Source organism: Rhinatrema bivittatum, chromosome 1 (assembly GCF_901001135.1).
Source record: "Rhinatrema bivittatum chromosome 1, aRhiBiv1.1, whole genome shotgun sequence".
Lineage (NCBI taxonomy): Eukaryota > Metazoa > Chordata > Amphibia > Gymnophiona > Rhinatrematidae > Rhinatrema > Rhinatrema bivittatum.
The window spans coordinates 460422437-460544332 of NC_042615.1; the positions used below are offsets into that span (position 1 = coordinate 460422437).

At 44.6% G+C, this 121896-nt stretch overlaps 1 protein-coding gene across 5 annotated transcripts; it reads right to left on the reverse strand.

Annotated features, from left to right (window-relative positions):
- Positions 1 to 20803: 20803 nt before the first annotated feature.
- Positions 20804 to 120848, reverse strand: LOC115093656 (probable palmitoyltransferase ZDHHC21). Of its 5 annotated transcripts, none has more exons than XR_003857373.1 (8): positions 120751 to 120848; positions 119555 to 119739; positions 97391 to 97489; positions 88672 to 88783; positions 76124 to 76262; positions 61515 to 61631; positions 31132 to 31861; positions 30194 to 31044 (listed from the first exon to the last, which is right to left on the reverse strand). XR_003857373.1 is itself a non-coding variant. In XM_029605770.1 (8 exons), exons 2-8 carry the CDS (start codon positions 119706 to 119708, stop codon positions 31650 to 31652), a joined length of 744 nt encoding a protein of 247 aa, XP_029461630.1. In that variant the 5' UTR covers positions 119709 to 119739; positions 120751 to 120848; the 3' UTR covers positions 30194 to 31649. The 5 variants fall into 5 exon arrangements, 4 of the variants coding, with proteins under 4 accessions (XP_029461638.1, XP_029461630.1, XP_029461606.1 ...); XM_029605770.1 differs by having other exon boundaries at positions 30194 to 31705; positions 31795 to 31861; XM_029605778.1 differs by lacking the exons at positions 30194 to 31044; positions 31132 to 31861 and adding an exon at positions 20804 to 20865.
- Between the last annotated feature and the right edge of the window lie 1048 nt (positions 120849 to 121896).

The window sequence follows — 121896 nt, forward strand, 5'->3', positions numbered from 1 at the left end:
CTAGTTTTGGGCTACCAGAACACAGGAGGGCGTGTGCCACATCCTCATCTGAAGGTCATGGAGTTTGTGAACCAGAAGAACCCAGAATATGCTAATGTTTGAAGTAACTGGAGGAGCCCTAATACATCTGTTCTCGGGTCCTTTTCCTTCCTAATACTGTAGGACTGGAGTTTTTACCAGTTTATCCAAAAACATGGAATAGCAGAAATACTGGAGGAGAGGTATGCTGATGCAACTCCAACAGGGGATTGGACGTAATCCCCATAGAATCCTCATCTCTTGGCCACAGAGGAACGCAAAACCAGGACACCAATGATAAAGTGGGTGACTAAAGTGACCTCAGCTGGTTTGACGGGAGAGATATCCAGTAGAAACTAAGAGTAAATAGAGCCCACTTCCTCCTCTTCCAAATAATAAAGGGACTCCCTGGAGGAGAATCAACCACCTCCAGATGAGGACTTATTCTCCTGTGGAAAAGTATGTACCGGTGTGGGCCTTGGAGCCATCTACTCTGTGGAAACATTTCTTACATGTTGGACAGGAGAAGTTCTAAGCTGGGATCTACTGGTTTAAGATTCCTCTTCAGAAACCCAGATCAGCTCATCTTCACTCAGAGCTGCAAGAATAGCTGAAGTGGAACCTGGCACAACACAGCAGCCCCTGCTGCAGAAGCGGCCAGTTGCACCAACTCCTGTCGACTAGCACGCCACTCCAAGGATAGCACTAGTAGCTCCTTCTGCGCCATGTCCAAAACCAGGGGACTCTTAGACCTACATGCCGAAGCACTCTACTCCTGACACAGGCTGCCATACAGAGTGTATGCAGGCTGCCATACAGAGTATGCTGACAGTACCTTAGAATGCAGGTGCTGTTCTGAGGACATGTACACCACCCTGAAATTTCCTGAATCCAGATAAAATGAGTGGCTCAGTGCCTTGGGAGACTTCTGTGTTTTGAACCATGATGGCACCTGTGCTAATTTCGCTAAGAACCACCTCAGCATTGAGAGTCCCGTTCCAGCAGAACTCTGCACCAACAGTGCTGGTCTCTTCAGCTCTGAGGAGGATTGCTCCAAAGAGGTCTCCTAAGCTGCTTCAGAATTTTTCTCAGTGTCTCCTCCAGAACCATAAGCTTCTGTGCCACACTCAACCCCTGACTTGAGGCAAATCCAGTCATCTGTGCCATGGGATGGAGGGGGAGAGGAGTCTTCCTGTGCTTGCGAGATCAAAGAGTGGGGAAGCTTCCTGTCAACTTCATGAATCGAAAGCCCAAAGACACCTTGCTCCTTGATGAGGCATGGCTCCACTGTTCACTTTCACTTGCGGATTGGGAGCTTTTACTTGCCGAGCCTTTCTTAGGACATCCATCTTCCACGTGTGGTACTGCAACGCCCTGGGGGACATTGACCATAGCTGTAGCAGTTAGAGGAAATATGATTCAGGCTCAAACAGTGACAAAAGATGGAGTGTGTATCTGTGAGGGACATCTGGTGCCCTCAGATGCAGGACTTAAATCCACTTATTGCAGCCTTTTTGGCCTTGAGCTTCTCTCTGCTTGTCAATATTTTGTAGGTTCACTTTTTTTTTTTTTTTTTTTAAAGACTTTAAAAGTTCTGTTTGAAGGGCGTCCAAGGCAGCAGCAAAAAATGTTTGAAAGCATCAATGCAGACAGGAACACTAGGCCCTAGAACATTCCTAAAAGAGACTGGGACACGTGTGGTATCTTGGATGAAGAGAGGCTCTGAGAGCTGGGTCCATGTCGGCACTGTCAGATGATGTTACCCATGCGTTATGGCTCATTCATGGCTATTTGTCAATGGAGAACAGTAACTGTCATTAGTGAAATATATAGTGACCACATAAAACAGAGTGGATGAATATTCTAAAAATATATATATTTTTTTACCTACCACCAATCAAGAATTTACATGCATAGAGCTTTATAAATATCCCTCTCTTACTTTAACCTTATAAAGAAATACCTTTCCAACATCAGCAATAAGTGAGATCTGGTTACAATAGTGATATAAAATAATCTGGACATTACTATGGAAAATATTGTGGCACATCTCATAATTCACTGCATTGCATCACTACATCATCACCATAGAGTAAACTAGTGTTACTGCAGTGACATCTTGTGCTAAAACATAATATCATGCAGTAACTTTTGAGTGAGCTGTTTATCACAGCTCCACAGTTTTTAAATTATGTAAAGCATTAGTCAAAATAAAGTCTTATGAAGAAAAAAACTGTGTGTTTTATTTACCTCCCAAGAGTAACACATGGAAAGATGAGAGGATGATGTAAACAAACCCCTAGGATCAATACTAAAAAAATGAAGTTATGCATTTTGGGTGCAGAAATCAAAGGGAATTACAGATGTGCACAGAAAAGGAAAGAGTTAGGGTGAATATATCCAATGATTTTAATGTAGCAAAATAGTGCTACAAGACTGTGGCCAGAGCCAGAAGACGCTAGGGTACATAGGGAGAGACCCCTGTACAAGTTATTGGTGAGATCTCACCTGGACTACTACACCCAGTTCTGGGGGCTACACCTCCAAAAATATAGACAAAGTGGAGGCAGGCCAGAGAAAGGCTATCAAAATTGTGCAGTCTGTGTCTGCAACAGAAGTCCTAGGAGATTAGGCTTAGTGATCTAAGAAGAAATATAACAGAGGCATTCAAGTATCTGAAATGAATCAATAATGCACAAGAAGCAAACCTCTTTCATTAGAAAGGAATTTCTAGAATAAGGCAGCAATGTGAAGCTCTGAGAAGGAAACCTCAAGAGCAACATCAGGAAATATTTTTTTATGCAATGGGCGATAGATGTGTGAAGTACCCTGCTATAGTGGGAGGTGGAAACTAAAATGGTAATGGTCTATACAAACTCCATGGAGTAAGCACAGAGGATTGTAGTTATAAAAATGGAGATAGCTGAAGAATGAATTAGCACCCAGGTCTTTCTGGTAGGATGCAAGTACAGTAATAACCAGAAATTCGAGTGGAAACAGGCACACGAAGCTGGGACTGACAGGCTATACGCTCCTCATGTTGAGCAGATTGGTGTGGCAAGTTGGTGGCGGAAGGGAGCCATCTGGAAAGGCCGTGGGCATCTATGAGGCTGGATTTTCTTTCAATAGCATGCTGGTGTTGGTGGCTGTTTAGATTATTTTGTGACATTTTCGTTGGAAATGGGAGGTAAGGTGTGGTGTAAAAAAGGGGACCTTCCATGCCAAGCTACCAAGGAGGGTGGTTACAGTGGTGGAAGAAGATAAAGTTGTCCTGGATAACAAGTGATATCCTACAGATGGTCAAGTTCTGTTGCCAACAGCTGGGATATAACCTTAGAAGTATGGAAGAAATAACTGGGCAGACTAGATGGACCAATTGCTCTTTTTTTGCCGTCATTTACTATGTTAGCTCAGTTGTTGTACTCTCTGTTCTCAGATTAGACAATCAATAATTTTAAAACCCCCTGATTCTCCCATTTAATGAAAAAATATGGAGGTCTATATTCCAAGGCATGTAGCCAAATAACTCACTATCCGGCTAAATGAATATTTGGGCACTTATCCTGCTAAATTGTAGCCAGATTTCTTATAATCTGATTAAAATTTAGCTGGACAATTTAGGGGCATTCCAGAGGTGTTTTGGGGAAGAGTTACATTAGCTGGATAAGTTATCCAGCTAATGTAACTCATTCATCCTTTATATGTATACCAGTATAATTTATGAATTTGTGTTTCTATAAGAAGGAAGCTGAACTTGTTTTCACAGATGGCAAAGTGCATCTAAGCCAGTTTGATCTTTGATTTTACTATCATAAATCAGCAATAGCAGAGGAAACAAAGGCTACTTCACAAGTGCTACTTAAGTTTCTATCACTGTCCCTACTGCGTGTCCTCACATCACATCTACGCTAAATATAAGGCTTCAATTTATACTGTACTCAGCTTAAAGAAGATATGAAATTAATTTGCCTGGTTCACTTTATTTCACATATACTTTAAAATGTTTATGGTCCTGTGACTTATAAATACATGATTACTTTATCTATACTCAATACACTACATTTTTATTATGAAACCCTGCTCTCAGACTGGTTATAATTTGGGCAACAGACAACTAACTCTGGGTTACAGCTTCAGCACTCAGGTTGTCGCTAGGGGTATATGATCTCAACTAGGTGACAGCTGAGTTACAGCTACAGCTAGATATTCATGATTCTCAGCTTAAAAAAATACATTTTATTCGGTGGCATATGATTTGCAAAAAGAAAAGAAAGATTCTTCTGTAGTTTCAATCTTTTTTGCATTCCTAATTTGCAAAAACTATTTGGGTTTTGCTTTGTTTTTATATTTTAAACTACCATTCCGCACTCATTAAGAGGGATAATTTTCAAAAGGATTTACAGGCTTAAAATTGGGTTTTACATGTGTAAATGCACTTTACCTGTGTAAGTGTGCTTTTGAAAATTGCCTCAATCGTAGATTACATTTATGCATGTAATTCCTTTGAAAATTCACCTGTAAGCTTTTTTTTTTTTTTTTTGGAGATGGGGGGGAAGAAGCCAGCAGTTTCCTCCTGCTCCGTTGGGCTTCCAGCTCAGATGGTACTGGGGCTGGATTCTGGCACCATAATCTAATTTGCAACTATTTGCAATTTTTTTTCCCTTATTTTATATTCACTCCCAACTTACCTAGACAGCCATTTGCGGGGTGTGACATGCAGCAGGGCTCCTTCTAATCCCTGCAATCATGGCCAAACATCCGGCCAGTAGGTGCTGTCATTGTACAATAAGAATGACTCCTCCACAACATTGCTAACCCTGGTTGACATGGGAAGCAAAAGATCCGAGACAGGAATCAAATTCAGGTGCCTTTACATGGTAGTGCACAGCACTTTCACTAAGCAACTGGACCATCCCCTCAAAAATGTACCTGGGTATTATCTGGTTTCTCTCAGAGACTCCAGGAATTTGTATAAATTACTGAGTCTTTGGAGAAGCAGGGAAATCTACAGATGCTGGCTGAATCATCCCCCCTGGTCCAAAAGGAGGGGGCAGTAGTGGAGGCTGAATAGGTAGGTAGGTTACAAGCTAGTGTGCTGGGCCTGGAAGCAGGAAGGGATAGAGTGCTGGAGTCAGGTCTGAGAAGAAAGTGAGTGTGTATATGAGTGAGGAAAAGTGTGTGGGAGTAATTTTGTGAGTGTGGGACTGTATACATGGGGGGAGAGTGAGTTTATGTAATAGCATGCTCTGCATCTCTGCAAATCTATTCCAATCTCAGGGCAACCAGAATTCAGGAGTTCCCAGGTATGTTTAATAACTCTTTCAGGAAACTGCTTTCAAGACACAGGGCTGTAAGAAAGGAGCCACAGCAAAACCACAAAGACCAACTGGCTTTCTATTGCACATATCTGCCCCAGGAGGCAGTTACAAATTAAGGGCACCCGTGAGCAGACGGGGATACGGTGTCTCTAGACAAAGGCCTTGCTCAAGAAGCTTTGATGGGGAAATAGCCTTTGAGATAGAAGGCAAGTGAAGTATGTCTCCCTCCGCACCTCCCATCCTCCCTGAATTGGTTGAAGGGACTGGCAATTTGAGGAATAGCTGCTTTGGCAGCACCAAAGTTCAGTGTGTTAACGGTGCTGATCCATGCTCTGAGGCTCAATTCATGAAGCATCGGCACTGTTGAGGTTCGATGGGACTCAATGAACCAGCAAATAGTGTGTCATCGGTGCCAGTATTTCGTGCATTGACCTTGACACCAATGCCTAGGCCTCAGTATAGCTTCTTTGACACACACATGGTACTGTTGATTCTGAAGAGTAGTGCTTCTTCTTACTCAGCCCCGAGCACTGCAGTGCCCATGAGGGGCTTGCGGATTCCTGAGAACATTGCTTTTGCTGCTTGCTCGACTCCAATTGGGGGGGGGGGGGGCAGGCCTGCTCCAATAAGGGGGTGGAGAATACTTGAGGAGTTCCTGCTCATCTTGGCACCCAGGGAGTCAGAAGAGGTTCTGCTCTGGAAGAGGAATGGTTGTGGCTCTTCCGAGACATACGCAGCTCTTCCATCTTCCAGGCTCTGAAATCAAAGAGACATCCAGCTGCAGTGATAGCAGTTAGATTGGTCATGGCCAAGTCTAGGCACCAGTAACAAATGTCATGGCCATCAGTTATGGACATTTTCTTACCATAAATGCAATCCTTGAAGCCACTGATGGTTGGTTTGTTAGAGCCAGAATTTTTCTGTGAAGAACTTATCTTCTTTTTTATTTTTTGAAATAGCACTGAAAAGTGCTGTTTGGTGGGCTGCCAAGACAGTAAGGCAATGCAGTAGTAGAAAAAAACCCCAACTATAAATCTGAAGATATCAAGAGATACATCTGAAGAAAAACAGACATAGGGTACACATCCGTGCTGAAGTTCGGATGAAAAAAAAGGGGCTCACGAGGCAATGCCTATGAAGGAACTCTATGAGCTAAGATAGAAAGCTCTGTCTGGCACTGTTGGATATCGTTGTATGGCTAATTCAGCCCTGCTTGTTGATGGAGAATAAAAGTAAAGGGAGAATGTTTTGGCACTTGGGATGATGAGAAAGGGACGCTGATATTGAGAATGTACTGACAGCACCTAATGAGAGTTTGAATGTGGGAATAAAAAAGGAAAAACGATATTCAAGGTGATCCCAGGACAAAAGTTTTGTATATAGGCACTTGTATAGACAGATGAGGAATTGCAGGAGTGAAAGGGATAAAATAAGGCAGTTATAAACATAATGAGTTTAGAAGGGTGGCCCAATACCCAGGGACATTCTCAGAAGCAGCAGTCAGTGACCTGGGTTTTGATAGAAGGGAGGATGTCAACAAAGGAAGTGTGCAGAGAGGAAAAACAAGGGGGTGGTTATTCCCAAACCTGTCCACACAGACTCTAACTGGTCAGGTATTCAAAATCTTCACAGGAGTATACAGGAGATACATTTGCACATGGTGGAGGCAGTACATTCAAATACAATTATATCATATTGTGGCTATCCTGAAAACTCAACTGTCTGAGGGATCCTAAGGATAGATTGGGAAACACTGCTATACATAAATACCATTGAAAAGCTAGATTCTCCATAGACAGTCAGTAGACAACTTCATTACTTTATATATGGCCTCTGATGTCTAACAGAAATCTGTAGCTTTTCAGCTTTGGGCACTGCAATGTACTGAATATAGTATAAAGAATATCACAATTACCACTACTGTACTCCTTCACTGAAGGACAAAAAAGTTGCCAATGGTTACAAACCCCACTGAGATGTCGAAAAGGCCATAATGCTTTCTCCCTTCTCTTGTCAAATCCTGAAAGTGACAAAGACAACCCATATATCCCTGAACAAGAGCCAAATCATTTTATACAAAAACACAATACACAAACAATCAGCCAATTAGAGACTTGCATGCCAATTTAGTTTAGCTGCCTGCAGCTAGGTATCGCTATTATATTGGTTGGATGAAAAGCATCTTTAATGACATATGAATAGAATACTTAGGCAAGGTGGTCCCTGTTTCCAGAAATATTTCCTAAGAAATACACATCCTATAAAAGTTTAGATATTTACACAATACATCTTCATATAGATTTATACATCTCAGTGCAACATATGCCACATGCTTATTCTGGTATTTAGTCTACCATATTGCATAATGGAAGAGAATGAGCAATTTGCAAGCAAACCTTCTTGGGGTGAAAGTAGCAGTATCACCCCTAGTCGGCAACAAATGCATTTTTGTCTTGGATTTTGGGGTTTGATGGATCTTATGAGCACATTTTTTTAATAGCATAACAGTTTGCTATATGAATAACATCAATATAAAATTGACATGTAAGACAAAAACAAAAAAAAGATACACATTGAAAAGAAATGAAAACCATCTTTGGAACGCTGTGCTACACAGCTAACAGGTGTACAACACTTCAAAGCAGGTCTCCTGCAATTCTACCCTCTTTACCCTTAGAAGAAAAAGATTAGGTCTGTTTTACTAAGGGTTCTCCCTTTCCTAGGTCTGCAGGAAAACTCTTCGATAAAGTAGGCCCAGAGGAATTTAGGAGGCGGCTTAAGGTCATTCATTTTTCTGCCAAAGAAATCTTTTTCTTCTTAAAAAAAAAAAAAAAAGTCCCTGGGCTTTCTTTCCTTTCAGAGATTCTGCCTTGGGCATCATGCTTTCCGTTGGGCAAATGAAAACTATTCTGCAAGTCAGACATTGCATTACGACTCTGAAAAAGAAAAAAAAAAAGCCTGTGGAAGAGTTCCTTGGGGGCCTCCCTTATGGGAAAAAGAAATGCTTAATTAATGTCAGCACACAAAACAAACAGAATTTATCTTACAGTGACATTCTGAAAAGAATCAGAAAAATATCCATCACTGATAGTAAAGAAAACAATGTTAAAAGTGATTCGGCTATAGAAAGTAATGCAATAAGAATCCTGATGTACTTGTCCGTGGTGCTCTATTCAGTAGTAAGTCAAGAACAACCCAAAATTCCCTGTTTCAAAAATAACTCACCCATTCATTTCATTTAAACCCGTATATTTACAAAGGTGCCTAGGGGAAAGGCTCATTTGAAAGGAACATTCCTTCCTCTTCCCCTTTAAAAACAAAAATAAAGATCTTTTTACTAATCCTTAAACAGGATCAAGATCACTATTATAATAAAGCCTGGGGTAAAATTATGTCATCTAGGATTGGTGGGTGGATTATAATTGACTGGAAGACTGTCACAGTTCTATTATCATAAAACCTGAAAGGCGCTTCCAGCATAGAGGACCCATCTGTGCCCACCATCCATCTGTTTAGACATGATTGGCAAAGTGGTAGGAGACTCGCAGTGGTTGCCTTTGCCTGAAAGGAAATGAACCACAGGATCTTCCAGGGCCGTGCCAAAAACTTCTGAGAAGGGTCTTGCTGCCATGCTTTCGGGTCGCTCTGGACCTGCGGAAGACAGCGTTATTAGTGAGAGGCAGCACTCCCAGTGTGCACTTCACTCAACTGAAAACAATACAGACTGCTTGGGGATCCATTAGTTAATTCTGATGAATTGCGTCCTCACCATCACAAATACAGCTTTCCTTTCATAATGGTGAGCAAGCTGAGGCTGAACACTGGGAAGCAGAAACTGTATTCTGCCTAGCCAGAGCTCAGCTTGTAAAATGAAGACTACTCAAATCAATAGAAAGCATGTCAACACACTAACAATTTGTTTTCCATTTCTATTTTCTTTGGGGAGAAAAAAAGGACTCAGTCCACATGCATGTACTGTAGGAAAAATGGAAAAAAAATATCATCAGTAAATACTTGCAGAAAAGTTAATAATGAAAATACAATATAGATTTTTAAAAGACATTTTAAAAAGCTATTGCTTTCCAACAGGGCGAGAGCACAAACAGGGGATCTCACTCAGTTGGATGGAAGTGTGGCAGCTTACCAAACATTGCAGAAGATCAGCTTTATATATAAATGCAGTACATTCTCTATTAAGGACCCCATGCTTCCACACGAATAGTGTCCCGACATACAGAGAAGTACAGCTGCATTACTTTGATTGCACAGTGATACATTATTTCAAAATTTAAGAAAACAGACAATATGAGCTAAAGAAATATGATTATGGGCTTCAAAAGAATTTTCTATATAGCCTGAAACCCAAGGGTGATGGCAATACTGTCCCTGCAGGAGGATCAATTTTGGGCTCTATATGAGACAAAGAGAGGTTATATATTTTCCTATACACCATAGTTGGAATTCTTGAAACTGCAATATTATATTTGACATGCCTAGAATATCAGCTATAACTGTATTCTTAGAAACTAAGAGCAAATTAGAAAAAAATAAACTATATTTAGTTTCACATAAACCTAGTAATAACAGTTTAAATAAGGCATGGCACAGTGTATATAGGAGAAAAACTGTGGAGATGGGAAGAGGATGAGCATACTCCATTTCTATTTGGTGCTATACGACATGTTCCTTGTAAATTACATCACAATACATACAGCAAGTGCCAGTTCAGTGAACTATTTCTAGCTCACTATTGGGTCAATTTTCAAACCCCAGCACGCGCAATACCGGGAGATACGCGCGTGGCTGCGCCAAGCCCATTTTAAAGCAGCCCAGTTACGCGTGTATCTCCTGGTATGCGTGGAAGTGCGGGGTCTCTAAGAAGGGGCGGGGTCTGGGCGGGGAAGTGGCCAGTACCATTAAGGACCTCGAAACTGCATCGGAACCGGCTCACCTGTGAGTCCCACAGGGAATGACAGCAGGTATTTATTGAGTACTGTGCACATGTCCTGCAATCTCCGATTGCAGCCACTGGGGCCCAGAGCGGTGCTGGTGCCCTTAGGGCCCATGGCGCTTTTGCACTCACCAACGCAAAGCCACCATCGGGCACCCAATGACTCTGCCACCCAGGGCCTTGACGGTGCTAAACCGAACTATAATCAGTTCGATGGTAAATAGCTCCATCCCTGGTGCCACAGGTGCTCACGGATGTCGATCACCCAGGGTCCAGATGGGGCCTCAGCCTGAAGGTATCGACCAAAGAAGCCATGGGTGTGTCTGCAGGGAGAGACCCTGCAGCCTACCCACAGCTCACAGATGCCAAAAAGAGCAGATGACCGCCAGTGCCAACGGCAATTTCCCATGGCTCACTTACTCATCCAAGGCTGTCGATGCTGTGAGCACGATGGCCTCACAAGCATTATGGCTGACGAGAGCCTCGCTAGCGCCCATTAACAATGATGGTGTGCGCATCCTGGCAGGGCCTCCAATGCTGGGCTCGTCAGCTGAAAGGATGGCTCTGAGCTTCTCAGTGCTCCGTAGTGGACACCACCCAGGAGTCTTGAGGGCACCGGACCACCACGTACGGCTGCACCAGCGCACCAGGGTGCCTCGAGTAGATGGCTAGCACTGCATAAGAGGCCAAAACAAACCTTGTCACCTGAGGGCTTCAGAGAGCCCCAGCGGTCGATGAATTCAGGGGTGACAAGGGCGCTCAATGGCGAACCCGATGCCTGGCTGTGGAACTTGACATAGTTGAGGCGGTAATGAGAGGCATTGGTGGTCTGAAAGCCTCTATGGTGGCCCTCCCACCTCAATGGCCTTGAGGGCATTAATGGTATTGGGGCAGCATTGCATTGTGATGGCACTGAGATCCTGCTAGCACCAAGGCCGTGCACCTTGACGACCAAGTGGGGGGCCGTGGCATCAAGGGTATGCGTCTCAATGGCATCAAGGGCTGCCGCAGCATCGATGCTAAGCACCTTGACAACATCGAGGGCTTGCCACCTCTTCGACCTCGACAGCCCCGAGAGTGGCCATGCATGCACCTTGATGGATTAAGGGTATTGATGGCATCGAGGGCTTCACAGGCATCGAGATCACCATGGCATCAATGGTACCATGGTCACCACAGCATTGAATGCAGCAAGAGCGCCGAGGCATTGAGTACAGCGAGTGCACCATGGCGAGTGCACCGAAGGCACCGTGACAACGAATGCATCAAAGGTACCGTGGCATCAAGTACATTGCGTGTGCGGCATCGAGGGCACCACAGCACTGATAGCAGCGCAGTATCGATGGCAGCGTAACCTCGAGACATCAGCAGCATCGAGGGAGTCAACTTGCACTGTACTCTGTCCCCTCAATGCTCAAGCTGGTGCAGTGAGACTTCAGTTCCACCGATGCCAACGACACAGAAGGCCACTACAGCATTGTGGGCGGTCACACACCTCGATGGCCACAAGGGAGACCTGAACCTTGACGGTGTCAAGGGTGACCATGTTACCCAAAGATGGGCCTGGTCCCCGACACAGGCCCGACATCGATGCGTCAGATGAACAGTGCGCGCTGGTCAGAGCTGTGCATGGGCAACTGGTTCATGGGCCAGGCACCGAAGTACAACAGCTAGTTACTAGCTCAGGCTCTGCACACCCTCTCTCTCCCAGGGAGACTGCATGGCCAAGGCTGGCAAGCAGGAGGGGAGGCAACATCATCCAGGCTCCTGCCCATGGAAGCTAGTTCCTTGAGATGTGGGGAGGATGAGCTCTCCCCTCACAGAAATGGCATGGTCCTCGATCCTTCCACCATCTGAATCCATCGATGCCAATCGATCGGTGAACCGCCATGGAACTCCAGCCTGGGTAGAACTCAGGCGAGTCCCCAGACTCAGCAGCCAACATGGATCAGATGGACTGCATAAGTCAGTCCTGTCAGCACCGTGGAAAAAATAGACAGAGCAAGGAGAGGACACAGATATAAAAACTGCAGAAGCATTTTAAATTTTTTTTTTTTAGTAACAGACTCTGCCAGACTGCTCAGGGAAAAGCCCACCATGCGGCCTGTATGAATATGGTCAGTACAAGAGACGTCAGAGCTGAGAAAATGAAACTTAAGAAAACTGATTTCCTGGAAACTAACAGCAAGTGTAAATGGCAGAAAAAACACCCTAGTAACAAGGCACATATACATGCACAAATTTACTAATTGGACAAGGGATAAGGGGTGGGTAAACGCAGACACCTGTTGATTGGCTGAAGGTAAACCTTTATAACGCTATGCACTAGCAGTAGAGCACTGAGTAGGTTTGAGCTTGCACCATTTGCTTTGTAAAGCTTGCTACTTCTGAAGAAACCACGCCTTTCTTCATAATAAACTTCACTGTTTGACTTTTAAAGATGGTCTTTATCAGTCTTACTTTATCCGAGGTTTATTCAGGCCAGAAGACAGCTAGAAAGAAGGAAAAATAGAAGAATAAACTACTTTAAGAGAAAAGGGAAGAAAACAGCTGCAGCTCTAAAAAAAATCACTTATAAAAACTGCGAGAAGAGAGCAAAGCTGAATACCATGAGCACACGGCTTCCGCAACCGCAAGGCTCTGTGGAAAACGAGAGACTGAGGGACTCTGCCTAGGGGGCAGGGTGATGACTACAGCTGCACATGCTCAATAGGGCATGCTGAAAGCTCTAGATTCTTTGAGATCACAGTTCTGTGTCAGGCTTCATCCAATGATGTCACCCATGTGTGAAGACTACCATCCTGCTTATCCTAGGAGAACTCCACGTCACAGCCTTGCAGATCTCCTCCACGGGAACTGCTCGTAAGTGGGCCAGCGAAGTTGCCATGGCTCTGACAGAATAGCCTTGACATGACCCTCAAGATGCAGTTCCCCTTATGCATAACAGAAGGAGAAGCAATCTGCTAGCCAACTGGATAGTGTCTGTTTGGCAACAGCAACTCCCAATCTATTCCTGTCCAAAGAAATGAAAAGTTGGGTGGACTGTTTATGGGCTTCTGCCTGCTCCAGATAGAAGCTAAGACTCTCTTGTAATCCAAACCGGGCTGAACTCTTTCGCCCTGGTGCAAATGGGGCCTGGGAAACAAATGTTGGCAGGATGATTAACTGCTTAAGATGGAAATCCATTACCAGCGTAGGCAGGATCCTAGGATGCATACACAAGACCACCATGTCATGAAAGAACTTAATATAAGGTGGATAAGTCACTAAGGCCTGGAGCTCACTGATCCTGCACGCTGAAGTGACTGCCACCAAAAATATTACTTTCCAGGTCAGGTATTTCAAGTCACAGGAGCGTAGCGAGCTCAAAGAAAGCTTTCATCAGCTGAGCCAATACCATGTTTAGGTCCCAAGACACAGCGGGAGGCCTTAGGGGAGGCATCAATTGAAGCAGGCCCCGCATGAAACATACAACTATAGGCTGTACAGAGATGGCATGCGCCAATTGCACTAAGATGAATCCTTACATAGTTGGTTTTTAAGCCAGCCTCCGAAAAGTGTAGAAGGTAGTCAAGCAGGTTTTGTGTGGGGCAGGAGAACGGATCTAGGGCCTTCTGCTCTCACCACCTCCACTTCAGTCTGTAAGACTTTCTAGTGAAAGGATTTCTGGAAGCCACAAGGACCAGAGATACATCCTCAGAAAGATCAAAAGGCTGCAGGATTAACTTTTCACATCCAGGCTGTGAGAGACAGGACATAGAGGTTGGGATGCCGCAGCCTGCCCTGATCTTGCTTGATGAAATCAGAGGAGGTCCCTAGATTGATCGGGTTTCCGGATGGACAATTCCCACAGAAGTGGAACCCAGACCTGTCTCAGCCAATGAGAAGCTATGAGGATCATAGTCTCTCTGTCTTCGTGAAGTTTCAAGAGAGTCTTCACCACTAACAGAATCGGAGGATAAGCATACAGAAGATCCTTGGTCCAATGACGGGCGAAGGCATTGAGGCTGATTTGCTGTCTGACCTGGACAGAAGCAGAACAGAGGTACTTTCCTGTTGCAGAAGGATGCAAACAGATCTACGTCTGGGCTCCCCCAGAGGGGAAAAAACTAATTCGCTACCACCTGATCCAGGGACCACTCATGGGGTCTGAAGGCTCAGCTCAGCCTGTCCGCCATTACGTTCTCCATTCTGGCTGGGTATCTGGCCCTGAGCACCATCCTTTGGGCTAGGGCCCAGGACCAGATATGGACCGCTTCCAGACATAGGAGGTATGATCCCTTGCCTCCCTGCTTGTTGATATACCACATAGCTACTTGATTGTTGGTCTCGATCAGGACAATTTTGTTGGACAGCTGATCTCTGAAAGCCTACAGCATGTACCTGATCACCTGAAGCTCCAGGAAGTTGATGTGACATCATATTTCCCGGGCAGACCATAGGCCCTGGGTGTGGAGCCCCTCTACATGAGCTCTCCACCCCAGGTTCCATGATTAGGACAATTCGAGAAAACCCACCACGGAGTATTTTGGGTATGAGCCTGGAAGCTCTGGGTGGCCTCACGTCACTGCAAGGCTCTGTGCATGTGTAAGTGTGCCAAAAGAGTGACATGGACAGTTTCAACATGTGCCAGGCTGATACCTGCTGGCTGTGTTGCACCTCTGTCGCAATGGTCACCAGAGCGACAGCCCTCTGGAGTGGCAGAAAGGCCCTGGTTTCAGCTGGGTCTAGCAGGGTTCTGACAAAGTTCAATTGAGGTGACAGACTGAGAAGGGACTTTGTGTAGTTGAGAACGAACCCTAGTGATTCCAACACCCGAATGGTCAAGCGCATGGACCAGATGGACCCTGCCTGAGACGTATTCTTGACCAGCCAATCATCCAGATACGGGAAAACACACTGCCACCACGGCCAGGCAGTGTGTGAAGACTTGTGGGCAGACAAATCCAAATAGCAACACATGGTACTGGAAGTGCTATTTCCCTTCCACAAATCGGAGATACTTCCTGTGACTTGGGAAGATCTCAATGCAAGTGTATGCATCCTTTAAATCGAGGAAGCATAGCCAATTCCCTTTTTGCAGGAGGGGAATCAGGGTATCCAAGGAAACAGTCTTGAACTTTTATTTTTAAGAAACCTATTCAAGACCCTTAGGTCTAGGGTGGGATGGAGTCCTCCTGTCCTATTTGGAATCAGGAAGTATTGAGAGTAGAATCCCTGCACTCTTTGCCTTGGTGAGACAGGTTCAAACACTCTGGACATTAAGAGGGTAGAGAACTCCCATAACAGTGCCTCAGGGATCTGTATTGGGACCTTTACTTTTCAATATATTTATAAATGATCTGGAAAGAAATACGACGAGTGAGATAATCAAATTTGCAGATATAAAATTGTTCAGAGTAGTTAAATCACAAGCAGATTGTGATAAATTGCAGGAAGACCTTGTGAGACTGGAAAATTGGGCATCCAAATGGCAGATGAAATTTAATGTGGATATGTGCAAGGTGATGCATATAGGGAAAAATAACCCATGCTATAGTTACACAATGTTAGGTTCCATATTAGGTGCTACAACCCAAGAAAGAGATCTAGGCGTCATAGTGGATAACACATTGAAATCGTTGGTTTCAGTGTGCTGCGGCAGTCAAAAAGTAAACAGAATGTTGGGAATTATTAGAAAGGGAATGGTGAATAAAACGGAAAATGTCATAATGCCTCTGTATCGCTCCATGGTGAGACCGCACCTTGAATACTGTGTACAATTCTGGTCGCCACATCTCAAAAAAGATATAATTGCGATGGAGAAGGTACAGAGAAGGGCTACCAAAATGATAAGGGGAATGGAACAGCTCCCCTATGAGGAAAGACTAAAGAGGTTAGGACTTTTCAGCTTGGAGAAGAGACAGCTGAGGGGGGATATGATAGAGGTGTTTAAAATCATGAGAGGTCTAGAACGGGTAGATGTGAATCGGTTATTTACTCTTTCGGATAATAGAAAGACTAGGGGGCACTCCATGAAGTTAGCATGTGGCACATTTAAAACTAATCGGAGAAAGTTCTTTTTCACTCAACGCACAATTAAACTCTGGAATTTGTTGCCAGAGGATGTGGTTAGTGCAGTTAGTATAACTGTGTTTAAAAAAGGATTGGATAAGTTCTTGGAGGAGCAGTCCATTACCTGCTATTAATTAAGTTGACTTAGAAAATAGCCACTGCTATTACTAGCAACGGTAACATGGAATGGACTTAATTTTGGGGTACTTGCCAGGTTCTTATGGCCTGGATTGGCCACTGTTGGAAACAGGATGCTGGGCTTGATGGACCCTTGGGCTGACCCAGTATGGCATGTTCTTATGTTCTTAACAGTATTTCCTGATGCACTATTGGCCCCCAAAATGGGCACGGAGGAGAGCTCCCCACTCCAGAGTGGTTGCATCTGTGATTAGGACAATTTGGGAAGGGGGATTTTGGAAAGATATTCCCTGTTCTAAATTCGAGAGAACCTGCCACCAGGACAAAGAATCCCAGAAAGACAGAGTGATTCGGATGCGAGCCTGGAAGCTTTGGGTGGCCTGATGCCACTAAGACCTCAAGATCCATTGGGTTCTGCACATGTGTAAGCGTGCCAAGGAAGTAACATGGTCGGTTGCGGCCATGTGGCCCAACAGCCTCAACATATGCTGAGCTGACATCTGCTGGATCTATTGAATCACCACCGCTGTGGATGCCAAGCTGACCACCCTGGATCGCGACAGGAAGGCTCCTGTCTGAGCCATGTCTAGCAGGCTCCTAAGAAGTCCAATCGAGGTGATGGGTTGAGATGGGACTTCGGATAGTTGATGACAAACGTTAGTGACTCCAAAACCTGGATGGTCAGATGCATGGACCGATTGACCCCTGCCTGAGAGGTACTCTTGACCGGCCAATTGTCCAAGTAAGGGAAAACATGCACTTCCAACCTGCGGAGGTGCGCCCCCACCATCGCGAAGCATTTTGTAAAGACACGTGGGGTTGACGCTAGCCCAAACGGCAACACTCTATACTGAAAGTGCTGTTTTCCCACCACGAATCTGAAATACCTCGTGACTTGGAAGATCTTGATGTGAGTGTATGCGTCCTTTAGGTCAAGGGAGCATAGCCAGTCCTCTTTTTACAAATAGGGGATCAAGGTGCCCAGGGAAATCATCTTAAACTTTTCTTTTCTTACAAACTTGTTCAAGGCACTCAGATCTAGGATGAGACGGAGACGTCCTGTTCTCTTTGGAATCAAGAAATACATGGAGTAGAATCCATGCCCTTTTTGCCCCGGTGGTACAGGTGGCCATTAAGAGGGAGGCGAAGTCCATTTGTAGCACTTCCTGATGAGTTACTGGCCCAAAGATGGGCTGGAGGGCAATTTGGTGGGATACCCAATACATCTGGTGGACGATGGGTAAAACCCACTGATCCGAGGTTACACTAGCTAATCGGTTTGCAAGGAACCGCAGCCTGCCCCCGACCAGAGGATCCATCATCCTGGGTACAGGCAACTGGTTTATGCTCCCTATGGCTTAGTCAGAAAACCCTGTGCCCTTAGTTAACTGAGGAGCCAGTTGGGGCTTGGGAGCTCTCTCCTGTCTGGAACGGCCGAGGGAGCTCTGTTGGTGTGTACAGGATTGAGAAGGCGGAGGATAGTGCTTCCTTTGGTAAAAGAAAGACTTCCTGTCTCGATGGCCTCCTGGATGAGGACGACATGTCCGGAGTGCTGGTGGAGCGCTGCTGAAGGGTTTCATGATGGACTCGGAGTTGGGTCACAGCATCCTTCACTCTATCTCAGAAGAGATTCTCTCCAGTGCACAGCACATCAGCGAATCGTTCCTGCACCTCTGGTCTGAGATCCAAGGCCTGCAGCCATGCCAGACTGCAGGCGCTGATTCCCACTGCAGAGACCCTAGATGCTGTTTTGAAAACATCATAGGTGGCATGGACCTCATGTTTTCCACACTCCAATCCCTTGTGCACCAGTGACTTGAGGGTGTCTTGCTGCTTTTGAGGTAGCTGCTCAGCTACCTCCTGCACCTGCTTCCAGATGTTCCACAAGCATTGGCTTATGTAGAGCTGGTAGGCAGCGATGCAGGCAATAAGAATGGCACCTTGGAACACCTTCCTCCCAACAGCGTCCAACACTCTGTGTTCCTTCCTTGGGGGCACCGAGGAGTGGGTCCGAGAGTGCTTGGCCTCCTGAGGGCGGATTCGACCACCACCAATTAGTGGGGCAGCTGACGCTTATAGAATCTGGCAGCCTTCTGGATGAGGTAAATCCCGTCCACCTTCTTATTCATGGGAGGCACAGTGAGATGTTGTTCCCACATCCTCAGCAGTAACTCCGTAAGGATCTCGTGTACTGGGACCGCCATGATCTCCTTAGTCGGCTCCATGAACTGAAGAACCTCAAGCATTTTGTGCCTGGCACCTACTTCAGTCAAAAGCTGGAACAGGATGGCCTCCAACATCACCCTGATGAACTTTGTAAAGATCAGGTCCTCAGGCGGGGACCTCCTTCGCTGCTCTGGAGAAGGGTCTGATGGGAGACCCTCCAATTCCTCTGAGGATTCCATCTGATCATCCTCCCAGGGGTCATAGGGACCCTCATCCTCACTGTATATCCACAGAGGGTGGAGTCCTAGGTGCTTGGCTAAAGTCCAGAGGTGAAGGCACCAATGGAACTGGTCAGTGCCTGGGATACCCAGTGTCTTCAGGGTCTGGGAAACAAGGGCTGGTAATTCATCCTTGTGGAAGAAGCGAAGCATGGTTCGGTATGGTTCCATCCCTAGAGGGATTTCTCCTTCCAGGGAGTCGCTCTCGCCCTCAGATGAGTCTGGAACTGAGATAGGGTGGCTCTTGGTTAGGCGAGCCATATCTCGAGATGTCCGGGTAGTGCCGGGAGGATCCTGAGCATCCAGGCGGTGTTGAGCCTGGTGCACAGCAGGGGCTGGTTGTGCTTGAACGAAGGTTTGCAGCCCTCTAAAGAATTCCACCCAGGAGAAGGTTCCTGGGTCCATGTTGATCCCCGGGGTGGTTAGAGTAAGTGCCCCCGAAGTGGCCTCCTATGGCGGAGCCGAGCCGGAGATACATAGGTCCGGGGTACAATCATCAGTAGTTCCGGACCCCTCTCCCGACTATAGGGGGCCAGGTTTAGGTTCCCTTTGAGCTTCATGGCACTGCTGGCACATGAGGGCCTCCAATTCTGATTGTGCCACTCTTATGCGGCAGGCTGAGCAGAGGGAGGGGCCTTTGGCCTTCTTGGTCGGTTGTGCCATGTTTGTGCGCGTGGGAAACCTCACGGTGGCTGCGCGTGTAGTTATGCGCATGGGGGCGGTTAGTTATGCGCGCCGGGTGCGCCTCGTTGCGTATGGCAACATTGGGCGTGCGCAAATTAGGTGCGTTGGTCGACTGACCTGCCCCGCGCCGAATGAGAGGGGAATATGGCACCGACGATCACGCTTACAAAATGGTGCGCGCCCCCCCGGAGGGTCTCCACTTGTGTGGGCCCTTGCACCGGATCGGGGCGCAGCCGACCCGGGGCTGCTCAACCCTATCGGTGCCCTTTAAACCTCGCTGGGAAAAATGCTCGATACAGCTGTTCGAGCTCTGGAGACCAGAGACTTAGATTAAAAGGTTTCTACCTTACCTGGTCTCGACACTTACCGATTGCATGCCGGGCGGTCTCCAGCTGCGGTGAGTGAGGGAAATACCTTCACTTCAGCGCTCGAATCTGCACCTGCTGCCTTTAAGCCACCCGGAGGGGCTAAGTCCATGCCGGGATTCGGCTGCCGGACCAAGATTTACCTCTGAGGGATCTCAGAACTCACCTCAGGAATTCTCGACTGGGGGAGGGACCCTTAGGTATCACCGCAGGAGAAGCGGGGCTCAATCTTCCTTAGGTACATTTTCTTCTTCTTTGTTTTAAATTGTTACACTATTCTAGTTTGTGGAATAGTGTCCGCATCTGCTGGGAGACGGAAAATACTGAAGAGCTAAGCTTCCTGCACGGGTATATGTAGAGTGACGTCAGATTGAAATCTGACTCCATCTCCCATCTGCTAGCAGAAGAGTACAATACCCATTGGTCCTGAGTCCATCTGGCTACACGCTAGGAAAGTTACTATAGAGGTAGTTCTTATAGCCCCTACAAAGCAGACGGGAGAGAAGGAGAAGGGAAGGGATATGCAAAACTCTCTATCCAGTAACGTCTATTGACTAACTCCTTACAGCTTGAGCCAAGGTTCCTGGAATTAGTCTCTAGCTCTGCTGCTCAGGGAGGTTGCCTGCATTAAAAGTTACCTGTAAGCTCATGGGTCATGGCCTTAAAGTCAGAGGGCCAGGGATTAAGGGGAGGGAAAAGCTCCAAGTTGCAGCCCTATGGTACCTTTGTTTCACCCCTCCCATCCCTCTCAACCAGGCCACAGGCATACCGTGAGTCAGCAGAAAAACTGTTGCTCTATTTAAGGTTTCACTTACATATTTGCCCATTCTTTCTCCTCTAGATACTTACATCTCTTCACAACAGTTAGACATTTTTTCTATTGTTGTAGTATCCTGTTAAAGAAAATAAAAACAAGAAACAATGCATCAGAAACATTTCTCTCAAATTTAGGCTAATTTCATTTGGTGTTGGGGGAGGGCAAAGAAAAAGAACCTTTTATGAAGTATTGCAATAACTGGACTATAGCCATGTTCTTTATAAAAGGAGTAGAATTAATGAAGACAACCATTTTACAATATAGTCACAAACCCTTTATATAGTGCAAGCAATCATTCTGCAGATTCATTAAGTTGAGCATTTGCATTCTTCTGTTGTAGTTAATACTAAACAAGTTATAGAGGCTTGATTATAACTATAAAATTATGTGTGCTTTGTGTGTTCAGATAAGTATTCTACTAAGCACTAAATGCTTGCAACGATGCAATACTTCCAAAGACTCTTTTCACTCAAAATGGACTCATCAGAATCATTTTACAAAGTATTAATTGTACTTTTACAGAATAGGTTTATTTAAAAAAAAAATTTAAAAAAAAAGACAAAAACCCCCACTGTGATTTAATAAGTAATTTTTGCCAGCAGTAAAAATACTTTTAAAAGTAAATTTTCTTTAAATGAGATGACAAGAAAAGCTTTAGATTTTATGGTCTGTTCCAAAAATATTAAAATGCTAACAGCGCCATCTATAGGATATTGACAGTGGTTTCTAAGGCCCACAGAATATTGCAAACACTGTAAACCTAAGCAGTGTTTCAGGGAAAGCAGAAGAGACTGCAAAAATGTCAATGCTGTCTCTTTGAAGGAGTTTGGGCCCAAAACTTCAACTCCCCCCAACATCTCAAATGCCCCCATTTTTTGCTCTTACCAAGTCTTCCTCTGAAGAGATGCTAAATATTGGCATGAACATTCATAATGTCCACTAGGGTGGATACTATCCTTGCAATACTACAGGTACCAAACAAAAATGGTAACAACTGAGCATTATTTTGTCAGTGGCTAGTATTTCCTAGAGACATTTTGCCACAAAGTACATATGAACTTAATCATGCTCTCATAACAAAAATATAAACCACACAATCCCAGGCTAGGCTGTGAGCAAACTGTTTCTCTTCAAAAGAGAAACTCTGCGTTACAACAATGGTTCAGGTTACATTATTATGTAGCAGACTGTGACCATGTCACATCTATTACTTATTTGATTTATATTCCACCTTTAAAGCAGATTACATTCAGGTACTGTAGGTGTTTCCATGTCCCTACAGGTTTCACTATCTAACAGGACGATGCAATAAAGTGTGCCCTGCCTAGCACACAGGTTTATTTACGGTTGGACACGCATTTTGGGTGCACAATCACAGCTTCCGATGCGGTTTAAGGAGCTTAGCGTGTCCATAACTCGTGCACTAACAAACACTTACTGGATAGCATCTATCGCATTTAAATTCCATATAAATGAAAGATTAGCTATTACCCTCCATTGCAAGAAAGTGCGCCCAAAAGCTGGCTGCTCAATGCACATTTTTGTAATGTACGAAATTTAGCTCCAGCTTAGTCTTTGGAGTAAAGTTTACTCATGATCTAGCAGTCAAGGCTGGTGAAGGCTTTCTAGACATTTACAAGACGGTTTTTCTGTACTTCCTTATTCTGCTGAGTTATCTCTTGCAAGCGAGAATATGGACAGTCAGGGAAGAAAGAGAAAGGTCTATCGGGGAAGAGAACAATCAAGATAGGAGAGAGGACCATGCGGCACAGACTACAGTCATAGGGGCCGATGCAATATAACCCGCAGTTGGACACGGGTTGTAGAGGCGCTAACTAATCCCCTCATGCAATCAGCCCCTATACTGTCACATGTCAGTGAAAGGACCAATCCCCTTTCAGGATAGCCTTCTGAAAGGAGATTGGTCCTTTCACTGACATGTGACAGTAAAGAGACCAATCCGCAATAAGTGAAGGAGTGAATAAGTTAATATTAAGTGCCCGACACTCCTGGTGCCGGTAGTCAGGTTGGGAGAATGGACGGACAGCCACCGACAGCAGACCTCTCTCCGGCTTGCGCTGTCAAGGAAGCGCTAGGGGCGCCCAATTGCCCCAGTGCCTCCTCGACAGCGTGAGCCCTAATTTAAATATTGCATCGCGCCCCCAGGAGAGGTGCCTGGGGGCGCGTTAGGAAAGCGGGCGCTGAATACACAGCACCCGCTTTCAGCGCAAGTTTTTTGCATCGGCCCTATAATCTGGAAACTCTGCAGGTAGTGTATATTTCAACTGCAGACAACACTCCTCGGATTGCCAGAGACTGATGTGGCACGAAGGTATCGTTTAAACTCAAGGGAAATTTTGTACCTTTATGAGGGCCTGAGTAATGAGAGACCCCCTCATGTCTCGCTATACCTGGGTTGGTGAAACTGCTCAGTGCTTTATGTTTTTTTGCCACTGGAAGTTTCCAAAATATAGTTGGCCAGATGGCCCAGTCCTTATTCTCGAGGCACTTTGGTCAAGTACTACAGGCAATGATGAAACACAAGGACTACGTCAAATACTCAGAGCAGCATGGGTTTTATGACATTGCTGGAATGCCAAATAAGATTGGCGCTATAGATTGCACCCATATCACTCTCACTGATCTGTCGGAGCAGGAAATGGCATTCCGCAACAGGAAACATTTCTATTCAATGAACGTCCAGGTCATGTGCAACGCGCATCTTAAGATTCTGAGCGTCGTCTCAAGGTTTCCTGAAAGCTGCCACAATTTGTACATCTTCTCCCACTCCGCGCCCGGCTGTGATTGTGCTGAGGGAAAATATGATGATGGCAGGTTGCTTGAAAGTTTGAAACTCTACTTGGAGGGTCAGTAATGTGGATGGGGAATGGGGGAGTGACAGCTACTTATAGCAATGCTTTGGCAAGCTGATGTGTGTAGGATGTAAAATGGAAAAATAATGAATGTCAATTGCGCATGGTTTGTGCCCTGAGGGTAAATGTGCCGACAATGTATGTTGAGAATCCTGGAGGATATGGTGGAAGTAGTGTATATGATGAATTTGTACCTTTTTTGTTATGCCATTTCGTTTTCCCCTTTTATAGGTGATGTAAGCTATGGATGTAAGGCATGGTTGCTTACCCCGCTCCTGGGTCCGCATACTGCTGCGGCTAGACGATACAATGAGGCACATACAAGCACTAGGTCTGTCATCGAGAAGACATTTGGCTTGCTGAAAAACCATTTTAGGTGCTTGGACCAGTCTGGCAGTGCACTGCAGTACAGTCCGGAGAAAGTGGTATGCATAGTCATGGTCTGCTGTACACTACACAATATTGCTTTGTGGTTTGGCATGGAAAATGAACTCACAAATGCCCTGGAGCAAGATCCACCCATGCATCCGGCAACAGAGATGGACACTACCGTGAAGGGCCATGAGGTTCATCGAAAACTCATCACTGACTACTTCTCATGTAAGTTTTAAAGTCTGCTAGCAATTACCCCTCTGCCCAGTTATTTTACTTGACAGGAATAAGGAAAAAGGAAGATGTTTTGCCTGCAGTTGAGCAACCATTTCCTTGTGCTTTATTTTAGGATTCTATAATATGAGGTCGCTGGATGGAATGGACTCATTTGCCTGTTTTCATTTGTGCTTTTATGTGTTCTTTAATTAATCGATAAAAAATTAAATAGTTTTAAATAACAGAATCCATCAGTTGGTCATGTGGCACAAAGTTGTATGTGATCTCTATGTTCATCTCGCTCATCCATTCCACCCTCACAACCCTTCACCTCCTCACAAGCCCACTGTTAAAGGTGTGCATCCTCTCAGCCCCTCATCAAAGGTGTGTAGCCCCTCACCCCCTCGCAATCCCCCGTCAAAGGTGTGCCTCAGTGCGATTGCTGCTCTCAGGCCCCCTCCATCACTCCACTCATCGCCCCACCATTTCATCAATGCCTGGGGTCCTGGAGCTCCAGACTCTCACTACAGCACCACCTTACATAGAAGTCCAATGTCTATGGGCCCTGCATACATGTGCCTGCAAATGCACACATGGACGCACATACATGGCCTTTTGACTGTACATAAGGGATGCACAGTACTTGAGCCCTGCAACCGCACATAACAGACACACAAGACATGGACACACAGTTTCTATGTCAGTGGATGCCCAGGTAATGGAGGGCACACACCTCTCTTGCACGGCCATATCCCGACATCCATTTTGTGCGGGGCCATTGCTACTGCAGCCATGCCAAGGGGACGGATGCCCAGTTTTTCAGAGGGTGATGTACGCCTCCTGTCGGAGCTCATTATTGCAAATGAGCGGCAACTGTACTTCTAGCCTGGGAGGAGGTGTAACGAAGACCGGGCAGATGTTGCTTGGAAGGTCCACAGGCAGAAGTTTAATGTGCAGGACTCCTTCCCCCAGGATGTAAGTGCTGGTGATCAATACAAGAGGGTATAGTAGAGTGAGTGGACGAACAAATACGCTGTTTGGGAGTGGGGGACTAGGAGAGCAGGCTCGTTCTCATATTTAAAGCGTTTTTTTCACCCTTTGTATCTTCCAGGTTGAAGCACTAAACAAGCAGGAACTGAAACTGTGCCACAAACAGTGGGAGTGGCATCAGGATGTGCGTGCTGAACTCGGGGAGCAGAAAGGTAAGTTATAGTCACACAAACTTTCCCTTAGAAAATTGGTGTACCATAATTACTATATCACTGACGCGGTCCAAAAGCAAGGTTTAGAGGATGGGAATGAAGAGAAGACCCATGGGAATGGCTTGCTGAAATGGTGGCTACTACCTGGAGATTACTACCCTTAATTCAATAAGTCTTCACACGGTTAATGCAACTCCAACATTGCTCTCTGCTTCAATGGCAAGGGGAAATGTGTAGAAGAGGATTTGCAATTAGATAACAACCAATAAGGACTTAACTACACAGTGCAGGTAAACAAATAAGCATAGGGGTAGCTTGCTTATTGTGGCGGTTACTACCCTAAACCAATTAAGCCTGATACTTCACTTTGAATGCATAAACAGTGTTGCTCTCTGCTTCAACGGCAGGGGGAAATGTGGAAAAGAGGATTTACATTCAATCAATATCCAACAAGGCATTGATCTGTGCAGTCTGGGTAAACAAGCATCGGAGTAACTTGCTTGATGCGGCAGTTACCACCCTTAACCATTAAGCCTTATGCTTCATCTTGGATGCAACTCCAACATTACTCCTTGCATCAACGGCAGGGAGTGGCAGGAAACTTGAATCAAACGGTTACCAACAAGGGCCCTGAACTTGGTGGTCAGTGAAACAGATAAATATGGGAAAATAAGTGTGGGAGCTTGCTGGGCAGACTGGATGGGCCATTTGGTCTTTTTCTGCTGTCATTTCTATGTTTACCATGGTCTCGCCCAGCACTTTCGGTATTGCTATGTCAAGATAAGGTACTAGGGAGAGAGGGAAGGAAGAGTTTGAGTTGGGGGTTGAAGGAGGAGGGGGAAGAAGAGTGAGAAAGGCAGAGGAGTGGTCATTGTTGGAACATTTTGTCGGTCCATGAGGACATGGGCTGGGGGCAGAGGAAGTGGAGCTGAGGCTGGGCCAGCACCTCGCACTTGAGGTTTGAGCAGCTCATAACAAAATATGTTCTGATTCTGTTGTGGCAATTTTGATGTATTTTTATTCCTCCACACCCCACCCCATCAGGGGAATTTGCTGACTGGAGGATAGCTAATGTAACCCCCATATTTAAAAAGGGCTCCAGGGGAGATCCGGGAAATTACAGACCGGTTAGCCTGACTTCAGTGCCAGGAAAAACAGTGGAAAGTGTTCTAAGCATCAAAATCACAGAACATATAGAAAGACATGGTTTAATGGAACAAAGTCAGCATGGCTTTACCCAAGGCAAGTCTTGCTCACAAATCTGCTTCACTTTTTTGAAGGAGTTAATAAACATGTGGATAAAGGTGAACCGGTAGATGTAGAGTACTTGGATTTTCAGAAGGCTTTTGACAAAGTTCCTCATGAGAGGCTTCTAGGAAAAGTAAAAAGTCATGGGGTAGGTGGCGATGTCCTTTCGTGGATTACAAACTGGCTAAAAGACAGGAAACAGAGAGTAGGATTAAATGGACAATTTTCTCAGTGGAAGGGAGTGGGCAGTGGAGTGCCTCAGGGATTTGTACTGGGACCCTTACTTTTCAATATATTTATAAATGATCTGGAAAGAAATATGACGAGTGATGTAATCAAATTTGCAGATGATACAAAATTGTTCAGAGTAGTTAAATCACAAGCAGATTGTGATAAATTGCAGGAAGACCTTGTGAGGCTGGAAAATTGGGCATCTAAATGGCAGATGAAATTTAATGTGGACAAGTGCAAGGTGATGCATATAGGGAAAAATAACCCATGCTATAGTTACACAATGTTAGGTTCCATATTAGGTGCTACTACTCAAGAAAGAGATCTAGGCGTCATAGTGGATAACAAATTGAAATCATCGGTTCAGTGTGCTGCGGCAGTCAAAAAAGCAAACAGAATGTTGGGAATTATTAGGAAGGGAATGGTGAATAAAACGGAAAATGTCATAATGCCTCTGTATCGCTCCATGGTGAGACCGCACCTTGAATATTGTGTACAATTCTGGTCGCCGCATCTCAAAAAATATATAATTGTGATGGAGAAGGTACAGAGAAGGGCTACCAAAATGATAAAGGGAATGGAACAGCTCCCCTATGAGGAAAGACTAAAGAGGTTAGGACTTTTCAGCTTGGAGAAGAGATGGCTGAGGGGGGATATGATAGAGGTGTTTAAAATCATGAGAGGTCTAGAACGGGTAGATGTGAATCGTTTTTTTTACTCTTTTGGATAATAGAAAGACTAGGGGGCACTCCATGAAGTTAGCATGTGGCACATTTAAAACTAATCGGAGAAAGTTCTTTTTCACTCAACGCATAATTAAACTCTGGAATTTGTTGCCAGAGGATGTGGTTAGTGCAGTTAGTATAGCTGTGTTTAAAAAAGGATTGGATAAGTTCTTGGACGAGAAGTCCATTACCTGCTATTAATTAAGTTGACTTAGATAATAACCACCACTATTACTAGCAACGGTAACCTGGAATAGACTTAGTTTTTGGGTACTTGCCAGGTTCTTATGGCCTGGATTGGCCACTGTTGGAAACAGGAACCTGGGCTTGATGGACCCTTGGTTTGACCCAGTATGGCATGTTCTTATGTTCTCTGTGTTTTCAGAGAGCACCACCAAATCTTCCTCGGAGGAAGAGATAGAGGGGGCCCACCTCAGCAACATCAGATGATGCCACTTCCAGCCACCCAGTGGCCTTCACAACCACCAGTGGCACAGGCGCCACCACCACAGGCAACAGCACTACCAGTGGCCCAGGCACTACCACCACTGGCAGTGCACCGCCACTACCCCCCACTGGGACTGGCCCCATGCCAGCAGCACAGGCTCCACTGGCACATAATGGATGGCCCCCCATCAGCTGGGTGTCCCTCTTCCCCAGCCATCCCTCTCCCAGCTGGAAGCCAGAAACCCAGCTTGCTCCCCCCATTATTCCCTCCCCCCTCCAGAGTCCCTGGACATTGAGAATGAAGAAGTGGACATCTATTTAGATTATGTATCCTTTGATGATGCCCCAGATGTGGCCCTGTTGCTTCTGCAGCAGCAACAGAAGGGTGCCAGGAGGGAGGAATGCCTGCTCCCACTGGGGAACACTGACACTGTGATGGCTAGTCTAGAGCGGCAGAGTAACACTCTGGCCGCCATGGAAGGACGTCTAAGAGGGCTGAGGGCCAGCATGGAGCAGCTGGTCAATGGCCAGGAATGAGCGACAGAGCTGCTGGCAGCAATGTCCGCAGCTCCATCAGTCTTGGTGATGGCCCAGCCATGACCACGTTGGCTACCAGCCCGCTAGCTGTCCACACCCCTTCTCAATTCCTTTGGGCCCACTTCCCATCCCCTTTTATTTTTATTAAATAATTTTTATTTTTTTTATTATTGTGCAAACCACTGTTTATTTGAAAAACAAGTTTAATTTCTTATTTATTTTTGTAAATAAAAATTCTTTTTGATCCTTTAAATGGTTTCGAATTTGCTGTCTTCACATCAAGGTGGCTGGCCATAGTAACCCGTGAATAGGGCCTGCTCAGTGAGGCTTTCATTGCAGCATGTCAGGGAAGAAGGGATAGTTGTTCCTTCCCCCCCATATACCAATTGCCCCTCCCTCTGTGCCATCAAATGAAGGTAACCCACCCAACCAGCCATTAGCTCCCCTCGCATGATGGCCATGGAGTTTTCTCTGAGAATGGGGTTGTTACTAGCTGTGTGCCTCAGGGATCGGGCCTTGGACCAGTTCTTTTCAACATTTTTGTGAGTGACATAATACAAATGTTGTCGGGAAAGGTTTGTCTTTTTGTAAATGATATCAAAATCTGTAATAGGGTAGACAGCCAGGAAGCAGTGGAAAACATGAGGATGGATCCAGCGAAGCTCGAGTAATGGTCTAAGATCTGGCAGCTAAGATTTAATGCTAAAAAATGCAGAGTAATGCATTTAGAATGCAAAAATCCAAGGGAAAGGTAAAATATTGGGGGTGAAATTTTTCTAAGCACAAAGGAAGCGAAATCTGGGATAATTGTAGCTGATGATCTTAAGGTGGCCAAACAGGTGGATAAAGCGATAGTAAAAGTCAGACAGATGCTTGGCAGCATTGAGAGAGGAATGGTCATCAAAAAAAGGGAGGTGATAGTGCTCCTGTATAGGTCCCTGGTGAGACCTCACTTGGAATACTGTATACAGTTCTGGAGACCGCACCTTCAAAATGATATAAACAGGATGGAGCTGGTCCAGAGGGTGGTTACTAAAATGGTTAGTGGTCTTTGTTATAAAGCATACAGGAATAGACTTAAAGATCTAAACATTTACACCCTAAAGGATAGGTGAAATAGGGGAGATATGAGCGAGATATTCAAATATCTTAAAAGTTTCCATGCACAGGAAGTGAGCTTTTTCAATGAAAAGGAAGCTCTATGAGAGGCATGAGATAAGGTTCAATGGAGGTAGACTCAGGAATAATCTTAGGAACCTCTAGGGAAGATCTCTAAAGAAGTGATGAGAATTATAATGCTACATTAATTGGACAGATGGGCAGACTGGATGGGACCATCGTGTGCCTGTCTCCTATTGGTGGCACCCCACCATCTGACGGCCAACCACCAACACTCCCTTCTGGTGGCCTGTTCCATGGGCAAGGATCATGTCATGCTCCCCCCCACCCCCCTCCCTAGGAAACCAGGCCCCTGGGCACAGAGAATAAGGGCATGGGCATCATGTCACATTTTATGTAAGCATGAACAACAATTTTTTACTTTTCAGCTTTTATTTTAAAATGATATAATTCATACATTGGTCAATGAAACTAAAAACCTTTATTCATAAACTAGGTAAAAGGAACTTATTAACAGCAACATCAGAAAACAGCAGCAGCTGACCGGCATCTATCACACACATGGGAAAGTGGTGGAAAAAAGATGAGAAAATTAGAAAAAGCAGAAACGAAGGATTAGAAAGATGATCAATAAGAGAAGGGGGGTGGAGGTAAATTAGAGGAAAAGGATGAGAACGAGACGGTATCCAGAATCCACCAACCCTCAAACTGCGCTACGGGAGCAGAAGTAGAGAATGGGGTAATCTTGGTTGATTTGAAGACCATGCTGTGGCTGCCTTCTTGAATAGACTGGCCAGATCCTTGAACGCCCTGGTGAGGTCAACCAGAATGCCGGCTATATTGTCCATGACAGCATCAGTCTCCCGACGCATTTCACAAAATTCAATTTCTATTGCGTGCCACTCCTCAGCCACAGCTTGGTCATGTTGCTCCTGCCGGAATATCAATTCAATTGCCAACTGTTCTCTCACGCCATCCAGGCTGATGAGGGATGGCATGACTTGCACACTCTTTACCAGCTCCATGATGGTACCATGTTCAGAAGCAACTGGTGTCTCAACATACGGAATGGGAGGTTCTTGGATGATTGCTTCCAACATAATGGTGGAAGCGTCAATGGGTTGATTCTCCTCGAGAACTGTGGCATCCACAAGGGGAGGGGGTGGGGGTGGGGGTGCAATTCACTATCCATGGGAACTGTGAACTCTGGTGTGGAAGGGTTTTGTTCTCGTTTCATGCCATCATGCACAGCTTGTGACTGTCTCCACTTCGTTATTACTGCCACCTGTTTAAAGGATAGAAGAACACAGGTTGAAGCTCTTCACCACCACAACCCCCGAGAGAATCATCAATAGGTTTTTCTCGAACGTACCTTGCCTTGCATAAGTATCCAACCATTGGTTCCATCCACCCATCAACCTCCTCGGGTTGAATAGTCGAGAGTATTAGTACATCCAAAGGGGTCAATACCAGAGCGCATGTTGGAACCCCCCCTCCCTTGTTGTGCTGTGAAACTTGTATTTTCCCTGCCTTTTCTTTCACCTTCATTTGCGTATCGTGCCAGAAGTGCTGTACCTGCTGCACTGTCCGGGTCTTCACCACAAGGGTGTGGGGATATCAACGGCAATTGAGGCCCAAATCCTCCTCTTTGTTGCCACCGAAGCCTTAGAATGAAACAACGCAGCATGGTTTTCACACATGTTCTGGCACAACTGCTCCTTCTCAGCCTCAGAGAAACATACATCGCGCATTTGCTTCTGGGGCGCAACACTGGGCCGAGCCTGCTTCCCCTACTTCTCTCTCCACCTCCACCATTTTCCTTTTTCCTTCTGTTCTTGGATCTTGCTCCTGACTCACTCTCTCACCACCTCTTTTCCCTTGGGTATTCTTTTACCCACCACTTTGGCCACATGCTTCATTTTTCCATCGGAGTAAACTCATGTATTCTTGAAAAAAGAAAAGAAACATTGTATTACCTCAGTCACAATTTTGAGTGGAAACAAAGAAAATGAGATACCTGCAATAAAAAACTTACCACTAACAATTCCAAACACAGAGCTACAGGACAGCTGTATCGAGAACCAGCTTGTCTGTTTGAGAACCTAAGAAAAAATGTAATAGACAGTTCAACACAACAACCAGAAAATAAAATGCTGTTCAAGCAAATGACACGGTTGAAAGAACAAAAAGGATTTATTAAAATATGGCGACAATGAAAGCACACAGGAAAATGAATGATGAGAAATAAACTAAACTGCAGAAAGGCCAAGGAAAAACGAGAACAGGAAAACCCATGTGCTTGAACCAAGCACATAGAAAACTGAACACTGAGAAATAAAAGCTTTTGTTGGACAAGGAAGAAACAGAAAAGATAAGAGAAAAAAAAAATCATGTGCTTGAACAAAGCCAACACACATGTAATAAATCCAACAACCATAAAAGGGTGATAGAAAAATAAGCAATTGCAAGCATTATTAATTAAAAAAAATAAATGGTTACAAACCCAACAAACGAAAAAAGTTATCAAGCAAAGCACACAGCTGAAAGAACAAATATTATAATTAATCATAAGTACCTGAAGGAGTGATTCTACCTCCAGCTACAATTGGACAGACTGAGAGGGGTCAGAGCTAAAGAATAAAATCCATTGCATTAGAGTTAGAGAACCCGCACCCAGTTTTCAGGATCTACCGGTCCCTGGTGACATGGAACCATTCCAAAAATAAGGACTGGACTCCTTCTCCCGCCAGAGGGGGAGGCCTCAAGGACATAAAAACTGGTTCAGATTTAGGCTTCTACTGCTGCTAGACCTTTGGCCAATGCCTTTCTCTCTGCCAATCTTTAGCAGGCAGTTGCTGCTACTGAATAGAGAGAGGAGCTCAATGGCTACTGATTGGTCCTTTCACTTTCATCTGCCAGAGAAAGGACCAATCAGTGGCCAGAGGTGAAGTGGATATTAATTGAACTAAGACTTACAACCGGCTGCTGAGTGGGAAGAGGTAAGCTCTTCTCCTCCTCTGAAGAAGATTGGGGTTCTGGAGAAAATTTAGGTACCTTGGCATTGCCTCTATTATATGCAATTATATCTCATAAATATTCAGTATGGATATCCTGAAAACTAGACCCATTTGTGGCACTTAAGGACTGGAGTTGCCTATCCTGGCATATATTCTTTTTATTTTTTAATGGCATTGCTAGCTTTGAAGCATCCTGGCACTATAGAAAGTGTGAATCTATGAAACACAAATTTAAGATAGGCTCAGCATATCTTTGATGACCTGGAGACACAAGTGTCACCCCTGAAACTCACCCATATTTCCCCCATTTTTCCATGTAGATTATAAATTGTTGTGGTTAAGAGGAGGTGGGTAATTCTGGTCCTCAAGGGCCACCAACCTGAAAACAAACCTGTCTGAAGCACTTGAGGACCAGAGCTGCTGACCCCTGTATTATACTTACTTAATTTTCAGGGCCACTTCAAATTTTGACTTCAAATCACAATTCGGCTGAATTTTGACTGGCAGAATTTTTAAAAATGATTTGCTATTCAAAGCTAACTGGTAAATTATTAGCAGCAAAAAGCTTTTGTGTAAATTAACTTATGACATGCTGATAAGATTACTACTTGACAGACATGAACATTAATAACTTTGCACTGGTATTATGTGATATATCATGTTGGCACTGTCAGAAGATTCTACAGCAATTTAAAAAATTACCACACACTACAAAGTATTCAAAATGCAGAAAGTGAAAAGATTAAACACAGTAGTCTTTATTTCATTTTTTTCACAAGATGACTTGAAACCAGTAAAAGTTTAAAGTGTGTCAGAGGATGGGTAAAGGCCATTCACTTTGCAGTTTGAAACTGCTTTGGAGCATGCTAGTAAGGAGGAATCAGGTAAGAGAGGCATAATTTTTCAAATCACCTAGAAACACATTTTAAGAGTATCTGAAATCTGCAGACAGTTAAATTAAGACCATACTCTAGATCAAAACATTATCAATGTTTATTAATCCAGGCAAGCTAACAGTTGGCTGATCCCCATGCAGATATACTAATATGAGAGGAAAATTTTAAATGTCTAACTTGCTGTTCATATTTTCCAATCATTTTCCTGTGCATTTTCTGGAGGAAAATTTGCTAAGATCAGAAACAGTTCTCTGGTCTTTCTATTGCATTAAGTAGGAAAAATGGGAACAGTGAGAAGGGTCTTGAAGGTCTTTATCTAGTTGCAGAATGCATAATCGAAAAATGGCTTGACGGAAGAATATTTTTCAAAACATGGATGTCTATCATACAAAGTAGTATGAAAATATAAGTGGTACAATATACTGGGCTTAAAAAAAGAAATCTAGGAATTAAACCAAATGAGGAAAAAACAGGGCTAATAAACTGTCAATCTGGTATTTTGAGGACTTTAGCTATAATGGCTGCTTTGATTGACGCCCTGCCAACCCTACTGTTTAGATGTAGTTCCTCATGATCAAAAGAGCAAATTTTCAAGCATCACCTAAATTTCTGTACTGAATGATATTCTGATCATCTAGGTCAGTTTTGAAAGATCAGACAAACATACAAAAATTTGGCAGAGGATAACCCACTGTCCCTGGACAAGGTATGGATAAGAATACCAACACAAAAGAAAACAAGGAACCAGAAATCCATCCCATTCTATATATTTGTCAGAATACACAAGGGCATAAGGGAAAACACATTTCTGCCCTGTTTGATTGATTTTACACTAAAGATAATCCTTTAAATTAGGCTTCAGATCAGTCTGTGCAAAGGATGCAGTCCAACTGAAACATCTGGACATGTTATGTTAAGACGGACTTTTTTTTTTAAATTCTGGAAATTAGATTATGAGATCAGTTATATGCAAGCATCCAAGTTATAGATAATCTCCTTTGGCAAGCCATACGCAAAGACATCAATCAGGGGATCAGTATTTCAGCCATTATCCTGTTACACAGCAGCTTGGGAAGAAAAGATTTTCTTTTATTTGAGGGAAGAGGAGAAAAGTCATCAATAGTTTCATAGTCGTGAATGATTAGAGTAAACTGACAGAATGCATGATATTCTTCCACACTGCCAAAAAAATCCTTGAACAGGTAGTTTTTATACATACTATGTATTAATTTTTAGTGTATTATATTTTACTGTAGCCGCAATGAGATCATAATGAAATTGCAGGCTCTCAAATATAAATGCATTAGATAAAAGCAAGTTTGCTTAACGTAAACTTTTTTTTTCCATACATAGCAGGATGAATTAGCCATGCTCAATGGGTGATGTCATCAGGCGGGACTAGGTTGAGCTGTCTCTCAAAGTTAGTAGAGCTCTGCTCTATTGGGCATAGATAGGAGTTCCCGCGCTTACTGCATGTTCTAGAATCTCCTCAGTCTATATCAAAGCTTAGCTCAGTTCTCCGAATTGCTGAACAGGGAGAAGAGCAGGTTTTGCATGGCTAATTCATTGTATCTATGGAAAACACTGTTTACGGTAAACAAACTTGCTTTTTTTCTGTCAATAAGCAGGATGAATTAGCCATGCTCAGCGGAAAGTCCCAAGCTGAAGGTTGCAGTGCATTTATTATTTTTCAACCAGGATTCCTGTGTGGACAGTTCATCTGGTTACTGCATGGCTCAATATCGCTCGGCCTAACAAGCTGTCCAAGGCCATTTCATCGAGGCAGTGGTGAGATGTGAAGGTATGGCTAGGTGGCAGCCTTACATCTATCCTCTATGGGCATATTTCTGAATTGTGCTATCAAGGAAGCCATTACATGTACTTGATGAGCCCTTACTGGGTTTGTGAGGTGCAGAGAATTTGTGGTATTGCAGTAACAAATGCAGAGGGTGATCCAATTTGATAGAATGTGTTCTGAAACTGGCGCCCCTAGTCAATTGGGATCATACGAGATGAAGAGTTGCAAAGTCTTTCTATAAATTTGAGTCCTCCTTTTACAGTAAGTCAACACCCTCTTACAGTCCAGAGTGTGTAGCTGTTTTTCCCTTTCTTGCTTGTGAGGTTTTGGGGAAAAAAAGTAGGGAGCAAGATGGTCTGGTTTAAATGAAAAATGGATACTATCTTCGGTAAGAATTTAGAATGTGTGTGAAAATCCATTTTGTCAAGAAAAAATTGCATATAAGGTAACAAATGAACCAAGGTCTGCAGCTCGCTTACTCGTCTCGTGGATGTAAATGCCACTAAGAAGAACAGATTCCAAATGAGAAACTTCAGTGATGTCCTAGTGGACCGCTGGTTTTCTCATGGGCGGATGAAGATGGAGCAGGCTCTTCATAAAACATGATAGTAATGGGTGTGTAGAGATAGGGGATCTATCCTCCTGTCGATGGTACGCCATTATGGAGCTCAGGTGTACCCGTACTGAGGCAGCCACCAGTCCCGACTGCTTGACAACAGCAGAACTTCCTGAATAGTCTCTGGTAGGTTCCAGTGGGCTAGCACTGCATGTTTAACAACCATGTGCTGAGGTTCAGGGATGGTTGTTCAGGTGGAGGAGAGACCACACCCCTCCTGAGAGAGAATATCTAGATTGCATTCCAGGGCAAGTGGAGAATATACTGAGGATTGTATGAGATATGCATACCATGGTTGTCTCAGCCATGCAGGAGCTATCGAGATCATCCTGGCTTAGTACTGTATGCATATTTGGACCTTCTTAAACATTAGTGGCATTGGGGGAAAAGCATAGAGCAAGCCCCTTGTCCATGCAGGAGGAAGGCATCCAGTGCCTCCCAGTACAGGCTGGGATGTATGGAACAGAAAGTGCACTTTCTGGTTCTGTCGGGTGGCAAAGAGGTCTATCCACAGCCGGTCTTCAGTGGTGTAAAAGGTTGTTGGCTAATTTTTGCGACAGGGACCATTCGTGAGGGCAAAACATTCTGCTGAGTCTGTCTGCTTGTGTTTGCAATACCTAGCAGGTAAACAGCTTACAGCGTCGCCCTGGATCAATCTGCCTTCTTTGCAATGGCTTCATGAGCCGGTGTCTTCTTGCTTGTTCACACAGAACATGGTGACTTGGTTGTCTGTATGAATCATAATGGCTTTCTCCTACTGCATGTGTCTGAATGCTATAAGGGCATGACACATTGCTCTCAGTTCTAGCATGTTTACCTGCAATGTTCTTTCCTGCAGGGACCAAAAGGCCCTGAATTTTGTACTGCTGTAGATGTGAGCTCCATCCTGCAGTGGAGGCATCTGTTGCAAGGATTACTTGGTGGGGGACCGGTCGAAGTGGAGCACCCATGTCCATTTCTTCCAGCCACAGCACTAGATGTCAGCCATCTGTTCTGTGATGCGAATGACTATTAATAAGGGTTGAAGAAACTGACACCACTGCCTCGCCTCCATATGTGTCGATTGCAGTGATGCCTCAGGAGTCAAAGGGACAACTTGAAACGCTGCTGCCATCTGACCTAACACTATTAGCATGTAATATGCTGTCTTTAACTTCAACTGAAATAGCTGTAAGGCAAGCACTCAAAGTGTGTTTTCTCTGTTGTAGGGAAAGAAGGCTTTTAGTTTGATAGAATCTATCTAAGCTCCTATGAACTGAAGGCGTTGTGCTAGTAGGAAGATTGATTTTTCATAGTTTACGAGAAATCCCAGCAATTCTAGACAACAAATCATTGTTTCGGTATTGGAAAGGAACGCCTTTCTTTCTGGCTCTACGATCAACCAATCATTGAGGTACGTTGCTCTCGTGTGCCATGCATCAAGGGAGGTAAGCCGCGAGTCGACTGCAGCACAGCTTGCACTGGGTGAGGTGTGCACCATGCGAAGGCACATTGTGAGCCTCAGGCATCAACGCAGTATGCGCAATGCTCTTCTTTTTCTCCACCTCGGCGCTAAGTAGAGTCAAGTGTACCAATGGCGCTTTTGATGGCACTCAACGCTTCTATTGTCTCCGCAGAGGCTGAGCAACGTCTTTGGCTGTGGGTACACGCTGGCCTTCCCAGCAAGAAAATTTTCTGGCTTCTTGGCCAGATTCTGGAGGGGACTTACTATGGGAACTTCCAGAAGTGGATGACAATCCCAACTTCACATGTGAACCCTTGGCTCTGAGGCAGGCTATCTTTTCAGCCTGTTACTGCTAAGCTTAGGGCGACATCCTACAGCAGTCCCAACAACTGGCCTGGTGGTGCTCCAGTCCCAGGCACAGATAACAATAATTGTGGCCGATAGTGATGGACATTAAGTGCCTCCAGGAACAGTATTTTAATCTTGAGGTCTTGTGCGACGACATGTTAGCACCGAATAGTGCTTTTGTGGGGAGAGCAAATGCAAAAAAAGCGAGATGGAAGCAGGAAGAGAGACACAGGTATCAGCATTCGTGCAAAGCATGGTTAAAAAGAGACTGAGGAGATTCTGGAACAAATGATCATGCAGGAATTCCTGCACATGCCCAGTAGAGCAAAGCTCTACTAACTTTGAGAGACAGCGCCACCTAGTGGCACCTGATGACTTTACCCACTAAACATGGCTAATTCAGCTTGCTTATCGATGTAAAAATAAAAGTATAGTCACAAAAATACTTACTTCAAATGGGGAAAAAAACTTTCTAGTCATAAAAAGAGAAGAGCTAAGACAAGTGGGTTACACAGAAAGAAACAATGCTGTGCTCCAAGTAGCAGCAGTATTAGCAATAAGGGGAAGAAGTTGTTTTGCTTGACAGTTAAAAGAAATTCACTAATATTCCCCTTTTACATTCTTTTAAATAACTCCTGAGGATAAAACAAAATCTAAAGTGTTGAAAAGTTAGCCTAATCACTATCATCATCAGGACACTGGTGCGCTGATCCTCACTACGGTAGAATCTCCTGCAGACATTTAGGTATGTCAAATATAAATATGAGAATTGAATTCAAAAGACATTTTGAAAAGTAGAGTGTGTTCCCAATATAAGGGAATACAAGTATATATATATTTGATAAGGGAATACAAGGGATATATAAGGGAACATAAGTACATATATATATTTGATAAGGGAATACAAGGGATATATAAGGGAACACAAGTATATTTATATATATTTGATAAGGGAACACAAGTATATATATATTTGAGTTCACAAAGTGTAAAAATATTTTTTTAAATTATACTAAGACAAAACCCACATCTCTATGAATACGACCAAAGGAAGCATATAGGACCAAAAACAGGCATATTGATATTCCCCAGGATCTAGCAAGTACTGTGGCAGATTTTGAAGCAAAAACAGCATTAAGTCTCACCGAATAAAGAATATGAAGCTCAGTACAAAACAGAAAAATCTTTTACTAGAAAAGTATGTAGATTATTAAACCTAAGAACAGGAGAAAGGGACGGATGTATTTTGGTACAGAAACATAAAATAATTAAAAAAAAAAAAAGACAATAAGGGGGCAGATTTATAAGCAAACAAGGAAAGCTGTTTGGTCAAAAGGACAAGGAGAGGTTTCCTTTCCTATAATACCTCGCCCCCCACAAAAAATATATTTTGCACTACTCATTATATAAATGAATTATAACTAGACAGACTAAATAATAATTTGTTAGAGATATATTTCTAAGGCTTAAGAATGTTTAAGGATGCTAGCTCTTGGAACTACTAGGATTCCTTCCTCAGCATAATTTATACACTGTAATTAGTGCTTCTGTTTATTGGTTACAACTGATATAACCCACCCCTCCTGATTTCAAAATTGGGTTTATTGGTTTTAACAAGCAGCACTGTAATGTGACTTTCTCCAAAGGTGCATGAGCCTCTTTCCAACTGGTTCTACTGCTGCTGATTATGAAGAGTAGTGGGTGTATGAGCCCTTAGTGCTGTGGCATAGCTGATGCAGCCCTGAGGGCAAACCACGGAGGCCTAAGCCAGCAGCTGGTGAACGCGCCTGTAGTAGAACAGTCTGGTGCTTTACCTTTACCAGCCACCTCCTCCGCAGGTTGAGCCCTTAGGTTCCGGCAGCTGGCAGGACTTAGGCAGGTCCTTAGGATGGTGGTGATAGAGTTCACAGACACATCAGGGTCAGGGCCGACAACAGGTTAATGGAGTCAGAGAAGGGCAAAGGTTGAGACAGGCAGCTAGTGAGAATAGTCAGGTTCAGGCAAGGGGTCAGATCTCCAAGAGGCAGGCAATCTTAGTTATTGAGAATTAAAGCAAATCTATCATATAGCCCTCTGTTTGCTCATGTCTTTGACAATGTGCCAGATAAAGTGCATGAAAAATTTGCCAGTAGCTTATCATAGCAAACTGGTTTAATTTTGCTCATAATAATTTTTTAAAAAGCATAAAATCCCAGAAAGAACTGGCAAAGGGCCTAACAGTCTGCCCTATTTCATAGTTCACTGTGACTGACTACTGTACCAAACCAAATTTTGTGTCCTCGTTCTCCTTCAAGTGGAACTGAGGAACACAAGTCCTTGAATCCAAAAGTCGAGAATGCACTGGTAGCTAGATTGCCCACTGAGGGTCTCCTGGAGTATGGAAGACTAATATTCAAAGATATCATATATATTTGCAGAGTGCGCAAAAACTGAAACAGTTCCCATGCTATATGTTCATCCAATGATCATTCATGTGGCTGTAACTGGTGACTTTGTCTGCTATCTGAAAACTGTATGATACATCTTTTGGGAAATTGCCCAGGCTTCCTGACAGACTAAAAGAGCCTGTTCCTCCTTATTTGTTGATATAGAAAACAGCTACTTTGCTGTCTATTTCAAACACCGCTACTTTGTTTTTTAATCATGAAAGGAATGCTTTTAAGAACAGTGAAGATTGCTTTGCGCTCTAAGGGGTAGATTTTAAAACAATGCGTGTTCGCGTACTTTTGTTGGCGCACCAGTCGCAAACAAAAGTACGCTGGATTTTAGTAGATACGCGCGTAGCTGCGCGTATCTGCTAAAATCCAGGATCGGCGCGCGCAAGGCTGCCGATTTTGGGCAGCCGGCGCGCACCGAGCCGCGCAGCCTGCCTCTGTTCCTTCCGAGGCCGCTCCGAAATCGGAGCGGCCTCGGAGGGAACTCACTTTCGCCCTCCCCTCACCTTCCCCTCCCTTCCTCTACCTAACCCACCCCCCCGGCCCTATCTAAAACCCCCCCTACCTTTCTCCATGGATTTACGCCTCCCGAGACGCGACCCGGGGGGCGGTTCCGGAGGGCGCAGCCACGTCCCCGGACCGCCCCTGGCCGAAACCACGCCCCCGAGCCCGCCCCCGAAACACCGCGTCGATCGGCCCCGCCCCCGACACGCCCCCGTCAAAAACCCCCGGGACTTATGCGAGTCCCGGGGCTCTGCGCGCGCCGGCAGGCCTATGGAAAATAGACGCGCCGGCGCGCAAGGCCCTGCTCGCGTAAATCCGGGCGGATTTACGCGAGCAGGGCTTTTAGAATCCGCCCCTAAATGACTAATGTAAAGTAACCTTTCTTGTGGAGACCAAGCTCCTTGAGAAAAAAGGTTGTTCAGTTGAACTCCCCAATCCTGGTTGGAGGCATCTGTGGTTCTTCTAATTTGAAATTGAAGCTGGTGAAGAAACTGACCTCACAACACATCTGAAGGATCCAGCTAACATGACAGATGTTTGTTCCACTGAAACTGTCCAATGCTGAGACACGCCAAAGTTGTACCATGGACTGTTGCCTCCAGGTGGCCCAACATTTTTCATGAAGAAAATTGGCACAAATTAATTTTTGATCTGAAAGAGTTGGATTAGTTTAGGTCTCTTTATGTATTCTCTATTGAAGGAAGAATGCTTTCCTTTGTGTGGTATCAAGGTAGGCTCCTATGACATTTTTTTATATGAGTTAGCTCCCTATTGAGTTTTGGGAAATTGATGGTGAATACTAGGGACCAAATGGTGTTCATAATATGGAGAGTGGAGGAATGAGCTTCTTGAAGGTTATGGTGTGATATGTGTCAGTCATCTAAACAAGGAAAAACAAAAGTATTGCTAGTTTTTAGGTGAGCAGGAATAACTGCCAGAGATTTTGTAAACATCTTGAGAGTTGTGGAGAAGCCAAAAGAAAGAACATGGTACTGGTAATGATTGCTGGCTATGGTGAATCACAGAAATTTCCTGTGAACCTTGTGAACTGGGTATATGTATAGGCATCATTGAGGTTTAGGATGATTAGCCAAATATAAGAACATAACATTGCCATACTGGGTCAGATCAAAGGTCCATCAAGCCCAGTATTCTGTTTCCAAAAGTGGCCAATCAAGGTCACAAGAACCTGGAAGGATCCCAAAGGGGTAGATTGATTCCATGATGCTTATCCCAGGGATAAGCAGTGGATTTCTGCAACTCCATATTCATAATGGTTTATGGACTTTGACTCCAGGAACTTGTCCAAATCTTTTTTAAACAGAGCTACACTAACAGCTTTCACCATATCATCTGGCAACGAATTTGAGAGTTTAATGTCTTGAGTAAAAATTGTTCTCTTAGTTTTAAATGTACAACTTAGTAGCTTCATTGCTTGTCTCCTAGTCTTTGTACTTTTTAACAGCGTAAACAATCAATTCACATTTACTTGTTCTACTCTACTCATTTTATAGACCTCTATCATATCTCCCCTCAACCATGTCTTTTCTCCAAGCTGAAGAGTCCTTATCTCTTTTCACATAGAGGAATTGTTCAATCCCCTTTATCATTTTGGTTGCCCTTCTCTGTAACTTTTCTAATTCTGCTATATCTTTTTTGAGATGTGGTGATCAGAACACGGTGTGACCTCAAGATGAGGACACACCGTGAAGTGATACAGAGGCATTATGATATTCTCTGTTTTAATTCTCCATAACTTTCCTAATAATACCTAGCATTCTATTTACTTTTCTGGCTGCTGCTGCACACTGAGCTAAAGATTTCAACATGTTGTCAACAACACCACCTAGATCCTTTTCCTGAATGGTACTGTTAACATATAACATTGCATTATGTAGCTATAATTTGGGTTACTCTTCCCTAAGTGCATCAGTTTGCAAAACTGGGAAACTGGGCATGCAAATGAAATTTAATGTGGCCAAGTGCAAGGTCCTCTTGCAATTTCTCACAATCCTCTTGGATTTAATAACTTTGAACAATTTTGTATCAACATCAAATTTTTCACCTCACTCACTGTTCCCATTTCCAAGTCATTTATAATTAAGTTAAAAAGGAGTAGCTCCACAACAGATCACTAGGGCACTCCACTATTCACTTTTCTCCATTGAGAAAATTTACTATTTAGACCTACTCTCTGTTTTCTATCTTTTAATCAGTTCCCAATCCACAATAGGATACTGCCCCCTATCACGTGACTTTAATTTCCAAAGAAGTCTCTCATGAGGGACTATGTCAAATGCTTTCTGGAAATCCAAATACACTATATCAACTGGCTCATCTTTATCCACATGTTTATTTACACCCTCAAAACTAACAGATTGGTGAGGCAAGACTTCCCTTGGCTAAATCCATGTTGATTTTGTACCATTAAGTATGTCTATCTATATTTTCAGTAATTGTGTCTTTTATGACAGTTTCTACCATTTTGCCTGGTACAGATGTCAGACTCACTACTCTGTAGTTTCCTGGATCACCCCTGGATTATTTATTTACTTTGAATGTACTTGAAAACGTTTTTATGAATTAGTGCTTCCATGGCAAGCTTCCTTTCAAAGTCTCTTTTGCATTCCTTATAAATGCTTTGCATCTAACTTGCCAATGTTTATGTTGTTTCCCGTTTTCTTCATCCAGATCCCTTTTCCATTTCTTGAAAGATGTTCTTTTAGATATTATAGCCTCTATCACCTCACCTTGAATCATCTAGCCTTCCTTCCACTTTTTCTAATGTGTGGAATATATCTGGTCTGGGCTTCCAAGATGATATTTTTAAACAAGGTCCATGTCTGATGTAAATTCTTAACCTTTGCAGTTGCTCCTTTCATTTTTTTCCTAATCATTTTCCTCATTTTATCAGTCACTCTTTTGAAAGTTATATGCTGTTGCAGTAGATTTCTTTAGTGTCCTCTTTCCAATTATTCATTCAAATTTGATCATGTTATGATCACTATTGCCAAGTAGTTCCAACACTTGTTACCGCTCACACAAAATCATGTGTTCCACTAAGGACTAGGTTTAAAATAGTTTCCTTTCTTGTTGGCCAAGCACCACTGTGACCTCAGGGTCCATGGGGCTTTGCCCATGTACAGTCATGCCAAGGGAGTAACGTGAATGTTTGCGGCTATATGGCCCAACCTCAACATGTGCCAGGCTGAGACTCTCTGGCTCTGCTGAATCTCTACCACAATTTTCATCAGGGTGTTGACCTTTGACAAGGCAGGAAGGCCTTAGCCTAAGCCGTGTCTAGCAGGGTTCCTATGAAGTCCAATTGAAGCGTCGGGATGAGATGGGACTTCAGGTAGTTGATGACAAACCCAAGTGACTCTAGCACCCGGATGATTAAGCTCATGGACTTGACAGCCCCTTCCTGAGAGGTGCTCTTGTCCAGATAATGGAAAACATGTATCCCCAGCCTGCGAAGGTGTCACCACCACGGCCAGACATTTTGTAAAAATCCATGGGGCTGACATGAGCCCAAACAGCAACACCTGATACTGGAAGTGCTGCTTTTTCACCATGAATCGGAGATACTTCCCATGACTTGGGAAGATCTTGATATGTGTTTACGTGTCCTTCAGATCGAGGGAGCATAGCCAGTCCCCTTTTTTTGTACAAGGGGGATCATCAAGGTACCCAGGGAAACCATCTTGAACTTTTCCTTTCTGATAAATCTGTTCAAAGCCTTTAGGTCTAGGATGGGAAGGAGGAGTCCTGTTTTCTTTAGAATCAAGAAGTACCTGGAGTAAAATCCCTATCATCTTTGCCCTGGTGGAACAGGCTCGACTGCTCTGGCCATTAAGAGAGGAGAGCTCCCTTAGTAGTAATTCTTGATGCACTACCAGCCCCCAAAGCAGACTTGGAAGGCAATTTGGCGGGGCACCCAATAGGTTCAATTGGTACCCTTGATGGACGATAGAAAGAACCCACTGGTTTGAGGTTATACTGGGCCACTGGTTCACAAAAAAACCACAGCCTACCCTGACCGGCAGATCCATCGGCCCGGGTACAGGTAACTGGACTATGCTCCCTAAGACATAGTCAAAACCCAATCCCTGGAGTTGACTGAGGTGCTAACTGGGCCATGGGAGCTCTCTGCTGCCTAGGATGGCTGTGGGAGCTCTGATGCTGCTGACAGGAGTGAAGGGGCAGAGGACAATGCTTCCTCTCGTGAAAGAAAAACTTCTTCTGCCCAGATCTTGCTGACCTCCTAGTAGAGGACGGGTCCGAAGTGCTGGTAGCGAGTTGGAGGGTTTCATGGTGGTCCTGGAGCTGGGCCATCGCATCCCTCACCCTATCTCCAAAGAGATTCTCCCCAGTACATGGCACGTCAATGAGTATTTCCTGTACCTTTGGTCAGAGATCTGAAGCCTGCAGCCATGACATTCTGCAGGTGCTGATTCCCGCTGCAGAGACCCTCAATGCAGTTTCAAAAACATCATAGGTTGCTCAGACCTCGTGTTTTGCGCACTCCAGGCGCTCATGCACCAGTGACATGAGGGTATCTGGCTGCTGCAGAAGCAACTGCTCGGCCACCTCTTGCACCTGCTTCGAGATATCCAGTGAGTGCTGGCTCATGTAGAGCTGGTAGGAAGTTATGCAAGTAATGGCATGGCTCCCTGAAATACCTCTCTCCTAAGGGCATCCATCGCTCTGTAATCCTTCCCCAGGGGCACCAAGGAATGGGTTTGAGATCATTTGGCTCTCAAAAGCATATTCAATTACCACCAATTGGTGAGGAAGCTGTTGCTTATTGAACCTGGGAACCTTCTGGATGAGATAAACCCCTTTAGCCTTCTTATTCATGGAAGGCACCATGAGAGGATGTTCCCACATTCTCAGCAGTAACTCCTTAAGGATGTCATGCACTAGGACCGCCATGACCTCTTTAGCAGGCTCCACGAACTGGAGGATTTTATGCATTTTGCTCCTGAAATCCTCCTCTGTCAGCAACTGAAAAGGGATGGCCTCCTGCATCGCCCGAACAAAATCTGCAAAAGTGAGGTCCTCAGATGGAGACCTTCTTCACTCCTCTGGAGGAGAAGGATCTGAGAGGAAATCTTCAGAGTCATTGGTGGGGCTCTCCTCCTCACTGACTACAGGGGATAGGGCCCTGGGTGCTCGGCCTTTGTCCAGAGGTGCAGGCACCTGGAGAGCTGCAGGCCTTGGCGTCTTGGCTGTCCTAGGCAGAGCTTCCTCCTCCAAGGAACTGGGCACAACCACTGTAATTGGCAGGGGGAGGCTGCAGTGCTCTGACAGGCACCAACTCCAACCCAGGTACAGACTCCAGCTGGATCGGTAATGTGCCAATGAGCACATGGAGTTTCTCCAACAGCGGCTCCAAGATGGATGGTGCTAGCTCTGGTGCTGGACCAATATCCTGCATTGCCAGCTGTAGTCGCCTCTCGAGCTCCTCCTCAAACGATGCTGAAGCCAACAGCGACTGGGAGGAAGCAGAGGTGACTAGATCCTCTTTGGAATAGAGAGGATGATTAGTGACTGGCACCTGGACTGATGGAGACCATCCAGACCCCCAGCACCAATGGAGGACTGGCACTTCTCGCCATGGGGTTGCTTCAGGGCATCACAGCATGAGCTGGGGCATTCCAGTGCCTGGCAACGTGCATTGACTGAGTCCGATGCCGATGATTCTTTGGCTTCCCTCAGTGCTTGACATGGTCTTTCCCTGGTGCTGAAGCCAATGACGAGAAACCCGACATCCTCAGCCAGGAAAAGTCCGATGATGGTACCTACAGTCCTGCCAATGTCGATGGCTCAGTGTCCATCGGTGCAGCTCCGTGATGCCGATGCCGACTCGGACTTCTTTGACCCGAAGAGGTGCTTCATCGTGTCAAGTTGAAGACAACGTCCTTTTGGGGTCATCTGGGCACATTTGTGGCAACTCCAGTCGTCATGCAATGCCCCAGGTAAAGGACACATTCATCATGAGGATCAGTGATGGACATGTCCTCAGGCACCAAAGGCATCGCTTAAACCCGGACGAGGCCATGACGGGATGAAATAAACGGGAGGCAAGATCAAAATCGATGGCGATGACCGTCAATGGCTGGTGGGCATCAAAGCACCACCGCTATGGGGAATAGACCGTGAAAGGAAACTTATGAATAAACTTTGAAAATCCTTAACTTAGAACGTTACGGGGAGGACTGAGAGGGACCTGGCATTGAATACTGTGGCTACTGTAAAAAAAATAAATAAATAATCGCGTTAAGCAAAAAGGGGAAAAATTTCCCAGAAAAAGCCAAAAAACCCAAAAATGCCAACAAAAAAAAAAAGAGCTCACAAACCACGATTCTGCAGCTCTGTGGAAAAAGACAGACTGAAGATGCGTGGTATAGGCCATGCTGGGCATGCTCAGTGTGGCAAGTCAAAGATCTAGACATTTTGACATAAGTTTTCCTTGTCGGGCCTCCATCTGATGATGTCACCCATGTGTGAGGACTGCCATCTTGCTTGTCCTCAGAAAAATCAGACTTACTAGGTTTGTAGTTCTCGTCCTCAGAAAAATCAGACTTACTAGTTTGTAGTTCTCATCCTCCTCATTTCTACTTTTGTGAAGAGGAACCATATCCAGAACTACTCCTGACTCTAAAGAAGCACTGAAAGTTGAGCCAGCAGAGCTGCCAGAACTTCTCTAAGTTTCCTTAAACCCTCTAATGTATTCCGTTTGGCCCTATCACTTTATCTTTTAGTTCAGATAGTTCATCATAAACAGTCTTCTGAAAATTGTTTGAGGTTTATCTTGCTTCCACATATATTTTTTTCTCTGTTTTCTGTGGTTCTGCTCCTAACCTTTCCTCAGGGAACATCAAAGTGAACTATTTAAGCAATTCCACTTTCTTCTCGGCAGCTTCTATATATTTTTCCTCTTCACATCTGAATCTCAATACCACTTTTGCACTTCCTGCTACCACAAACTTATTAAAAAAAAAAAAGTCTTGACCTCTTGTTGTCTTCCTCTTTCAGCAATCTCTTGTCGTTTATGAACACTAAGCTTTTTTCTTACCTTTACAGCTACTACTTTAGAAAACCATAGCAACATCTTTTTCCTCTTACCTTTCATTAATTTTCTAACAGATAGGTTAGTTAGCCTTACATCTTTTATTTTTGACTACTTCTCTTCTACTTCCTCTAGATTTTCCCATCCAACTAATAACTTTAACCTACTCCCCCAATTTAAAAAGATAGTTTTCCTAAAGTCTACAACACTCACCTCTGAATGAATCTTCGCTGCCTGCATTCTAATACTGAACCACACTATTTGATAATCACTGGAGCTCAGTTGATCATCCGCTATATCAGAAATATTCTTCCCAAATCACTGCCTGTTCATGTTTCACCCCAATAAAAATTATTTTGAAAAAAAAGAAATATTCTCCCCATTGATTAGTATACCAGGTTCACTATCACCCCCTCCCATGTGGATTTTGTTACCAGTTGACAGAACAGTTCTCCCTGCTTCTAGACAACACCAGAGCACCATACTTTCTGATAGCCAGAGTTAATTTATCAACAGCCCTTCCCATTTTACTGGGATCAAAAGGACACTAAAAAATTAGGACTGGGAGGGAGGGGTATCACATGATGTGCCTGTAGAGGAAGCAGCAGAACTGAGGGGCTCCCAGTTTTTTCGTGATAACCTATTTCTTTGTCAAAGGCTGGCCAAATATTGAAGTTAACACACCTAAGTAACTTCTTAAACATTTAATACCCAGATTAATTAGTAAATTAATTAATAAATACACCTGTAGATTTAAAGTACTCTAATTCCAACTCCCTTATTATCCTCAACTTAACTAGGAACTCCACAAAATTAAGATGAAGGCAGCAATCCAGCAGCAAGAGGGGGGGGGGGGCTTTCCAGTATTTTGCATTGAGTGTCACATGCATGATTTTTTTACCCGCCGGTGAGAGACTGTGTGTGTGCACTCGATGCAAAGAGCTCCTGGCTCTCAGGGAATGAGTCCGATCTCTGGAGGCTAGAGTGGCAGACTTGGAGGAGAGGTACATTGATGAAACCTTCAGGGACATAGTAGCCAAGTACCAAATCTAATCTGGCAGCCCCAGTGTTGCCTTGGATCAGAAAGGTCTCCCAGTTGGAGAACATCATCCTGGTGTAATAGGAGGTGATCCTTTAGCAAGGACCTGCTCTCCAAGTGATGTACTGTCCTCTCACAATGAGGACAAGTCTCCCAGGGCTACTGCCCAGGAGGGAAGGGTTAGGCCGGCCATTATAGTTGGTGATTTAATTATTAGAAATGTAGATAGCAGGGTGGCTGGTGGACATAAGGTAACTTGCCTGCCTGGTGCAAAGGTGGTATCACCTAGATAGGATTATAGACAGTGCATAAGATGGCACTCCCCGAGGGTCTCCACTTCTGTGGACCCTTGCACCGGATCGGGACCTAGCCCAACCAAGGCTGCTCAACCCGATCAGTGCTCCCTTTTAACCTCGCTGGACGAATTTGGTACGGAAATCCGATGGAGACCGGAGACCTGAATTTAAAGATTTTTTCTTACCTGGTCTCGGCGCTTAACGATCATGTGCCGGACAGTCTCCAGCTGCGGGGGGAGAGGGAATTACCTTCACCGCCGCGCTCGGTTCTGCACCCGTTGCCTTTCAGCCACACTGGGGGCTAAGTCCATGCCGGGAACCGGCTACCTCTGAGGGATATCGGAGATCACCTCAGGAATTCTCAACTGGGGGAGGGACCCTTAGGTATCACCGCAGGAGAGCAGGGCTCGATGATCTTTAAGGTACTTTTTTTTTCTTCTTTGCTGTAATTCTTAACACTATTCTAGTGTGTGGGATAGTGTCCACATCTGCTAGGAGACGGAGAGATACTGAAGAGCTGAGGTTACTGCAGGGGTATATCTAGAGTGATGTCAGCTTTGAAATCTGACTCCGTCTCCCATCTGCTAGCAGAAGAGCACATAACCCCACTGGCTACATGCTAGGAAAAGGTAAATAAAAAAAAAAGAATCCCTTGAACATTGCAAGGTAAGACAAAGGTATTCAGCCAATGGATTTCAATTCATTTAAAAGCAATTTCTTCATCTCAGAGAGAATAAAGCTGTTTAATGCTCTTCTCAGGTTGGATCACTATTGCTGTTTGTGCTCCCTGTGACTGCAATAGAACAGCTGTGGCAGGTGGTTTAGACTGCACTGCATGAAATCGTAGCGATTAAAACATGGAGAATGTTTCAAAAGTAGTAACAAAGGCCTTGAACAAAACTAAAGTTATAAAAAGAAAATTAATATGTTTGCCCAGAGATGTTTGTAACATTTTCGTCTCATCTTTAAAATGTCATCTATTTTGAAAATGGCTTGAGCAAAGCTCTGTACAGCCGTAGATAAATACTCATGATTCCCTGTTTTTGAATCTTGAACATTATGTCAAAAAGGGGATCAGTCATCAGACAGCATCTTTTCCACAAGACAGTTTTCAGATTTCTTATTAAGATTTGTGTTTTGCAATCAGTGTGAATAATTAGATGCATTAGCATCTATAAAACAGATTTTTCAGGAGCATTAAGCATTGTATTTATGTCTCCTAAGAGTTTTAAAGTCTCAAGGGAAGCTTATATAAAAAGCTGCCCCTAAAGCAATAAATCTTTCTACTGCAGGCATGGAAGCAGAATATGGGGCTAAGAGTTTGGATTCTTTACTAGAAAAGGGGAGTTTTCTTTCGAGATGAAAGCTTTCTTTAATCCTCCCATTTCTTAAAGCAGTGATTACAGCATTATTTTCATGTTATTCCTTCTCTAAAGCTGACAGTATATAAATATGAAAAGAACTCCATTTGTGATCCAATTAATAAAAGGATACATAAAGCATCAATAGCCATTCCACTATATTGAGCATTAGTGAATCATGTACTCTTCAAAAATTTGTTTCAAAGAGATTTCTATCTAAGCTCAATTCCTTCAGAGTTTCAAGGTTATTTCAAATGCCGCGGTTTGCTACAATGGTCTCTGAACAAGCCAGTAAACGAACTACCCCTCTGGAAGGAGATGTTTCTCTCAAGAATTGAATAAAAAAGAGCTAATATTCAAGCATGGGTTCTCACTGAATGTTTTATCGGTGCAAGCGGTAATCTGTTTAAGCAATGTTGTTAAAGCACTTCTGCTTTAAGTCATGGCTATCTATCAGACAGTCTAAATGACCTTATAAGGGTTTCTTCAAGTTTGATACCTGTTTCAGGAAGGGTTAGAAGTCTTATGGCTCGGGGGTGGAGTCAAGATAGCGCCCGAATGAGGAGTGGGAGAAGGTTGCTCCTCAGATTTTTTCTTAAAAACCAGATTTCCTTTGCCTAAGACTTTCAAATATGCCACATACCAAATGTAATGCCCTGCTACGTGAGAGCCAGGCTGCTTCAGCAAGTCCAGAGGTACGGCAAATGTCTATCCAAACCTTCTTCACATCGACGCCGAAAGAGCCAGGAGGACGGAGGACGGAGGCGGAGAGCGAATGCCTCCGCCATTGGCAGATGAAATCTCGCCATGTCCTGGCTCGCCAAAGACACCGTCCCCTCCCCAGCGGGAAAGAGAGATGCAGGATAATATCAGCATGAGCCTTCCGGAGAACCCCATAGAGCCAAGAGGCCAGAAGGGAGGTGAACCGGGAGGAGTATCCCTCAAAGAAAGAGAAACCTCTGCAGGACGGCAGATGGTTGTTCCACAAATTGGATTATATTTACCTCAAATGTCGGAGGATACGGAACCAGATCCTCAGATGCTGGAAATGATTTGGGACACTGTGTCTGAAGCCACGCAAATGGGTGAGTCTCCTCAAGTTTTGACTTCTTTCCTTGTAAAACCCATGGTAATCACAATTGAGTCGATATGGGAAGCTTTGGCAGCCATTGAAGGAGCGATTATTAAACTCTCCAAAATACGCACAGATTCAAATAAACGAAGCATGGAGAACGAAAAAAAAGATTGAAGACCAGGAAAAGAAGTTACACGAAATAGATAAGAAAATTAAAGTAATGGAAAGTTACCAACAATATGCAATTCAACATGAAGCTGTGCAGAATAAGAAGATTGAAAATATTGAGAACTCACTCCATAGTTTAAATATAAGGGTACTGAATTTTCCGATTATAACCCAATTTTCAGTTTTGGATATGTTCAAGAATTACTTAAATGTTATATTAAAGATTCCCACAGAGGCGCTATCCTTAATATCAAAAGCGTACTATTTACCACAGAAGAAAATAGAAGGGGATCGAGAGAATTTAGAACCACAATAACAGTTGAAAGTCACTGAACTATTGGAGCTGTCTCATGAAGATAAAGTAGATACAAGAGGTGTTCTATTTGTTTATTTTGCTTTTTTAAGCGAGAAAAACAATATACTGAGATTGATCTACTACGAAAAAACAGAGTTGTATTATGGCTACAAAGTGTGGTTATTTTCTGATATTACTCGCGCAACACAGGAAAGAAGAAAGAAATTCATAGAAATGAGAGCAGAAGCATTGTTTACGTTATCCCTATAAATGTGTAGTTATGCATGCAAATTTGACCTATGTATTTTTTGAACCGTCCCAACTACTTTTCTTTCTAGATTCTCACCCCAATGTGACTTAGTCAGCACAGATGGCATGAGTAGGCATACTCATTTATGAGCACATATTTTCTTTTTTCTGTTTGAATATTCTAGATTGACACTCTTAAGTTAATACATCCACCCCGTCTTATTTCTTGTTATTATAGGGTGGATTAAGATATAATGATAATTACAAGTATAACATTTTGATTTGAAAAGTTTTCACTGTAAACCCACCTAATTTTTCCATTCACAATGTTTAATTGTGTAAACTTTAAAAATGCAATAAAAATAAAATAATAAAAAAAAGTCTTATGGCTATGATTTTAAACAAGAGCCGTTTTAAACTGCCATTATAAGGAAGGCTATTGTTGAAGAGGAGCTTAAAGAAAAATAAAAAAATAAAAAAAGGAAACAGATTATGAGAGGTTAGTGATAGGTCCATTTGTTGCCTTTGCAGAGTACATAGTCAAAACCATGATTCACGATGATACTGTCATTTACATCTCAACCCTGTGACCTGGCAACTTCCCAACCAAAAACTGGGTTTCCATTTGTTTCTGGGCAAGTACTCTGCCAACAAGCTACTCCCTGAGGGTTTCTCGGGACACTGTGACCTCACAACAACCCTTAGGTTACAGAGCACTAAGAAAGGTATTTTCACACCATTTGCTAAAAATACTGGGATCCTAAAGCAACTCACTTACCTGGGTTGCTAATCAGTCACAAAACACTGTACTAATAAACATAAATTTATTATTAAAAAGAGATTACAGTGAACACAAAAAAGGACTGAAAAGCTGCAAAACCAAATGGATGATAAAAGGAATTTTCATGTTAGAGTAACTGCTAAACTCTAATCAGCTGGTCCACTCAGGTCTCTCACTTTTTTTCTCTCTCCTAGTTCCAATATCACTTTCATTTTCACAGGCAGTTTTAACTGTCACTTTCTTGGAGCCTGGGCAGAATGATGTCATCTGGAATTAACCCTATCAGCTTAAGCTGCTGGTACTTAAGAAACACTGCCACCTGCTGTCCAGTTTTAGATAGTCAGAAAATACAAAACAAAGGTTCTCAAGTGAAATTTTTATGTGACAAACAAATAATAGTATTAACATTCAAAACTCCTGTTTCACCAGTCATTGTACCTTCTAAACTGTGCAACTGCGCACACAGGTCGTGAACCCCACACTAATGGGAAAACATAATGGGGTAGATTTTAAAAGAAGCGCGCGCGGCCTACATGTGTGCTCACTACCCGGCGCATGCACATGTACATCCGATTTTATAACATGTGCGCGCATGTTATACAATCGCGCTGAGCCGCACTGCCTTCCCCCGTTCCCTCCCCCTAACCTGATCTTCCCACCCCTTCCCCTAACCTTTCCTCCTCCTAGCCCTACTCTAACCTCCCCAAAATTTTTAATTTACCTTTTGCGCTGGCCAACTGCCAGCGCGCAATCCCAAGCACAGCAGCAAATGGCCGTGGTGCCTGGAGCCTCTGGACCCCACCCTAGCCCCGGTCCGCCCCCTTCCCACCCCGTGACTTACACGCGTCCCGGGGCTTTACACGCGTTGCTGGACCTATAACCTTTTGAAAATCCGGCCCAATGTGTATAAGAAATCGCAATATTATTTGCATTATATTGACTCAAAGCACAAATTTGAACTTGGCTTATAAGAAGTTGCGCAAACATTTTTTTTGCTCACATAGTCTTTCAAACATTAGAAGGAACATTAGCTATAGTATCCCTTTTTGATGGGGAGGGAGGGGGAGGGTAAGAACTTAGACATGCTGCTGAGGGGCTGCCAAGGCTGTAAGGCAAAAGGACTGCCATAAGACAGTGAATAATAGAACCAATCTCAAAGAGGGGACACATCCATGCAGTAGCTCAAAGACTGAGGGGTTCACAAAGCAGCACATGTGCACACTCAGAAACTCTCTCACAAACTAAATAAATATTTATCTGAACTATGAGAGATGGATACGTTTGGCGCCACTGATGCTGTCGCCCATGAGTTATGGCTAATTCAGGCTTGCTTGTCAAAGGACAACAATTGTTGTCCTAGAAGCCAAAAAAGGGCCTGCTGCTCCAACAAGAGATGCAGCTGCAGCTCAAAGAGTGAAGCCCTGGGAACCCATAAGTAAATGACCTAAGATTTGGGAGCTAAAGAGTCCTGTTGTACCAGTACTTCACAAGTCTGCCACCTACTGGAGATGGAAAATCCCGGGAAAATGTTTCATCGCACCACTCCTTCATATCAATGATGTCACTGAAGAATTTTCATTTTCCACCTCCATCTGCCAGACCAGTCCAGACGTGTGGTATAAACTGGACTGGCCTCGCAGGATAAGGAAATGTGTTTAAGATTCCCCACAATAGTTTTAAAAGGTGTTCACATGGCATTCCAGATGATACCAATTCACAGAAAGATGTATTGCCTGAAATCTCTTTACAGTTCTTGAGGTCATTTTTCAAAGTGTGACTGGCACTTTGATTTAAGATATTTAGAAATATTCTGGCAACCAACTGTGTGAAGTTATTTCTCATACCCAGTTATATCATCACTAATGATACTTTTTCTAACATTGTCTTCAAGAATGTTAAATGTTATGCACAGGGCAAAGAAACAATTAATGTGTATTAAAGAATGTCTTCTGTGTACTGGTTATTTCAAAAGTTTTCTTACTTCTTAATTTTCTTTCCATGAATCTTGCTATACCAGTCTGGTTAGGTAGATTATGTCCCCAGTAGATGAAGGCAGAGTACACAACTTTCTCAGTGACCTTTTAGCAACAATATAGAAAAGTGGTGCAGAGAAACCCAGTATACCTATGACAAAGCACTAATCAAACTCTTTAACTTGATAATAAAATTCAAGCTGTCAACACTTCAAAATTGGAAGGGAAGATCCCCTTGAATGCAGTATCTGTCCCAAATACTAACAGGAACAGATACATTAGAAAAGGGAAAGAACTGTGCAGATAAGGAAATATACACTGCAGCAAAAATATACCCGGTAAGAACTTGAATCATCTCCTTTCTCTCCTTTTTACAACCCAACTTTCCAGCAAGCTGATTCAATAAACTCCGCAGGAGAGCCGGCACTCCGAGGCGAGCGCCTGCTCTCCCGACGCGTGCCCAGGCACCTCTCCTGGGCGTGCAATTCTTTATTTAAATGAGGGCCCGCGCTAAGGAGGTGCTAGGGATACTAGCGCGTCCCTAGTGCCTCCTTATTAGCGGATGTGGCGGCTGTCAGTGGGTCCGACAATCGACGCTTAATTTTACTGGCATCGGTTGTCAAACCCGCGGACAGCCACGGGTTTGGAAAATGGATGCCGGCAAAATTGAGCGTTCATTCTCCAACCCATGGGCAGATTTTTTTTTTTTTAAAGAAGTTTTTTTTTTTTTAAATTTTTGGGGCCTCCAACTTATTATTAAGTCGGAGGGTGTACACCAAAAGCGTTTTTTTCTGCTTTTCTGTACACTTGCCCAGTGCCATCAGAAATTAACACCTGCCTTTGGCAGGCTGTTAATTTCTGAGAGTAAAATGTGTGGCTTGGCCACAAATTTTACTTTCTGTATTTTGGGTGACTAACTAATAGGCTCATCAACAAGCATTTGCATTTGAGATTCCATAGAGGTACCGGCCTCTTTAGTGGTGGTCGGATTTGCTTGACCCCTCTCAGGAAGCGGGAGACGTCTGGATGGGAAGATGGACTGATGTTGTCCACTTTGGCTCTGAAGCAGGCCACCGTGGCAAGTTGAACCTTGATGGAGTTGAGAGACAACCCCTTCTTCAGACCATCCTGCAGGAATTCCAGGATCATAGGAATTTTGACTGTCCACAGAAGGATGTTGTGGTCTTCACACCAGGCTTCAAATATTCTCCATATTCGTATATAAGTTAAGGATGTGGAAAACTTGCGTGCTCAGAGCAAGGTGTCAGTTACTGCCCTCGAGTATCTGCTCTTCTTCAGGCGAGTCCTCTCAATGGCCAGACCGTAAGAGAGAATTGAGTTGGGTCTTTGTGGAGGATCGGTCCTTGCTGGAGCAGGTCCCTGTGTGGAGGTAGACACAGGGGGTTCCCCACCAGAAGTCTTCACACGTCTGCGTATCACGGCCTTCTTGGCCAGTCCGGGGCCACTAGAAATACTAACCCCCAGTGGTGTTCTATCTTGCGGATAATCCCGCCCAGTAGTGGCCATGGAGGAAAGGAGTACAGCAAGTTTTGGATGAGGCCGTCAATCCCCTGGGATTGCGAGTCTCGTCTGCGATTGAAGAACTTGGGAACTTGGGCGTTGGACTGAGTTGCCAGGAGATCCATGGCTGGGGTTACCCACCGGTCTATTATCAACTGGAAGGCTGTGGATGATAGCCTCCATTCCCCTAGGTCTAGACTTTCCTCTGCTGAAGTAATCCGCAGGTGAATTTGTCTTTTCCTGCAACGTGGGCGGCCGAGATCCCTTGCAGGTTTGCTTCCGCCCACATCATTAGGGGGTCTATCTCCATGGACACCTGTTGGCTTCTGGTTCCTCTTGCAAAGATATATTATATTTCGTCCAATAGCGTGAGTGAAGAACAAACACCTCCGCTAAATGTGACTGAGTTGCTTGAGATGTCTAATGATGAGATTGTGGAAAAGAGAGGAACTGTATTAGTAAAATTTGTATTTCCCTCAGATAGGGACACTGTTCTTAGATTATTCTTGTGTAACAGAGCTGTTAAATTCTATAATCATCAGATCTGGATTTTCCCGATATAGCCAAAGTGACTCAGCATAGAAGGAAGGAATTCCTGGCTATAAAACAACTAGCTGTACAGTTTGGGGCCCCAAATAGTAGTTCGCTATCCCTGTAAATGTTTGTTATTAAGACTGAACAACGCGAGGTACATATACTATGAACCAAAAGATTTAGAAGTGTTTCTAGAAGCTAAGAAATTAGTTGGGAGTAATGTTGGCTAAAATATTTGCCGCATAGTAGTGAAAGAGGGGCTATACTTATTTTCCTAGATGTATTACCGTTAAGAAATGCTCAATTTATCTTAAATTGTTTACTACTAATTTCATGGTAAATAGGATAAACTATTGAAAATGTATAATATAGTTGACAATATTGGACTGTTGAGTTTATACTGAAAATTTTTGTTTTTCTGTAGTTTTGTATTATCCAATCTTATTTGTATGTTTGTATTTTAAGATAATAGATATCCGCATTGTGTTTTGATGTTATGTCATGACATTTGTAAAATTAGTAAAATATAAATTAAAAAATAATAATAGTGCATTGCAATAGTCAATGGTTGCGAATATTAATGCCTGTAATATAGTTCTGAAATCCGCTTGGCTTAATAATGGTTTTAATCTTTTTACTGTCATTAATTTTCCATAATCTTCTTTAACCTTTTGAGCTATATGTTGTTTTTAAGCAAATTTCATTGTCAATTATTACTCCCAGATCACGTACCTTTCAGTTTGATTGTTAGATTATCATTAATAGTTATTGGTGTTTTGAGTGATTCTTGAAGCTTTTCTTTCTAAATGTATAATTCAGTTTTTCTCGATATTTATGATAAGCTTCATTTGTGTCAATAGCTGTTTGATTATGTTTAGATACATCGCCGCTAGTCTCAATGTTTTATCTAGGTCATCAGTTACCTGTAAAATCAACTGAATATCATCCACATAAAAATAATGGTTAATCCCCAATCTCACTAAAAGCTTATTATTTGAACTTGAAAAAAACGGTTTTATAGGAATGATTCAAACCATGAAATGGTAGCGCCATTGAGTCCTATCTCTTTGAGTCTATCTAGTAATATTATGTGGTTCACTGTATCAAATGCAGATGATAAATCAAGTAAAATTAAAAGGTAATGTTATCCATTATCAAATCCTCTCAAAATTGTATGTCAATGATAATAATAGTGTTTCAGTACTAAAATGCTTTCTGAATCCATGTTGGAAAGGATATATTATGTTATTGTTTTCTAAGTGTTCAGTTAGTTGAATTTGTATTGATTTTTCGATTACCGTATTTTTCACTCCATAAGACACACTTTTTTCCCCCAAAAGTGGGGGGAAATGTCTGTGCGTCTTATGGAGCAAATATAAAAAAAAATTAAAAATCTAACAAAACCCCCGCCCCCTCCTGACCCCCCCAGACCTTCCAAATTAATTTACTACAACCCCCCACCCTCCTGAACCCCCCCAAGACCTGCCATAAGTCCCCTGGTGGTCCAGCGGGGGTCCAGGAGTAGTCTCCTGGACTTGGGCAGTCGGCTGCCAGCAATCAAAATGGCGCCGACGGCCCTTTGCCCTTACTATGTCACAGGGCTACCGCTGCCATTGGTCGACCCCAGTGATCTTGGGGAGGGGTCAGGATGGTGGGGGTTGTATTTAATTAATTTGGCAGGTCTTGGGGGGTCAGGAGGGTGGGGTTGTTAATTAATTTAAAGTGTTGGGATGGGTTTTTTTTTTTTTTGGGGGGGGGGGGTTTCCCACAGAATTAGAAAGACAAAACAGTTTTCTGATCTGGGGAATGGACCGAAATGGCCCTCCCCAGACCCGAAAACAAATGGGAAGAAAAAAAAATGTTATGCACTCCCCTAATTTGCTCCATAAGACGCACGGACACCCGGGGACAGAGCCGGTTTAGCACAAATTTTTTTTTTTTATTTTCCCCCTCTGAATCCTAGGTGCATCTTATGGTCAGGTGCGTCTTATGGAGCGAAAAATACGGTAGTTTAGTAGCCATGAAAGGTAAGTTTTGAAAACCGGTCTGTAGTTGTTTAAGATAGATGGATCCAATGTTTTTTTCTTTTTGATGGGTTTAATAATGGCTCCTTTTAGTGTATACAGGGAAGATTCCTTCCTTTAATGAGAGATTAATAATATTAGCAATAGTTGAGGCTATCAATTGTTTTAAGGGTTTTAATGCTAAGGTGGAAATTGCATCAATTATATGGTTAGCTGGGTTTAAATTTTTACTCATATTCTCTATCTCTAATATTGAGACCTCGTTGAATTCATTCCATCTAGTTACATCTCTAGGTACCATTTTTACTTCCTGCGATGAGTTGGTTTTTTATGCTCTCAAGTAGATTATCGATTTTATTTTTGAAAAAACTGAGCTATTTCATCACATCTATGTTCGGGAAGTTCCTGATTTTGCTGATTATTGTCATTCGTCAGTTTACTTACTATGCTAAAGTTATATGTTATAAGTTATATGTTACTATAGAAGTTCCTTCACCTTGGGGAAAGCAATCCAAAGTAAAGATACAACCCCGGGTCAATAAGGACTGATATTTCCTCTGAAAATGGATAATAGAATCATCTTCTCTACCGGATACATCCTCGCTCTCTTCCACAGAAAACAGCTGGCCGAATCTAGCTGATCCTTGGGGAACTCCTGTGTCTCTTCAGGATCACTGAACTGAAACTCCAAAACCAACCTGACATGTTTATTGGACTCCTGATCCACAGGCTGTACCTTCAAGGGGGCACCCAAAGGAGGAGATAGTTGTCCCGTACCCCCAGGCTTCTGAATAGAAGGCTTGAAGTAGGAATCTAAATAAAAAATTCAGGAGAAGATTCCGGGGAAAAATACAAGTCCCTGCCTTAGGAACTGAAAAGGATGATCTAATTACAGGAGACAGCACTGGGAGATCCTGGGGAAGTACAGAAAACACGCTGAAAAGAATCAGAAATGGCTGCAGGAGAAAGACCTGCAGACTTTCCCACCAAACCCACCAACTCAGAGGCCTCCCCTGATCTCTGTTCTGAGCACAGTGCTGAGAGAGACTCTGTCCCCATACTACAGGGTGGCCCATGAAAAAGTAGGCTGCCTCTAATGCATTGGTATTTGGAGCTGAGTTACTTTTCCATGAGCCACCCTGTACCAGTGCCCAAAGGTTGTCACGAGGCTGTAGAACATTCTGGCATCTTCCCTGCTTGATATATAGGCAGTTCAAATAGACACCGCGGGCAACTGCTGGCCCCATAGCATCAGCTGTTGTCTGCTCATTTTTGATCCTGTACAAAACTGCTATTGTAACAGCAAGAGCCCAGGCGCAGATATGCGGAAAGGACACCTGGCACCCCCAGGCACTTACCTGAGCCAGAACAGGCCAAACAAACCATCTTTCTACCCTTACCAGTGCTCAAGATCAAGTTGTTTTTTTTTAGATCCTCACAGTCCAGCAGTAGGAGTAGAGAGAAAGAGAAAAAAATATCCTTTGCCAATTTGAATCCTTTCTTTTTTTTTTTTTTAAGTTACAAGAACAGAAGAACTTCCCTCCTGAGCTCTACCAGTCCCTTCTGGGACTGGGTCTCTGAGGGGGGGGGGTCGCTATTCTGGCTGAAAACCAGATGCCTGACTTTAGAAAGACTTAGCCAATGCCTAAATCACTCCAAGCAGGAGGCAAGGCCGAAGTAAGTCCTGCTGCACCTCCCAGTTATTCTACCATCTGCAGGAGGACAGAATACTGGGTTTCTCTGTGCTACACCCACCTCTATATAGTGACAATGAGGGTCACTTAGAAGCTGTTTACTCTGCCACTGACCTGTTTGTACCGGTACAGCAGGATGAAATAATAGTATGTAATACACACAATACAGTGCTTGCTGTAATTAATAAAATATTTATTCTTGGTATTTTGTGGGCCCAGTTCATCAAGATATTTTTCTACAGAGACAGAATGGTAGAAAAGCAGTAAGTGAATCAGGACATTTAAGTTGCTTCCCTGAAAATACCCAGACCTTAAAAAAACAGCGATGTTTAAAGTGTCATATGGAATGAGATCAGTTTATGCAGTGTGTAAGATGCCATTTGACACGTCGCATCAATAAGGAGCAATCAAATACTTTGATTTTTAAGTAATTTATGACACTGCTTCAAATATGGGTGCTTTAGGAGTTCAGCAGACTTCTAGGGGAACAGTTTCACGAATATTAAAAACAGTAGCACTCATCCTGTGCACTTAAAAAAAAATACTATTCTATTTAGAGTGTACAGTATGTAAGAGATCATAATAGTAATCCTAAAGAATTAAAATACTTACAGTTAATAATCCTATGATTTGAGTATAAAAGAGGCCACACATTCCAATAAACATGATTATGCCCATGAAAGTGGATATTCTAAGCAGGGCCAGCTCGTGTTTAAACACAAACAAATCCTGCAAAGGCAGACAAAGAAATGAATAAATGTATGGAACAGACATCACAAAGAACAAAATAAATACAAAACAAAGAAATCACAGGCACAAATATTAAACCTTTACAGCATCGAAAATGAATGCTTTAAGTACAGCAATTTTGCCCTAGTATGGCAATGTTCAAATTAAAGATAGTAGTGGCACTCAATATAGCCTCTGAAGGGTTATACAGATGTTCTTTCCCCCACATTTACATGGACACACTAAATACCATACCAGCCTTGTAGCCTTTTGCATTATTTATATCTGTCCCATACAGGAGGCTCAGAAATATGCTGAGCAGGCCTAGGCATGGTTCCTAAGGTGGTGAACTAGGTTGAAAACTGGTTGAGTGATGAGGCAACAGAGAATAGTGATAAAGGAGTTTGCTCCAATGAAAGATGGGTGGACAAATAAGATGGAGATGAAAAAGATGAGGCCTGCTTAAGATTGTGGCAAGTAAGAATGAACGCAATGATGTACACCAACTATGAGAGAGATTGTGGGGTGTATCCAGTGATCTGAAATGTTGTCATAAGACAGTAGCAAGAACGAGAAGAACTCGAGTGGCATTACAAACAGTGAGGCGATATAATGCTTTGTATAAATCATGGGTGACCTCATCTGGAGTAGTATATCCAATCTAAAGAGCTCTCCAAAAAGACAGCATAGAAACAGTATTCAGAGAAGGGTTACCAAAATAGTTCAGTCTGTATCATAAGCTTATGATATGAAATGTAAGGACCTATGCATATACCACAGGCAAGGCTTCTCAACTTTTTATATTTCATGCAAACTTTCGCTTAATTCTTGTGGCATGGCAAATCAATTTTGCATAATTCTCGCTGCCCCTACCCCTCATCAAGAGAATAGCACTTTGTACCTGTGTCTGTCTCATTCTGCCAGCTTCAAATCTGACATCAGACATGCAGAATCAGCCAATCCTGTGAGATTACAGTGCATCACCACATTCAAACATCAGACTGAAGCTGGCACAGGAGGTGCACACAGGTAAGAAGGCACTGCCCCTTCTCCTTCCATGGAAAGGAGGGAGATGTAAGATTACAAAAGTTCTGGTAGGTGAATTGGAAACTTGTCCCATGTAGGATAAGTCGTGAGGGAGCAGTTTCATTTTTGGTGGGAGGGAAGAAGTCTGGTGGACTGTTCCCATGGAAAATTGTAGTAATCTACTCTCAAAATAGACCTAAAAGCACATTCTTTAACACAAATATTTGGGGCCCAGTACAAAAAGCCTCCATGCTGGTGAATATGTCCTGCATACAAGAGAATTAATAACATGTCATAAAGTCTAAATTAGTCGGCAAAATTAAACTCTTCCCAACGTGTGGGACAATGGCATATAAAATATCCTAAATAAATAAATAAATGCAAATTCTACAGTGTGAGGGAGACATATCCAGATCAGAGACTTTGATTGTGTGTCCCAGTATATTTTATACTGGTGAGTTATTAATATTCTCTATCAGGTAATAAAATTTTCCCATCTTTGATGTCTCTGGTTTTGCTTTTCTGGCTGATTGTGGGATTTTTATTTTTTTTTTTTTCATTTTCAGGTCTTCTCTCTGTTCCTTTTTTTGTTTTCCCTCTCTCTGGTGCCTTTTACTTCTTCGTCTCTTTCCTTGAGTGGATATTTTAATACTTTCTCTTCCTTGATGCTCTCCTTTTTGTCCTACTCATCTCTCCTCCATTCATCAATCCTTTTCTCGTCCATTATCTCCCATAATTTACTACCCTCAAACCTGTGGTGTAGCCAGAACTGACTTTTTGGGGGAGCTCCAACGTTAACATGGTGGGGCAGTAGACATACAGATCTAGGTCCTACTACTTGTACTCTTATTGATAAATAATACTTTAGCATGCACCCTACAATAGATTTCAGAGTGGTTCTGCAACAGCCATCATGCATGAGTGACAATTTAAAATATTTTAATTCTATTACTTCAAGCACTTACCCAACATTAAAAATGCTTATTAATCTATATTAAATTATTTTATATTTGCTGCACTTTATAAATACACAATATCATGTAAAACGTAAACAAAGAACATTTCAATAGAAGAAACATCAGATCTAATCACGTAATTAAAACTAATGTCAATATATCTTTATGCAATCCTCTCCAAAAATGCATAAACTACAATAAATTAGCAATAATCATAATAACCATAAAAAGATTTGCAACAGGTGAACTGAACTAGGACATGCCAAAAAAAAAAAAAAATACAAATCCCAGTGTCACCTCAGTGATAGCAAAATAATTCCCTTCACGCTAAACACTTAAATAAATAGAACTTTACCATATCATAACAGTAACTCTCAGGACTCAAACAGCAGCAACCTTATCTATGAAAAGGCAGCAAGGCTAACATTTCACCATGCCCTAGAACACTAATACACTATCCCAGTGGGCAAACAGAACAAACCAACTGCCTACAAACCCTTACAGAGAAACTAGATGCTAGCTAAAATTACTGCATCTCTGTCACACATGCACAACAGAGTTCAGACCTAAGACAGAATAAGGGACTACAAATTAGAAAAAAACATGCAGACAAAACTGAAATGGAAAGCCTGAAAACCAGACTCTGAGCACTGGAATACCGAAGACATGAGAAATTACTACTACTTACTTCATAATTTTCTTTTCTTTAAGACAGTCAAATGAATCCAGAACAAGTGGGTTATGCAACTCTACCAGCAGATGGAGATGGAGCAAACTGACACCACATATATATACCCCTGCACCGACATCAGTCTGCCAGTATTCGCTTCAAAAGCAACTGTGGACGACTAGCAAAACTTGATTAAACAGATAACCATTTCAATACTCAGTCAACAGGTAACACTGAGCTCAGACAAGAATGTATTAACACTAGTTTAGGGACTGGACGAACACTTACCTGTAATCCCTGTAATACATAGCCATGGAGGAGGACCATAATCCAGCCATTCGGCAGCCAAGGGAGGGAAGCTGGATTCATTTGATTACCCTAAAGAAAAGGAAATCATCAGGTAAGTAGTAATTTCTCATTTCTTAGTGTCCAGTCAGATGAATCCAAAATAAGTGGAATGTACCCAAGCTACAACTCCGAATAGGGCAGGAGGTTGCCCCGTGGTCCAGTCAAAACCGCACGTGCAAAGAGTGCAACCCCCCAGGCTTGCACATCCAGACAATACCTGGGAAAAAGGTGTGTAATGAGGACCATGTTGTAGCTCGGCAAACGTCATCAGGAGACACTTCTGCCAATGATACTGCCTGAGCCCTGACCCGACTAGGTAACGGCTTTCCCCAGCATCAACGTATACAGCCATGACTACCTCCTTAATCCAGCGAGCTATGGTAGCCCGCAAGGCTAGCTCTTCCCTGCCTAATACCACCGTGAAGGACAAACAGGTGATCCGTCTTCCATAAAGGCTTAGTAACCCTCCAAATACCAGACAATAGGTCTCTTCACATCTCAAGAGTCACAATAGACAATACTCCTACATCTTTTCTCTGTGCAGAGATTGCAGGGAGATAGACTGATTCAAGTGAAAGTCAGTGGACCATCTTCGGTAGAAAAGAGGAACAGTATGGAGTCACCCGGAGGAATGGCTCCCAGAAAGACAAGGCCTACAGTTTGGGAAACCCTACGCGGCAGAACAAATTGCCACAAGAAACACCATTTTCAAGGTCAGTAACCGCAAGTTCAGGTTAGGCATCATTCTAAATGTAGGACCCCACTAAGAATTCAATACCAAATTAAGACTCCATAAGGGCACCGGAAACTGCAAAGGAGGACAAAAAATGCTTCACTCCTTTCAGGAAACGGGCCACATCATGGACGAGCCAACAAGGATCCACCATTCACTTGACCTCTGAAACAGCCGAGAGCTGCCACTTGTACCTTTAAGGTATTAAGTACCAAGCCTTATTCAAGCCATCCTGCAAAATCCAAAATGAGCGGGATCTTGATCGAACAAGGAAGAGTACCTCTAATCCCCACACACAGCCTCAAACACTCGCCCATAGAGCCCGCACATAAGGCCAAGGGAAGTGGAGGAACTTTCTAACTCTCAGCAAAGTGGAAATCACTGCCGTAGAATATTCACATTTCAGCAAAGCGAGTCTTTCAAGGGCCATAACCGTAAAGACAAAATCAAGACTGATCGTCGTGAAGAATATGTCCTGTCGCAACAGATTCCTTGTGCACCTGAAACCTATGGGGGGAGTCTACCAGGATGCCTTCATAGATCCGCATACCATGGTCTCCTGGGCCATCTAGTGCCAACCAGAAGCACCAGCCCTCTGTGACCCTGGACCCTCCGAATCATCCTGCCCAACATGGCCACAGGGGAAAGGCATGTAAGCAGCTTGTCCTCTGGCCATTCCTGCACGAGAGCAACAATAGCCAAGGACTTTGGATCTCCACCCTGGTGACTGAAGAATTGAGGAACCTTTGCATTATGAGAAGTCAACCAGCAGGTCTAGAAACGGAAGGCTCCAGCAATCCACTATCAGCTGAAAACACCTCTCGTCTGTCAATACCCATTCTCCTGGGTCCAGACTCTCCCTGCTGAGAAAGTCTGTTCTCACATTGTCTTTTCCTGCAATGTGCGAGGCCGAGATCTCCTGAAGATGCACTTTAACCCCATTCCATAAGTTGGTCTATCTCCTGCGACACTTGCAGGCACTTGTTTCTCTTCCCTGCTGACTGATGTAAGCCACTGTCAGCTGCATTGGTCCGACATTATCCGGTCCAGTCGACCCTGCAACCTGCCGGTGAACTGCAAGCATGCCAATCGGACTGCCTGGGCTTCCAGCCAATTGATGTCCTAGAGAGACACTGTATGCACTTCAGCACCCTTGCACCATCATTCCTGACAGTGAGCCTCCCCAACCCTGGAGGCTCACATCTGTCGTGAGTACTAACTAGTCTGGTGATTTTAGGGAAGCTCTCTCTCTCTCTCTCTCTTAGATGATCCACTTGTAACCACCACTGAAGTTGAGAGCAGATCTCCTTCAGCAGGTGGAGCCAAATTGAACAGTCCTGAGACTGTGGGCTCCAACGAGGATAGCAGGTAGCGACTGAAGAGAACACATATGTGCCCTTGCCCATGGCACCACTTCCAGGATTGCCGCCATCAAACCAAGTACCTGCAGATAGGACCATACTGTTGGGCAGATAGTATTCATCAAAGATGAACCTACACCATCAATTTCTGAATACAAGCTTCCGGATGAAAACGCTGCCCTGCTGCATGTCGAACCGAATATCGAGATACTCTAGTGACTGAGAAGGCTGAAGACTACTCTTGGCCAGATTCACCACCCAGCCGAGGTTTTGCGAACAGGGAAATCACTTGCGGGTCAACAGGCAGCTCTCTTCCAGAGACTGGCCCAAATCAGCCAGTCGTCCAAACACAGGTATACCAGGATTCCAACCTTCTCAACTCTGCCACCACCCACCACAAATAACCTTGGAAAAGGTTCTGGGTGCAGTGGCCAGACCAAAGTCAGCACCAGAAACTGATAATGGTATCCCAAAATCATAAATCGCAGAAAACGTGGTGCATTAGCAGGGTGGGAATATTTATTTATTTAGTTATTTGATAGTTTTCTATACCGCAGTTCGCGATGGGAATCGCATCATGCCGGTTTACAATTAACAAGGTGTGACAAAAGGAGAAATACTTAGAACATTAACAAGTGCTAGAAGAAAAAAATAGCAGTTACAATAAAACAGGGACATAATACAACTTGGAATGTAGAGAAGGGCGATAGCAAATTAACAGTGAAATAAAAGAATAAAAATAGATAAGTAAACCTGCCAATTTAAAAGAGAAAGTAACATTATGGAGTTGTCAAAGTTGTTTATTACCCTGTAGGGAGGGTCTTAGTTAATTGAATTGAAATGAGGTTCAATTGGTGTCTGAAAGGCTTTCAGAAATAACCAGTATTTAATATGCAGGTATGCCCGCGGTCAGAACCAAGGAGGTCAGAAATTCCCCCAGACTGCACGGTTAGTATCACTGAACGCATGTTTCCATGCAACAATGATCACCCGACAAATGACAGGACCCCTTGAGATCCAGGAGAGGGACAAAAGGAGCCCTCCTTCTTAGGCACAACAAAATAATGGAATATCGAACCCTATTTTCTTGAGAAATGGGCAATGGAATCACAGCCCTCAGATGGAGAAGCCTTGACAATGTACATTCCACTGCCTGCTTCTTCTGCAGGGAAACACCATGAACAGGTCCAGAGGAACACTGTGAAACTCCAGCACATATCCCTCTCATACCACCTCCAGGATCCACTGGTCCAATGTGATTTCGACCCACCTCCGATAAAAGAGAGCGAGGGCGTCCTCCCCATTTCCCTGTTCCCAGGGGTGGATTAGCAATCTTCATTGGTAGGCCCAGAAGGTTCCACTACCCGTGCCCCATCTGAACCGTCTGGGACGAAAGAACTGAGACCTGTTGCTTTAGTCCTACTCTCTGTTTTCTTTTAACTAGTTTGCAATCCACAATAGAACATTGCCTCCTATCCTGTGCCTTTTTAATTTTCTTAGGAGTCTCTTCTGGGGCACTTTATCAAAACACTTATGAAAATGAAAACACTACATCCACTGGCTCCCATTATCCACAAGTTATTAACCCCCCTTCAAAAAAAAATGTAGCAAACTGGGTGAGGCAAGAATTTCCCATGTGTATCCATGCCGGCTATGTCCCATTAACCATGCCTTTCTGAATCTGAGACCAAGTCAAGTTATAATCAGGTATAGCAGGTAGTTTTTCTACCCCAGAGGGTTTACAATTTAAACATGTACATATGGGAAAAAAGGGTAAAATGACTTGCTCATTGTCACAAGGAGCGTCAGGTGAAAGAAACAAGATTTGAACCCCTGGCTTACCTGGTTCTCAGCCCACTGCCTCTAATCATTAGAGAAGCCCAAGGTCGAGTAGATGAAAAAAACGACTAGTTCAAGGTAGTGGCCATACTGGTGAGGTGGGACAATACAAGCCTAGCTGGAGGTCCAAATGAAAAAGGCACGTAGCTTAGAGGGAACATTTGGGAAGCCAAAGATAAGGGAAGAGTGACAGATGGTTCTAAAAAAAAAAGGAATTCAAGAGCTGAAGTCCATGAGGAAGGAAGAAAGGGACTTATCAAGGAGCCATTGATGAATTACCTGAGTGGCATTGATGGGAAACGGACAGATGGAGTGAAAGACGTAGGAAGAAGGGTTGAAACAGAAAATGGGGGAGAGCAGTAGACTGACAAGCACCACCATAGCCTATCAAGCAATTGTGTGGGAATTAAGAACGTCCATGAAAGACAGCAGCAATGAAGTAATGCCTTTAGAGAAGCTAGATCTCAGTTAAAACAAAAAGAAAGAATGTGAAATGAAGAGGCCATGGATTAGACAACTTGTTAGAAACAGATCAGACATTCCAAAGAGAACACAACAGCAGGAGAAAAGAAGGAAGGAGGTGGAAAGAGAAAAAGATGTATGTAGAAAATGCTGGCTGAATAAACCCTTTATCTACCAGAAAAATCCAACAGAGGTCATATGGATATTCAGCATATGAAACAAAAAAAAATTGTACAGTAAATCTTGAACTAATCAGCTAACATTTATAAGGGATGTTCCACAACCCAGAACTTTATTAAATTCAGAATCCTGCCAGCAAAGGCCTAACAAAACAAACAAGCCAACCACTGAAGTCAACATGTGTAGCATATGGAACTGTCATGCTAGTAATTTAAAAAGTAGCAATGCTAGTCAAATTGCTCAAGAATCAGCTTGTTTTCTGGCTCTACTGTTAGAACCTCAGACTCACTGTATGCCTACCTATTCCATTTGTGTACTAATATTATTTTGTGTATTTCTATATTTCTATTTGAAATACACATTTTTGTACAATTCATTATAGGCATACCATGTCCTCCTCACCACAGAAGTCCAGTATTTTCCAACCCAATTCTAGAGGCACACCTACAAAATATTTTTTTTTTTATTATTACCTCAATGAATATGCAGGCTCTGATGAATATACAGGATCTCTTATATATGCAAATCTACTCATGCATTTTCATTACAAATGTCCTGAAAACCAGACCAGTTAAATATGCCTCCAGGACAGGGTTTAGAGCCACTGCCCTTGTCCATACTATTTTAATGTTTTTCGTATATCAGTGCACCTCCTGTACAAGGTTCTAATAAGCAGCAGTAGTACCATAGTGTAGATAGCTAGAAAATGACATTGCTTACTTGTAATTGGTGCTCTCCTTGAACAATGATGCCTGACTTCAAGAAAAGCTTATTACACTTAAAGCCACCAGTCAGATCACCAGCCATATTGTAGGACCTAAACAAAGTCATCTCATGTCCCATGGGAGGAAAAGAGGGATTGTTTATCCTGCTCTACATGGAGAACACCAATTAAAAAAGTAAGCAACTTTGTTTTCTCAAGGTGGCAGCAACAGATTCTGATCTCACAGCTATGTTATTTATAAACACTTCCAGCGTTGCCCTTTATCTTTAAGGTCATACCTCTCTTTAAAAAAAAAAAAAAAAAAAAAAAAGTAGTATAGGACAAGCAGGATGGAAGTCATCACACATGGGTGAATACCTAGCTACAGGTTACCCCCAAACATAAAAGGGGACCAACAATACATCAAAATAAGTCCAATGGGCACAACAACTAGTTTGGTTGGTAACAAGTGGAGGGGCAGCCTGAAGAGAAAGAACAGGCTCATGCAGGAAGAATTGGATTCTACACCTCAAACAAGTTCCAAAGGACAGATTGGCCAAACCTACTGTCGATACAGCCATCCTTAGCCAGACAGCAATGTGATGTAAATGAGTGGATGGAACTCCATGTCGCAGCCTTGCAGATCTCCTCTTTGGGAATTTCTCACTAGTGGTCACTGACACTTCCATGGCTCGAACAGAATTAGTCTTGACATGGCCCCCAAGACGCAGTCCTGCCTGGGCATAACAGGAGATGCAGTCTGTTAGCCAATTAGAGAGCGTCTGGCTGGCAATGGGGCTCTCCAACTTGTTCTGATCAAAACAAACTAAATGTTGGGTGTACTGTCTTTGGGCTTCTGTCGCTCCAACTAGAAGGCTAAAGTTCTTTTTCAGTCTAAACTGTGGACTTCTTAGTCTTGGTGCAAATGGGCCCTGGGAAAAAATGTTGGCAGGACGATGGACTGGTTAAGATAGAAGTTTGAAAAATATTCAAATGATGGCTTTATCCCTCATTTTTATCAAGACACACAAACACTTCCCCTGTGACCAATTTGGTTTTAAATTTTTTAATTCTAAAATATCTGGAATCTGTATCAGAATGAAGAGTGCTTATACTACAATCTCCTGGGCTCTTGCCCGCAATGGGCTGCAACCCGTCTCATGTGTACGCACTAGTTGTCACGTCATTTACTTCATCCCGTTTAAAATATTTTTCATTTAATTTTGCTATATTATTTATTTATCATTTAGTTTTTGCAATATTATTTCCCATAAAGTGAAACCCCGTTATTACTATCAAGACTTATCTCAATCTCTTCAGACTTGAACACTTAATTTATTGTTGTCCACTGTCACCCGCTGTGTTGCTCATGTTCTTAACCACCCAACATTGACAGTGTTTCGGCATGCGATTCACGCCTTCTTCAGGGGACTTGAATTATTCTTATAAACAAATAAACACTCCATTCATACAACCTGTCTCACACTGTAAAAAACACTTTTTTTCCTAACTTTAGCCACTTTTCCATGAGACTCACTTTTTGGCCGATCTCGGCTCTGCTACAGCAACAATTCTTCAAAAAATAGCACTCAACGCTTCCACCCATGATTACCGGAAGTTTGGTATATATATATACACTTTCTTTGACTAGCGTTCTAACCAATCAGGAGATCTAGCTTACATGAACATGGACCAATCGACCAATTGAGCCCGGCAGGAAAGACTGTATTCAAGTTAAAGATCCATCGCTGTTCTCTTTGTAACAGCCTTTGGTTCACGTTACCTCCCCGTTCATCTTTATAAACCACCTCTAAAATGGTGCATTGTAAACTTTCAAAGTTTTAGAGGTGGTTTATAAAGATGAACGGGGAGGTAATGTGAACCAAGGTCTCCAGCATCCCTCTCAGCCGACGACCTTGCTAGAACCGGCGGCCTCACCAATGTTGATGGGTCGGTGACCATTGATGTGGCTCTGAAGTCCCTTGATGCCTATGCCAATGGATTGGTCTTCTCCGACCCATAGAGGCGCTCCATCTTGTGTCCCTTCAGGAGTACTTGCTGCAACCCCAGACATTGTGTGATGCCCCAAGGCAGAGGACACATCAATCATGGAGATCTGTGATAGACATGGTCCTCGTACACCTGGGCACCGCTTGAAACCCAGAGTGGACATGTCATCATGAAACAAAAGGGACATAAGATCAAAGTCAATGGCAGAGGCTTTCGATGGCCAGCAGGCACAGAGCATACCGGAACTCCGGGGGTAATTGACAATAAAAAGAAATCTACTGAAAAATGTCGAAGAACCTAACTAGGATGATAATGGAAGAACGGAGGGGATCCCATCACCTTGCAAGGAATACTTTGAAAGAAAAGCAGAAAAATCTATTTGAAAAAGCACTAGAAACTCATGCAAAAAGTGAGGCTCACCTGACCGTGTGACGCAAGGCTCCGCGGAAAAGAAGAGACTGAGGGAACCCTGCGTGGTATAATGCATGCATGAGCATGCTCAATGAGGCTCAAAGTTCTAGAACAGCGGTTCTCAACCAGTGTGTCGCCAAGCACCAGCAGGTGTGTCACGGCTTCTGGTGTTCCACTGCCCCACTTGTGCTTCCCTTCTCCCTAGGGGCGGGGCTAGAAGAACGGAGCGACGTTGCGCGCCACCGCTGGAGGCCAGGCCAAGCAAGGCCGAAGAGTAGAGAGAACCTGCGCGCCGCCGCCGGGGCCCAAAGAATGGAGAGACGCTGCACACTGCTGCCGGCGGCTGAAGAGTGGAGAGACCTGTGCGCCACTACCGGAGGCCAGGCCAGCAGGGCCGAAGTGCGGAGGAGACCCTGCGCACCGCGGAGGCAGCTGGAGAGACTGTTGCACGCTGCCGGAGGTCAGGCCAGAGGCGGCTGAGAAGCGGAGGCAGGCTTATTGGGCCGAACAATGAGAACAGGCTCCATATGAGCTTGTGTGTGTGGTAGAATGGGTGCCTGGGTGCATGAGTGAGAACTTGTGTGTGTGTGTATGTGGTAGAATGGGTACCTGGGTGCATGAGTGAGAGCTTGTGTGTGTGGTAGAATGGGTGCCTGGGTGCATGAGTGAGAGCTTGTGTGTGTGTGGTAGAATGGGTACCTGGGTGCATGAGTGAGAGCTTGTGTGTGTGGTGGGAGAATGGGTGACTGGGTGCACGAGTGAGAGCTTGTGTTTGTGGTAGAATAGGTACCTGGGTGCATGAGTGAGAGCTTGTGTGTGTGTGTGTGTATGTGGTAGAATGGGTACCTGGGTGCGTGAGTGGCAGCTTTGTGTGTGTGTGTGTGTGTGTGTGTGAGTGTGTGTGTGTGGTAGAATGTGTGCCTGGGTGCGTGAGTGGCAGGTGTGTGTGTGGTACAATGGGTGCCTGGGTGCATGAGTGAGAGCTTGTGTGTGTGTGGTAAATGGGTGCATGAGTGGCTGTGTGTGTGTGGTTGTAAGTGACAGAGTATGTGTGAGCTTCTATGTAAGAGCTTGTATGTAAGTGACAGAGCATGTGTGTGTGATTGAGAGAGACAGGTCAGGGAGGTGACTGGTATGTCTGTGTGTGAGAGACAGAAATTAATCAGGGAGGTGACTGGGGTGTGTGTGTGTGTGAGAGAGACAGAGAGAGCCACTGAGGTGACTGGTTTCTGTGTGAGAGAGAGACAGAGACTGGTCAGGGAGGTGACTGGTGTGTGTGTGTGTGTGTGTGAGGGACAGAGACTGGTCAGGGAGGTGACTGGTGTGTGTGTGTGTGAGAGAGACAGACTGTTCAGGGAGGTGACTGGTGTGTGTGTATGTGAGAGAGACAGAGACTGATCAGGGAGGTGACTGGTGTGTGTGAGAGACAGAGACTGGTCAGGGAGGTGACTGGTGTGTGTGAGAGGCAGAGACTGGTCAGGGAGGTGACTGGTGTGTGTGTGTGTGTGTGTGTGAGAGAGAGACAGAAACTGGTCAGGGAGGAGACTGGTGTGTGTGTGTGTGAGAGAGAGACAAAGACTGGTCAGGGAGGAGTCTGGTGTGTGCGTGAGGAAGAAATTCTAGTTAGGGAAGTTACTGGTCTGTGTGAGACAGAGACTGGTTGTGACTGATTGTGGGCCCTAAGGAAGAGGACTGTGAGGACAGAGCTTCAGCAGCCACTGCTGCTTCTGGTGAGTGCTATTGGCCTGCAAGGGAAAGGAGTAGGAGAGTTGCTGGAAAGGGTAAGTAAAGGCAGCTTTTTAAGTTTATTTTTCTTGAATGACTGCCATTTTAATTATTGGGTATTATGTGATGTGTCTGCTGTTTTGAAATATTTTATTGCTATTTGGACAATTTTTAATAATTTTTATGAGTTTTTAATTGTTGGATGTTATTCTGTTCATCAGCTGTTTTGTAACATTTATTAGTATAGTTTTACAATTATTTCTAAGTGGGTATCTATCTATAGCAGCTTGGCTTGCTCTGTTTTCCTAATAGGAGGTATATTAGTGTTTAGGGCCTGGTTAAATATTTGCAGTGGTAAATTACTGTCTTTTCATAAGGAGGGGTATTGTGCTTGCCAGTAAAGAGAGTTTGTTTTGCTTTTACTGAGATGTCATCAGATCCAGAATATCTTTTTTTGTATGGTGAGCTGTACAGGTAAAGTAAGCCAGGTGTTCTCACAGGACAGCAGGATGTTAGTCCTCACATATGGGTGACATCACAGGATGGAGACCAATCACAGAACACTTTTGTCAAAGTTTCTAGAACTTTTACTGGAACCTACTAGGCATGCCCAGGATGGCACTAACCCTGCAACCAACAGGGGTCCCCCTTCAGTCTTGTTTAAAAGTTATAGTAAGTGCCAAAAATAAAATAAGAAAATGAAACAAACCCAACACCGCGGGGACGGTGTTGGGTTCGTTTCATCCTGCTGTCCTGTGAGAACACCTGTTACAGGTAAGCAACATTTGCTTTCTCACATGACAAGCAGGATGGTAGTCCTCACATATGGGTGAATACCGAGCTGAGGATGCCCGAGCAATGCACTAAATGTACCCAAAGACGTACAACAGGCACAACAACTGGGGTGGAATCTGGTAGAGGGCATCTTGAACCCTAATGGGCAGGCGGAAGGGTGTTGTTACATCAAGTTGCAAAAAGGTTGCGCAAGGCAGATTGGCTGAAGATGGAATCTTGTCTTCCAGCCTTGTCTAAACAATAATGGGCTGTAAACGTATGGAGAGAGCTCCAGGTAGCAGCCCTACAAATATCAGGAAGTGGCACTGAACGTAGGTGCGCTACTGAGGTTGCCATGGCCCTGACACGGTCTTGAAGCGGAATGCCTGCTTGTTGATAGCAAAAGGATATGCAGTCCGCTAACCAGGAGGAGAGAGTCTGCTTACCCACAGGCTGCCCCAATCTGGCGGAATGGAAAGAAACAAACAGTTGAGTGCTTTTCCTGTGGGCAGCTGTACGGTCTAGACAGAATGCTAGAGCCTGTTTACAGTCAAGGGTATGCAGAGTCTGCTCTCCTGGGTTTGAATGGGGCCTGGGAAAGAAGGTGGGTAGTATAATGGATTGATTAATGTGAAACTCCGATACTACCTTAAGCAAAAATGTAGGGTGAGTGCGGAGTACTACCCGGTCATGCAGAAGTTTAGTGTAAGGCGGATAGGTAACTAGAGCCTGTAACTCACTAACTCTGCGAACGGATGTGATTGCCAGAAAAAAAATCACTTTCCATGGTGGAACAGGTAAAAGGATCAAGTGATAGTGAGGAACACCATGACTTAAACCTGTTCCATTTGCAAAAATAAGATTTTCTCGTGGAAGGCTTCCGTGAAGCAATCAGGACATGGGAAACTGGCTCCGAAAGGTTGAGTGGCTGAAGAATTAACCTTTCAACATCCAGGCAAGTCAGGGACAAGGCCTGAAGATTAGGGTGTCGTAGGCACCTGTCGTTCTGAGTGATGAGAAACTGAGGTTTAATAAAGGAATTGATTTTTAATTGAAACTTACAGAAAGTGGAGACTCCTTGAACAAATGAGTATGTTCAAGTTATGTATAATAACTTGCATACTTTCACTCTGAGGTATTATCCTCTGTTGTCATAAATCAACTTTCAGATATAAAAAATGTTTTTGTAAATGTATGTGGTAAGGGCTGGATTTCATGCTATAAGTAAGTAATAAGAGAACTGCCATCACAGGTAAAATACTACATGAACTATTCTATGCACCAGGTTTCTTACCCAATTAACAATGTGCAGGGGTTGGAAGTAATAATAGTGGCAGAAATCGAGCAGCAGCGTATAGGCGCTAAGTAGCTGAGTGTAGAAGCATAGCTGCAGGAAGAGCCAGTGGTTGTCCTCCCCAACACAGTTGTTTATCCTGAAAAAGAAATACAGTTATATCAACAGTGCTCATACTTCTGCACAAGACCCTCTTCTGAGTTCTGAGCAAACTTCCGGGCCAGTAGCAAAAAATGTACTTCAAAATCCAAACCAAACACACAAAGTTTCTCATCATTCTAATGTCACTAACATGATGGAGCAGGTTTAAAATATGCAAACTGTTTTGAGCGCTCTCCTTTTTTTTCCTGAAATTACAAGTAAAGTGGCCCAAGTGGCCTTTTGTTTTGGATCCCACTTATAAACATCTGCCAGAACCAAATAGAGGATTCAGCACCACAGCCTCAAGGTTACAGAGCCAGGAAAGAGTCCTCATTTGGCAAACTGGGATTCTAGAAATGCTGAGAACGAGGTTAAATTATACTTACCTGTTAATTTCATTTCCTTGAGTATGCTAGACCAGTCCATTAAAGAGGAATATACCTCCTCCACAGTTTGATGGAGACAGAGGACACACCTCTTTCATGACCTCATTCTGGATTATAAAGGGGGTATGGTCCTGGTCCAATGCCAGTAGCCTACTGTCAAAGTGATGAGACACCAAACATTCTCCTTAATGCCAATTATTTTTTTTTTTAAACAATATTGACTACAGAGTAGTATAAACCATTCTGAGTGAAGTCAAGAGGTAAACAGAGTGAAAAGGTAGAGAGGCTGAATAGGGAGGATACAGCCAGGCATTCCTCCTATACTGCGAAAAGTTCCAACGATTCTCCTTGTCTTTCCAGGCAGGATCTGGACTGGTCTAGTATACTCAAGGAAAGGAAATTAACAAGTAAAAAATAATTTAACCTTCCTTTTTGATTGCTAGACCAGTCCATTACACTGGGGGCAAGAGCAAACCCTTAAAAAGGGGGGGGGGGGGGGAGAGAGGAAGACAGGGCTGTCTTACCCATCTTTGCCTTGTGCAAACTTAGTGTTTGCCCAGAGGTGTGAAAATGACCAGGCTGCTGCCTTGTAAAGTCCTTCCAGCAAGGCTGAGCTGCCTCTGCCCAGAATGAGACTTATGTCCTTGTAGAATCAATCCAGAGCACTACCAGGGGCTGTTAACCTGACAATAGGCAGGCCGATGGTATTACCTTGATTCATCTGGCTATGGTGGCACTATAAGGCACCTGCCCTTTTTGGCATCATCAAATATCATGAAGAGCGAGTATTTTCCTTTAAAATATTAGGGACTTCCTTCAGGTATATCAAGATAATCTCCTGTACATCTCATAGTAGTAGGGCTGCCAGGAGACAAGAAGTCTTCAACTGAGGACTGGCATGCCTATACTAATTTTGTCAAGAGTGATAAAACCAGACCTTGTGAATTTCCCAGATAAAGGCTTCTAAGGTCCAGAGCCTACAGCTCTAAAATGTGTACTACCTGCACAAGTGTACAGAAATACACCTTCCATAGATGGCCATTTTACCAGCTCAACAAGGCCATTTGCCCAAGGCCTTTAGCACTGAAGTCCCACTGGTGAATAGCTGGGCAGAAAAAATGAGATCTATCCCTCATAGGAAACACTCTATATCCAGATGCACTGCTATTAGCATGCCTTTAATTCGACCCCCATTGCATGCGAATGCTGCTACTTGGGTCTTCACAAGACCGCATGCCAGCTCTTAGTTCAGGCCCGCTCGTTGGGAGTCTAAGTCCGTGGGACACCCACTTCCTACTTAGAGAAGTAAACCTCACACAAAAAATTACTCAAACCTGTCCTGGATTAGGAAAGCAGAATTTCTGCATCCTTAACTTCATTGGCCTTACAAGTAGAATGACCTCTCTTTCGCTGATGCCCCCTTTCAAGAACCAGACCACAAGAGAGAACTCAAACCGATCCTCCATCAGGTCTGGACCCTGTTAGATAATGCCCTGTTCCTTTATACAGATGTGACAGGGTTCCATACAGGAGCTATCAGATACATGAACCAGCACCTTCTTAGCTAACTAGGCATAGACAGTTCACTGCATTCTCTATTGTCAACCTGTAAGTGGCCATGGCAGGACCTAGCACGGCTATGACTTGGCCTTGGATCCACGAGTACATGTCTGCTTCTGAACCCTAGCCCTTGCTGGGGGATCTGACCTGCAGATTCCTTTTCCTTGCTATATAAGGGGAGAACCTCTGATTGTTTCCTAGTACACTGAAGGGCGACATCCCCTTCCATTAGGTCTTTAGCGGAATAACTACCATCCTTAAACAGTGGTCCTACGTTAGAAGTAATGGTGCCAGCTCCTCTTTCCATCTTTGGGGAATCAGAGACACTAGGATGTGTAGGTCCCTATATGGGAAATTAATAGAAACATAGAAATAGGACGACAGAAAAAGACCAGATGGCCCATCCAATCTGCCCATCTGTCCAATTTAGCAATATAATTATCATCACTTCCTTGGAGATCCCTGCATTTATCCCTCACTTTCCTGAATTCAGATTCTGTTTTTGTCTCTACCACCTCCACCACCTTCTCTGTAAAGAAATATTTCCTAAGATTACTCATGAACCTACACATTTTCACCCTCATCTCATGACTCCTCATTCTAAGCCTCCTTTCATTTGAAAGAGGTTCGCCTCCTGTGCATGGAAACCTTTGAGATATGTGAATGTCTATCATATCTCCTCTATCTTGCCTTTCCTCTAGGGTATACATGTTTAGATATTTAAGTCTATCTCCATATGTTTTAGAACCAAGACAACTGACCACTTTAGTAGCCAACCTTTGGACAGACTCCATCCTGTTTATGTTCTTTTGAAGGTGCGATCTCCAGAACTGCACACAGTATTCCAAGTGAGGTCTCACCAGTGAGCTATACAGGACAATATCACCTCCCTTTTTCTGATGACCATTCCTCTCCTTTTGCGGGCAAGCATCTTTCTGATTTACCGTCACTTTATCTATCTGTTTGGCCAACTTAAGATCATCTAATACAATTACCCCCAGATCCCGCTCTTCTTCTGTGCTTGGAAGAATTTCACTTCCAATATTGTACCTTTCTCTTGGGTTTTTGCAGCCTAAATGCATTACTCTGCATTTTCAGCATTAAATCTTAGCTGCTAGACCTTAGATCTTTCCATGATTTCACTAGATCCCTCCATGTTTTCTACTCCTGTTACAGATTTTGGTATCATCAGCAAAAGGACAAACCTTTCCTGACAACCCTTCCATTACGTTCCATAACAAAAATGCTGAAAAGAACCAATCCCTAAGGCACACACTAGTAACAACCCCCTCCTCAGAGAAAACTCCATTTACCAATACCCTTTGTCGCCTCCCACTCAGCCAGTTTCTAACCTAGTGAGTAACTCTAGGATCCATACCAAGGGCGTACAATTTATTAATAGGTCTTCTGTGCAGAACTGTGTCAAAGGCCTTGCTGAAATCCAAGTACACTACATCTAGCACTCTCTAACTTTCTGTTCACCCAATCAAAGAAATTGATAAGATTCGTCTAACAAGCTTTACCACTTGTAAGACCAAGCTACCTCAGATCTCACAATTCACTGGTTTATGGATAATGCTTTATGTATTGCTCTTATGAAATTAGTGGCAAAGTATCCCTATCAGGGATCCTCAGAGCCCTCCTGGATCTTCCCCCTCGGCTGTCCCTTAGTAAGCCTACAAAAGGGAAGGGAGGAAACAATTCCTCAGAAAGACCTGGGCTATTCTGATCCTGTATTATCCAACTTGGCACAATCCCCAATTCTGCTTCCAGTTTTCTGCATTATACTTCCTAAACCAGGGCGAAGAATCTGCTGGCTAAGTGTCTGCTTGTTTCTATAGTCAGGGTACAGCCAGGTGAGAGGCACTTGCAGGGCTGAAAAACCTGCTTGCCTCCTCAGAAAGGGCATTACCATTTAAGGAGAGACTGCAGGGCTAAAACTTGCTTGCTCCACAACAATTGACATTTAGGAGTAGCCTGCAGGGATGAAAAACCACCTTGCTTCCCACTGTCAGAGCATTACCATTTAAGAGAAGCCTTCAGGGCTGACAAACTTGTTCGATCCTCAGGGCATTAACGTTTAAGAGGAGCTTGCAGGGCTAAAACCCCTGCTTGCTCCACAGACAGAGCCTTACCATTAAGGAGATCCTGCAGGGCTGAAAAACCTGCTTACTCCGCAGACAGAGCATTTTCATTTAAGGGGACCCTGCAGGGATGCAGCCTGCTTTCTCTCCAAAGCATATCATTTCAGAGAAGCCTGCAGAACTGAAAAACCTGCTTGCTCTACAAAGCATTGACATTTAAGAGGAGCCTCAGCTAAGTATTATAAAACAACATGCCTGCATATTGTCCAGTATTTGGAACCCACATACTGAGAAATGTTTAATCTTGGAGCAGATCTTATGGAGTCTTGCCAGGTCTGAAATTGGCCAACCACAAGATATCATTTTATGCACATATATATAGCAAAATCACAACCAACAAAAACAGCCTAACTCAGAAAGTTTAAACTTCCCTTCCTCTACATTAAATGATCACATTCAGCTGGGTACCCTCTCTCTCAGTCATATGCACATTTCAAAGAAAAACAGACTAGCTGCTTACTCACCACCTCCGGAGAGCCAGTGCCTGCTGGTAGCAGGCTCTGATTCTAACTACTTACGACACATTCGGTCCCAGTCTCGCTCGAGAGAGGAAAATTATCCGAGAGAGGAAAATTAGTTCTTACCCGAGAGAGGAAAATTAACAGGTAAGAACTAATTTTCCTTTCCCTGTACGTACCCGGACCAGTCCAGACCATGGGATGTACCAAAGCTTCCCTAGACAGGGTGGGACCTTGACAGGCCCGCTCGAAGTACCTGCTGCCCAAAAGAACCAAAAATTGGCACTTGAATATCAAGGCGGTAATGTCGAAAAAACGTATGCAGAGACTTCCAGGTAGCTGCCCTGCATATCTCCTGCAGGGAGACAGACTAACTTTCCGCCCAGGAAGCCACTTGTGAACGTAAGGAATGGGCCTTGAGGCCCTCCGGGACCGGGCGTCCTTGACAGATGTAAGCCAACGGATATCGCTTCCTTCAGCCAGCAAGATATCGCAGTCTTAGAGGCCTGGTTGCCCCGGTTGGGGTCACTCCATAAGACAAAGAGACGATCCAATACTCGAAAGTCATTAGTTACCTCCAGATAACGCATGAGAATGCGTTTCACGTCCAGATGGCGTAGGTCATCCCCGCCAGGGCTTGCAATGTCCGCAGAAGAGAACACGGGGAGCTCAACCGACTGATTGACATGAAAAGAAGACACGACCTTCGGTAAGAATGATGGGACCGTCTTGAGAGAGACCCCGGAATCCGAAAAACGTAAGAAAGGCTCGCGGCAAGACAACGCTTGGATCTCAGACACCCGTCTGGCGGAGCAAATAGAAACCAGAAATACCGTCAGGAGTGTCAAATCCTTGAGGGTGGAATGGCGAAGGGGCTCAAAAGAAGCCTGACAGAGCACCCGAAGGACCAAGTTCAAACTCCATGAGGGATAAGTAGGATGCAACAGTGGCTTCAAACGTTTGACCCCTTTGAGGAAACGGACAATATGCGGGTGAGACGCAACCGTGTGGCCCTCGAGGCTTCCCAAAAGAGAACCGAGGACAGACACCTGAGTGAGCCAAAAGAGAGACCCTTAGAGAGAACTCGCTGGAGGAATGAGAGGACGAGCGAGACTGGGACCGAACGTGTCGTAACGCCCGCTTCCATGCAGGCCAGCTCGAAAACCTTCCAGACCCGGACATAGGCAAGGGAAGTAGAAGTTTTGTGGGCCCGCAAAATAGTGGAGATGACGTCCTCAGCTTATCCCCTCGCCTTAGCCTTCGCGTTCAAAATCCAAGCCGCAAGTCAGAAGCGATCTGCGTGATCGAAAAATACAGGACCTTGACTGAGAAGGTGTTGAAGATGGCCTAGGCGAAGAGCACCGTCCGACGCCAGATTGACTAGATCCACGAACCACGGTCTGCGGGGCCACTCGGGAGCTACAAGAATGACTGGGCCTCTGTGAAGCTCTATCCATCTGAGTACCTTCCCTATGAGGGGCCACGTACAGCAGAACATCGCTCGGCCATGGAAGGGCCAGGGCATCCACACCCCTTCCGAGCAGTGTTCCCGCCAGCGGCTGAATAACCGGGGAGCCTTGGCGTTGTTCAGAGTTGCCATCAAGTCCAGGTGCGGGGGACCCCACCTGTCGATAATGAGGGACATGGCATCATCAGAGAGCTCCCACTCGCCTGGGTCCAGGGGCTGGCGACTTAAGAAATCGGCTTGCACGTTCTCGTTGCCTGCTAAGTGGGTGGCCATGAGGCAGTCCAGGTGCCGCTCCGCCCATGCAAGAAGACAACTTGCTTCGAGGGCCACCGGTCGACTCATGGTGCCCCCTTGGCGACTGATGTACGCCACGGTGGTAGAATTGTCCGAGAGCACCCGCACCACCCGTCGCCGAAGTAGAGGGAGAAATTCCTTGAGTGCTAGATGAACCGCCCGGGTCTCCAGGTGGTTGATGTGCCAGCGAGACTGGGCTGGGGACCAGTGCCCCTGCGTGGTCTGAGACTGGCAAAGCGCTCCCTAACCGGATAGGCTGGCATCCGTCGTGACTACCATCCACTGCGGGGTCAGAAGGGAAAATTCCACGGAGGAGGTGCTTGAGAGAAAGCCACCATTGTAATTCGCTGTTGGTAGAGTCTGAAAGCGGGAGCTGCATCTGAAACTGCTCCGAAACCGGCTGCCAACGAGCCAGCAAGGCTCTCTGAAATGGTCGCATATGTGCAAATGCCCAGGGGACCAGGTTGATCGTGGAAGCCATGGTCCCCAGGACCTGCAGATAATCCCACGCCGTGGGAAGAGGCATGGAGAGGAAGCTCTGGAGCTGATCCATCAACTTGAAAGCTCTCGAGTCTGGTAGAAAGACCTTGCCAACGCGGGTATGGAAGCGAGCCCCCAGGAACTCCAAGCCCTGAGACAGATAGAGATTGCTCTTGGAGAAATTGACTATCCAACCAAGGGACAAGAGGAGAGCGAGTACGCAGTCCACCACCTGGCGGCATAGGTTCTCCGACTTGGCCCGGATTAACCAATCGTCCAAGTATGGGTGGACCAGAACACCATCCTTCCAGAGGGCTGCCGCCACTACCACCATCACCTTGGTAAACGTGCGTTTTGCCATGGCAAGACCGAAGGGCAGGGCCCTGAACTGGAATTGCTCACCCAAGATATGGAACCGGAGGAACCTCTGATGTTCGGGACGGATCGGTATATGCAGGTAGGCCTCCGTCAGATCGAGTGAGGCCAAAAATTCTCCAGGATGTACCGCCGCGATCACAGCCTGAAGGGTTTCGATCTGGAAATGGGGCACCTTGAGGGCCCAGTTGACCCTCTTGAGATCCAGGATGGGACAAAAGGAGTCGTCCTTCTTCGGGACCACGAAGTAAACTGAGTATTGGCCGGCGCCGCACTCCACCACCAGAACCGGGCAGATGGCCCCCAGCCTCTGAAGTCAGAGAAGAGTCTGGGTCACCGCGGTGCGCCTCCGGTGGCCGCACGGAGACACCATATACAAGTCCGGGATGTCGCGAGCAAACTCTAAAGCGTAGCCTTTGTCTATTGTTTCGAGGACCCACTGGTCCGACGTGATCTTGGCCCATTCCTCTATGAACAGGGACAAACGACCACCTAAGTTGGGAACGGAGAGATGGGCCGGCGGATTCTCATTGGGAGGCGGGCTTGGGCGCAGGACGGTGGGTAGCTGCATCTCGAAAGGGCCGACAGCCTCGAAAGGACTGGGGCCAAGACTGGACCCGAGAAGAATTTCCCCTAGGGAAGGCGCCCCTTGCTCTAGGGTTATAGCAGCATTGGCCCCGGAAGTGGGTACGAGTAGGGAAGAAGGATCTAGCCTGTTTCGGGCGGTCCTCAGGCAACTTATGGACCTTGTTCTCCCTAAGGATTTAATAAGCTGGTCCAGATCTTCACCGAAAAGTAACTTACCCTTAAAGGGGAGAGTTCCCAGCTGTGCCATAGAAGACTAATCAGCCGCCCAGTGTCGGAGCCAGAGGAGCCGTCTGGCTGATATCGCTGAAGCCATCGCCTTCGCCTGCACCCGGAACAAGTCGTAAAGGGCATCTGCCCCATACGCTATGGCGCCTTCCAACCTGTCAGCCTGCTCTGCCTCTGCAGATGGGAGATCTTGGGTGCTGAGTAATTGTTGGACCCACCTAAGGCTTGCCTGCTGCATGAGACTAATGCAGATGGACGCCCGAACACCCACCCAAGGCCAGGACTTCAAAAATGCGCTTGAGATGGAATTCCAGCTTACAATCTTGGACATCCTGCTAGGCCATAGCCCCCACGACTGGTATGGTGGTATGCTTAGTGATCGCCATCACAGGAGTCCACCTTAGGCATGCTCAATAATTCTAAACACTCCTCCGGGAGGGGATAAAGTTTTTTCATGGCTCTCCCGACCCGGAGGCCCGTCTCGGGGGCCTGCCATTCCCTGAGAAGCATTAATTTGTGCATGGGAAGGAAGGGAAAAGAGCGTGGCAGGGCCCTGAGTCCTGCCAGGACCGGGTCCGAGGAAGCTGGCATTGCTGCCGAGAACTCGTCCACAGAGGGACAGTCAATGCCCAATTCCTGGGAGATGAAGGGGAGAAGAGGATCCAATTCCTCCCTGTGGAAGAGACGGAGAACCCTGGGGTCATCCCCCTGCAGGGGGGAGGGGTAGCGTCAGCTGCATCTGGGTCCTGGTCCGGATCCTGGGCAGGCGGGGGGGCCGCAGAGGCCGGGGGGGGGGAGGCGGGGGGGAAGGGCCCCCTGAACGACCCAGACCCGGGTCGCCCTCTGCCTGTCAGGAGCCACAAGGGAGAGAGGGACAGAGAGCCGAGGAACCTTGGCTGGATGGGGGGGGGGGCCGCTTCTTCCTGCAAACTTGCTAAATAGGATTTGTGCAGCAAAAGCACAAAATCAATGGAAAAATGGGTCCTAATGCCCTCGGGAGGGGGGGGGGGGGCAGGGTCCAGGAGAGGAGAGTGTGCAGGGCTCACCGAAAAAAGAGGTCAGGGGCTTCAGGGAGCTCCGATAAAAAAAACTAGAGGAAAAACCCAAAATGGCCACCGTTCCTGCGGTTTGACGGCCTGGGAACAGCGGGGGAAAACGTTTTGGCGGCTTGGTCCGGGTCCCAGAGGGCATCGGGCCCTCGGAGGAACCTTCCCCCCCCCCCCCCCCCGGTAGGCAATGTGAACAGAGCTCCTCCCGCAAAAGCCTGACCGAGGAATCCCCACAGGCTAAACACTTCTGAGATCGTGGCATGGCTGCTGGGTGGAGGAGGGGCAGCACTAAAATAAGCTGAGCTGCCGGTGCTGAAGGAGCAGAGGCACAGAATGAACTGTACATGCTCCCAATTCTCTCTCTCAAGCTGCAAAAGTAAGTAGGGAAGGCAGGAGCCTTCTGTTAATCCTGTCAGGGACTCCTCTTGGGTAAAATCCCCTTTTATTTAGTTTTTTGTTTTACAATGGTCCCTGTCAGCAGCTACAAAACCATGGATCCCAATGAAGGGCGAGCAGTACAGAAGAGAGGGAGAGAGAGAGCTGAACAGGGGGAGTGACTGGCACCACCAATTTTTATCCCTGCAGCTGAGGCCCATTGGGAAAAGGGAGCCTAGGCTATATAAAACAAGGGGCCAAGCCCCCCTAGGCCCCCCACAAGAGTGAGAAGACAGGGACTGTCTCCTGTGAAGGATCCAAAGTGTTCACACTTTCTTTTTTTTTTTTTTTAAACAATAACTCAGAAATACTTGCTTGATCCAAACACGATAGACACACAGAAGGAAAAAACGCCCAGAAGGAACAAGCGAAGTTAACAGGGAACCACAGGGTGAGCTGTTCCACTTGCTGGAGACAGACAAATACTGAAGGACTACAGGGTAGGCTCTGTCCTCATATATGATACTCTTTCAGTTTTAGTCTGTCTCCACCTGCTGGAAAGGAGGCTCAACCCATGGTCTGGACTGATCCGGGTATGTACAGGGAAAGAGGAAAAAGGGAGAAGCAAGGGTGGGGGAAGAGCCTTCCAAGCTCTTTTTTATTTTGGAGGGGCTGCCAGGTTTTTGAGAATTCAGAAACTACTCTCTGATGATACCACTAATCCCAAGGGATACTGTGACCGCTATCATGCTCAAAGTTCCACAGATCTCGAAGGGTACTGGGCCAAGTACTGTTCCCTGGTGGTTCCACAGACTAAGAAGGGTACTGGGCCAAGTACTGTTCCCTGGTGGTTCCACAGACTAAGAAGGGTACTGGGCCAAGCAACTTTCTCTGGGAGGTACCGTAGACCATAGAAAGGTACTGGGGAAACCTTCCAGGAACTCGACCATGACAAGCCTGGGAGAAATAACCTGAGGGGGTAGTTGTCCCAGGAGCAACAAGGACTCAGCTAGGCCAGGGCTGCATCCTGACTCTGGGAGTTACATCCTCTTCATGTGCCCACCATTGCCGGAGACACAAGACTATTGGCACTGGACCAGGACCACACCTACTTTATAAGTCCAGAGTGAGGTCATGAAAGAAGCGTGTCGCCATCAAGCTGTGGAGGAGGAGTATTCCTAAGTATTAATGAACAGATCTAGCAGACAAAAAGGAAGAATATGCTATACACTATTTCATTTTCTCCCATACACAAACTCATTTTCTAATTTAAAAAAACCTGCCAATTAACCGACTTAAAAAATTGCATATTGCTTTTTACCAGAAGACTGGCCTCACAATATACCAGTGTAATTAATTATAACTAGCTGAAACCTGCAAACATTTATAGTGAAATAATATATTTCTCCCCCCACCCCTCCTGTTCCAATTCTTCCCTCCACTGCCCACTGTTAGCCCTCCATCTCCTCTCCCTGCACCCACACACACTGGATTGCTCCCCTCAAGAGTCTCCAGTTACCTGGCTCCTCTCACAATTCACGCATTATAATACTACTATTATGAAATCTCACCTCACAATATTAACCCTTCCCCAGCTGACTCATCAGTTTCTATTTCCCAACATGTAAGAGACCTAGGCATTATTTCAGATAACCAACTGAACCTAAAAAAATTAATCAACTCCACTATGAAGGATTGCTATTACAAACTTCATGTTCTAAAAAATAAAACTAAGACCCCCTTCCTCCACTTCAATGACTTCCACATTGTCCTTCAAGCCACAATATTCTCCAAAATCGATTACTGTAACACCCTACTTCTAAATCTCCCCACAACCTCCAAATGCTACAAAATGCTGCTGCCAGAGTCCTCACCAATACCCGCAGAAAAGACCACATCACTCCTAGCCTTAAAGACCTCCACTGGCTCCCAATTCCCTTCAGAATTCTCTATAAGAGTCTCCCAATAATACAGAAGACACTACACAACCAGAATGTTCACTGGCTAAATGACTCCCTACACTTCCATACCTCTAATAGAGCCACCAGATCTGCCTACAAAGGAACCATATACACACCATCCCCCAAACTTATGCATCTCGCCTCTACGAAAGAATGTGCACTATCTATAGCCAGACCGTCAATTTGGAAATCTCTATGCCCTCCGACCTTCGTCAAGAACTCTGCACCCAGACAGTCAAAAAAAAAATACTAAAACCTTGGCTATTCAAACAGGCCTTCACAGAAGTATTTTTATTTATTTAACGTTTTTTTTTATACCGGTATTCGTGGGTACATCATATCGGTTTACAGTGAAACTTAACAAAAGGTTACAAAAAACAAGGAAGGGGCGAACAGGGAAGGTCAGGGTACAAAGAACCCTGTGACCTTAAGTAACAAGGAAAAGTGTCTTAATATACAAAGGAAAGGAAATATTCCCCCTTCCCCTAATCATCCCTTTAATTTAATCTTCGTTCACCCTCCCCCCCCCTTTTTTGTCCTTTTCCTCTCCCTTTTGCTATTAATTACTATGCTTATTTATTCCTTGCTGTTAACTTTGTAACACCCGTTTTAATGTTTTCGAGATGTTGCCTCACCATCTTCCTTATATCATCAATGTTTCTTTTGACTCCCTTGTTTCTATGTAACCTTTTTAAAGTTATACTCGTTCTATGTAAACCGATGTGATGTGCAAACGAATGTCGGCATATACTAGTTTTAAACAAATAAATAAATGAAATGTGTTTTTGAAAACACACTCATTAAATGTGTTTTTTGTTTTCTTTTAAAATGTATTTTGACCACGAAAGTCAGTCAGACATGGCCTTTCTATATACTGCAAGAAAAGAAATATCATAAATTAATTCCAAGCATCACTATCTTTTCTTTATTGAATATAAGACTATCAAAAAGATTGTTCACCTCATCTTCCTCTCTCCCTCCCTCTGGTCCTATCTGCTAGGGTGGCACGGGTGACAGATAGCAAGCAAGCAGATTTTGTCTCACCATGGGCAGTGGTGATCCATCCGCCTAACACAATGTCCACAGCGACTGCAGTGATGGGAACGCTTTGGTCTCATCATGTTACATTTGTTACACAGCTCCCATAATTCTCTTTCTGGAGAATAGGACACAAACACAATGAAAATTAGGTTAATAAAATGAAAATGTTTAAAAAAAAAAAAAAAAGATCAATTGCGCTAATACTGGCTTATATCTCTCAAAATACCGTGATCTCACTCTCCTTCACCCAACTATGTATAGCAGACAGTAGAGAATCCCAGTGAAAGTCCACTACAAAACCATCTCCTGCCCATCTGCACTCACACAATCTACAAGTTCACATTCATAGTAATAAAAACAAGTTACATCAATAAGGAGACATTTCTGCCTGTTCATTTTCTTTCCATTAGTCCAACCCACACAGGCAGGTTATGTCCCCACACCAGCAAATGAAAGCAGATCAAAATGATTTCTCCAGCGACATCATGCCACTATGTATAGATGGTTCAGCACAATGAGAACTCAGTTTCCCTATGGCAAAGTAGTGAAACAACTACAACAGACAGAAATACATGAGAACATCAATAAGAGCAGTGAAAAAAACGAAAAAAAAAAAAACAAAAAAATAGGAAATCCTCATGATTCCATTCGCCTGTTACGAACAGATATAAACAAAGCATCAAACAAGGAGATTTGTAATTAAACTTCTGTAAATATACACACAGCAGTACAGAGAACTGAGTTGTACACACCTCGCACGATTCAAAAAAGACCCAACTTCCCGGTGGGGTGGATCGGGAGATGGTTTCCTGGACTGGTGTATCGGGACTAATGGAAAGAAAATTGACAGATACATTTTTCTCCTTTCATGTCTTCCTGCTACACCAGTTCAGTCCATAGAGGTGGGAAGTACCAATGCCCCACTGCCTAGGGAGGGCAGCTTTGCTGACACCAGTATTAGAAGCTGCATCCTCCTCAGCAGAGAGGTCCGATCTGTCATGCATGGTAAAGGAATGTAATGCCGCCTTGCAAATATCTTCAGGAGACACTGCAATAGCTTCTGTCCAAGTCAGACTATGCTCTTGTAGAATGAGCCCAAAAACTTTCAGGAGTCCTTCAACCCTTAAGCAAATATGAAGAAGCTTTAATCCATCTAACAATTGTACCCTTCGAGGTTGTCTCACCCTTGCACGGTCGTCGTCCCCCCCCCCCCCCCCCCCAAGACGACAAACAATCTGATCATTCTTTGGAAGAAATTAGACACGAGGTACTTGATAACACAAAAAAAGTCCAAAAATCTGAGGGATTTATCATCATTCAGCTCTCAAAAATAACGGAAGTGTAATTAACTGACTCAGGTGAGGCAATAATAGTACCTTTGGTAAAAAGGAGGGAACAGGGCAAAAGGAAACAATCAGAGCCAATAAACAAAAAGGAATCCTACAGGACAGTATCTGAATCTATGAAATCTAGCAAGCCGAACAAATGGCCACAAGAAAGGCCTCTTTCAGGGAATGATCCTTCAAAGAATTCTGCTTCAAGGCCATCAACACCAGATTGAGATTCCACCGTGGTACCAAAGGATGAAAGGGAGGATGTAGCTCCACAGCTCCCCGCAAAACCTGACAACATTCGGATGAGCAGCTGACAAGCCACAGATCTTACCCCTGAAACAAGAGATAGCTGCAGTCTGAACCTTTAGGGAATTCAAGGCTAGGCTTTTTTCCAGTCTCTGCTGGAAAAAGCTCAAAATACCAGAGATATCTGAATGCCAAGAATACAAAGCAGTTCCTGCAAAAACCTTCCAACACATGCCATAACCGAAAGTAAGCCAAGGAGGTATAATTCTTATGAGCCTTCAAGAGCGTGGAAATGACAGAAGAACAATAATCCTTCTTCCTTAAGCATGTCCTTTTATAAGCCAACCCATAAGACAGAACGGAGAAGGATCGTCCATGAGACCCGGCCCCTAAACCATGAGACCTCTGGCATTTAAAAGCTGCAAAGTAAAGTCATCCTGAAGTCTCATCAGATCTGAATAACCAGGACTCTATGATCAGTCTGGAGCCACAATAATCTCATGACTGCTCTCCAATTCTGTTTATTTTAAAAATGTATAGATTGCATCTGATGCAGAATTTGGCTAACCAGAGGCCATAAGGGCACATACAGAAGCTTCCCTCATAACCAGAGCTGAACCAAAGGCTAAATATATACTTCCAGCAATGAATGAAGTACTGTAAGAGCTTGGTGTTCTTGTGAGTTGCCATCAGATCCATGTGAAGCCAACACCAGCAACGAATAATTAACTAAAAAACCTAACTCACTTTCCATTCTCTGGATCGAGTATATTTCTGCTTAGAAAGTCTGCTTGCAAGTTTTTGTGTCCGGCAATATGAGCCTTCAACAAGAGCTGCAGATTCTCTTCTGCTCAGATAAAGAGAAGACTGGTCTCTGCCAACACTCCACGATATTTGGTGCAGCCCAGCCTGTTCACATAAGGTACCAAGTAGCACTGTCGGACAGGACCCGGATCGCCTTCCATTGAACTAGGGGAAGAAAATGAAGAAGAGCCAACCGGATGGCCCTGGTCTCCAATTTGTTGATTGACCAAGTCGCTTCCTCTGCAGACCAAACGCCCTGTGATACCTTGTCTAAGCAATGTGTCCCCCAGTCAGACAGGCTCACAACTGTTGTGAACAGAATTTAAGATGAAATAGTCAGACTGACACCCCTCAACAGATTCTGAGGAACCATCCACCACTCGAGACTTTGCCTTACTGCTGCTGGCAGGGCCAGACACAGATTGTAATCCTAGGATTGAAGCAAGCACTGAGACACAAGAAGAGTTTTGAAGAGATCTCCTATGAGCCCTGGCCCAGAGAACTAAGTCCAAAGCAGACACCATGGAACCCAAGAGCTGAAGATAATCCCAAATTCTCAGATTAGGAAGAGCCAGAAACCTGCATGTTTGGAGAATCTTCTCCACCCTTTCTACTATCAGATAGGCTCAGCCCTTCTGAGTAGTGAATCTGGCTCCCATAGACTCTAGGGAATGAGAAGGCACTAGGCTGCTCTTTGCGAAACTGATCACCTAATCCAAGCCTTCTAAACCTTATACCACTCTGCAAGAAGTCTGAATCCCTTCTTAATATGAATTCGCCCAGATTAGTCAGTCGTTCAGATAAAGGCAGCATCTTTCCTCAATGATGCTACCATTACCACCATTAACCTTGGTGAAGACCCACAGAGCTGTGGCCATACTGAAGGGGAACGCCTTGAAATGAAAATGTTCTCCAAGGACCCAAAAACGAAGATACAGCTGATCTTCCTGAGAAATGGGAATATAGAAATGGGCCTCCAACAGATCCAGAGAAGACAAACTTACCCAGACATACTGCCATTAGCACACAATGAAGTGTCTCCTTGTGAAAACGAGAAACCCTGAGGCTGGAGTTCACCCCCTTGAGGTCCAGACTGGGATGTGTCCTTCTTGGGCACCATGAAATAAAAATGAAGTAACAGATACTCCCCTCAACAATTGAAGACGCAACAGGGTCTTGGCCACCATCTTTCACTTTACAGCCGAAGAACAGAGAGAGACCATAAAAGCATCAGTAACCAACAAATGGTACACAAAGGTACACAAATGGGCCATTACAAACTAGCTCCAAATTCCATTGATCCGAGGTTTTGCAAGTCCACTCCTGGTTTAAAAAAAAAACCAAAATAAAAAAAAACAAAACTGTAGACGGCCCCCCCACAAGAAGAATCTCCGAATGGACCTGCTGCATTTCATTGAGCAGCCTGACCAGCTGCTAAAGAGGGGACGTAATCAGATTTTATCTTCCAGAAACCTGAAAGGAGTGGTCCCTGTCCCTTGAAGCCTAAGAACCTTTGAAAAAAATAAGAAGCCTGTTTTCCTGACTTATAAACTGCCCTAGTACTGGAGAAAGAATGTGGCTTGTCCTCAGGCAGCCTATGAGGCTCTGGATTTCATAGGTTCTTGACCAGCTGCTCTAGATAGTCTCCAGATAAAAATTCTCCCATTAAAGGGAAGCTTACCTAGCTGAGACTTTGACCAAGAGTCCGCGGCCCAGTTCTGCAGTCAGAGAAGTCTTCCTGGTCACCACAGCTGAAGCTACTGAGCAAAAAGAGACCTTGAAAAGATCATACAAGATACCAGCCAAAAAGGCCGCAGCTGACACTATTCTAGCTACCTCCTAGCTTACTGGCAGCTGCTGCCCTGCAAAAGCGCTCTGACCTCAAAACCCCCACAGATAGAAATTTGAACCACCAGAGATGAAGTAAATAAGTGCTTCAATGGATTTTCTATCTTTCTATCCTGAGGGCCTGATAATTGCTCAGTGATTCACAATCCTCTTCTGGGTTTGTGAATCACCTAGTAACTGCCATGACGAGAGCATACACACAGGGTGTCTGAAAGAAGCGCTTAACTGTGTATGGGGGAAGAAGATACAGCTTCTGCAGCGTTTGCAAACTTTTGAATCCCAACTGGGAAGCCTTCCACTCCTCCAAGACCATCTCCTCTCCCTCAGCATGAAGAGGAAAGGCCTTTGAGAATTTATGCCACCTCCAAATGATGCAATCCCATACAGGGTCTCCTCAATCGCAGCCTCCGCTATTCAGAAGCAGGATACCACCTCATCAATCAGGGCCATCAGCCCTTGTTTACAAAATAGACGGATGACTGAATTATCCTCCCTGTCAGAGACCACCTTCATGGAAGCACCATTAACCGAATCCGAATGGTCACCAAACTCCTCCATATCCTTATCCACACCTGGGGAGGGGAGCGCCAGAGACCCCCACAATGGCATTTATGCACAGCTGGGGCAGCAACCAGAGTCCTGACCACATCAGATATTAAATCTGGGTTTTCACTAGGTTTCTGAATAGTACAGAAGGCCTGGTGCAAAAACCTGACAAACTCTGGGGAAAAAAATCACCATTTGAGGTACTCACGCCTGGGGAGGCCGGGATTAGTGGGGCACCCATGCTCACAAAGAGCAGGAGAACCCATATTTGCCATTACATGAGAAACCCCCCCCCCCCCCACCATGGGGTGAATCAGGAGGCAGTGCAGGAACATGGCTCAAGATGGCCGATGCTCTGGCCAAAACTGTGTCTTCACTGGACTCTGTCCGCAGTACCTCAGTTGATGAAAAGCGCCTGAAGCTGCAGACCCAGCATCAGTGGCTTCTCCCAGCTTTGTCCACAGTAGCCACAAAAATGGCTCCCCCAGCTCAGACTGGAGCCGCAAGCAAAACAACGCCATCAAAGGCAGCCAGTTACCCTCAGAAGACTTGGATCTCTCCCGAGTCTAAGGCTCAAGCTGCTGCTGATCCAATCAGTGACCTTAGGTTCTACTTTCTTTTTGTTTTGTTTGGTATTCAGCATCAAAGGAGGAGTAAGTGTGTGTGTGTGGGGGGGGGGGGTGGATGGAGTAAATCAGAAGGATCCTGAGAGGTTGACCCAATAAAGATATAAACACAAAAATAAACCTCCTGCTGAAATGCTCTCTCAAAATCATTCTCTCTGATTTAAAAAAAAAAAAAAAAATTTACCTCCTGGGCTCGACCTAGTTCCTTCTGGTACTGGGAACCCTTGATAGGGCTCACAGACTGATGCACCAGCGGCCTGGCTCCAAACAGTATTTCAAAAATTCCTGTTGCACCACCAGTTGTCCTACCATCTGCTAGAGGCAGAGAATACTGGGGGTCTCACTGTGCTGCATCACCTGTACATTGTGGCATTATGTCACTGGAGAAATCAATTTGATCTGCCTCCATCTTCTGGTAGGGGGATACAACCCACTTGTGTGGACTGGGTTGATATAGCAGGAAAACAGGAAATCTATATAAAACAGTTAAAACAAATTGTAAAAACAGTAATAAGAGTACAGACTAAAAGAAAAATACATTACGTACTCATGAAACTCAGAAATGTACCTTAACAGTATTTACTTCAGCAGATAGCTTCCAAAGCCTTAGACATCAGCTCAGCTAGGACCTCAGCATTCTCTAAAAGATCATTAAAAGCCTTCTCAAATAGGTATGCTTTAACTAGCTTACAAAAGTGTACAACCAATTTCAACTTTCAACTCCCCAGGAAGAGAATTCCATAAAAGCAGGCCTACTATCCCAGTCTCTTCCTTGATTCCTCCAAATGAGCCTGTCAGACTGCAGTGACCTCCAACAAAGTTTTAGATAAGGAACGCAACATGCTTACAGTTTTGTATAGCCTGCGTACCATATTAAGGCATCTTGGTGCAATTCCATTTATTGACTTAAATTCTAACATAATAATCTTAATTTTCACAAGACAGCAAATTGGCAACCAATATAACTCAAATAAGGCTGGGCTTATATGGTCTCTAACTGGCATTCTGGTCACTAGCCTAGCTGCAGAATTCTAAATAATCTGAAGTGCTCTTAAACTTGAATAAGGGAGCCCTATATATAAAGCATTACAGTAATCAGTCTTAATTAAAGTCTGATTCTGTCAAAAAAGGTTTTATATGTCAAAGCTTATCATAGTTTTTGACATTTTTATTGTGGTCAACAAGATAAAAAAAAGAATCCAACATAAAACCGATTCACGTACTTGGCAGGATAGTGAAATTCTTGTATCATCAAAAACAAGTTCTCTCAGACTGTCACTTGAAAGAAACCATGCAAAATAAAGTATCTCAGTTTTCTTCACAGAGCCAAATTCATTGTTTGCATGTATCCTTTGATAGCAGTCAAACTATTAGATACATTAAACAAAGAATCAGTCACGCTCGAATGGATAGGAACGCAGAATTGGATATTGTCTGTGCATGGTCAATAATCAACATCTAAATTATCCAAAAGCTGACAAACAGGATAAATATAAATATTAAAAAGGGTTGCTGACAATGCCAGTTCTATGGTACTCTGCACTCAAAGACTACTTGGGCACATTTTACCACCACTTTCTGAAATCTGTTAGATAAAAAAAAGAAAACCAGAGTAAAACAGTGGACAAGAGACATATTCCTCAATTTCTGAATGAAATATCTAATAAAACAAGAAAGAAAGAAATCCCATTATCAAATGGTCTTCAAAATACTTCAACAGTAGATAACAGTGAAGTTTCCACATTATGGCCTTCTTGAAACCAAAACTGAAAGTCAGCAAAAATTCCGTTTAACAGTGAAGCTGTTAAGAACCACCTTCCAGGATCTTTGCCAGAAATGACAAAGAAGAAATGGGCCACAAATTACTCAAATCTAGATCAGTTCCTACTTTCTTTGAGACCTGTTGCACTGATGCAATCTTCAGAATGTCTAAAACTTGTCCAATACTAGGGATTGGTTGACAGTTCTAGAGAATGAATCATTAATATCTTTCAAGACTTTCAGGACAGCATTTAAACATTTCTTTAAAGGACAATAGGTAGTATTCATGCCACTAATAATTTGGGCAATCTCCTTAGAAGATACAGCATCAAAAGCGTCCCATCTATGATGTTCATCAACACCAACTCTTTATTAACAATCTGATTACTAGAAAATTGAACAGCAAAACTAGCTACTTTGTCATTCTGTCACAACTTTCTGGAAGATGATCCTGACCAATTGTAACAGGAAAAACAGATGTTGCTTTTTCTGAATATTATCTCCTCCCATTAATAGTGGCATTTCCCTATTTGTGAGAATTTTAAATCAGCAGCTAGGATTTCCACCACACAGCTGTCTTATCTGTCCAGGTCTGAAGTACTGTAATAGTAAAGCAGTCAATGAAATTACTGCATAAACCCAAATTATGGCTGTCTACTTGCAGATTCCTCATCCCTGACACAGAGGCCACATTTTTCTCCTCACACCCAGGTGAATGTTAGTAAAAGTGCAAATGTAATTCTAGCTTTCTACTGGGTTTACTCATATTGGTCCTTTGCAAAATAAAGAAACTGAAAAGACTATGATCCACTCCCTTGCTCCTGTCTTGCAATATTATCATACACTTCCACTATAAATCTCATGCATCTGTATGCAAACAATCCTTTTAACAAGCATCCATCATGAACTTCATCCTGTGTGTGCCTTGCACATACATAATGGGATGTGATTGGACACAGTAAGCATTAAGAGCAAGAAGATTACATAAAAAATAGTATTTAGTTTCTTTAAGGAACCAAACTAAAGGAAACTTAAGATGATAGATGCTATGAAGAGAGGAAAATGTTACCACAATTGTGTGCAATCTTTTTTTTTGCCCATGCCATGCTCCTTCACAGCCATCCCAAGACACAAATTATCTCGTTTGTGAAACTGACTGAATTTGGAGGGATTAATCTTTTTCTAACAAATTCTGTACTCATGAAAGTGCTAAATTGAGAGCACAGAAAACCTAAGGCCTCCCTATCTATCCTCAGGAAAAATACGGTACAGGCAATGGCAGTGAAAGCGTCCCTGCCAATGTGCCTCATCCCTGCTCGGCAGGTACCACCAAAGGACAGAGTAAATCATTTTATCGTAACATCTACAATTTCCTAAAAGCAATGTATTTATTTTCTAGAGATGAGGCTGACAATGTTTATGCTGGATGCTCCCTCTTGCCAGTTTCCCAAGGGGAGAGAGAAACAGCAGCAATTGTGAATGAAGAGGGCTTAATTTGAGGCAGGAGAAAGTAATGGCTCAAAGGGAAAGAAAATAACAAAATGGAAACACAAGTACCTGTATGTGGGATCTTTGGGCTATCTGGTAACTTTCCAGGATCAGCGGTGGAAGCCCTCAGTAATGAGGTCACACAAAAAAGAGACGTCAAGTAGTAAACTGAAACGAAAAGAGAGAACATCATTTATTGCTAGAAAAAGGGAAGGTTAACTCTCGAGCTAGTGTCAGATATTGCACTGCAGAACCATGGATAACAGAGGCTAGATCCATTTATACACAGAATTTTTGAATGGTTATAGTCAGATGATACATATGGCAAATCATAATGCAGGGTACATTCTGGATTTTGTTTTTCAACCTAGGATGTTGAAATTATGCCTTGTTTTATTGCACATTCAGGAACCATCGGTAAGGGATTGTAGTTGGGAGATTTCCAGGAGAAAGGTTAGGACTTTTTGATGTTTAATTGTACTGCTAATGGGAGCTGATTCAGTGTCAAACTTTAGACCAATCTCAAACCTTCCAACACTTGGAGAAAAGTGTTATATCACAGATCAATGTGTTTCCAGAGAGGGATGAGGTTTTACATGAGCAGTGGTATGGATTCCTGAGAAATCATGGGTCTGAAACATTACTGTGAGCTGGAACATGGTCATACAGGGTTGTTAGTACAACTGGATATTTCATCTGCTTTCGACACCATGATAGGTTGTTGTACCAGCTGGGAGAGATTGATCTGGAAGGTGTAGTATTAGCCTGGTTTTGTTCTTTTTTTATAAGGGAGAAAATAGCAGGTTTGAATGGAAGAGAAAACGGCTCAAGTTCGAAAGATTTAGTATCAGGGTTTACACAAGGGCCATGTTTTGGTATTGTTCAATATTTATCTACGACCGCTGAACAATGTTTTTGTTTCATTGGGTTTAAATTATTTTTTTGTATGTGGATGATATCCAGTTCTACCGTCCTAGTGAAACAGCTGGGGTTTTGCCTGTTTTATTTCAGCAGTGTACGGTTGCAGTTAATGAGTGGTTAATTATGAATGAGTTGCTGCTTTTTTTTATATATATATAGATATATTTATATATGTTTATTTTAAGTTTTCATGAAAATTACATAGTTGAAAAGCATTTGCTATTTAACGTATCTCAATACTCCCTCCCCATTCCAATTCCCCCAATATCCTCCCCCCTTCCCCAGGTACATCTCAACACTGAGTAGGAATATTGGGGCAGATTTTAAAAAGCATTTACATGCGTAAATCTGGGTTTTACGCATGTAAATGCACTTTACTTGAGTAAGTGGGCTTTTGAAAATTGCTACAATATATGCCATTGAATCGTCCATAGGATTTATTCGCATAAGTGCACTTTATGTGAGTAAATGGCTTTTGAAAATTGCTACAATAGTAGTTACATTTATGCGCGTAACTCCTTTGAAAATTACCCCCAAAAAGTATAACCTGGAAGTTAATAAGCTCCAAAGCTTTTCTCGGTGTATTAAATCAGGGCAAGGAGCACACTGTGAGGTAGATCTTAAATAAGTTCGCACGCGCGAACAAAAGTATGCCGGATTTTATAAGATACGTGCATATCTTATAAAATCCGGGGGTCGGTGCGCGCAAGGCTGCGCAAAATCGGCAGCCTGCGCGCGCCGAGCCGCGCAGCCTGCCTCCGTTCCCTCCGAGGCCGCTTCGAAATCGGAGCGGCCTCGGAGGGAACTTTCCTTCCGCGTCTCCCCACCTTCCCCTCCCTTCCCCTATCTACCCCACCCCCCAGCCCTACCTAAATCCCCCCCCTACCTTTGTTGTGCAAGTTACGACTGCTTGAAGCAGGCGTAACTTGCGCACACGCCTTGGCATCTCCTGGCACAGGCTGCAGTGCTGGGGGACTCGGGACCGCCCTCCAGGCCCGCCCCCCGGATCCGCCCCTTTTACGAAGCGCCGGGACTTACGCGCATCCCGGGGCTTTGCGCGCGCCGGCGCCCTATGCAAAATAGGCGTGCGAGTGCCCAGGGCTTTTAAAATCTAGCTCTGTGTGCTTTTGCATTTAAGGACAAAACTTATGCTTGCCATATCTCCAAAAGTAGAGCATATTTAGCCAGTGAAGTATGACATGCAGTCAGTTGTTTAAAAACTGCCATCTCATGGAATTTCAGATTCCAGTATGTGAAAGGAGGTCTCTCAATCTCTGTCCACTACTCCAAGATAGATTTTTTTCGCCAATAAAAATACTTTCCACAAAAACAAATGTTGTGGTTTTGTGGATGAAGAGGAAATTGCATCCATACATTCAAACAAACAAAGATGAGAGGAGTCCGGTATGGCAACATGGAGTAATTATAACCCAAATAGGCCAATATATCTTTCCAGAATGGTCTTATAACAGCAGAGTCCTAGAAACAGTGAAAAAGGGTTCCTGGAGCAATTCCACATTTAGTATAGTTGTCAGTACACACTAAGTTGGCCTTAAAAGCCTAAACAGCAGATATGAACATACGTCTGAAAAATTTAAAATGTACCTCTCGGAAGAGCAAGTTTGCTTACTGTAAACAGTGTTTTCCGTAGATAGCAGATGAATTAGCCATGCTGACCCCGTCCGCCTCCCTAGACAGTTCTAGCATGCCTATCTTGCTTTGAATCTGCCTGAGGAGCCTGAGGTGATCCTGTCAGGATACAGGAGGGAGGGAGTACCTAGCTAAAGACTTTACTAGACTTTGAGAGCTCTGCCACTTAGTGGTACGGAGGACATACCCATACAGCATGGCTAATTCATCTGCTATCTACGGAAAACACTGTTTATGGTAAGCAAACTCACCTCAGGCTCCTCAGGCAGATTCAAAGCAAGGCAGGCATGCTAGAACTGTCTAGGGAGGCGGACGGGGTCAGCATGGCTAATTCATCTGCTATCTACAGAAAATACTGTTTACGGTAAGCAAACTTGCTCTTTTCATGTAGATAAGCAGCTGAATTAGCCATGCTGTATGGGAATCCCCAGCTGACGTATTGAGCAGATAATGTGTGTTATATCTTTATTATTATTACTTATTTATTTATTTTTGCTCAATACGATAATAGTGGCGGACAGTTCCTATGAAGGTTGTATTTGTTTGGAATTTGTGCACTTCCGTAGGATACTCCGTTCCAAACGGGAATCATCCGCCGTAGTGGAGGACAGTTCCTATGAAGGCTGTATTCATTTGGAATTTGTGCACTTCTGTAGGATAGCCCATTCCAAAAGAGAATCATCCGCCGTCCGTTTGTGTAAACAGTGGTGGAATGTGAAAAATGTGTAGCGATGACCATGTCATTGGTGCATCAATGTCTATGAGAGGTACTTGATGGAAAAAGGCAATTGAGGCTGCCACTGCTTGTACGTGATGTGCCCTTAGGGTCGCAAATAACATGTGCGACTTTGTATAATGGCTAAACTGCATATAGGTGGATATCCCCTGAGGATAGAATTCTTTAGCCACTGGGCACTCTTTCGCGTTGAGATTGAGGGAAAGAAAAACAGGCGTGAAGGTCGATTGGGTGACAGTGCGCTTTGTAGTATGCTAGCGCACGGTTGCAATCTCAGGTGCATGATTCTTCCTCATTGGCATTCGCCTGAGGTCTTGAATGAAAGGTGGTAAGGTGAGTGCATACAGTCACCATGACATAGTGAAACTGAAGATAGGAGGGAAGTGAACCAATGCCTGGAACTCACTTATTCTGCTTACATAATTTCAACAAACAAGAAAAAAGTACCTTCTATGAGAGGTAGTGAAGGTGACAAGTAACCAAAGGTTCAAAGGTGAAAGCTTCAGTTGATTGAGAAGAACATGAATGCATCACGGCACCCGTGGCTTATGCAAAGGTGGATGTAGTTGCAGTACTCCTTTTATGAAGATGGATACTAAGGAAGGATATAAACAGGCTCAGATGAATGTGATAAGTTATTGTAACGCTTAAATTAAATCGTAATGAGGACGCAGCAAGGTCCTTGCTGTAAGGAGATGGAGATAGGAGAGAAGCCATTCAGGCGGTAAATTAATGGTCCGAGAACCACTGATGTACACCAGGAAGTGTAGCGCAATCACTTTGTCTGGCAATTGAGGCTAGTTGACAGCATCTTTGATGACAATGATATGTTGTCCTGGGAAGGAGCCGTGGACTGGCGGCCCGAGGAAGTTGGTTGTGGATTTATAGGTGTAGTGGGTAAACCACACCATGGTTTTCGTGGCCATATGGGTGGGATCAGGTGCAGAGCCGCTTGGTCATGTATACATCTCTGAATTGTGCGAGAGATGAGTGGTATCGGAGGGGGTGCATAGAGTAGTTTCTGTGACCCATTGAAGAGAAAGGCGCTGGAGTGAGTTGAATGGTTCGGAGAAAAACAGAGCAAGGCTATTATCCCTTTGTTTTCTGTTGCAAAAAAGATCGAGTGTAGGGAGACTCCAAACTGAGAAACTGCTGGAGTTACCTTTGGAGACAGGTGTCATTCATGGAGGCGAAAATTCTGAGTTAGTTCGCTCTTGAATTGAGAATCTCGGGTAAAAGTGGCTTGTAGAAAGATGGATCTCCGGTGGGCCCATTCCCGAAAGTGAACTGCCTCGTAGCAGAGGTTCCATGCACTGGATTTATTTTATGTGAGTCATGACTAGTCTCCTTTGTGGGAAGTCTTTGAAGGCTCGAAAGAGCGTTATTACCTCCTTGAACTTCAGAAGGTTCATGTGTAGTGTACGTTCACACGAAGTGCATGGACTTGTGTTTGCAATTCGTTGAAATGAACTGTCCATTCCTTGGGGGATGCATCTGTGGTGAGTATCCCATGATGTTGAAGGGTCAGAGAGGTGAGCTCGTCGAAAGTGTGAACTGGAGTAGCCACCATTGTAGGTCCCTGCTATGTCGCCAATTAAGCAATGGTTGTGTCCAATGGATGAAGAAATGAGTTCATTGTGTTTGAGACCTCTTTGAGGGCTGCGTATTTGGAGGCGCCCATGTGGAACTACGTAATCGCTGCCAACATGTGTCCTAGAATAGGTAGGAATTGGCAAGCTGATATTGTAGTACTGTGACACAGAATTATAAATAGTATAGAGAGAGAGAACAAAAGCTGTCAGGCGAGGTAGGAAAGCCCAGTCCTGGATTGTGGCAATGTAGGCTCCCATGAACTGCAAAAGTTTGAATGGTTGCAGCTTCGAGTTTTCGAAGGTGGTCAGTAGGCCCAGATTGTCTAATCAAGAAATCGTGTTGTATTGGAGGCTAGTAGGAGAGGTCGTCGAGATAGGAAATATTTGTATCCCTTGTCGACGAAGGTGCGCCTTCGCTACTGCCATGTATTTGTTGACAACTCTTGGGCAGAAGCAAGGTCCAATGGATGAACTTGTATTGGAAATGATGGCTGTCTGCCTAGAAAATTGAGGGAAATAGTAGGAACTAGGGTGCATGGATATGCGAGCATATGCGCCCTTTTTCTTTCTTTTCTTTTTTTTTTTTTTATCTATGGTTCTTACAGGATATGTCCCTGGTTAGGTGACAAATGGGAGTCGATGTAATGCGATTGTAGGCTGGAAGGCAAGTGGGCAACCTTCATCCCAGTTGCAATGTCGGCCTTATGATTATACAAGAAAAAACCCAACTGTTTTGTTTTTTTTATATTGAGGATTCGGCGGTTGCTGAGGCTGGCGAGGCGTCGTAGCACACTAACGTGATGCTAATTACTGTGTTGGCTCGATGGTGGAGAGACAGAGGCTTATAATAGGAATGAGGCTTAAGGTCTTTTTTTTTTTTTTTTTGATCCTCGGCAGTGGGCCAAGGATTAAGCCTTATGAACAGATCAGTGAACTGATGGAAAATTAAATTTGTAGACTACATGGTAAAGGTTTCCATATGTTGAATACCTCGTCTCTTATGGCGGTAGAACGCAACCATGTAAGACGTCTGGTTGTCTCGGTATTTGCTGAAGTCTTAGAAGAGACAGCAAAGCCTTCGGAAATGGATTACAGGAAGCACCTCCATCTTTCATCGAGGGAATGGATGGAGGAGGAAAGTGGCGTCTACTGCAGCTTGCTGGAGATGCGGCTTTAGCACTCATATATTATGGAAAGGTATGTTTGATGGTTTGAAGGGAGGCCTTGAGCATTCCAGACGAAAATGGTCTATGCTTCCCTTTCTTTTTTATTTTTTAAAAACATCCAGTGACTCATTATGGTCAGTCGGTGGTGTGGCTTAGAGTTACGAATCGTTTATGCTGCTGACTACCACTAGGAAGTGATGTACTTGAAGTCGATGTGTTGCGTCCATCGGTCTCAGACGGCTTCGCCCCGTATGCCTCACCTTGTTCTCAGCTCCTCCCGCTTACCTTGGGAGAATGGCTATCGCCGCAGCTGCAAGCCGTCCTCACCAGTGTCCCCGGAAAGGCTATGGCATTGCCTCCTGCCATGCTCCTCCTAAGGGCCTCCTAGGGTGCGAGCACGCGAGCTACCCATGTCTTTATTCCAGCTATGGTGCGAATATCGGGGGCGTTCCCCTCAAGTGATGTCACGCCATCCGGGTATTTAACCTGCGCTTGTTTGCTAGCTCGTTGAGTTAGCAAGGATTGGATTTGTCCAGTCTACGCTATTCTGCCGCTTCCTGCTCCCGCCGGAAGCTCTACCTTGCCCTTCGGTATATTCTCTAACCTGGGTACCCGCTCCTCGGGGGCCCTCTGCTTTCCTTTCAGGTGCCTTACTGGGATCAGGTACTCGCTCCTCGAGAGCCTGCTCTCCCTGCATCGGTGCCTGCTACCATCTACTTCAGCCTGGTGGAATCGCCAACCTTACAGCTACCATCTAATGAGTAATCTCATTCTCAGTCTCTCTCACCCACAGCTTTGCCGTGTTTGGAAACCTACACAGGAATCTCCCTATACCAACTTGGTGAGACGGGTTCCCTCTGCCGAGGGTCCCTGGATTGCTACCTCTGGATCACATCACTACTGCCACCTCTGGAGGTATACTACAAGCTGTATAGTAAAAGATCTAACTCTGTGTTTGTGCGTCCCAAGTCTAGCCCAGTACTGTGGCTCCCTGCAGAGCTCCTCCCCTTGGGCGTGGTCATCTGCCACAGTACCCAGGAATCCACCCAAACATCGCTAAACCATAACAGATTGCTAACTCCATGGATTCGGCTCAGCTCACCGCATTACAGGCCATTCCAGGCCTGGCCCAGCAAATCTCCGAACAGCAGAACGTGCTGGAGAATTTGATTGCTGCATTTAACCAGTTGTACGCACAGATGAACTTACCAACCACCACAGGTAAAGAAGTTACACCGCCAGAATTGACAGTCAAGAAAATTGTACCTCTATCTGCTCCAACACGCTTCTCAGGGGAAGTGTGGAAATGTAGAGGATTTATCAACCAATGTTGCATGCACTTTTCCCTGCAACCCACTCATTTTCCTACAGCATATGCCAAGAACCACCTATATCCTGTCTTATCTGGACGGAAGAGCGCTGGCTTGGGCCTCTGCACTGTGGGAGTGCGATGATCCTATTCTACATGACCTTGCCGGGTTCCTTGAACTGTTCAGGTCAGTTTCTGATGACCCTGCCCGGCATACTAATGCATGATCTTCGCTGGTTCATGTGAAGCAAGGTAGTAAACCTTTATCAGACTTCGCCATAGAATTCAAGACACTGGCGTATGAATTACATTGGGACCCTAAATGCCTGAGGACCCTCTTCTTTGAGGGGTTGAACTCTCATTTAAAAGACGAGCTTGCAGCTCGAGAGATGCCTGAGACCTTGGCGGAACTGGTGAAGTTGGCAACAAGGATTGATCGCTGACTTCGTGACAAGGTTCAAAAGACCAAGACTCACTCAAAAGGGTTCTTCTGAGAAACTCGAGCTAAGACTACACCCAGGCCTGTTCCCTCGGGTCCAGTTGCTGGCGAAGAAGAACCTATGCTATTAGGCCGCAGTCACCTGACGTCAAAAGAGAAAGGAATGCGGAAGAGGTTGGGCCTCTGTATGTATTGTGGACAAGCTAGCCATGCCATACAAACGTGCCCTATATGTCCGGGAAACTGGCAGATCTACGTCCTGCAGGAGGACTCTTCTTAGGTCTAACTGCACCCTCTCCTCCACTCTCTCTTCCTGTATCCTTGATCTGCGGACCCTTAGAATACCAGACTCTTGCCCTAGTGGACTCAGGGGCAGGAGGCAATTTTATTTTGAAACGATTAGTGGAGCACTTGTGGAGTGACTCCAATACTCTTGTCTTCAATTCATGGGGAACCCTTACAGGGAGAAGTCACTCAGTTCACTGAACCCGTGAGTTTACGGACCGGTGCTCTCCATTCAGAGACTATCTCCTTCTTTGTCCTAGAGAAGGCCATGCACCCTATAGTATTGGGGTTACTGTGGCTGCAGCAGCATATGCCTCAATTCAATTGAACCACTCTGGAACTTTCACCTTGGGGTCCAGACTGCCATGGTAAATGTCTGATGGAGGTCGCTCCTTTACCCTGCATGCCAACTACCCCATTGATGTCTGGGTTGCCGCCTCAGTATGCATCTTTTCAAGATGTATTTTCCAAGGAAGCTGCAGATATACTCCCTCCACACAGATCCTACGACTGCACCATCAATTTGAAGCCTAACACTGAACCACCCAAAGGAAGGGTCTACCCTCTCTCCGTGGTAGAAAATAAGGCCATGTCGGAATACATACAGGAGAACCTTCAGAAAGGCTTCATAAGACCCTCCAAGTCTCCTGCTGGCGCAGGCTTTTTCTTTGTGGGGAAGAAGGACGGTACACTGTGTCCTTGTATTGACTATCGAGGTCTAAACAAGATCACTGTGAAAGACCGCTATCCCTTACCACTCATCTCAGAGTTATTAGACAGACTACAGGGAGCCAAGGTATTCTCCAAGCTTGATCTCAAGGGAGCCTATAACCTAGTTCACATCCGCTCTGGCGATGAATGGAAGACAGCCTTCAACACCCGGGTGGGCACTTTGAATATCTAGTGATGCCCTTTGGGCTTGTGCAACGCCCTGGCTGTCTTCCAAAACATGATGAATGACATTCTGTGTGATCTACTTTACAAATGTGTCGTTGTGTATCTAGATGACGTCTTGATATTCTCCCAAGACATGAACACTCATCTGGAGGATGTAAAAAGAGTGCTGAAAAGACTCCGCGAAAATAGTCTATACACCAAGTTGTCTAAATGCGAGTTCCATAAGAATCAGTGCCTTTCTCAGGGTATATTGTTTCCAATCAAGGTTTCCAGGTGGACCCACATAAGCTAGAGAGCATTAAGAAATGGACACAACCCACAGGTTTAAAGGCTCTTAGATGATTTCTGGGATTTACCAACTACTACAGAACATTCATCAAGAACTACTGCTCACTCACTGTTCCGCTTACAGCTATGACTAAGAAAGGTGCCAACGTCGCCAACTGGTCTACGGAGGCTGTTTCAGCATTCCAGAAACTGAATGTCGCCTTCTCAAGCAAGCCATCCCTCCGACACCCGGATCCAACCAGGCCCTTCATCGCTGAGGTCGATGCCTCAGACGTAGGCGTAGGGGCCGTGCTAAGCCAGGCGGGTGACTAAGACCTTACACCCATGCTCATTTTTCTCCCGTTGCTTCTCGCCAGCAGAGAAGAACTACGGAATAGGAGATAAAGAACTCCTGGTGATCAAGATGGCATTCAAGGAGTGGCACCCCTGGCTTGAAGGTGCACAACATCAGATCACAGTCTTTACAGATCATAAAAATCTGGAGTACTTCCGCCATGCATAACGAGATGGTCCCTGTTTTTCAACAGATTTGACTTTGTGCTGAAATATCGCCCTGGAGATAAGAATGTTACAGCAGATGCCCTATCTCGCTCATTCCTCTCCGAGGACGTACCTGATGAATCCTAACATATCAACGACCCGAAAAGAGTTATCTTGTCAGCTACTCACCCAGTACCTGTGGGTAAGACCATGGTACCCAAGAACCTAAGAAAAAAGTTATTAGCGTGGGCTCACGACTCTAAACTGGCTGGAAACCCTGGTCAACGCAGAACTCTGGCAAAACTTCAGAAGTATTACTGGTGGCCCACCATGAAGGAAGACACGTTCTCCTACATCACTTCTTGCTCTAATTGTGCCAGACAGAAAACGCCGCCCGGCTGTCCTTGGGGCCTACTCCAACCCTTGCCAGTACCAGATGAGCCCTGGACACACATATCGCTTCAGACTTGTGGTAGACTTACCACTCTCAGGAGGAAACAACACTATCTGGGTAACAGTGGATCGTTTCTCGAAGATGGCTCACTTCGTGGCTCTCCCTTGCTTACCCACAGCCATGGAGCTTGCAAAGCTTTTCATCACTCACATCTTTCGCCTACATGGCATGCCAAAGCACATTGTCTCTGATAGAGGAACCAATTCACAGCTAAGCTCTGGAAGGCATTGTACAAGAAGTTTGATATCTCTCTCGACTTCACCTCATCGTACCATCCTCAGTCTAACGGGCAAACGGAGAGAATGAATAGGACACTCAAGCAGTTCTTTCGTGCCTAAGTGCGTACTCGCCAAAATGATTAGGCTGAACTGTTGCCCTGGGCTGAATTCGCCATCAACTCTCATCCAGCAACATCTACTGGATCAACACCATTTGAAGTGCTCTACGGACGACTACCATCACCACCCTTACCACTTCCACTTTCTGTGTCGTCCCCGGCAGCTCAATCTACTGCCAAAGATATTCAACAACTTTGGACTAAAACTAAAGAGATGCTTTATAAAGCAGGACAAAGAGCAAAGAAAAGCTATGATGCTCATCACTTCAAGGCTCCAGAATTCCAGCCTGGTGATAAAGTCTGGCTATCTACAAAACATTTAAGACTCAAGTTAACTTCAGTTTGCTTTGCTCCACTCTACGTCGGACCCTTTCCGATTCTCCAACGACTAGGTACTCTTACATACAGTCTGAAACTTCCACCGGCACTGAAGATTCATAATGCGTTCCATGTCTCACTATTGAAACCATTGATCCTTAGTGAGTTCTCTACCAAGACACCTGAACCTACACCTATTGATGCAGAAGAAGACATAGAATACAAGGTAGACGCTATTCTTGATGTGAGAAAGAGAGGCAGAGTATGGGAATACCTCCTGTCATGGGAGGGTTATGAACCTGAAAATAACTCTTGGGAACCTCAAGCAAATATCATGGATAAAGAGATGCTTCAACAATTCCACAAAATGCATCCTCGGAAACCAAGAACAGGTAGGAGGTCTGGAGGGGGCCCTTTGAAGGGGGGTACTGTTGCATCCGTCAGTCTCAGACGGCTTCTCCCCGTATGCCTCACCTTGTTCTCGGCTCTTCCCGCTTACCTTGGTAGAATGGCTACCGCCGCATCTGCAAGCCACCCTCTCTGGTGTCCCCGGAATGGCTATGGCGTTGCCTCCCGCCATGTTCCTCCCAAGGGCCTCCTAGGATGTGCGCTTGTTTGCTAGCTTGTTGAGTTAGTAAGGATTGGATTCGTCCTGTCTACGCTACTCTGCCGCTTCCTGCTGCCGCTGGAAGCTCTACCTTGCCCTTCGGGGTATTCTCTAACCTGGGTACCCGCTCCTCGGAGGCCCTCTGCTTTCCTTTCAGGTGCCTTACTGGGATCAGGTACTCGCTCCTCGAGGGCCTGCTCTCCCTGCATCGGTGCCTGCTACCATCTACTTCAGCCTGGTGGATTTGCCAACCTTACAGCTACCATCTAGTGAGTAATCTCAGTCTATCTCACCCACAGCTTTGCTGTGCTGGGAAACCTACACCGGAATCTCCCTATACCAACTTGGTGAGACGGGTTCCCTCTGCCGAGGGTTCCTGGTCTGCTACCTCTGGATCACCTCACTATTGCCACCTCTGGTGGTATACTACAAGCTGTATAATAAAAGATCTAATTCTGTGTTTGTGCGTCCCGAGTCTAGCCCAGTACTGTGGCTCCCCGCGGGGCTCCTCCCCGTGGACGTGGTCATCTGCCACAGTACCCAGGAATCCATCCAAACACCGCTAAATCATAACAGATGCTAGGAAATGGAGGAGAAAAACCACCAAGGAGTATCATAGGACCTTTACGTTAAGGCTGTCAACTGGGTTTGTACAGTAGGGCTACTGGTTCAGTAGGCACGGCAACAAAGCCTTTGAATACTTAGTATTCCAGTGATGTGAAACTGGAATCAGTCCGGTGCCTGTGATTAGTATGTGCCTGAGATACAATGCCCGCTTTGGTGTTTAAAAACGCAGCCAAGTACATAACGGGCTCCATTATGCAAGACTCCGTTTGTGTTTTATATATATATATATATAGCAACCCAAGATTTAGGTAATATCTAATTTCACTATGTGCCTAATTAATATAAACAAAAAAAACCCACTCCCTATAGAATGGAGTAACAGCACAGACTATTAATTCCAAATCACGTTTTCATTTTTTTCATTTTTTGTTTATACAAAATTGTATCAAAACCCCAATATTCCCAAAACATTAACCATTCAGAATGTTATTCACTTGTTATATTAATCGTATCTTTTTAAAAAACCATACCCACTCATTCTCATGCGTACTCAATCACATTCATAACTTGCTTCCAAAATTGTGCAATCCCTAACAATCGGCTCGATACTGTAAGACCGCGGCAGAAAGAGTGCGGCATTGCCAGGCGCACCCTTCCTCCCCGCACGCACAGTTCTCTTGACCTAGCGCCTGATACTCTCTTCTAATTGCATGCAAATGCATGCCGCGGCTGTGAAGCGTTAGGGAAGGGTTATGCCCGCGCAACCCATTTTACTGTATAGGCGCTTAATACAGCGCCTATACAGTAACCTGGGTGCGCTGGTACCTGTCATTTCAAATGTCATTTCAAATGATATTTGAAATGACAGGCACCAGGAAGTGTAAAAAAAAAACAAAAAACAAAAAATATGTAAAAACCTGAGTGTTATAAAAAAAAAAAAAAATTTAAATACCTGTCACTTTCATGCGGTCATCCAGGCAGCGGTGTGGGTCCAGGCGGCCGGCGGGCGGCGGCGGGAGCCGGGTGTTTGATCGAGGCCGCGGGCGGGTAGGCGCGTGTTCGATCGGGCGGGCGGCGGCGGGATCCGGGGGGCGGGTGGGCGCGTGTTCAAACGAGGCCGCGGGCGGGTGGGCGCCTGTTTGATTGGGCGGGCGGCGGCAGCGGGATCCGGGGGGCGGGTGGGCGCGTGTTCAAACGAGGCCGCGGGCGGGTGGGCGCCTGTTTGATTGGGCGGGCGGCGGCAGCGGCGGCGGGATCCGGGGGCGGGTGGGCGCGTGTTCAAACGAGGCCGGGTCGCACAGGCGCGCATTAATTCACTGCCGGTGGGGGTTGCCTGAGGCCGCTTTCGCCGCCGGCTCCCTCCGCCTGAATTAATGCGCGTCTGTGCAACCCGGCCTCGTTTGAACATGCGCCCACCCGCCCCCCAGATCCCGCCGCCGCTGCCGCCGCCCGCCCGATCGAACAGGCGCCTACCCGCCCGCGGCCTCGTTTGAACACGCGCCCACCCGCCCCCCTGGATCCCGCTGCCGCCGCCCACCCGATCGAACAGGCGCACTCCCGCCCGCGGCCTCGTTTGAACACGCGCCCACCCGCCCCCCGGATCCCGCCGCCGCTGCCGCCGCCCGCCCAATCAAACACGCGCCTACCCGCCTGCGGCCTCGTTTGAACACGCGCCCACCCGCCCCCTGGATCCCGCCGCCGCTGCCGCCGTCCGCCCGATCGAACACGCGCCTACCCGCCCTCGGCCTCGATCGAACACCCGGCTCCCGCCGCCGCCCGCCTGGACCCACGCGGCCCTCCGGCTCCTGCCGCTGCCTGGATGACCGCACGAAAGTGACAGGTATTTAAAAAAAAATTTTTTTTTTCTAACAGGTTTTTATGTGTCCCACAGCATTACATTTTCTCGCTCATCTCTGTATCACTTTTTTTTTTTTTTATTGTGTTTTATTGTGTTTGAGTATCTTAAGTGGTGTCGATGGATTTGTTACTAGACTCACAGTCCTAACACCTACTAGGGGGAGGCGGTAAACTAACACGTTAAGGCCGCGGCAAAACAGCGGGTTACTAAGGAGATAATATCAGCGCCCGTTACAGTATCGGAGGGGAATAGCTAATTCCTTCATTATACAGCTAATTCGTTCATTTACACATCATATACATGCCGCGTGCGGAAAGGGTTATGAGTCTGTTTTAAGAAGCGCAAAGGACGCGCGAAACTGGAGACTGTATCGCTGGAGACTGTATCGCCTTGCGCGTCCTAATTGTGCGCTCCGAGCACGTTACAGACGAGAAATCTTCAACCGAACGATACTGTATCGAGCCGAATGTTTTTAACAGAACTCCACTTTACACTAAATACTCGATCTTGTAATACAGAATATTTTTCAAAAGTATTTTTGAGCACAAACTCCTTGATGTTTACATTCAAAGCAGAAATCACACACTACAAATATCAATAATTTTTATCCATAATTCAATTTTTGAAAATTAAACATATGGTCATACTGTTAGATACTTGTTCTTCTTATTTATCCCAACCAGGCCCATGTTTCACCTTGCGGCTTCATCAAGGGAATTTATATCCAATGAATAACTAATATTCCTGTTGACACGCTATATGTACGATATTCTGCCGCTATTAAAACACTGTATGTACGATATTCAGCCAATCTTATAGATGTATATTAACCCACATAGGTTGTGAGGTGGAGCTTTAAACCTTATGGAAGCCTAGGGATTGGCGGAAAGATTAGCCATTGCTGATGTGGCACCAATGATTAGAGAGTTAGGTGTAGGGGAGAAAAAGGATTGGTCATAGGGCGATCGCCGGGCAGTTTTTAAGGGACGGTTAGCTGTGATCAGCTACCGCGTCTGTAAAGCTGCAAAGTAAGTGGAAGGAGGTATCAAGTATTGGTGGTTCAAGATAAGTAAGGGGGTTTTGGACATGAAACAATGGCTGGGAGAATTACTGATAGTTGCTTGTAAACAGTTGAGAGTTATCTTTTGGTTTTTAGATTCAACTTCTGAGGGTCAGATGCAACGGAAGTATGAAATATCAAAGTCCATAAAGGAGGTTGATAGCTGTCAAGGAAAATTTGCAGTCTTATAGTCATCGTATACGTGGCAGCATTGCATCATGCAGGTGGGAGCTTAAGACGGTTTAGTATAACATTCAAAGGTTGGTTGGTTTCTGAGTGAACTTGATAACGTAGGGGGTAATATAGATAGTACCTAGAGATTGTGAGGGTAGGTTAACTTTGGGGTCTTGTAGTAGCGAGGGGAGTGTATTGATCCCCTGGATAGGAGATATGAAAACGTTCAAAAATAATAATAGGCTTCAACATTGGATAAATTTATTAAATGAAAAGATAATATTTATTCATTTGTATTTAGTAGCATTGAGGAGATACGGGTTACATTTTGGTGATGTCTAATGAGAAGATTGAAGACAGCGGGTTGCAAGTACGAAGGCAGGTATTTGTTAGTTTCCTTATATGATTGGATATGTCTTGAAGAAGGACAGAGTAGTCAAAGAAAAAATTACTTTTTAAAAAAAACATTGCAAATATTCAATTGACATTAATCTGTGTTTAAATTGTGAATACAGATGAACAAATTGAGCATCAATCAACACGATTTGGAGTTGCAAGGAAAACCAGTGGTGCATCTATAAGACTGGCTGAATATCATACATACAGTGTTTTAATAGCGGCAGAATATCGTACATATAGGGCCGGATTTTAAAAGGGTTACGCGCATAAGGTACGCGCGTAACCCTTTTAAAACCCTCCTGCGCACGCCGAGCCTATTTTGCATAGGCACGGCGGCGGGCGCAATCCCCGGGATGCGCGTAAGTCCCGGGGCTTGCCTGGGGGGCATGTCGGGGGGCGTGTCGGGAGTGACACTGCGTTTTCGGGGTGTGTCCATGGGCGTGTTTCCGGCTCGGGGGCGTGGCCGAGGGCCCCGACACAGCGGCCTGTGTCGGGGCCTGCCGCGCCGGCGCGCAAACATTTCTACTGCCCGGAGGCAGTAGTAACTTTTAAGATAATGGTAGGGAGGGGGTTTAGATAGGGCCGGGGGAGTGGGTTAGGTAGGGGAAGGGAGGGGAAGGTGCAGGGGGGTGAATGGAAAGTTCCCTCCGAGGCCACTCTGATTTCGGAGCGGCCTCGGAGGGAACGGGCAGCGCGAGCAGGGCTCGGCGTGCGCAAGATGCACAAATGTGCACCATCTTGCGCACGTCGACCCCGGATTTTATAAGATACGCGCGGCTATGCGCGTATCTTATAAAATCCCGCGTACTTTTGTTCGCGACTGGTGCGCGAACAAAAGTGCGCGCGCGTAGATTTGTAAAATCTACCCCATAGCGTTTCAACAGGAATATTAGTTATTCATTGGTTATAAATTCCCCTGATGAAGCCGAAAGGTGAAACATTGGCCCGGTTGGGATAAATAAGACCGAATATCTAACAGTATGACCATATGTTTAATTTTCAAAAATTGAATTATGGATAAAAATTATTGATATTTGTAGTGTGTGATTTCTGCTTTGAATGTAAACATCAAGGAGTTTGTGCTCAAAAATACTTTTGAAAAATATTCTGTATTACAAGATCGAGTATTTAGTGTAAAGTGGAGTTGTTCTGTTAAAACCATTGTTAGGGATTGCACAATTCTGGAACATAAGAAACATAAGAAGATAAGAAGATAAGAAAATGCCATACTAGGTCAGACCAAGGGTCCATCAAGCCCAGCATCCTGTTTCCAACAGAGGCCAAACCAGGCCAAAAGAACCTGGCAAGTACCCAAAAACTAAGTCTATTCCATGTTACCATTGCTAATGGAGGTGGCTATTCTCTAAGTGAACTTAATAGCAGGTAATGGACTTCTCCTCCAAGAACTTATCCAATCCTTTTTTAAACACAGCTATACTAACTGCACTAACCACATCCTCTGGCAACAAATTCCAGAGTTTAATTGTGCGTTGAGTAAAAAAGAACTTTATGAATGTGATTTGTGTGATTGAGTACGCATGAGAATGAGTGGGTATGGTTTTTTTTAAAAGATACGATTAATATAACAAGTGAATAACATTCTGAATGGTTAATGTATTGGGAATATTGGAGTTTTGATACAATCTATATGAATAAAAATGTTAAATAGTTTGTACCTAATCGCTAATCTCAGCAACCACTTAACCAATTGCGTTCAAATTTGGACACACGTTTCACCTCACATACGGCAAGGTTCTTCTACACTTACATTACATATATGTCACACTGGGGGCTGGTAAAAAAGTTTTAAAATTTGGTTCCACAAAACAGCGACATCTGGTGGACATAAGCGGAAGCTCTTACACCTTGCACAAACGCTCACACCCCACACACACGTGACCAATGTTTGCGATTCACACACCCTCCGAGCAGACACAAATCCACCCTCCTCACACCCCCCCCCCTCCGCAAACATGCCAATTGTACTTATTTCACACACCCTCAAAAAACACACAAAAACCCACTAAATACCAGCATGCTACACCGGGAGGCCACTCACATGCCACATGTTTGCAATTCCCACACCCTACGAACTCACATACAAACACCCTTCTCACACCCCTCATGCACATGACTTTTCTACTTACTGCCCTCAACCTCCGAACGCACAGAAAACTGCAGAATAGTTCGGGCTGCTGGGGGGGGGGGGGGGGGGGGGACGGACGGACACACCGCTCCGGGACACGTTGCATACACTACGGCTGTCGGCTGCCAGCAATCAAAATGGTGCCGACGGCTCTTTCCCTTACTAGGACACTCGGGAACGCCAAGAGCAGCAGTAGCCCATGTGACATAGTAAGGGCGAGGGCCCGTCGACGCCATTTTCTGAACTGGCAACCGGCGCACCTTCGCCCTTACTATCTGAGCGAAACGACCGCTCCCATTGCTCCACCTCGAGGGCCCGGCGCCAATACTTCCATGCCGGAACGAACGCCCGCTCCACCAACTACCATTTTTGAAAGGTATCGTCGGGCCTGCAGGGAGGGGGCGTGGGGATGTTCTTGCGTCCATGTTCGGGGGGGGGGGCAGGGGGCAGTTCCGATATTCTGCAACTCTTGTGGGTTAGTCTATTTCGCCGGCCTGGGGGGGGAAGGGAGGGTGGGGGAGGCTTATATAAACACAACGTTTCTGTGGGGTACAAAGGGGGAGGGCACACACAAACACATACACAAAATGTGCACAATCTCCGAAAGGTTACAAAACAGCCCTCACCAGGTGGGGGAGTCACTGAGGTGACAGTGAGGGGAGGGAGAATGAGGAGGGAGGTAACTGTCAAGGGAGGAAGAATGAGGGGAGAGGTGAGTGTGAGGGGACAGAGTTCGAGTGGGGACAAGGGAGGGAAGGAGGGGGAAGAGGATGAGTGACTGAGCTAAATGAGCAAGGGGAAGGGAGGGCAAAGAATCTGACTCAGCCACTGCAACGCGTGGCAGGGGTCCGCTAGTTTTGTATAAATAAAAAATGAAAAAGTGATTTGGAATTAATAGTCTATGCTTTTACTCCACTCTATAAGGAGTGTTTTTTTGTTTAATTTTTTTTTTTTGGTATGGGCGATTTTGGTACTGCCCATTTGTAATATATCGCGGTGAGTAGGCGCACGTTCCTCCTTTTGATGGCCTCGCATGTAGCTGCGACGTAAACTGTCGCATGGGTGTTCATGGCCGCATCTGCGCTTTTTTTTTTTTTGTTAAGGTAGCGAACGCCTTGATTGCATCAGGCAGTTGGTGCACAGAATAATATGTACGAAGCTCTGTATAAGTTAGATTGCACTTTTACTAAACTCATATGAACTGTTTAAGAAGATTTTATAGATCTCTGAAGAAAAGGTTCTCGCCCTAAGATTTTCCTAAAAAGATAATTGTGCAACAAAATGAGGGTGGGATGGATAGCTTGGTTTTTTAAATAGCCATAGGATATATTACTTTCTTTGAAGCTTCTTTAGATGACATACCTTCTAGAGCAGTGGCCCTCAACCTTTTTTCTATCAGGACACACCTGAGAGATGATGTTCCATGCGTGAAACACTGAACACATGACCTTCATGGGACTTTATAAGCATATGCTCTGCATCCACGGGAGTCCCCTGCTTCCTAACAATGGGTGCAGAGCAGAACTAAGACATTTTCTTATACAACTCACTATACAAAAAAGATATTCTGATTCTGGTGTCATCTTAATAATAGTATCACAAACTCTCTCTACTACCAGGTGCATTGTAAAATAATACAAACAAACCCCACTCTGTACATGGCTATCAAACCTGCCATACCTTGACAGCACTAACTCCAAGAAATGAAACAGCAATAGCCCTACCCATGAAAAGGCAGCAGTTCACCACCAGTGCAATATAATATTGAGAAAAACAACAAATAAGGCTGATACAAACCTCTAGTAAAGTATCTCATCTCAGTCACTTACACACAACATAGACAGACCTGCCTTCACCAAATATAGAATAAAAGATCACAAGTTACAAATGTGGAAATAAAACCTGAATGGAAACCCCAATACCAGTTTCTAGTCTCCAGTTTTGCAGTGCAAAACTGGAGACTAGAAACAAAAATATATTTCCTTCCACACTAAGAAAAGTTCAAAGAGAGAAGAAATGCATATTCTCAAAACTGACATAGTATGGCCCTTGCACCCAGTCACTCCCCTCCATGCCCCATCACCCCTCACTTCTCCCAACTACTCAATCATCCCTTCACATGCGCATATCCCTGACCAACATCCCCCACCCTACATCCTCTTCCCCATGCTTCTCTCCCCACTCCCCACTTTCTGCCCTTCTCTCTTCCCATCCCTACCCAGAATAACTGACCACCTCTTTCCTACCCCTTCCTGCTCAGCATCCCCCACTCCCCTAACCCAGCTGCCCTACACCTCCATTCTCTATTCCCTGCCCAGCAGCCCCAAACCCTCCCTCCTCCAGCTCTCCCTACCCAGCAACCCCAGACCTCTTTTCCCGCATACCTTCCTATCCAGCAGATTCCTATCTCCCCCATGCCTTCCTGCCCAGTACTTCCCCCCTCCTCCTGGCTCCCAGCCAGCAAAATATTTCAGTCCAAACCAGAGTCTCCCTCCCTCTTTATCAGCAGCAGATGAGGGCAAGAAGCATTGAGGAGAGGAAGACGAGGAGGCAGCAGCAAAGGATCTACAGAGCTCATACCTTTCTCCCTTATGCTCCTGCTTTCACATCCAGGACCCATGGGAGTGAAGAGAGCATCAGCAGCCTCACTGCCAGGCCAGGCAGAAGACGACAGCCACGTGAGATACTGCATTTCAAGCTGGCTGAGCCTCCTCTGGTTTTCCTTTAATTTTCTCCTATCTTGAATTTGATATGCCTCACAAGAGGAAGGGTAAAGTGAGGGTTTTCCCACCCGAACCCTCCACCCCCTCAGACCAGCGAACCATCTGCAATTACGCGGTTCCTACCTCGGAGTTGAGGGTGTCTACTCCCACTGGCGAGGTAGTTCGAGGAGCTCTGCTTTCGCCGGAAGAAATTTTTCTGACCCCCTTCCCACCCACGTCAGCCGCTGCTGGCTTCTCTCTCCGATGCTGTCGGCATCGCAGTGCCCTGCGATGATGCAGTTTCGCTTCCCCAACCAGATGGGGTCACCGACGGAGCGCTGGAGTTGGTGGCAAGCTTTAGGGCTCTTAAGTTTCAGATCTCCTTTGGAAGTGAGTTCTAAAGAGCTGGGCTTGCTATTGAGAATGCACGTTCCCTGGTTTCATCCAAATGGGCCGACTTTGGAGAAGGAATATCCAAAAGATTTTGACCGGATGATCACAGAGCTCTAGCAGGGGGTATGTATTTTCACTACAGCATTAATCCATGGTGGGTGTAAATTATTGATAAGGGAGTGTACAATGGTAGCCAATTTATATCGTATCCAAAAATCAATGGAGTGCTTGTTATACGGGAATATGTTCACAAATTGGTGTGTTAGTAAACGAGCAGCTGAATTTTGAATGATCTAAAGCAGACGAATAGCATAGATCAGAAGACCTGAGAGTAATGAGTTGCAATAGTCGCCTGAAAAAAAGAAGTGCTTGTAAGACAGTAGGAAAATCACCAACACCAAAGAAAGGTTTGAGATGTCAAAACAGTCTAAGCTTATAGTGTAAGGTTTGTATTAGTGCTTTACTATGGTCATTCATAGTTAATGATGAGTCAATTATGACACTCAGATTCCAGACTGAGTCAGTGAGTGCAAGTTCCTGGAGAAACAAAAAGCATAAACGTATTAACCAGGCAGATTTGGAGAAGCCACCGCCTATCCCTGGGCATAAGCAACATGGGATCTATCTACTATTTGGGATTATATCAAGTATTTGTGACCTGGAATGGCAACTGCTGAAAACTGGATACTGAGTTTGATAGACCTTTGCTGTAACCTAGAATGGAGTTCTTATGTTCTCTCTCCCTCCTCTACCCTGTTCTACTAGCTTTCTACTGCCACTACTTTCTCTGCAGGTGGGGCAAATAAAGAATATAGAAGAGGAGGAGAATCTGAAAGGGGGAATGGACAATAGAGAAGAGGGAAGGCAGGAGAAAGTTAGGGAAGAGAATTGAACCAGTGATGAAAGAAAGGGGAGTGAAAGATGGATTGAAATATAAAGTGACTTATAAAGGTGATAAGGAAGCAGGGTGAGAGACTGGAGAGTACCCCCATTTTTCCCCTTGTCTGCCACATCAGTCTCAGGACAAAGTGCCAGAGGAAAAAAAAGGCTATGGAGGGGAGAAGGAAAGAGACGGCTATGGCACAAAATATGGGCGATAGGTTAAAAAGCAGAGAGGGAGATGGAAAAAGGGAGAAGAGTCTGTAATGAAGGATAAAAGTCTGTGAAACGACAGAAAACAGAAAAATAGGCAAAATTTAAAAAAAAAAAAAGACAGCAAAACAGATGGAAACAGGACTGAGATGGAGAAAAAAGTCCAATACAGAAAGATTAGAAAAATGTTTATTAAATAACTTGTTTCATAATTGCATAATTTTAAATTACTGCTACACAAATTCTTCTTTTATAGCAATGAATACAAAAATCTTTTATTACAGAATATTGCCAGCACCTAATATTCACAGTCATTAGGATTTCGGAGTCAACAATAGAAAGAAAGGAGACTGTGCCACTCACCCCATATCGCTGTGGCTGAAACATGTCCCTCCTCAAAGCGGGGGAAGAGGATGAGCTTGGGAATGAAGAGTGTATTGTAAAGCCAGACAAAGACAATTAGACCAACACAGCACCAACCCTGTGGGTCAACAACAAAGTGAATAGGTAGGCCCATTGTTTATAACCTTCAGGCTTGAAACAAGAACCTAAAAAAAAAAAAAAAAAATTGCAAAAAAGATTACAAGATCAAATCTGGTCATCTAATCCCTCTGAACATGCCCAGGAAGAGGTTGAGAATTCAATCTTGGGCAAGACTTTTTTTTCTGCTGATACTCAGTACCAGCACCATTTCCCCCCTGCATCAGCTCCTGTTAAACGACAAGAAAGGAGGGCCTCTGATACCAGAACTGATACTGTTTAGTGTTGGGCTGTCTCACAGGACACTTACAGAGAGGGTACACCTGTTACTCCTCAAACTAATGGCACAGGGCAAAAAATCCATTCTGTTAGTTTGGAAGGAGGAATCCCCGCCTTCCTTCTGACAATGGAGAAATACAATTCATATGATGATGTTTATGGAATCCTTTGCAGCTCGATCTTCGAGATTCCTAAAGGTGCGGGAACCCTGTCTTAACAGTATCTCTACCAGGGCGAAGAGCCTTGTATTAAACACCTCGTGAAACTATTGTACCTCGAGTAGCAGCATATTCCCATGTTCTTTTACTTTTATTTTTACCCGGGCAACATAAGGGATGGGTTGGGGAGGTTGGGAGATCAATAGAAATACATCCAGTAGTTTCTAGGTCAGCGCGGAAGAACCAGGCGCTGGTCCAGCAATCTGTTGTAGCATATATTTTGTTGTGGATGCAGATACCGTAGTTTTCGCTCCATAAGACGCACCTGACCATAAGACGCACCTAGGATTCAGAGCAGGAAAATGTAAAAAAAAAAAAATAATAATAATAATGGTGTGCTAAACCGGCTCTGTTCCTGGGCGTCTGTGCGTCTTATGGAGGAAATTAGAGGAGGGCATAACATTTTTTTTGGTCCCCGTTTCATTTTTGGGTCCGGGGAGGGCCATTTCTGACCACTCCCCGGATCACAAAACATTTATCGTTCTCTTTGTTGGAAAAAAACATAACAAAACAAAAAAACCCCATACCAACACTTTAAAGTTAATTAACTACAACCCCCCACCCTCCTGACCCCCCCGACCCCCCCAGACTTGCCAAAAGTCCCTGGTGGTCCAGCGGGGGTGCGGGAGTGATCTACTGCAGCCGGGTCGTTGGCTGCCAGAATTCAAAATGGCGCCGATAGCTTTGCCCTTACTATGTCACAGGGGCTACCGGTGCCATTGGTCAGCTCCTGTCACATGGTAGGAGCAATGGACGGCCCACAAGATGGCGCCGGCCATCCATTGCTCCTACCATGTGACAGGGGCCGACCAATGGCACCGGCCCCTGTGACATAGTATGGGCAAAGGCTAACGGCGCCATTTTGAATATTGGCAGCCAACTACCCGAGTGCAGGGGATCACTCCCGCACCCCCGCTGGACCACCAGGGACTTTTGGCAAGTCTTGGGGGTTTGTAGTTAATTAACTTTAAAAGGTTGGGATGGGGTTGGATTGTTTGTTTTGTTTTTTTTATATTCGCTCCATATGACACACAGACATTTTCCCCCCACTTTGGGGGGAAAAAAAGTGCGTCTTATGGAGCGCAAAATACGGAAGGTTAAGGGATAATTATGTTAAATTTGACTCTGTTACTGAAATGTATGTTCATTGTATACAGCTTAATAAAGGTATTTAAAAAAAAAAAAAAAAAGGAAACAGAGTAATTCTTATCTGTTCTGATGAGCCCTCTCCAGCCTCAACCTCTCCCCTCTTGTTCCCTACAGCTAAGAGGAGCTGGAAGAGGAGGAGGGCTGTTCTCTGCTGAATGAGATTTGGGGCATTGTCCAACAGAGTTGGGGCACACAAGGAACATGATCCAATTCTATTGGCCAGTGGCTCACCCAACAGAGAACAGCCCTCTGCTGTCATCATTTCCTCCCTCCCCAACACAGGTTGCCAGAGGAGAGGAGAGAAATGGCTGGAACACACACAGCTCTCAATGCTCCAGGGACTCAGAACTCAGCTGCAGATGGTAAAGGGAAAGTGATAGGTAAATACTTGGAAATCTGCACCTCCCAATAGCCATGTGGCAGCAGTGACAGAGGCAGCAGAGGAATGAGAGAGGTTCCGAGGTTGCTGGCAAAAGAGAGGGGGGTCTGCCTTTAGTGTGTGCATATGTATGAATGGGACTCTGCCTGGGGGTGTATGTGTGAGAATGAATTGGTGCCTGCCTGGGGGTCTGTGTGAGT

Coding starts and splice junctions, on each gene's coding strand:
- LOC115093656 (XM_029605746.1), bottom strand. CDS start 119,708: ATGGGCCTACCTATTCACTTTGTTGTTGACCCACAGGGTTGGTGCTGT. Junction 76,263..88,671: donor ATGGATCACCACTGCCCATG/GTGAGACAAAAT, acceptor TTTCTTTTTCAG/GATAAACAACTGTGTTGGGG. Junction 61,632..76,123: donor CCCTGCACATTGTTAATTGG/GTAAGAAACCTG, acceptor CTGCCTTTGCAG/GATTTGTTTGTGTTTAAACA.